This window comes from Muscardinus avellanarius, assembly GCF_963383645.1.
Source record: "Muscardinus avellanarius genome assembly, chromosome: 2".
NCBI classification, from domain to species: Eukaryota; Metazoa; Chordata; class Mammalia; order Rodentia; family Gliridae; genus Muscardinus; species Muscardinus avellanarius.
The window spans coordinates 125,392,605-125,536,783 of record NC_137787.1 but is presented as its reverse complement, the minus strand read 5'-3'; the positions used below and the strand labels follow the sequence as shown (position 1 = coordinate 125,536,783).

General features: G+C 40.9%; 2 protein-coding genes across 2 annotated transcripts; both read right to left on the bottom strand.

Moving 5' to 3' along the window:
* Positions 1-50,878: 50,878 nt before the first annotated feature.
* On the bottom strand, positions 50,879-98,344 carry LOC308259313 (protein POLR1D-like). The gene is made up of 3 exons (XM_080690238.1): positions 98,264-98,344; positions 66,417-66,491; positions 50,879-51,242 (listed from the first exon to the last, which is right to left on the bottom strand). The coding sequence occupies exons 1-3, from the start codon at positions 98,287-98,289 to the stop codon at positions 50,978-50,980; spliced, it is 366 nt and encodes a 121-aa protein (XP_080546364.1). The 5' UTR covers positions 98,290-98,344; the 3' UTR covers positions 50,879-50,977.
* Positions 96,692-98,357, bottom strand: POLR1D (RNA polymerase I and III subunit D). The gene is made up of 2 exons (XM_080690237.1): positions 98,264-98,357; positions 96,692-97,155 (listed from the first exon to the last, which is right to left on the bottom strand). The coding sequence occupies exons 1-2, from the start codon at positions 98,287-98,289 to the stop codon at positions 96,780-96,782; spliced, it is 402 nt and encodes a 133-aa protein (XP_080546363.1). The 5' UTR covers positions 98,290-98,357; the 3' UTR covers positions 96,692-96,779.
* Between the last annotated feature and the right edge of the window lie 45,822 nt (positions 98,358-144,179).

The following is a 144,179-nucleotide window of genomic DNA, read 5'->3' as shown; positions in this document are numbered from 1 at the left end:
TATTTTAAAACAGGGTCTCACTGAATTGCAGAGCCTAAGTAACTGAAGCTGGCCGCAAACTGCGATCCTCCTGTCTCAGCCTCCCAAATGCTGGGATTACAAGCGTACGCCATCACACCCAGCTTATACTTTAATTTCTTAAACATGGCTTATTTTTACTTCTCTGAACATGTTTGTAGTAGCTAGCTGCTTTGAAGCCTTTTGTTATTCAGCACTTGGTCCCCCTCAGAGATCATTTCTTTTTTTCTTTCTCTCTCTCTCTCTCTCTCTCTCTCTCTCTCTCTCTCTCTCTCTTTCTTCCTTTTTTTTGTGTTACTGGGGATGGAATCCAGGGTCATTCTACCTCTGAGCTACACCCCCAGCCCCATTTTTTATTCTTTTATTTTGAAACAGGGTGTCACTGAGTTACAAAGAGTCTAAGTAGCTGAGGCTGTCTGCAAAGCGTGATCCTTCTGTCTCAGCCTCCCAAATGCTGGGATTACAAGCGTGCGCCACCACGTCTGGCCTTCAGAGATGGTTTCTACTGATTGCTTATTTTCTCTGATGAATGTGTTTCATCTCCCTGTTGTTTTGCATATCTTGTAATATTTTGTCTGAAAATGGACATTTTACTTATTTTATTTTTTTTTTTGTGGTGCTGGAGATGGAACCCAGGGGCATTCTACCTCCAAGCTACACCAGCCCTATTTTTTATTATTTCTTTTGAAACAGGGTCCAACTGAGTTGCAAAAGGCCTCACTAAATAGCTGAGGTTGCCTTCAAACTGTGATCCTCCTGTCTCAGCCTCCCAAATGCTGGGATTACAAGCATGTACCACCACACCTGGCTGGAAAATTGATTATTTATTTATTTATTTATTTATTTATTTATTTATTTATTTTGGTGATACTGGGGTTCCTGGAAGCCCTTCTACCTCCGGGCTACACTTCCAGACCTAGAAAATGGACATTTTAAATAATATATTGTGGCAATCTAGATTCCAATTCCACTTCTTCACCCTCCGCATGGGTTTATTGCTGTTGCTGGATTTTCTTTTGTGTGTGTGTGATTTGTTTTGGTTCTTTTATTTAATAACTTGCTTGGACATATTTTCCTTGTAGTGGGCAGCTGCTAGTATTCCTGGTCAGTTTTATTCAAATTATTGCTTCCACCTTTAATTCTAGAATCCTGGGAATCATTCTGGGGCAATATAACTTAGTGAACCCTCAGTGATTTATCATAAGTTGTGCTCAGCTGGGTACAGTAGCTCAGACCTGTAATCCCAGCACTTGGGAGGCTGAAATAGGAAAACTGCAGGTTTGAAACCAGCCTCAGAAACTTAGAGAGGGACCCTTAGAAACTTACAGAGACACTGTTAAAAAAAAAAAGGCTGGGGGTGTAGCTTGGAGGCAGAAGACCCCTAGGTTTAATTCCTATATCAAAATAAATAAATAAGATGAACGTGGAGCAGTAGCCCTTGGGTTAGAGAAAAAAAGAAAGGAAGAGAGAAAGGAACAGAAGATGAATGGTTTGGACTCAAGTTGGCCTTTTCCAGGCCAGAGCTAATTTTTTCATAAAAATCCCTTAATGTTGGCCAAGAGTTCTCAAAGGCAACTGCTGGGCAGCTGGCGCCATCAAAGACATTACTCCTTGAAGAAGCCAAAGCACAGAGCCTTCCTGCCGGGGCTGCTGAGAGGTAGAGGAGGACCCAGCTTGGCTGGCCAGCGCTCACCTGTGCCAGCACCTTGAAATGACGGAAGTATTCCGAGTGGCCCGGGTCAGGTCACCTGGTCCCTCTGTCTGCGATTTGACAGCATGTGGCAGTGAGACCTGGGAGCTCAGTCTTTGGTCATGCATGGTCCCACTTCCTGGGCTCAGCTGGGGAGGGGTGCAAATCTTGTACTTTCCCAACTCTCCAAACAGTGACCACATTCACTCAGCTGCTTCTTCTATCCCCTGGCCTTCGAGAAAATCATTTAGCATGATGCATAATTTTAGATGTCAAGGGATAAATAATGTCCAGGTAGCTGGGCGTGGTGGCGCACCCTTGTAATCCTAGTATTTGGGAGGCTGAGAGAGGAGGATCACCATTCGAGAACAGCTTCAGCTACTTAGTGAGGTCCTTTGCAACTCAGTGAGATCTTGTTTCAAAATAAAGATTAAAAAATAGGGTTGGGGGGTGTGGCTTGAAGGTAGAATGCCCCTGGTTCCATCCCAAGTACTTAAAAAAAAAGAATGTCCAGGTAGCTGGTAAAATGTTATTTCTGGCTGTGTTCTGAGGATGTTCTAGGAAGACTTTAGCATACTGAGGGTAAGAACATCCTCTCTCCAGTGTGGGCGAGCTCCTACCAGTCCACTCAGGGTCCAGAACAAAAAGGAAGAAGAAGGAGTTTGCTTGCCCCTTTTGAACTGGGTCATCCATCTCCTTTTGCCTTTGGACTTTTATATTTCTGGTTCTTTCTTTGTGTTTTGTTTTGTTTTGGTAAGGGGGACTGAACCTAGGGGTGGCATTATACCTCCCCAAGCTTTTCTATTTTTTAATTTTGAAACAGGGTCAAACAGTTCGTTTGAAACTAAGTTGCTGAGTGTCTTGCTAAATTGTTGAGATTGGCTTCCAATCTGCAGTTCTCCTGTCTCAGTCTCCCAAGTCCTGGGATTACAGGTCTATGCTTCCATGCCTGGCTGTTTCTGGTTCTTGGACGTTGGAACTCTGGGACTTATATCAGCAATTCCTTCAACTCTTAGGCTTTGGCCTGGAACAGAAGGATATCACTGGCTCTCCATCAGCTTGCAGAAGGCAGTTTGTGGGACTTCCCAGCCTCCATAACCCTTGAGCCAATTCCCATAATAAACCACCTGTATGTATGTGCCTTTGTCCTCTTGGTTCCGTTTCTTGGGAGAACCCTAACTCACTTAGTTTCTCTATTCATCGATCCCCCTCTGACACTAGGGACAGTAGTGTCATCCCTCTTCTGAGACTGTTCATGAAGTCAGCAGTGATGCAGGTAGCGTGGTGCTGTGGCACACACCTGTAATCCCAGTGCTTGGGGGGCTGAGGCAGGAGGATCACAGGTTTGAGGACAGCCTCAGCAATTTAGCCAGAGACCCTGTTCCAAAATAAAAAATAAGTCTGGAGTGTAGCCTGGAAGTAGAATGCCCCTAGGCTCGGACCCAGTACCAAAGCAACAATGACCACCACAAAAGACAATAACACTGATGCAAGAGACAGAGTGGCAGAAACTGTTGGGCGAGGAGCCTCTCGGGACAGCCACGTGAGCACTGTCAGGGACTCTGTGAGCTTCTTCCTCCATAAATACACTTTTAATACTATGATTCATAATGGTGTTGGAATACAACACATTCATATATATATACACATATTGTCTTTGACCTAAAAGTTAACTTTCTTGAATTTTTTGTAGGGGGATTTAAAAAGAAATTCAAACATTTTCATGGACCTCTAAAAGTATTGTGGGCCCTGTGCACTGAGCCTGCTGGGCCTGGATAAGGGGCCCTTACTCAGCTGCTCTGAGACCATAGTGTTCCTTCTTTTATATAGACTGGAACATAGTAGGTCAGCATTGGAACCTGAGAGTCAGTGGATTTGAATTAAGATACTGGCTCTTGGCACCTTGGATAAGTTGCTCAACTTCTCTGCGTCTTGCTTTTCTAATCTGCAAAATAGGGGAAATGCTGTTTCTCCAATAGAATTAATATATAGATACTGGACACAGTGCTGGTCAGTTTTTTAAATGTGCAGTAAATGGAATCATAGCAATGATTAAAAACAACAACAACAACAACAACAACAACAACAACAACAACAACACCCCGAGTGAATATTGCTCTTCAAGTGCGGGTCATCTGGGCTCTTTCTATTCCCTGTGCCCAGAGCCCAGAGCTCTAACGGTAGAACGGAATCTGAGTCCAGAGGACTAAGTCTATGGCAGAATCTATGAGGATACAGAAAGCAGGGAGCAGAAAGGTTAGCGCAGAACTCAGAACTGATGCCATCCCTCTTCTGCTAATTGCCACTCAAGCAGTACCTGAGCCCGGGGGACTTGTCTGCGCAGACAGGGATGGGTGAACAGACAAGTTCACACAATGAGGATCCACAGTAAATCACGGTACTGACATGATATGCTTCTGTATGTGGCTAATGGATATTGAGAGGGAAATTGCCTTTCAATGCTCATGAAAGAAAAGAGATCGAGCCAGGTGAGGTGATGTAAACCTGTATTTGGAAGGCTGAGACAGAAGGGGTGCAAATTGGATGCCAGCCTGGTGTAGTTTAGCAAGACCCTGTTTCTTTTATTTTCCTTTCTTTTCATTTATTTATTTATGATACTGGGGGTTAAACCCAGGGGCATTTTACCTCTAAGCTGAACGAACTCCCAGCCCTTTTTTATATTGTGTTTTGAAGCAGGGTCTTCCTGAGTTACTGGGACTGGTCTCAAACCTGAAATCCTCCTGTCCTTGCCTCTCAAGTACTGGAATTACAGTTGTATATCACCACACTCAGCTGAAACCTTGTTTCAAAATAAAAAATAAATAAATAAAAAGGACTGGGGGCTTTAGCTCAGAGGTAGGAAGACCCTGGGTTCAATCCCTAGTTCCAAAGCAAAACAACAGCAAAAAACTCAGTGACAGATGAACCCATGTGTCTGGCCTACGGTCACTGAGAAGTTACTGCCTAAGTCAGAAGCTTTGCAGGACCCCAGATGGTGGCAGGTGTCTCTGGACCTACAGATGTTGGAATTACCCAGGCTGCAATACTTCTTACAGACCCTCACTTCCCAGCATCCCTAAGAACTTGACTTTCAGAATTCCTCCCACGCTCGATGCTCGCTCGAACCTCCTCCTGCGACTGCGGGTCCCCTGCACACTAGGGCTGGGGATGGCGGGCGGGGAGGAAGGATGCAAACTTGGGAAATAACCATTTTTTGGGAAGCCTCCAGGCTGTCTCAGAATCAGCAGGACGCATGAGCTGGCCACAATAGGTTCACTTTCATGTGGATGCTGAAGCAGGCAAGACTTCCAAGTAAAAGCTCTGAATGTGAATTTAGCTAGTTTTGGATAAAGACGCCTTTCAGCGTCAATAAACACCATGAATGCAGCGGCGTGGAGTTACAGCTTAATGAGAGGAGGGGAAGTGCACAGGGTCAGGCCTCGTCCCCGCCTGTGTCATGCTAATCAGCTGGGCAGCCGGCAGCTGAAAAACTGCTGGAATTTTTATTTGCATTTCATTTACTTGGAAGGAAATTGACCCAGATGGTCCACAAAGGCCCGAAAGGCTGGCGAGCAGTGTAAGGCTACATACTCCTCAGACGGCCTGCGCTTGTCTGCCCGGCCCTCTTTGAGCAGAGGGCATAAAAGATTAAAACAGCGTAAGGGAATTGATTTCATGATTTTTAGATAATTTCCCCAAGATTTCAGAAAGGCCCTCCAAAAGTAATTTAATCAGCCAGGAGCTCAATAGTAATTAAGGGGAAGAAAAGCTGGCATAATAAAAGAGGTGGTGAGGATTTTTGCCGTCGCTGGTGGGAACCTTTCTTAATTAGAAAAGTCTAAAATCTAAATGATGTTAATGGAGGCAAGCATGGGCACGGGAGTCCATGACCGGCGCCACCGTCAGCTGATGATGGATGCTCACGCCACTCATCTCACAGAAAGCCTGGACAGTTGGCCCGGAGGTGCCCAGCTTGGCTTCTGCATGCCTGGATCCTGAACTTTGGGACCTTTGGGGGAGTCCAGGCTTTGTCGGTACACAGTCCCGTGGCAGGGGGAAGGGGGTCTCTTCTCGTCCAGGTGAGACTTGAATCTCACTGCACCTTCCATAGCAGGAGTCTAGAGCTTGGGTTTCCCGCATAAAAATCAGGACTCTGCCATCTCCTGGCTGCGTGACTTGGGGAGAATTAGCCTTTGATTCTGCACTCTATTTTTGTAGGTGAGAGCCCCTCTTGATGGATCCTTGTGTGGGGAATGAGGGAAAGCTCAGAATGTACTTAGAATATAGATAGCCCCAGTGCCAAGATCCTGGTGTGGTTGTTCATACCTGTAATCCCAACACTTGGGAGCCTGAGACAGGAGGATTGCAGATTTGAAGCCAGGTTCAGCAACTAAGTGACACTCTCACCTAGAAACCCTGTTTCAAAACAAAAATTAAAAACAAAACAAAAAACAAACAAGCAAGCTGGGCATAGTGGTGCATGCTTGTAATCCCAGTACTTGGGAAGCTGAGACAGGACTGCAGTTTCGCAGCCAGTCTCAGCTACTTAGTGAGGCCCTCAGCAAATTTAGTGTGACCTTCTTTCAAAATAAAGAATAAAAAATAGGGCTGGGGTTGTAGCTCAGAGAAGAATGCCCAGAAAGGGAAAAACAAAAACAAAAACAAAAACAAAAACAAAAACAAAAAAGAAACTCTCCAAGGAGTTATGTGAAAAGAAACCAAGGGTTTTTGTTTGTTTGTTTGTTGGGTATTTTTGGTAGTACTGGGGTTCCTGGAAGCCTAGACCTATTTTATACTTTTATTTGGAAACAAAGTCTCTTAAGCCAGCAAGGCTGGCTTCAAACGGAACCAGCGTGGTCCTCCTGTCTCTGCCTCCCAAGCGTGGGGATTACAAGCGTGCACCACCATGCCCGGCGAAACCAAGGTTTTAATGTTGCGGTTAAGAAAATGTATTCAGACTTCAGCAAAATCTGTGGCATGGGAGCTGGCATGGTAGCACATGCCTGTAATTCCCACGCTTGGGAGGCGGAGACAGGAGGGTCAAAAGTTTGAGATCAGCCTCAGCAACTTAGGGAGACCTTGTTTCAAAAAATAAAATAAGGCCGGGCATGGTGGCGCACGCTTGTAATCCCTGCGCTTTCCCAGAGACAGGAGGATCACGCTGGTTCGATTCGAAGCCAGCCTCGCTGGCTTATGAGACCCTGTTTCCAAATAAAAATATAAAATAGGTCTGGGAGTATAGCCTGGAGGTAGAAGGGTTTCCAAGAATCCCAGTACAACCAAAAAAATAAAATAAAATAGGCTGAGGGTGCAGCTTGGAGGTAAAACCACTAGGCTCAATCCCCAGTACAGAAAGAGAGGAAAAAAGAAAGAAAGACAGGAAGAAAGAAAAGAAAAAGAAAACATACTGAAAGATTTCAGCAAAATCAGTAGCGAGTACGTTAGGGTGAAGAAACCATGTTGAAAGGAGCCTGACAAAATCGGCCCGTAGATGGAGCATGGAGCAGCAGAGGGCATTTACGAGAAAGGCCATGTGAGCGATGCTGGGCAAGCTTGTGAATCTTTGCTCTTAATAAACCCAACTCCAGAAGGGGAGGAGAAAAAAGAAGGACACTTTCCTAGAAGCTGTAGAAAAACACAGAGCTGCTGAACTAGTACCTGCATCCCTAGAACTGGCCTTGGTGACAGATGTGACCACACCGCAGCAGCTCGTACTATGTGCTGAGACTGGAAATGGCCAGGTCCCAGCCATCACTGTGTCTGTCCATGAGAGCTGCGGGGCCCCAGCGTGCTTGTCTAATACTCCACTCTACACCAGGAGTGAGCTGGTGTCCACAGGAGCACCTCTACTTCAGAAAAACCAGCACTTTGCATGAGGAAAGGTGGGAAATGATTCCTGAGCTTTCACCCCAGGACCCCCCCCCCCCCGCCCCTGTCCTTGCTAGAATGTTTTTTCATGGGTGTGAAGTTCAACCTCCTCTTCCCTGGGAGCAGTCGAAGTCCTGGATCTGTGTGGAGATTGACATAGAAGAACAAACATGCTTCACAGACATAAGAGATGAGAAGCCTGTCATTAAAATGGAGTCAAGTCAGCCAGGCATAGTGGTGCACACTTGTAATCCCAGCATCTGGGAGGCTGAGACAGGAGGACTGAGCAGGTTCGAAGCCAGCCTCAGCTACTCAGGCCCTTTGCAACTCAGTGAGACCCTGTCTCAAAATAAAGAATAAAAAATAGGGCTGGGGGTGTCCTTCAAAGGCAGAATGCCCCTGGGTTCCATCCCCAGTACTGCAAAATAAATAAATAAATAAATAAATAAATAAATAAAATAAGTGGAATCAAGTCAGCCTAGTGTGGTGGCACACACTGTAAGCCCAGTACTTGGAGGCTGAGACATAGAACAGCTTCGGCACTTTAATGAGGCCTTCTGTGACTCATTGAGTTACAACTGTTAAAATCAAATAGGGCTGGGGGTGTAGGCAGAATGCCCCTGGGATCTATCCCCAGTACAAGGAAGGATGAAAGGTAGGCGGGCAGGCAGGCAGGCTGGCTGGCTTTCTATGTTCACCACTTGTTCTGCTCATAAGCTCAGAACTGGAAAGGCTGGTGCCCTGTAGCTCTGCAGAGTTTCCACGTGGCTCTTATGAACACAGAGATTGTGCTAGTACTAGTAGGTTTCTTGAGAAGATCCTATGAGTGTTGGGGGAGGTGGGTGCCACTGCTGAGATGTCCTGACCCTGCAGAAATGCTACCAGGGTGAGTGCAAGACCCCTTCTGAGCAAGGTTCGTTGCTTGCTGCTAGAAGGTTGGCTAGATCCTGGTTACCCACTGGGCTCTTGGTCTGATTGGTCTAGAATGGGGGGAGGCAAATGAACTCCAGCCGATGTCCTCCCTGTCCAGTGCTTCAAGGTAGGGAACTCTGCTCTCTGAGCCCCAATAGCCTTGTTTACAGGATCCTTGGTGCTGAGAAGCAGAGTTTGAAAGAGAAGGTGGTGGTGGGCAGGTGGTCCAGCATTGCCCTCGGCATCCTCAGCACGCCTCAGGGAGGTGCTTCTCCCACCACGGACTCGGCCCGAGTCCATCAAGATCTGAGTGTGTGTAGATTTCCATTTAGCTGGACTAAGACCAAGTAGGACACAGTGCTCTGGGAGATATGTGCCCTGGATTACTCATTTAAAATCATGTAGCCGGGTGTGGTGGTGCACGCTTGTAATCCCCGCGCTTGGGAGGCGGAGACAGGAGGATGGCGCAGGTTCGAAGCCAGCCGTGCTGGCTTAAGAGACCCTGTTTCCAAATAAAAATATAAAAAAATAGGTCTGGGAGTGTAGCCCAGAAGTAGAAGGGCTTCCAGGAACCCCAGTACCATCAAAATAAAATAAAATAAAATAAAATAGTTAATAAAATCATGTAGTGTTCCTGGGGGGCTAAATCTGATAGGAATCGTTGATAGGAATAAAGAAAAAATAGGTTTTGTCTTCTGGTTCTATCAGACAAGGCCGCCCGGTTACCCCAGGAGGTGGGAGCATTTTGAAGTACAATGGCAGTGGCGTTGGGAGACAAGAACGTGCTAGAGGTCCTTGCGTTCTTTGCCAGGATATGAGATGAGCAGCAGATGAGGCTAAGTCCTTGACCTGCTGCAAGGAGCTGGGGTTGGGATCTTCCTTGGTGATCAGTGACACTCCAGGGCCTGATCTACACTGGTCTACAAAGCAAAACACAATTTGTCACGGATTTCAGGAAGGAATGAGCCCGGGTAGCTTGAAAAGAGAACCATCTTTTTCATCACTCCCCATTCTCCTTTAGCACTCTTGTCTTCATCCATTTTCTTCTGCTATCACATAATACCAAGGCTGCACAGCTTATAAAGAACAGGGGTTTGTTGGGCACAGGGCTCTGGAGGCTGGGACATGGCCTTAGCGTCTGGCAAGAGCCTTCACGCTGCATCATCCCGTGCCAGGAAGAAGAAGGGCAAGAGAGGGCCAGACCCTTGTTTACACCAAACCCACACTCTTGATAGCTGATCGACACAGTGGCAGTGACATGACTCCCTGTCACCTCTGTGCTGGGCCTGCTGCCATTCAAACATAGCAACTTTATACCTATAAGAAATGACCCGTTAAGCAAGAGGTTTCCCCCCCTTCTTATCTATTAGCATGGATGTTCTTTGTTCTATTTAATAAACAAAATAATCTGTTTGGTTAGGACCTCTCACCTAGGGCAGCCATTACTTCTCTGAATTTACACTGGTCAGCTATAGGCTTTGCAGGGGCCAGGGTTTACTCACACCCACTGGCACATGTGCTGGATAGATCATTTAACTTTATGGCCAGGCCTTATTTTTCTCCTGTGTAAAACAAGATTGCATGACCTTGTGGGTATATTGTTTTGAACATTTTACAAAAAAATGTAGAGAAAAAAGGAAGCAAGCTGGACATGGTGGCACATGCCTGTAGTCTCAGTATTTGGGAAACTGAGGCAGGAGAACTGTAGCTTTGAGACAAGCCTCAGCAACTTAGTGAGACACTCAGCAATTTAGCAAGAACTTGTTTTAATTTTTTTTTTAAAGGGGCTGGGGATATAGCTTGAAAGTAGAATGCCCCTGGGTTCAATTAGATGAAGAGGAGGAGGGGAGGAGGAGGAGGAGGAGGAAGAGGAGGAGGAGGAGGAGGAGGAGGAGGAGGAGGAGGAGGAGGAGGAGGAGGAAAGATGTGGTGGGAAGCAATGACTTCAATTCAGAACTGCATCATAGCTCAGAGGTAGAATGCCTCTGGGTTCAATCCCGAGCACCAAAACAAAAACAAAAACAAAACAAAACTGTACCTAATGTATATTAGTTTTCTTCATTTCTTTTCTCTGCCTGTGTGTATTCCTTCCATAAGAATTTACTGGATGAGGACTGCTTCCCCCCTCAAGTCAGTGCTGGTTTCTTCCCTTCCAGAACTTCCTTTCACTTCCGCAGCCAGAGGCCTCTGAAGTTCTCAACAGGAAGTCTGATGGGCTCTAACACCACAGTGCTGGGATCAGGGTAAAGGATACCAGTCAATTCCAGGATGTGCAACTGAGTGTGTGTGTTTTATGATTTCCTTTTTAATTTTACCTTTAATAGACACAATAATGATGCATATTTTTGGAGTATAAAGTGATGGGATTTTTTTGGGTTCTGTTTTGTTTTGTTTTGTGTACTAGGGATTGAACCCAGGAGCATTCTACCTCTGAGCTACACTCCCAGTCCCATTTTATTTTTTACTATTTATTTATTTATTTATTTATTTATTTATTTATTTATTTATTTATTTATTTTGCAGTACTGGGGATGGAGCCTAGGGGAATTTTACGTCCGAGTGACACCCCAGCCCTATTTTTTATTCTCTATTTTGAAACGGTCTCACTGAGTTGCAAAGGGCCTCACTCAGTAGCTGAGGCTGGCCATGAACCTGGTGGATCCTCCGGTCTCAGCCTCCCCAACGCTGGGATTACAAGCGTGCGCCACCATTCACAGCTTATTTTTCTTATTTTGGATCAATGTCTCACTAAGTTGCAGAGGGCCTTGCTAAATTGCTGAGGCTGGCCTTGCATTTGTGATTCTCTTGTCTCAGCCTTCCAGCATTGGGATTACAGGCACGCAGCAACACGTCTAGCCTATTTAACACAATAAATCACTATCTTGATTGAAGTTACTGGAGGTAGACCTAGAAAAGCAGGTTATGACCCAAATCTGAAGAGAGATTATGATGAGTCATCGGGCTGACTTGTGATGGTTTTATAGGCCATGACATATGGAAAAGTCGTGGATTATTATACATGTTTTCAAATACCAGTCAACAACATCCTTAAGAATCAAACATGAGGCTGTCCCATTAAAACAGGGAGTAACCAACATGCACCTATTATTATTTAACACTGTTCTGAAGTTTCTGTCTAATAAAACTGAAAAATTAGAAACCGCCAACACATTCCACCACAGGAGTCTCCACTGTGCACATGACTCCAAGGAGCATTATTCCTGGAGTGTGTGTGGACTGTGCTCCTGGGAGCTTGTGAGGAACCTGTGCACTTAGTCACAGAAGCCTGGAGATAAGAGAGGTAGAAAAGAGAAGAACCATCACTGTGAGAAGATAATGTGATTTCCACTTAGAAAATGTAAAAACTGAAAAACTATAAAAATTAGGTGGCCAGATATAAGACAACATAAAAATGAATAGCATTTTATACCAAAAAATAACCAATTAGTGTAAAGAGTGGGGAAAAATCTCTTTATGTTAGGAATAATCTCTTCCCTAGCGGGGCACACATAACAATCTAACAAGAAATGTGTGCAATTTGTACAGAAAATAATAAATAATAAATCATTATTAAGAGATACAAATAATAATAGAGCAATGTGAGTGAAACATGTACTATGTCACTGAATAAGAAAAATATATTTTTAAGTAAGCAGTTTTTAAAATTACTAATGTATAGGTTGAAGGTTATTTGAATCAAAATCATAAAGAGATTATTTTCCTTTGAATCTTAAAAAGAAACTTTGAAAGTATAGGCAAAATAATAGATACATTAAAGAAGGGCTAGGTATGGTAGTGCACACCTGTAATTCCAGAACTTGGAGGTTGAGACAGGAGGATCGCAGGTTCTAACCTTAGCAATTTAGTTAGGCCTTCAACAACTTATGTGGAGGGCCTCACTAAGTAGCTGAGGCTGGCCACGAACCTGTGATCCTTCTCTCTCAGCCTCCCAAGTACTGGGATTACAAGTGTGTGTCACCATGCCCGGTTTCTTATTTATTTTAAAACAGGGTCTTGAGCCAGGCGTGGTGGCGCATGCTTGTAATCCCCGCGCTTGGGAGGCTGAGACAGGAGGATCGCGCAGGTTCGAAGCCAGCCTCAGCTGGTTTAAGACTCTGTTTCCAAATAAAATATAAAATAGGTCTGGGAGTGTAGCCCAGAGGTAGAAGGCCCCTGGGTTCCATTCCCAGTACCACCAAAAAAAAAATAATAATAATAATAATAATAAATAAAATAAATAAATAAAAAATAAAATAAAAATAAATAAATACAGGATCTTGCCAGGCGTGGTGGTGCAAGCTTGTAATCCCCACGCTTGGGAGGCAGAGACAGGAGGATCGCGCTGGTTCGGAGCTAGCCTTGCTGGCTTAAGAGACCCTGTTTCCAAATAAAAAAATATAAAATAGGTCTGGGAGTGTGGCCCAGAGGTAGAAGGGCTTCCAGGAACCCCAGTACCACCAAAAAAAAAAAAATAAATAAAAATAAAAAATAAAATAAAACAGGGTCTCACTAGGTTGCTGAGAGCCTCACTAAGTTGCTGAGGTTGTCCTAGAACCTGAGATTCTCCTGTCTCATCCGCCCAAATACTGGGATTATAGGCATGTACCACCACACCTGGTTGAAAATATTTTTAAACATTATCTGTAACCCTAGTACTTGGGAGGCTGAGGCAGGAGGATTGTAGTTCCTAGCCCAGCTGGTTGTAATGTATTAAGACAGTGTTTCAAAATAAGATAGGTCTGGGGGTATAGCTCAGAGGTAGAATGCCTCTGGGTCCAATTCCTAGAACAACCATAAATAAATAAATAAAATGAAAAATAAAGTATACTGGAGGATGTGTGTAGATTCTATGAAAATACTATACCTTTTTTTTTTTTTTTGGTGGTATTAGGGGTGGAACCCAGAGGCTTTCTACCTCTCGGCTATACTCCCAGACCTTTTAAAATATTTTTTATTTGGAAACAGGGTCTCACTAAGTTGCTGAGAGCCTCATTAAGTAGCTGAGGCTGGCTTCGAATCCGTGCCAACCTCCTGTCTCAGCCTCCCAAGCCCAGGGATTACAAGCGTGCGCCACCATGCCCGGAAATACTATACCATTTTACATAAAGGACTTGAGCACCTGTGGCTTTTGGTATTCAGGGAATCCTGGAACCAATCTACCTTCACGATTGTAAGGAACCACTGCGTACGATGCAAAGTGCACGTTAAATAGCTTCATATCACCCTTTCATAATGTATACAGATACCAAAATGTCATTTGGCATACCATAAACAAAAATTTGTAATTGTCAATTAAAAATCAATAAACTTGAAAAAAGGCATTTTGTTTGTTTTATTTTTGTTCTGGAAATTGAACCCAGTAGTATTCTATTTCTGGGCTACACCTCCATCTTTTTCAAAGAATGTTTAATTTTTTTTTTCTTTTTTTTTTGTGGTACTGGGGTTCCTGGAAGCCCTTCTACCTCCGGGCTACACTCCCAGACCTATTTTTACATTTTTATTTGGAAACAGGGTCTCCTAAGCCAGCGCGCGGCTGGCTTCGAACCTGCGCGATCCTCCTGTCTCTGCCTCCCAAGCGCGGGGATTACAAGCGTGTGCCACCACACCCGGCCCAAAAATGTTTAATTTTGAAACAGGGTCTTGCTAAGTTGCTAAGGGGCTTGTAAAATTGCTGATGCTGGCCTTGAACCTGTGATCCTTCTGTCCCAATCTCCCACGTACTAGAATTACAGGCATGTGCCATTACAACTGACAAGAAAACTAAGTTTAATGAAGGAGGTTAATGAGAATACTATGGTCATTTATATATTTAAAAGTTTAATAGTGGAAGCATGCTGGGATACATAAATAAGCAAAAAGATGTGAAGTTAAATTAGATATTAAAAGTCATCAAGGAGATTTATTTAATAATTATTGTAAAGAAACTGACCATGAGTATACAATAACAATAATGTGTTACGTTTCAAAATGCTACAAGAAAGGATTTTGAGTATTTTCACCATAAAGAAATGGTCAACATTTGAGATTTGTTTACCATGATTTGAATATCACTTAACATATATACATATTAAAAATCACTTGGGCCAGGCGTGGTGGCGCACGCATGTAATCCCAGCATTCGGGAGGCTGAGACCGGAGGATCGCGGTTCGCGGACAGCCTCAGCTACTTAGTGAGGCCCTCTGCAACTCAGTGAGACCCAGTTTCAAAATAAAGAATAAAAAAATAGGGCAGGGGGTGTAGCTCGGAGGTCAAATGCCCCTGGGTTCCATCCCCAGACCTGCAAAAAAAAAAAAAAAAAAAAAAAAGAAAGAAAAAGAAAAACCACTTGGGCCAGTCAAGGTGGTGCATGCTTGTAATCCCAGCATTTGGGAGGCTGAGACTGGAGGATCACAGCTCGAGGACAGACTCAGCTAACTACTTAGAGAAGCCCTTTGCAACTCAGTGAGACCTTCAAAATAAAGAATAAAAAATAGGGCTGGGGGTGTAGCACGAAGGTAGAATGCCCCTGGGTTCCATCCCGAGTACCTAAAAAAAAAATCATTTGGTATCCTATGAGTATGTATAATTTTTATATTTTTATGCATCACCCGAATTAACCTGATACCCTGAATTAACTGTCACAACATCCAAGTTCTTTTGCAGTGTTTGGTTGGTTGATTGGTTATTTCATTTGGTCTCTACTCAACTGTTATCATCCCCCCAAAAAACGTTTAACCCCTTGTTTAAAATAGTTCTTTTCTAGGTATGGTGGTGTACACTTATTATCCCAGTACTGGGGAGCCTGAGACAGGAGGATTGCAGGTTCGAGGACAGCTTTGGTAAATAGTGAGACTCTTAGCAACCTAGTGAGACCATTTCAAAATAAAAATAAAATAGACCTGGGGGTGTAGCTCAGAGGTAGAATGTTCCTGGGTTCAACCCCCAGTACCACAAAATAATAAACAAATTAAATAGTCCTTTCTTTGGGCTAGAGTATATCAGCTGAGTGGTGGAGGGCTTGCTTAGCATACGCAAGGCCCCAGGTTCAATTCCCAACACCCTGTAAAATAGTCCCTTCTCCATCACTTGTCTGACCCCTAACACTTCCTTTTTTCTCTCCTTAAAGTATTTTTGAAAAACATATTGCACACAGAAAAATGTATAAATGTATATTTACAATTAAAACAATATTGAGCATCAGTGCACTGTCACCCCGAAAGCAAGCGGGATGTGGCCAGTGCCTTGTGGGGCTTCTCCCCTCCTTCCAGGATTGCTCATCTCCTGACTTTTAGGTGAATTGCTCCCTGGATCATCAGATGTTTTGCCAGCTGTGCTTGCATCCCCAACTGTATATTGGCTGAGCTTTGTAAAACCAAGTAGCAAGAGGAAAGTCAGCTTTATATGGAAAGGGTGATAGTCTCACTGTTAGATAAAGGAGAAGAAAGTGATGTTGGCTTCTCTGTGAGTTGACAAGACTCAGGGCTTCTGGCAGGCTACAGTATGGATCAGGTACTGAGTATCGCACAGGAAAATGGTCACAGGGATTGGACTGTTCTCAATTTTCTTCTTCTAAGTGGATTGCGGCCAACCGCCATCTCACAGGGGCAGATCAAGGCAGAACACTTCCATGTGAAGGAATGAATGGCCTCATCTGACCCTGGCAGCAGCGCATGGAAAGGCCTGGAAGGAAGGGTGGCTCTCAACTTCTTACCTCTAGCCTGGACTGTCCTTCCCAGTCCAGCCCATAGATCCAATTGCGGAATGATATTTCTACCTAGATAGGTAATTGGCATGTATAGGCTCCAAACCGAGTCCCTATTGGCCTTTGATGACGGGGGAGGGCGGATGGTCAGTGGAGGAACATGGGGCATTGTGTCCTGGGCTAGAACTGCTTTGCAAATGGTGTCATTTGTCCTTATTTTAGAAGCTCTCCTTCACTGTACTTTGAGAGACACCTTGGAGCTTCCAGTCTCTGTAAGAGGGTTCTATGACACAGCTGAGCTGCTTTGGGGGTTCAGAAGTAGAATGCCCCTAGTTCCATCCCCAGTACACACACATACATGCATGCACACGCACGTGCGCGCGCACACAAACACACACACACACACACACACACACACACACACACACACACAAAATACATGAAGTCAGACACGGTGGAGCACACCCGTAATCCCCGTGGGGATGACTCTGTTTCAAAATAAAATAAAAAAGCCTGGGATGTAGATACATGGTAGAGCATTCCTGGGTTCAATTCTCAGTACAGGAAAAAGAAAATAATTTTTCTCACATTCAAATGTATTTACCTCATCCCAACAGCCCAAAGTTAATCTATTTCTGCATTAACTCAGAGTACACAATTTCTTCTAAATTTTACCTAAATCAGAAATGGGTGAGACTTGAAGTATGATTCATTCCTAGGTTAAGATTACTCTCCAGCTGTGAACCTATATAAATAGACAAGCTATCCAATTTCACAGTAGAATGCTGAAACAGGCCTGGGATAGACATTCCTATTCCAAAAGGGAGAAATCAGAGAGAAGAAAGGGGTCACGAGTCCCAGATAAGTCCAAAACCTTGCCAGGCAAATCTCATTAGATTTTAAGGAGACTCGTGAATAATCACATTGGTCCTGTGATCTGTCTTGTGGGCCCACGAGGGTGGCCCTGCCCTATCGGCCCACCAAGGTGGTAGCCCCACCTCTTTGGCCCCAATCCCACTGGAGTTAATGAATTATTATAATTATTATACATAACATAATAATTGAATTATAATAATTATAGTTAATCATTAATTAGTTAATTAATTCAGCTCTCTCTGAAGACCCAAAGGTTCCCTAAGATCCAGTGTCCTCATCTCCAAAAGTCAGGTACTGAATTAGAAACTTGGTTCCAGGAAAAACCATGGTCTGTGGAAATATTCTTCTAGCAGTGTTAACCATGGAAGAATCCTAACACCACAGGTTTTGTCCTGTGGGAAGCAAAGGGGCCACAGTGCTGGCCTCTCCACCCGCTGGGCTTTGTGCCCCTCACAGCTTGTCCCAGAGCCTCCGAGTGCTCCCTCGATTCTGTTTCTTGGGCGCTTCATTTCCTCCAGGTTCAGGCTCCCCGTGTGTATCTTAAGGGCATGTCTGATGTCTTGGGTTCTGGCCCAGTCATGCTGATAGAAGCATCCTTATCATTAGTAGGACTGTGATGCTGGAGATGGAACCCAGGGCCTTGCACACGCTAGGCGAGCGCTCTATACTGAGCGACACTCCCAGCCCTAGGATTATACTAGTAATTTTTAATCTTCACAATGGTGATATCCAGTAAGTGGCATCTACAGTTTGGTTTGTATTGTTTTTTGGCAACAAAATGAATGGATGGTTTTTCTATTCTTTGTAATTGGACAAAATGGGAGAATGCTTAAGGCTAAAAATGAGAGAGCTCGAGAGAAAACAAGCTAAGGTTGCTTTGCAGCTGAAGAGTAACTCTGGCTTTTTATTCTTCTCTGCCCTCCCCATACACTTTATTTATTTATTTAGTGGTACTGGGGGTGGAACCCAGAGGCTTTCTACCTCTGGGCTATACTCCCAGACCTATTTTTTTTTTATATTTTATTTGGAAACAGGGTCTCACTAAGTAGCTGAGGCTGGCTTTGAATCTGTGTGATCCTCCTGTCTCAGCCTCCCAAGCGCGGGGATTACAAGTGTGTGCCACCACGCCTGGCTCTCCCCTTACACTTTAAATGGGCGCAGTTTATGACCTTTTTTTTTTGCCATAAAAATACTCACAAGAAAAAGGGCTTCCAAGTGTTGATACTACCCAATTGTCTGAAAGAAAACTAAAGGTCACTTTGGGGTTCTTTTTGTTTTTGTTCTTTTGTTGGTACTGGGGTTCCTGGAAGCCCTTCTACCTCCGGGCTACACTCCCAGACCTATTTTATATTTTTGAAACAGGGTCTCTTACACCAGCATGGCTGGCTTCAAACCTGTGCGATCCTCCTGTTTCCGCCTCCCAAGCGCGGGGATTACAAGTGTGCGCCACCACGCCCAGCTAAGGTCACTTTGAATCCATAAGTGCATACTGACTTCAAAAACAAAACAAAACAAAACATGGCAACTCACTACCAGGGAATTCTGAGCAAGAACAGATACAGCAATGAGATCAACACCAACTACAGAGTTGGAAGGCTCCTATACAAGGTGAAAAAAACTACCTCTTTGGGAAGCAAATCCAACTCAAGACAATATCCTTCCTTCAACCTTAGAATTTATTTCATCCTTGAATAAATTTTAGAACAAGGGCTAGGGATATAGCTCAGTGGTAGAGTGCTTGCCTAACATGGGCGAGTCCCTGGATTCCATCCCCAGGACCTCAAAACAAAACAACAGTCACCCACAACTTTTCTCCAAAAAGATAAACAAAAATGTTTGTCCAACTGCAAGAAGACTTCAAAGAGACTTACAATATCTTTTGCCTATACATGGGATAGTTGAAGGAAGCCGAAAAGTGCCCAGGGAAAGATTTTTGTATGGGAACCTTAACTTCCCATTCCATTTGACTTTTGGTCTTTAAAATACAGGTCAAATCAATGAATGTAATGAAGGCCGGTTGACACAATGGCTCTGCCTTGCATTTTGACCCACATAAAGGGGAGGCAGTCCAGGTCACGAGGCTTTAGCAGAACTTTAAGTGGTTAGTACACAAATGTGACAGAACGTTTAGAATCCCAGAGACTTGTGAGACCTATTGACAAGCAGTTAAAAGTATTTGAAATAGCTGCATGAATGAACTTTGATAAGGTAGTACCATTGTCTTGCATTGTCTCTTTCTCTTCATACGAAAACTCCCCCAAAAGAACAAGAGTCAATGAATGTGAATGTAGTGTCAGTTTTACTGGGCTCTGGATGCCTTTCAGCACTGTGACTTTTTTGTGGTGCGTTCATGCTATTTAAAAGTATTCTTCCCTCTGAGCTTCAATTCTTGCAAATGCGACTTTTCAGTCTGCAACCCACCCGAGTCTTTTCCGACAGCTTTTATGCCATGAATAGCTCTTTAGGTTAGGAGAAGTAAAGATTAATTTTAGTGTTTTTGCTTCTTCTTGACATTTGGAATTTCCAAGAGGGATGCTTGAACACTCCTCCTCGGCTCGGAGAAGGGGATGGCAGGTGGAGCAGAGCGTGCCCTCCTGTAATCTAAAGATGGTGCCCTCATGTCAAAGGCACCAACAAACAATTCCATTCCAGAAAACTGCCAAATCACCTTTCCATCTGGGAGAGATGTGCTGACTAGATAAAATTTGAGGACCAAATTTTAAGCCAGTGCGTGGGGCCCAAATGGGGGATGAGCAGAGGGGGAATCTTTTCAACCCAAATAATTCTTTAGGAACTAGCGTGAGCCAGACTTTTCATTCCAAAAGCTTGTCTCCAGAAATCTGCTATACCTGTCTTCATATATATAACAATATTATGTGTATTTTTTAAATCAATAAACATTCATTCAAGCTGCATCAAAAATATGTGTTCCCAGGGGGCTCTGCCATTGTTTGAACACACCCTGGGCCAGCCTGTAAGTTGTGTGGACACAGTAGTGGGATCCGAAAAGTCTACAAAGGACCCATCTAAAGAGCCATGTGGTGGTTTCACAGGGTTTCATAGTTCTAAGATTTGCTAAATATGCTTTGGGGGGTTTTCTCAGTAAATCTCAATAGCTAGATTTTATTGTATTTTACCCTTTTGTCTGTTTTTTTGTGTGTGTGTGTTTGCAATTTCTCCCTCATTCATTGGCCGGTAACTTTCTGTCACCCATCTTTGACTTTTCTCCTTACATCTGCATCGAAGCTGTCATTTACTTCTGCTGCTCCCTCCCCTCAGTATCTGACAGCCAAAGCCTCCCTGCGCTTTTATCCCTTTGTGTGTGCATTATGACATAACCTGGGCAAAGTGGCCCAGTTCCCCAATTCTTGTATGTAAAATTTGCAACATTTTTTGAGACGGGTCAGTGCCCATTTTGGGGATCCTTTTCTTTATCTGAGTACCGTGTTAAAACTTTTTGCAGATGTGGCCTATTCAGGAGCAGGCTGGGGCTGCATGCAGAGATGGGGAAAAGAAGAAAAGGCCTTCCTATTTTGTGATTGCCATAGTAACTCAAACATTGCCTGTGTGTTTGCTGGTCCGGTGGGCCGCAGTCTGGGAGCTTGATTTCCTGCGCAATCAAGCCCTCTACTGGAGACCCTGGCTCCTGGGACACAGGGCTACACAGAGGACAGTGTGCTTGTTAGGCCTGAAATTAAGCATTTCACTTTAAAATAATACCCATTTGTATCCATTTTGTTCAACATAACAACAGCTGCTGTCCCCGGAATGACAGACTTGCCTTTTTAACCAAAGCTTCATATGACATTTATGAATGAGGCCAGCTCCATTCATCCGCGGTTTGAATTCACAGTAGTTATTTTTGCTGTTTTTTTCCCCTCCTCCAGCATATGGGTGAAATTCAACATTATTCAAGTAATTACATACACAGTTCACGAGGAGGAAAAAGCCTGCTTTGTTTGTATCATCTCTTCAACTAGTTAGTGGGCTTTGCTTCTTCTTCCTTTTTTTAAGAAGGCAAAATATACAAAATGAATTGATGGAAACTTTACAAATGCTGATTGCCTCAAAGTGGTGAGAAATGATGAAAGAAGAGGCGATGTTGTCACTGGGTTTCATTTATTCGTTTTTAGATAAACAACTCAAAACATCAATCCAATTTGCTCAATGGGAAAGGGGCAGAGAAATCCTGGGCAGGAGGCTCCCGCTCCAGTCATTAAAAACCTACAGCTCTGCGTTCTTGTTTTGTCCGCCAATTACCCAGGGCCCAGAAAAAGAAACACACTGCAGGACACTGCCCAGGTGATGTCGCCCAGTGTGGCACAAAGACCCAAAGCAGCCCTTCCAGAAGGCTCCGCAGTTTCCAGCGTTGCTAGTGGGAAGAAAAAGAGTTGACGTTTAGTCACCGTAATAACCAATGAATGCAGGATAATTGAGATGTTCCAGTAACAGCTCCCTTGATACCTTTCTTCCTCGTCCTCCACCTCCTTCTTCACCATTACCACCGTCATCAACTCTAGCAAAGTGTTAATGCAACACACTTTTCATATCTTAGCACTAGAAACCTCCTTCTATCCCAGCATAAGAATTGAAGAAGTGCCTAGAGTGGTGGCTCGTGCCTGGGATTCCACTATTTGGGAGGCTGAGATAGGAGAATAGCAGGTTCGAGGCCAGCTTCCACAACTTAGTGAGTTCCTTGTCAACTTAGTGAGACCTGTTTCAAAGTAAAAAATAAAAAGGGCTGGGGGGTGTAGCTCAGAGGTAGAATACCCAATACCCCCCCCCCCAAAGAAGAATCGAAGAAGCAAGAAATTAACCTATTTGCAACTAACTCTCAATTTGTAAATTTACCTCACCTAACAATAACTTAACAGCATGAATTCAGTATCTCTTAAACATACTCTCCAGATCTGAAATTTAAAAAGTGTAAAAGAATGTTTTTATATCCCGAAGTTTTCATTTTTCTCCACATATAACAAACATACTTAGAAATAAAAACATTTCAGTTATCTATTTTGCAGAATATAATTTTTCATTTTTTTCTGCACAAACTATATATTTAGGAAGGAAAACTTCTGTTCTTAAACTCATAATAGTTTTTGTTTTTATAAGAAACTAATTTGGTTTATTATATAGTTAAGCAACAATAAATAATCAATCATGGGTCCACTCACAGAAGGTACACACACACACACACACACACACAGACACACACACACATATACACACACACACTGCATCTAGACTATAGTGAACTAAGGATAATCTTGAGTAGAAAATGTCCTTTACCTAACAGCCTGGCATGGTGGCGCACGCTTGTAATCCCAGCATTCGGGAGGCTGAGACAGGAGGATCCAGGTTCGAGGACAACCTCAGCTATTTCGTGAGGCCCTCTGCAACTCAGAACCTGTTTCAAAATAAAGTGTAAAAAATAGGGCTGGAAGTGTAGTTTGGATGTAGAATTCCCCTGGGTTCCATCCCTAGTACCGCACATACACACAAAAAAGTCCTTTACCTAAAGTACTTGGCAATGAGTTTGGCATTAGGTATGTACCATAGAGTGCCAATTTTTGTTATCCTAGTAATTTAATCCATTCATTTACTAAAAACTCACATGAAATCAAAACGGGATGGGTGGTACTTAAAAAAATCAAATTCTCCCATAACTTATTTACTTAAGAACCAGTAGGATTTCTTTCTTTTTTTTTTTTTTTTTTTTGCTGTACTAGGGATGGAACCCAGGGCCATTCTACCTCCAAGCTACACCCCTGGTCCTATTTTTTTTTAAATTCTTATTTTTTAAATTTATTTATTTTTTATTTTGTGGTACTGGGGTTCCAGGAAACCCTTCTACCTGTGGGCTTCACTCCCAGACCTACTTTATATTTTTATTTAGAAACAGGGTCTCTTAAACCAGCGAGGCTGGCTTTGAACCAGCGCCATCCTCCTGTCTCCGCCTCCCAAGCGCGGGGATTACAAGCGTGCGCCACCACGCCCGGCTTATTCTTTATTTTGAAACAGGGTCTCACTGAGTTGCAGAGGGCCTCACTAAGTAATTGAGGCTGTCTGCGAACCGTGATCCTCCTGTTTCAGCCTCCCAAATGCTGGGATTACAAGCGTGCGCCACCACGCCCAGCTTCAGTTGGATTTCTTATATTAATTTTTTTTAAATTAAGGAGTGTGCTCTGGGCATTCTACCTCTGAGCTACACTCCAGCTCTATTTTATTTTTTGTTTTGAAACAGGGTCTCACTAAGTTGCTGAAGCTGGTCTCAAACCTGCAATCCCTCTGTCTCAGCCTCCATGTAGTGGGATCTCAGGTGTCCACCACCACACCTGGCTGGAAAGGGCCATATTTCTGAGGCCGTGGGAAAGTCTCAGGAATAGCATCAGGACCCAAAGCGCTGAAGCCAGCACCCAGGTAGGAGGGGAGGAGTAGCTCGTGCTGGAGGATGGGAGCGGGGCTTCCAGTGAATCTTCCCTCTCCATCTGTACTCTTCAATAGCACATTCCCACTCCTCAGCCCACCCAACACACACACACACACACACACACACACACACACACACACACCCCTCGCAGAGCCTCTTTTGTTCTCATATATTTGGCATACGCAGTATTAATCCTGTTTCTGCCTGCGCTGGTCACTGTGAGTGTGTTTGCTAGCTCCAGTGCACAGGGTTAGGCAGTGCCCGGCAGCCTTGCCTGCAGGACCCTGGCGGGCTCTTCACGCCACATCGCCAGAGCTCCTCGTCCCAGGTTGAGAACTGGAGAAGCAGCAACAGTTCAACCTATGTGAGCCTAATTTATAGGTTATACATTCACTTCAGCTAACAATAAGAATTTGACTCCATGAATCCATTGTCGCTTCGTGAGTCCTACCCCATGCTCAGGAGCGGTTGAGGTTATGGGATATTGGGCTGGAGAAGTATCCACATGGGCCTTGTGACACACTCACACGACACCCTTCAGGCACAACACCCTGTGTAGCACGGTCTCCGTGGCCCTCGTTGGGTTGGAAGCTCGGAGAGATGAGGTCTTTGCAATTTTCTACTGTCTCCAGGGCTGAGCAAGGCGCTAAGACGACACTCATTCAATACACAGTTATGAATGGATGAATGAATGAAAGAATGAATGAATGAATGAAAGAATTCTGCAATAACCACTGTTTGGACTCTGGGACTTTTCTATCAGCCGTCTGGCCCCTCTTACCCCACTGAGACTTGGGAGTGGAATCGCAGACGCTCACCAGGTGCTTCTTGCGCTGCCCTTGGTTCCTGCTTCAAATGCCTACCATCCGACCTCTCTGCGGCTCCTACAGGGATCAGAAAAACGCATGGCCGTCTCCCCTGTTAATACCTTCTCTACCCTCTCTCTTCTGTCCCCAGCTGCCCTCAACTGTGGCAGGCCTGCAGCCGTGACACCTAAGAGAAAGAACTCTTCTGTTTTGATTTGTTTTTCAATTCTGGAAATCGCACCCAGAAGTGCTCTATCTCTGAGCAACATCTTCGGCCTTTATTTTTTATTTTTTGGTAGTACTGGGGTTCCTGGAAACTCTTCTACCTCCAGGCTACACTCCCAGACACCTATTTTTTTTTTTTTTTTTGAAACAGGATATCTTAAGCCAGCGTGGCTGGCTTTGAACCTGCTCCACCACGCCCAGCTATTTTTAATTTTAAAACAGGATCTCACCAAATTGCCGGGGCTGGTCTTGAGTTCGCGATCCTCCTGCCTGAGCCTCCAAAGCATCTGGAGTTACAGGCATGCGCCACTGCACCAGCAGGACTCTGTGAATTTAGACAATTCTAGCTCATCTGCATTATCTTAAAAACAGTGATTCTCACCGCTGGAAGCACACTGAAATCACCTAAAAGAGCTTCCACACCCCCCTGAAACCCAGCTGGACCCAAGGCCAGTCAACAGAATTTCAGGAGGCTGGTCCCAGGACTATATTTCTTTGGTTCTAAGGATTCAGCCCAGAGGGATGTTTTACCTCTGACCTTATGGTCCTCTTTTATTACTTTTTATTTTGAAATAAGGTGTCACTAAGATACTGAGGACCTCACTAAGTTATTGAGGCTGGTCTCAAACTTGTGATCCTTCTGTCTCAGCCTCCAAAGCACTGGGATTACAGGCATGTGCCACCATGCCTGGCTCCAGGACTCTATTTTTTTTTTTAAGTACTGAGGATGGAACCCAGAGGCATTCTACCTTTGAGAGACACACCCAGCCCTATTTTTTATTCTTTATTTTGAAACAGGTTTTACTGAATTGCAAAGGGCCTCACTAAGTAGTAGCTGAGGCTGTCCGCGAACCGCGATCCTCCTGTCTCAGCCTCCCGAATGCTGGGATTACAAGCGTGTGCCACCATGCCCAGCTCAGGACTCTATTTTTTAATGACCCACAGATGATTTCAATATGTAAGAAAGACTGAGACCCCTTTAGCCAGTTGTCATAACCTCTCCCTACTGGGGGTTCTGAGGGGGAAAATGACTCAAATTCATTTTCACATGATACACAATTCTTAGATGACTCCGTGCTCCTGCAGTGGGTTTGGCCTACAGAAGCCAGCCTTCCCTGTTTCCTGGAACCTTGGTGACCAGGAGAGAGGCAGGGCCCACAGATCTCTACATAAAAAGTTGCTCAGTCTCAGGGCCAGGGGTGTATCCCAGTGGTAGGGCTCTTGCCTAGCATGGATGAGATCCTGGGTTTAATTCCTAGAACCTCAGAAAACAAGCAAAATGCTGCTTGGATTTCTAATATTCATGGGACTGGACAGTAAAGCAATAGCAAGATTCTTGTTTTTGCTCATCCAACTGTCAGAAATGTAGACAGCTAGCCGGGCGTGGTGGCGCACACTTGTAATTCTAGCATTCGGGAGGCTGAGACCGGAGGATCGTGGTTCACGGACAGCTTCAGCTACTTAGTGAGGCCCTCTGCAACTTAGTGAGATCCTGTTTCAAAATAAAGAATAAAAAATAGGGCAGGGGGTGTAGCTCGGAGGTCAAATGCCCCTGGGTTCCATCCCCAGACCTGCAAAAAAAAAAAAAAAAAAAAAAAAAAAGTAGACAGCTTTAGAGCTAAATTATGTCATTTGCAGGAAAATGGGTTGAACTAGGGAATATTGTTCTAAGTGAGACTGGCCAGTACCAGAGAGTGAAGTGTTGTATTTTTTTCTTTCATATGTAAAAGCTAGAGATAAATTAGGAAACAGAAGAGACGTCAGAGCCGGGCATGGTGGCGCATGCTTGCAATCCCAGCCTTTGGGAGGCTGAGATAGGATCATGGTTCGAGGATAGTCTCAGCTACTTAGTGACCCCCCCCAAAAAAAAAAAAGACTTCAGATAGAGGATGAGAGACTCTAGTGGAGCAATGGAGGAGGTTTAAGAGGGAAGAGAAGAAGGCTTGATGGAGGCAACAGTTCAAATAATGCTATGTACATATTTGAAATTATCAGTACCAATTTCAATATCATGTATGAGGAAGGGGAGGGCAGGGATGGGATCCAGAGGGAAACACGCCACGTGGTGTGTGCATGGATGTTCCTGTCACTCTCTACCTCATAGTGAGGTGTAATTACAGTGCACCAAGAGAAGTATATTAAAAAATGTGCAAGATTGATAGCATCCCTTGCTGGCAATGGTCCAGGAATTAATATTCTCTACAGGACCAGACTAAATTATTATATCCTTTTAAGAAAGGATGCTGTCAGTAGTTATAAAACATTTACTAAAGTTTAGAATTGATAAAACTTCTGAAACAGAAACTCCACCTCTAGAAATTATTCAATCAGCAATGAAATTATCGAGTGCATCGTGATTGTTACAGCAAACGTGAAACAGTCTGGCATGTCTGTTACCAGTGAGCTACATTATGGTGCATTCAAACTGTGATGTATTTTGCTACTATTAATCAGAATGAAGGGATGCATGCCTGTAATTCTAGTACATTGGAGGCCAAGACAGGAGCATCACAGGTTTGAGAACAGCCTCAGCAACATAGCAAGACTTAGCAACCTAGTGAGACCCTGTTTTAAAACAAAAAATTAAAAACGGCTGGATAGCTTGGAGGTAGAATGTCCCTGGGTTCAATCTCTAGTAACACACAATACAAAAAAAGAAGAAAATATATGAATTGACTTTTAGAAATGTCCATGTTGTATACATGGTTTAAATGAAAATACAGAATTATAGATATAGTGGGATTCCATTTTCATCTAAGAATAACAAGCAACCCTGTCTACAAATGCGCATGTTTGTATACTATGATATGGGAGAAGATGCTCTAAACTGGTAATAGAGTTGCAAGGGCATGAGGTAAGGAATATTAAGAATTCTGCAGGCAAGCCCTTCATGAACTGGGATGGGAGGGGTCATTCAAATTGTCCCTTCCTCCGTGTCATTTTCACAAAGAGCCACAGACATGGCCTTTTCTTCCTCCTGACCTGGATGGCTTTGGGAAGCACACGGTTACACTTGGTGAAGCGTGAAGTCGTTTCTCTGGCAAGGGAGCTGGAAGTTTCCAGGCCTGTGGTTGGGGAAGAAATAAATAAACGACAAGGGGGAGGCGAAGGGTAAACTGGGAGGGCGAGGATATCCCAGAAAGGGACAAGGCAAGACCCCCAAGAGAAAGAGAGCTGCGAAGGCCAGGACCTGGAGCTGGGACCCCAGAGATCTCCCTAAACAGAGGCAGCTGCAATCGCAACAGTCCTGGACAGCCGGGGCTGCGGGCCCTGTGGCGTCACTGTAGGAGGGAGTGGTGCAGCAAGTCTGCCACCTGCCCTGCACATGGGGTCAGGGCCTCCAGGGTGTGAGCATCTCACCAGGGCTCAAAGGCAGGCATGGCTATTTTTGTTTGTTTTCTGCTACTGGGGATTTACCTCGGGGCATTCTGCCTCTGAGCTACACCCCCAGCCCTTTTTATTTTCTTTTTTGAAACAGGGTCACATTAAGTTACTGAGGGTCTTGCTTAGTTTCTGAGGCTGGCCTTGAACCTAGAATGTTTCTGTCTCAGCCTCTCAAGTACTGGAATTAATTACAGGTGTGTACCACCATACCTGGCTCCTGTCTGTTCACTCTGGAGCCTACTGTCAGGAGTCACTTGTCTCTCCTGAAGGGCCACCACAGGTTGCTCCCCAGGGATGGAGGGTCCCCAGCAGGCTTTACCACCCCAGGGCACCCTCACCTGTCCAAAAGCCTGTTGGGAGTGAGAGCTGTAGGCCAGTATGGTCAAGGCAAGGGTGGGACCTTAGCAAGGGCCAGGGTTTTCAACATGGGGCTCTGCACAGTGGTCTGAAGGCCCACCACAATTTAGGGGTGTCCTTGCTGAGGAGGACCCAAGTAGGGAGAGTCCCAGGCTCTGACCCAACCAGAAAAGCTAGTTTCATGCATCTTCGATGTCAGGTTCCATGTTAGATTTCACTTGTAGAAAGCTTCCTTGGGTAATCATGAATTCGCAGCGCTAGCCTGTCCATTCCACTTACCTGGAGCAAATTCAGGACACTTTAGGGGGAAAAAGATCCCCAGATCTTTCCTCACAAAGGATTAAGGCCTGAAGTGTTACCATCAATATACTTCTTTTAGCCGGGCGTGGTGGCGCACGCTTGTAATCCCCGCGCTTGGGAGGCAGAGACAGGAGGATCGCGCAGGTTCGAAGCCAGCCGTGCCCGCTGGCTTAGGAGACCCTGTTTCCAAATAAAAAAAGTATAAAAAATAGGTCTGGGAGTGTAGCCCGGAGGTAGAAGGGCTTCCAGGAACCCCAGTACCACCAAAAAAAAAAATTTATATATATATATATATATATATATATATATATATATATATATATACTTCTTTTAGTAATCGACATTAAAGGTATGCTTCTGGCTTTTTTTTTGGGGGGTGAGTACTGGGCGTTAAACCCAAGGATGCTCTACCCCTGAGCTACACCACCAGTCCTTTTTATTTTTTATTCTTTTGAAACAGAATCTAAGTGACTGCACTGTGGCCTCAAACCTCTGGTTCTTATATCTCAGCATCCAAATACTGATATTGCAGGCATGAGCCACAGTGGCTGGCCCGATCTCTTCTTTGTATATTCTGTTCACCTTTTAAAAAATTACTTTAAACAATTTATGAGTCAGGCATGATGGCCCATGCCTGTAATCCCAGTACTTGGGAGGCTGAGACAGGAGGGTCACAGGTTCAAGATCAGCCTCAGCTAAGTAACTTTCAGCAACCTAGTAAGACCTTGTTTCAAAACAAAAAATTGAAAATAACATTGAAGGTGTAGCTCAAAGGTAAAATGCCCCTGGGTTTGATTCCCAGTACTAAAAAAATAAATGAAACTGGGTGTGTAGCTCAGATATAATGCCTCTGAATTTAATCACCAGTAAAACAAAACAAATTAACATAAAATTTATAGTGCGTGTGTGTGTGTGTGTGTGTGTGTGTGTGTGTGTTTGTGTGTGTGTGTTTTACTAGAATTTGAACCCAGGGGCTTGTGCATGCTAGGCAATAACTCTAACACTGAGCTATAGCCCTCCCCTCCTTTTTGAGACAAGGTCTCTCACTATGTTGCCCAGGGTGGCTTGGAACTTGCGGTCCCCCCACCTCGGCCTCCCAAGTAGCTGAGATTATGGTATGCACCACCACACCTGGCTCATTTGAACCATTCTTAAGTGTACAATTCAGTGATAATAAGCGCATTTACACTGTTGTGCAGCCATAACCACTTTCCATCTCCACGACTTTTTCATCTTCCCAACCTTTTGCTTAATGGGACCCATTAAACAAATCTTTATGCTCTCCTCCTTCTAGCCTATGGCAAACACTACTCTATTTTCTATCTTCTTTAAGTATGACTCTTCTAGGGACCCAGAAGTGCAGTCACATACTGTTTGTCTTTGTGAACATCTTAATGCACTTAACGCAAAGCCCTTGAGGTTCATCCATGGTACAGCATGTGCCAGGGTTGCCTTCCTGTTTAAGGCTAAATAGCACTTCATTGTATAGACAGACCACACTACCTGGGTTGCTTCCGCCTTTTGCTTGAGCCTCTGTAAAGCTGCCATGAGCATTAGATGTGTGTCTGCTTACTTTTGAATCAGATTCTGATGGCTTCTGTGGCTTATCAACCCACCTTGGCTGGGGCTTTTTTTTTTTAACCAGTCTGCTCTACCCTGGCCCAAACCCATGACCCTTTCCAGCTGGCATGGTCCCAGCCATGGCTAGCCGGCACAAATCTTTTTGTGCCGGACTCCAAGGGGCCCGCGTACTTCCTCTGTGGGCTCCTCCCAGGCCAGGCGCAGTGTCGCCTCCTCTGCCACTCAGCTCCCACATGCTAGAAGCTTGGCTGCTATACAACATCCTTGCTCCTGGCCAGAGGCAAACAGCTCAGTGCAGAAAGGTGCCAGCGAACTTCAGGCTAACGTACCATCCAGACAGAAGGATCTCCTAGAAATCACTTATGGATGTGGACTCTTAAAAAATGAGATCCCTTTGGAAAGATACCCAGGAGTGGTATAGCTGGATCATATGGTGGATCTATTCCCACCTTTCTTAGGAATCTCCACACAGATCTCCATAGTGGTTGAACTAGTTTGCATTCCCACCAACAGTGTAAAAGAGTTCCTCTTTCCCCACATCCTCGCTAGCATTTGTTGTTGTTTGATTTCTTTATGCTTGCCACTCTGACTGGGGTTAGATGGAATCTCAGTGTAGTTTTGATTTGCATCTCCCTGATGGCCAGTGATGAAGATCATCTTTTTATGTATCTATTGGCCCTTTGTATCTCTTCTTTTGTGAAGTGTCTATTTAGTTCATTTGCCCATTTCTTGATTGGGTTCTTTGTTTTGCTAGCGTAGAGTATTTTGAACTCTTTGTATATTCTGGATATTAGCCCCCTATCAGAATGGTGGCTGGTAAAGACCCTTTCCCATTCCGTAGGCTTCCTCTTTAAGGTTATTGATAGTTTCCTTTGATGAGAAGAAACTTTTTGGTTTGATGCTATCCCACTTGTTTATTCTTGCTTTAATTTCCTGAGCTTTGGAGGTTTTGTTGAGAAAGTTACTGCCTGTGCCAATATGTTGTAGTGTTGAACCTATGCTCTCCTCTACTAACTTCACAGTCTCAGGTCTAATTTCTAAGTCTTTGATCCATCTTGAGTTGATTCCTGTGTTTGGTGAGATATAGGGGTTTAGATTCATCTTTTTACAAATGGTTAGCCAGTTCTCCCAGCACCATTTGTTGAAAAGGCTGTCTTTTCTTCAGCGTATATGTTTGGTCCCTTTGTCAAAGATTAATTGACTAAAGATATGTGGGTTTGAATTCAGAGAAATACAGCAACATATGCATACCTATGTTCATAGCAGCACAATTTGTAATAGCCAAAATATGGAACCAACCCAGATCACCATCAACAGATGAATGGATAGCAAAACTGTGGGAAATACACACAATGGAATTCTATTCAGCCATAAAGAAGAACAAAATTATATCATTTGCAAGAAGATGGAAAGCCCTAGAGAACATTATGTTAAGTGAGATCAGCCAAGCACAGAAGGAGAAGGTACATATGTTTCCTCTAATATGCCCAAACTAGGAAACACAAAGGATACCAGTGGGACTCCAGATATTGGAGGGGAAATACTAGCTAAGTTTGAATGGAAAGATAGGAGAGGAGGAATGCCGATCTTGATTAATGAGGGTCTACACCTGAACATGTGTAAAATTGTGAATAAGACATGGTTAACCTGGACAACCATTGGTGGGAGGGGGGAAGGGAAAACGGGGGCGGGGGGAGAGGGCACCAAATATAGTTTAAATGTATACTATTTATGTTCAATAAAAAAAATTAAAAAAAAATGAGATCCCTGAAACCAGCGCCACTCAATGAGGAAAGGAGAGGGATCTGTCCCCAACTCTTCCCCTTTTCTTTCCTTTCTCGTTTTCTGCTTCTGCAAAAGCCACAAAAGGGTTAAATGCTTGGCCACGAGGTGGGCTCCACTTCTCAAATCTTCGGTGGGCTTGATTGTCCTGACACCAGCACTGTGCGGGATGCCCGGTCCCTTTGTCACTTATAATGGTCCATCTTCATTATTGTTCTAATATTCCTTTCACACACACACACACACACACACACACACACACACACACACACACACACCCCACTAGTTTTTCTCTGATGCCAGTGACCGCTGCAATGTGGAGATGTTTTAGAGATGTTTTATTTCCCCCTTAGTCCCTCCCTTCACTGTCCATTGTTGCCATAGTCACGACCAGGCCAGCACGCTGATGCGGGGTGGTTTCTGTACTGTACCGCCCTGAGCTTATTGTTTAAACCTGTATTATTCCACTGTTCTGAAGATTTACATTTTTAATGGCTCATTTATGTAATCCCATAAATAAAGTAGCAAAAAAAGCATCCCACACAAATGAGTGAATCAGAGTTTCAAAAAGACTCCTAAAGCAGGTCAGCCAGGGTCTCAGCTGCGGGGCCTTGATTGGTGTGGCCGGTGTGAGCCAGGGTGCAGTGGGCTTAAGACCACCCAGTCAGCGCCCAAAGAGGGCATTACCAAGGAATAGTGGGGTGGTGCTGGAGTTCAATCTCCCCTATTTATCAGAGAACACAGTTCTCCTGCGAAATCCATTTTAGCCTGAGACTCATTTACCTTATTGCTTCGACAGCTGCACCTCTCTCTGGCAGAGAAGTCTCTACGATTAGCTTTTTCCCTCCAGCAGCTGATGTTCCCCCTGCCCCCCTTTCTTCTTCTTCTTAACCAATATATTCCTGGGGCTGCTAAATTCTCTCTAAAGAGCCTGTGAATTTGAGCACCTGCCTTGCGAATGTATTTGACACACTGAACAGACATATAGCTTGAATAATTCACTGCTGGGCTTCCCTCCGCCAGCGTCTCTTCCTCCTCCCTCTGCCCCAACATGAAAAGCTTTAGTGAACCTCAGCCCCTTTGCGGGAAGTTTGTACTAATTAAGCACAAATGAAGAAAATGGCCCAAATATAACTGAGTCAGCACATGTCTAACAGCCTTGCCCGGGTCTCTGTCCAACTTAGATGCAAAACCACAAATCACTCTCCTGCAGTCTGGCCGACTGCGTGTTTTAACAGCCACTGCTGAACTCTTTCACTTGGAACATTTCTTGCTTTAGGATCTTACAGCAAAGCGTGACCGTGGGATTGGAGGGCTCTGTCGGGATCTGTCTCTTGCTTCCTTGCATCTTCGCAGTGGCCTGTGTACAACTGTCAATCAGAAATGCACAGTGGATGGTTGGCCAGTGTTCTGGGACCCCGGCCATAGAAAAGGCAGAAAAATCGTAAAGTGCTCTAAATGCACATAAATATCATAACGTATCCAATAGGAGTCAACCTTTAATTGATTAAAACGGTACTCCCAAAGCAAGATTGCTTTCAAGTCTCAACCTGCCTATTTTCTCCTCATGGAAAAAGCAACTTTTAAACTTTATAAAATAAGTTTTTTTTTTTTTTTTGCTTTATTTATTTTCTTTCTCTCAGTACTGAGAATTGAACCCAGGGGTATTTTATCACTGCATTACATCTCCAGCTTTATTTATTTTATTAATTTTTATATTCTACTGGCCCTAAATGAGAAGACCAGCCCAATTGACCCCAGACATCCCACAAGTCAAAGAAGATGATATAGTTGACGTTTTAAACTGCTAAGTTTTGGAATGATATTTTTTTATTGGTAGGTAACCATGAATGGCCCATCAATTGGTACAGTTTCTCCAACCTCTCCTCCACTTCCCATTTCTACTGAGATTTGGGGGCATGAGAGAGCTTGAATGGCATATGCACCAGAAAAAAAAATCTTTCTAGGAAATTTTTTCTTTAAAATATTATAGGCAGTGCCAGGCGTGGTGGCACATGCTTGTAATCCCCGCGCTTGGGAGGCAGAGACAGGAGGATCGCTCTGGTTCGAAGCCAGCTGCGGGCGCTGGCTTAGGAGACCCTGTTTCCAACTAAAAATGTAAAAATAGGTCTGGGAGTGTAGCCCAGAGGTAGGAGGGTTTCCAGGAACCCCACCACACACACACACACACACACACACACACACACAAATATATATATATATATATATATATATTATGCATTTGACATTAAAGAGCCAATATTTTAATTCTGCTTTTAATACTGTATTTCTTTAAACATTTATATCTATACTTAGAGCTTTTTATCTTTTTTAAAATATATTTTTATTGGTGCATTGTAATTATACATCATAATGAGGTCCAGAGTGCACACAGCACTTGGGCAGGGGTTTTTATTTCGAGGCAGAGTCTCATTACATTGCTAAGGAGGGCCTCAAACTTGTGATCCTCCTGCCTCAGCCTCCCAAGTCACTGGGATTACAGGCATGCACCACCATGCCTAGCTGCAAAATAAAAATTTTAACCTAGAATTCCTACCTCAGAGTTTTAGGAGGAAGAGAAATTCATTTTTCTCCTACATCTTCCTAGAGGGACAAAACACTGCATTAGCCAGTCAAGTAAGCATAAGTCCGGTTGCCCATTTTTCCCAAGAAGGAGGCAGAGATGGAAGAATGAGGGGTGCTCAGACTTGGGAGCAAGAGGCCAGGTAGAGAGACAGCTGGGAGCCTGCAGGAGCCCCACTCTCCAGGTGCAGGTCGGTGAAGCCAGTGAGAACTTCCTGCCCACAGTCACATCCCACCCCCAGAACATTGCCTTACATGTGACATCTCATTTGACACATGACAGTCATGTGGACCGAATGAATGAGGGAAAACCCCATCGGAGCCTACTGTGGTCGTCTGTGAGCCCTGTCACTTGGGTGTGGTCATGAAAAGCTGTGAGCACCCCTTTTTTAAGGGTAAGGAATTGTGGGGTTTTGTGGTGCCTAGGATTTAATTCAGGGCCTGGTGAATGCTAGTGGGGCATAAAGAAGACTCCCTACAAGCTAGGCAGGGTGGTGCATGGCTATAATCCCAGTACTTGGGAGGCAGAGACAGGAGGATCACAGGTTTAAGGACAGCCTTGGCAACTTAGCAAGACTCAGTAGCCTAGAGAGACCCTGTTTAAAAACAAACAAACAAACAAACAAACAAATAAATAAATAAAACATGCTGGGAGTGTAGCTCAAGAGTAGAATGCCCCTGGGTTCAATCCCCAGCGCCCCCCCTACAGGCACACAGAAGAAAATTACCTACGTGTGAGTTATTGTGAACTGTGATGACTGTCTCCAGTACAAGGGGCAGTGTGTATGTGGTGCTGGGGATTGAACCCAGGGACATTCCACCTTAGAGCTACACCCTCAGCCCAATTTTTTATTCTTTATTATTGAAACAAGATCTCACTAAGTTGCAGAGAGCCTCACTAAGTAGCTGAGGCTGGCCTTGAACCCGGATCTTCCTGTCTCAGCCTCACAAGTATTGGGATTAAAGCGTGCGCCACCACGCCCGGCTTGGAAGCTAGTCTTTTCATTAGACTTTCTATCTCCTACAATAGTTCCTTCCCTTTTTGTACATCAATATTTCCTTTAGGAAGCTTTAAGTATCACATGTGGTTATTAGCTTCCCTTAAGATAGAGAAGGAGCTGGGTATGGTGGCACACACTTGTAATCCCAGCAATTGGGAGGCTGAGACTGGAGGATCATGGTTTGGGCCAACCTCAGCTACTTAGTGAGGATCTCTGCAACTCAGCGAGACCCTGTTTCAAGATAAAGAATAAAAAATAGGGTTAGGGGTATAATTGGAGGTAGAATCCCCCTGGGTTCAATCCCCAGTACTACAAAAAAAAAAAAAAAAAAAAAAAAAAAAAAGAATAGAGAAGGAAGTTTCAAGTGTTTTTGTTTTTGTTTTTGTTTTTTAATATCAGAGATACATTTGCCTTGAATCATCTGGAAGTCCTGACTGGTCCTCTTTGTGAACATGGCCCAACAGTGAGCTCAGATTATTGTTTGGAGCTTAAAAAAAAAAAAAAAAGACATTTTTAAGTCAAGCCACAGCGCTGTGTCACTGTCACTTTTTATAAAAAACTTAGGAGGATTGAATTCATGGTCATGATCTCCTCACAATGAGTTGTGATTAGTAAAGATAAAATACCTTAGTCTATGCAAAATTAGAATAAGCCGAGTCTTGAGTGTAATAGACCGGGAAAGTGCTTAGTCTGAGGAAAACCCCACTTGGTTTCTCTATACTTTCACAGAATTATTCTTCCTCTTCCTCCTCCTCTCCCTCCTCCTCCCCCTCTTCTTATCTTTCTCATACTGGAGATAGAACCCAGAGGTAAATGCCTACCTCAAGCTACATCTCTAGCTCTATTGTACTTTTTATTATGAAACAGGGTCTCACTAAATTGCCGAGGGTCTAAGTTGCAAAGACTAGCCTCGAACCTGCCATTCTAGGTGTGTTGGGTGGAGGAGTTCCCCACACATCAAGCAACCTTCCTGCGGCCACTAACTGGGGGTGCTCCAGTTCAGTTCATTTCTGCCTCTCTCCACCTGGACATAACATCAGATCTCACATGCAGAATGAGGGCCCAGAACAAAGGCGGTGCCCCATTTCAGATGTCGATCACAAGCCCCAGGTTGCTTTTTCTGTGCTGGGGTCCATCGGTCATAAATTGGAGTCCCCAACACCCCCTCCTTAGGTTCAATTAATTTCCCAGAATGCCTCACACAACTCGGGGAACATCTATACTTACTGATTCATTATATTGGATGTTCCGAAGGACCCAGATGAGGAGACACACTGGGCAAGGTGTGAAGGAGGGCTTGGGGTTCTGGGCTCTCTCCACAGGGAGGGCTTGGGGCTTCTGTGCTCTCTCCACGGGGAGGGCTTGGGGCTTCTGGGCTCTCTCCAGGCTCTTCCACATGTTCACCAACTCAGAAATTAATCAAATCTTGTTCAAGAAGTGTGTGTGTGTGTGTGTGTGTGTGTGTGTGTGTGTGTGTGTGTGTGTTTGGGGGGGTTACTGGAGATTGAACCCCGGGGCATTGTAACTCCAGGCTACACCCTAGACTTTTTTATTTTTATTTTTTATTTTTTGGTGGTACTGGAGTTCCTGGAAACCCTTCTACCTTCGGGTTACATTCCCAGACCTATTTTTATACTTAAAAAAAAAAAAAATGGAAACAGGGTCTCAAGCCAGCACGGCTCAGTCCAGAGAAGGCAGAAAGCTGGATTTAGCCAGAGTGTGCCCTTCCCCCAGGCAACTCTTTTTTTTTTTTTTTTTTTTTTGGTACTGGGGGTGGAACCAGGGGCTTTTCTACCTCCGGGCTACATTCCAGACCTACTTTATACTTTATTTGGAAACAGGGTCTCACTAAGTTGCTGAGATCCTCACTAAGTAGCTGAGGCTGGCTTTGAACCTGTGCGGCCCTCCTGTCTTAGCCTCCCAAGCGCTGGGGTTACAAGCGTGCGCCACCACGCCTGGCCCCCCAGGCAACTCTAATGGAAGCTGAGGGTCTCTACCGCAGAGGAGGCGCCGGCAGGATGATTGACAGAGAAGAGTTAAAGCTGTAAATCGGAGTTCGTGTTGGGGTTGGAGAGGTTGGCGTGGGAGCACTAGAGCCAATGACTGCTACCAGGGACCCACGTGGTGGGGGTAGGAAGCAGGTTATAGCAGGTGGTGAAGACATCGTGGAGCCAGGGGGTGAACATGATGGAGGGACCATCCATGTGGATGCTGCAATTACTCCTCAGGCCATAGGAGCACTCGTGAAGAGAAAGACAGTGTTCCAGGGGCCATAGTACTCAACTAATGAGGGGGATTTGAGGGGAGGCTGATGGGTGGCAATGATGAGGAGCAGTGGCCAGTGCTGAAGGAGCTGGGAGTTGGAGCCAGGCATGGCGGCACACACCTGAAATCTCAGTACTTAGGAGGCTGAGACAGGAGGATCTCAGGTCGGAGGCCAGGCCCAGCAGCTTAACCCTGAGGATTCCATTTGGCTGAAGTGTGGCCCTCACCCTGAGCTCCCCTCTTCCTCAGCCTGGGCCGAAGCACCTTCTCACCAGATATCCCAATTAGTGTGTGATTTGTTGTTAAAAAAAAAAAAAAAAGATTTGTTGGGGCAGGAGTCGAACAGTTGAACAGTAACAACCAAATTAAAGGAAAAGTCAAATCTCATTTAGAGGGACCCAAATTTTTTTTCTTTTTATAGAATGTTAAACTCAGCAAAAGAATGAACTCACCACAAAGAATAAATGTAGCAGAGTCTAAGAATTTATAAAAGGGACAGAACTCAGAGTGTAGCGTCTCTCCCAACTAAACAACTTGTTTCACATTTAATTGGAAAGTCACCGGTTTAATATTAGTAAGTCATTAGGTAGATATCATTAATCATTTTTGGGGGGGGGTGGTACTGGGGATGGAACCCTTCTACCTCCAGGATATACCCCTAGACCTATTTTATATTTTTATTTGGAAAACAGGGTCTCTTAAGCCAGCGCGGCTGGCTTCGAAGCTGCGTGATCCTCCTGTCTCCACCTCCCAAGCTCGGGGACTACAAGCGTGCGCCACCACATCCTGCATCATTAATCATTTTAAAAGGTATTTTTATTTATAGCCGTGCCCTATTCTTTCCCCCTTTATATCATGTAAAAAAACAATTACAAATACTGCTGGGGTATAGCTCAGTGGCAGAATGCTGACTTAGCCTGTGCGGGACCTTGGGTTCCATCCCTAGTACTGTAAAAAGAAAAACAAAACACAATTACAAGACAAGCAATGAATAAAATTTGTGGGTTTCTTTCACAAGAATTTTGGAAAATGTGATCATACTTTGGACACATTTTCATTCACCGTCTGGACATTTGCCATCTATTAAGCAAATACTTTTTAAAAGGTTTGTACTGAGTTGCCCTTTAGTCTCTTCTATTTAAAATAGCCAGCCTCCTAGAGCCGTTGTTTAGCTGACCATGTAGCGAAGTCATTTGAATGATTACTGTAAAACAGGATTTAAGAGGAAAATAAATGAAAGGGGAAAAGTAATTTGGGGATCATTTCAAAGCTCTAAACACATGGGGCTGGGTGCCGCGACACAATTATTCGCTCTTGCCTTTGGACACAGAAAGAGTGGAGGGATTGATTCCCTTTGAAAACAGAGTTCCTTCTAAATCAACAGTCTGTGGTCAAAGTAAACAGGCGGCTGAAGATTATGCTCGGGAAGCTGCTTACAGCCAGTGTGAAGGCGTTAGCCCACGCAGACCTGGACGCGAATGCCGAAGCACACAGGCCAGTGCACGTCCACAACGCCCTGTGTCGGGCTCCATCCCGCCCGGAGGCTGTCCTGCACCTTGCATATTTTGTGGTTCTCCTCAAAAATTAATTATTAGGAACGACCCCAAACAAATAAAATAAATAATATGTTAGTAACTAGCTTGCAGACAAACCCACATACAAAACCCAATTCTATTTGTTGGGAGAAACGCAACCCCCTCCTGCCACATTATTCCATTGATGGAAAACATTTACATCTCCTTTGTTAGCTAGTTTTCTGTAGAAATTTTTATCATCACTGGGCAGCACTATTACCCTGCTCTCTGAGAAGGGACTCAGCAGCGAGACCCATGTGTTTTATTCCACAGCCAAGAAAAAGGAAGGGGGGAGAACTTTTCTGTTTTTTTTTTTTTTGAAACTTTAGTCTATCATACATCAAACCTGTCAAGCTTTTTCATTAAAGTTCATGGTTTTTAAGTTCATTGTAAATAACTCAAATTGATTTTACAAAAGAGGGAAAAGAAAGTCTTGCCCCAATGTTGGGCATTACAAACTGTAATAATATCCCTTGTCAAACGGGATTTCTCAAGTGGCTTTCTAAAGAGGGGAAAAAAGGATTTAGCTAAATAAAAATATTTGGAGATTAAAACCAGTTATACTTTGATCATGGGTTGACTTCTTTTCTTGTAAGTCTAGAAGTTTTTGCACAATATTAAAAAAACAAAAGACCCAGTGGCTAGGTTTCTCAAGAGACGCACGTTGGATTTTGTAGTCCAAGGTCTTTAAGAGTTACTTGATTGGAGAAGATAGTAAATGGCTGTCATCTGCATCTCAGCGCTAAGAAGATCCATAAAATTGCGGATAGCTCTGTAAATATTTTCAAAATAAGCAACCTCCAGGCTTCTCCTTTTCCAAAGTAATGAAAAAAACATTTTGCCCACATTTAATTGGACAGGGTCACTGTGGTGGCGACCTGGCATTAGTCACCCTTCAGTGGGGGAGGCAGAGTCCCATGAGTGAAGCAGTAAGAGGCTTTCCCAGCTGCAGAAGCCAGTGAGTGTCCAGAAAAGCTCTCACCTCTGCGGCCCAGGACTGGGCATGGAGCTGCTGTCCATAAGCCTAGCTAGAAGTCGGGGAGAATCCGGACATAAAACAAGATGAGCAAGACCCACGAGAACCCGCAGACAGCCCTTGACCACAGGACAAACCGGGACGCGTGTCCATCTGCGGCTTCCTCCAGCCTTGGAGCTGGGGTGGCCCTCTGAGGCTGGCATCCTCCTGACTCAGCTGCAGCTGTGCTGGCTGCAAACTAGGAGGTGCTGAAGGAAGCGAGCAGGGGAGCCGAGGAGGCCCAGGTACGTCCTGTGCTGACAAGGTGGCAGGCAGCATGTGTTTGAGCTGCTGCCGCAGCATCTGAGCTTCAGAGCTTGATGGATGCTGCTTGCTCTGTTCCTGCTTTCATTCTTTGTCTCTCTCTCTCACACACACACACACGTATATACATAGACATATATACATACATGTACATATATACGTGTGTGTGTGTGTGTGTGTGTGTGTGTGTGTGTGTGTGTATAGTACTGTGGATTGAACCCAGGAGCCCTCTACTTTCAAGCTATACCCCTAGCCCTATTTTATTTTTTATTTTGAAACAGGGTCTCACTAAGTGGCTAAGGGTCTTTCTTGCTGAGTTGCTGAGGTTGGCCTCATACTTGTGCTCCTCCTGTCTCAGCCTCCCCAGGACTGAGATGGCAGGTGTGTGCCACTGCATCTAGCTTCACTTCTGTGTTTCAAGTCAGACCAACTTCTCCCGGTGGCAAACTGTCACCTGAAATCACATACAGGGAGGGAATTTGGAGAGACACAGTTTCACCTGAGCTACACCTGCTGTTTCCCTCCAACCCTACGCATCCCCCATGAGTTTTCTCCTTTCTCTCCAAGAAATGCCCGATGCCGCTTCTCTGTTGGGCTGTCAGAAGGCAGCCCAGAATTGTGCACTGAGGAAATCATCGCGATACCTCCTCTGATGACTTTAGAAGGGCGGGCCTTGAGTTTTGGGTTCTTCTCAGTTTGGAAAGATTCATAGTCAAGCTTATGTTTAGGCTTCTGTCATCAACATTTAAGACAACTTTAACTCAAGGCCTGCATCGAATATCCCTTTTTTTCATGAAATATTTTTTGCTGTCCAGAAAAGTCTTTATTCTGCTTTGGTTTTTTTTTTTTTTTTTTTTTTTTTTTTGGTGGTACTGGAGTTCCTGGAAACCCTCTACCTCTGGGCTACACTCCCAGACCTATGTTTATACATTTTTATTTGGAAACAGGGTCTCCTAAGCCAGCGCGTAGCTGGCTTCAAACCTGCACGATCCTCCTATCTCTGCCTCCCAAGCGCGGGGATTACAAGCGTGCGCCGCCACGCCTGGCTTTGCTTTGGGTTTCTTGTGGTACTGAAGATTGAACCCAGGGGCATTCTACCTCCAAGCGACACTCTGAGCCCTTTTTATTTTTTGTTTTGAAACCGGGTCTTGTTAGCCGGGTGTGGTGGCGCATGCTTGTAATCCCTGGGCTTGAGAGGCGGAGACAGGAGGATCACGCTGGTTCGGAGCCAGCCTTGCTGGCTTAAGAAACCCTGTTTAAAAAAAAAAATTATATATATATCTATATATATATATATGTAATAGGTCTGGGAGTGCAGCCCAGAGGTAGAAGGGTTTCCAGGAACCCCAGTACCACAAACAAACAAACAAACAAATTTTATTTTTTTACCATGAGTGTCACCCTGTGCATTAAGGCTATAACATGTTGGCTTTGGGTGACAGTCCACATCTAAACTGTAGCATCTGGGCAAGACATGACTCTGGTCCATGTAGCATGACTACTTGTGGCTTAGTAATTTTCCACCAACTTTTTTTTTTTTTTTTTTTTTTTTTTTGGTATTGGGGATTTAACTCAGAGGCATTCTACCTCCAAGCTATATCCCCAAACCTTTTTTTTTTTTTTTTTTTTTTTTTAATTTTGGAACAATGTCTCACTAAGTTGATGAGAGTCTTACTACTTGTTGAGACTGGCCTTGAACCTGTGATCCTCCTGTCTCAGTCTCCCAAGTACTGGGCTCACAAGCCACCACACCCAGCTTCCACCAACTTTTACTACGAGCATAATTACTTGTGGAGGTGTACCAAGATTCCACTTAAGCTTCTTTCAGTTCCCCAGCTGGAGTGCCAACCTTATCTTAAAATTCAGGGTCAAATTTATCATTCCACAGTGTGATCTTCCACTGAGGCAGAAATTGCGGTGGTAGTCGAAGCTTCCAATTTATTGGCACTGCTGTTTAGATTCCTTGGGAGTATCCTTTCTCTTCTGAGTACTACAGGCTTCTACAGCTCAGAGATTTCGGGAGAGTGAGCACCTGCTCTTCAGAGTAAATCACTAGTTCTAATTTGGGATTGGCCATATTCTTCTCTTGGTTTCTAGACCTGTCGTATCCTGGCTTTGAGAGAAAAAGAAGTATATTGATTACCAATTTAGAACACATCTCCTGTCCTACCAAAGAATGTCCTAGCCTCATAATGTGTGGAAAGGACTATAGGACACATGGGAAATGAGCACAGTGGGGAGGCTGAGAGGATGGCAGGAAATGAACACAGTTACCATGCAAGGTAATTTGTGATTATCTGCATTTTATATTGACATTATTATTGCTATGTTTGTTCGTAGAGTTCTAAAGAAGAATAATCACAACAAGAATAAAAAGGTAAGTAATTAAGTAGAAGAAATAGTTTTGCAAACACCTAGGTAAGGATATTATCTGCTTGAGATGCTTTTATCGTCAGCTTTTCTTATTGATGTGACCAAAATTCCTGGCAAGCACAAGTTGGAAGGAGAAATGATTATTGGGGGTCACGGTTTGAGAGGTTTTAGTCCACAGTTGACCAACTCCAAGGCACTATCATGGTGACACAACATGGTGGAGGAAAGCTAAGCTCAACTCAACAGCAGCAAGAAGCAGGGTGAGAGGCAGCCACCAGGGGACAGAGAAGGCCCCCGCGGCCACACCCAGGGCCCCGCCCCCTTCTGCCACACCCCACCTGCCAAAGGTGCCACCCAGGAAGTCCATTCACATTATTCATTCTTCAGTGGATCATCCACTAATGAGGTGAGAGCCCCATTCAATTATTTTACCTCTGAATCTCTCTGCACTGGGGATGTGCTTTCAACACACGAGCCTTTTGGAGGACATTCCAACCCCAAACCATAACAGATACCTTAACAATGTACCATAGACTGAGTGGCTTAAACCTCAGAAATGGCCGGGCGTGGTGGCGCACGCTTGTAATCCCCGCGCTTGGGAGGCAGAGACAGGAGGATCGCACAGGTTCGAAGCCAGCCGCGCTGGTGTAAGAGACCTGTTTCCAAAAAAAAAAAAAAAAAAAGAGTACAAAATAGGTTTGGGAGCATAGCCCGGAGGTAGAAGGGCTTCCAGGAACCTCAGTACCACCAAATAAATAAATAAATAAATAAATAAATAAAATAATAATAAATAAATTAAGCCACAGAAATGCAGGTTCTCACTATTCTGGAAACTGGAAGTCCAAGAACAGGCGTCGGCAGGGCCTGTTCCTCCTGCGGTCTCTCTCCTCAGCTTGCTGTGTCCACACAGGCTTTTCCTCTGTGTACACATGTCCCTGGTGTCTCTTTACACACCTGATTTCCTCTTCTTATATGATACAAGGCATATGGATCAAGATCTACTCAAAAAATATCACCTTATCATAGTCACCTCTTCAAAGACCAAATAGAGTTCCATTCTAAGGTATTGAGGATTGAGGAGATGAGGATTCAGTCCATAACAGATACATACTCAAACTGGACAGCAGGATTATTTCATTTGCAAAAGAGAGTATTTAAAGATTCCTGGAAATATTGAATCATTTTATTATACTCTCATGAATTTTTTTGGATTATCTGCACGGCCATGCCCTTGTCAGAAGAATCACTTAAATTACAGCAACAAGCCAGGTGTGGTGGTGAACACCTGTAGTATCACTACTTCGGAGGATGAGCTAGGAGGATTGCAGGTTTGAGGCCAACTTCAGAAACTTAGTGAGACCCTGTTTCAAAATAAAAAATGAAAAGGGCTGGGAAGGGGGGTAGAATGCCCCTGGGTCCAATCCCCAGTAAAAAATAAATAAATAAAAATAAAACAAAAAGAAGACAAGAAAACCCCCAGAATTCTTTGCTAATTTCAAAGGTGGAAAATATTTTCAGTTTGCATCTTTTTTTGTTTACCAGTCATTCAAACTTTTTAAAAAATATGATTACTGAATGTTTGCATTTTCTCTTCACAAACATTTCATATTTGCCAATTTTTATTGAACTCAGGGTATTTATGGGAACTAGTTTTTCATGAGCTAGTTATAAATTATATGTTGCCTGCTAATATTTTTGAAATCCACATACATATTTTTAAGCATTATCAGAGCTATAAATTTATTTATTTAGGCACTGGAGGAACATTCTGCTTCCAAAATACACTCCCAGTCCTTTTTATTTTGAAACAGGGTCTAAGTTGCTAAGGTCCGTGCTTAGTTGCTGAGGCTGGCCTCAAACCTTTGATTCACTTGTCTCATTCTCCCAAGCACTGGGATTACAGGTGTGTTCCACCACACCTGGATAGATATGTAATTTTATAATTAATCTAAATTAATAATCTGCCTTGCTTTTATGCTGCTGAACCATCACCAGCAGAATGATTCAGATATGGAAGATTGGAATCCTGTAGGCAGTACACTCACAATTCAGAAAGCAAATGTGCTAAACAAATACTATATATCTTTAAATATGGAAGACACAAACCTGGCCTAGGAGATTTTTGAGGAGTTAAATTGTTTGTGCTTGTCATAGGCACCTGGCTCTCTGTTTACCAAATGATGGAATGAGTGAATGGATGAGTATATGAATGAATGGTTCTTCATACAGGATACAGGATTGAAAACAAGTCCCGTTGTTTTTCCTTCATAAATTGGCATTGAACTCTGAAAGACCATCCAGCAGATAGTCTATAATTTAGAGTAAACAGAGGCTTGCAGTTGGACAGTATATACCAGTTCATTTTGAAGGCGCTATCCCAGGAATTAATGAGAAAAGACAATGTAGAAAGGATGGAGGACCACTGCTGAGGGCAGGCTATGTACATTTATTAGGAGACTATCTCTTGCAGGTATTTCATAAGAGCTATTATATTTAGATTTTATGTTTGATGTAGGGAGTTGCTATAAATTATCAAACCCATAAAATGAAAATTACAAAGCTATACAGATAGGATAAGTTGTTCATCTTATTAACTATTAATGATGCTCCCAAATCTACACTGAATATTGGCCTTTTAATGATAATATCCATGGCCTTCCATTGAGCTTTATAACATGGTAATCTATGTAAAATTTATTCATTTATAAAATGACTGCAAATTCTGATTACAATGTTGTCTTTCTAGGTGATTAATTTGATTTCTTCTTTATGTTTCTCAGGGCAAATGAAGGCATGATTTCTAGAAGTTTCATTTTTTTTTCCCATCAAAATGAGAAGGATTTTCTATTTGGAAACTAGATTTCTCAGTATCAAGTCTCAGCTAATCTTTGGGGTTGGGCTCAATCTATGTCTTGGTAATATGGCTTTCTAAGGTGACAAGTTGTTTCTCTTATTCCTTGGAATTATGAAATGTTTATGATACCCATGAGACTCTGCTTCTAAGACTTCTTAACTCAATAGAACAGCAGGGGACACATCCCAACACCCTTGGTGGATGTCTAAAACCACAAATAGTACTGAACTCTAATGATTCTATCCTTCAGCTGGGTGAGGGAGGCTGAGACAGGAGGACCACAATTTTGTGACCAGCCTCAGCAATGTAGTAAGGCTCTCAGGGTCTCATAGGGAGACCCTGTTTCAAAACAAAAAATAAAAAAGGGTTTGGGGTAGAATCAAGGTAGAATGCCCCTAAATTTAATTTCTAATAGCACACACGTGCATGCGTGCACACACACACACACACACACACACATACACACGCACACGCTGTTTTTTCATACATACATATTTAAGATAACATTTAATTTATAATTAGTAGATTACCAATAATAAGTAATAAAATAGAGCAATTATAATACATAATAATATGGTATAATATTACAATATAATCTATTATAATAATAGTGAAGTCATGTGAACGTGGCCTTTCTTGCTCTCTCTTAAAGTATGGAATTTCTCATTTACTATGTTTAGGTTTCCGTTGAAGCCTTGGGACATGAAGCCATGGAGAAGGGGGACTGATGTATTTCATAGATGAAAAGGAGAGGCTGATGCAATAATCTAAAATACTGGATTGCTCAGAATCTTGTTTCCTATAGACATATTTTATTGGCTTCCATTTAAACATCTGATGAGCCTATGGAGGATTTCTCTCTTGGATTCAGATGACTGTCTAAAACTGGCCCATAGTGTTCTCTACTACAGAAGTACTTTGATGAGCTTCCACATTCAGTACAGTGGGTGTTGATTTTAACCAATAAAATGCATTGATTTTCAAAGTTCTTTAGGTTCTTAAACTGAGAATCCATGGGGGCATACATTGATATACCCCAATCCTGTGTTTTGAGGGAGCTGAGTTTGAATCATTTGAAATAGGGGTAAAGAATGTGTGTGTGTGTGTGTGTGTGTGTGTGTGTGTGTGTGTGTGTGTGTGTGTTGCTGGGGAGGGGACCTGGGTCTGATTCATGCCAGGCTAGTGCTCCACCACTGAGTCACACCCCAGACATGGCTTCAGATAGCATTTCTACACTTCCAACTCCGTGATCTTGGGCACACTTTTTAACCAATCCTCAGTTTCCCTTGGTTTTGAAATGAGGTAGGAGTAATAGCCCCCTTTTCACAGGGCTGGAGAGCTCTGTGAAGACACAAGTCAAAGGCCTAGCAGTTTGGCCCAGGTGATAGACAGCATTACCGTCCCCATGGGTTCATATGGCTTACAATACCCTTTGGTGGACACAGCAATGGCTTTCTAGATTCAGCTCCTCTGGTGAGGGGAGACCCTACCCTGGGCCTTGGACACTGGTGGCACCTACCTCTTGTGAGGGGCTAAAGAAGCACTGCTTACCTACAGATGTGCTCTATGAGTCAAAGATGACAGCATGACCACTACGAGTGACAGCTGTGTACTAATTAACCATGATATAAACACATAGCCGGGCATGGTGGGCACATCAGTAACCTCAGCAACTGGGAGGCTGAGGCCGAAGGACAAGTCGGAGGCCAGCTTCCACAACTTAGCAAGACTGTCTAAAAATGAAAAATAAAGAGCTATGGATGGAGCTCAGTGGTTAGAGTGCTTGCCTAGCATAAGCAGGGCCTTGCCCACTTAACTCTCTCCCCCGCCCCCTCCAAAAAATCACAGGAAACTTCAGAAGTCCAGTTACTCTCCAGAATCAGACCTGAAGAAATGGCTCTTATGGCTCAGTCCACCCTAAGTAAAGCTCTCTTCTTGGCTTCCTCCCAATTGATACTGGGCAGGGACAGAAACAGTGGCCATCAGTGCGGGGCTGGATATGGCAAAGACCTTAGCTTTTGTTTACATTTTGTAGTGTTCTCTCTCTCTCTCTCTCTCTCTCTCTCTCTCTCTCTCTCTCTCTCTCTCTCTCCTTCCTTCCTTCCTTCCTTTCTCTCTTCCTCTCTTTTTCTTTCTTTTTGTACTGGGGATTGAACACAGGGGCATTCTACTCCAAGGTATACCCCCAGCCCAATTTTATTCCTTATTTGGAAACAGAGTCTCACTAGGCTGCTGAGAGCCTCACTAAGTTGCCTGGCTGGCTCTGAAGCTGCAGTCCAAGCTTCCCAAGTACTGTGATTACAAGCATGAGCCACCACACCCAGCTAGAGATTGTTTGCTAAATCTAGAGCAAAATGTGCACCCGCTAGATTGCATTTGTGTTTAAGTTCTGCTGCTTTCTAGTAGAGTATGAACGCAGTTCCTAAAACTTGGGAGGACTTTCCACACTTTCTTCTCTTCTTATCCAAAGTTAGAAACTTAATCCAAAGGTCTTGGTGAGCAGATAAAAATAGTAGTCTAAAAAGTGACCCAGGTAAGGCCCTGCAGCTAGCCAGCGGCAAAAGAGGATGGAGACTGTTTCTTTAACTTCTATCCAGGCTCTGTGATCTGAAAATAGCCTGGGGACAGTAACCCTGGGGTGGCAGAGCCCCAGCACTGTCACCACCCTAACTGCAGGAGCAGGAGGGGGCTGCTGTGTTCAGCTTGGGGACAATGTCGCTCCTAACTTCTTCTCCAGAAGAAATATGGAGAATACACTCTTGATATTTTATATTCAGAAACTCATGGCTGTTCTCAATGCAAACGTCTATTAAAATATGAATTTGAAGCTGGGTGTGGTGGCACACGCTTGTAATCCCAGCATTTGAGAGGCTGAGACAGGAGGATCGTGGTTTGAAGACAGCCTCAGCTACTTAGTGAAGCCCTTTGCAATTCAGTGGGACCCTGTTTCAAAATAAAGAATAAAAAACAGGGCTGGGTGTGTAGCTCAGAGGTAGAATGCCCCTGGGTTCCATTCCAGTGGAAAAAAATATATCTGGATTTGAATAGTGCTGTAAATGGTTTTGTAGGCCATTTTTTCTTGAATACAACTTAGATAAGAGAGGTAAATATAAAAAGTGTTCCTGAGCTGGGCATGGTGGCACTGAGCACTTGTAATTTCAGTATTTGGGATTAGTACTCAGTACTTGAAGTTGCAGTCAGCCTCAGCTACTTAGTGAAACCATCCACAACTTAGTGAGACTCTGTTTCAGAATTAAATAGGGATAGGGGTGTAGCTCAGAGTTAGAATGCCCCTGAGTTCAATCCCAATACCACCACTACCAAAAAAAAAAAAAAAAAAAAAAAAAAGAAAAAAAGAAAAAGAAAAAGAGTGTCCCTGAATTTAGTGTAAGAATATGTTCATATTCATTCCCTTTAAAGAAAAATGAACTTAGCAGTTATTATACAGAATGAATAAATAAATGCCACAATTTGGCTGTATTTTACTACTTATAACAATTATTTTTAATTCTATGATTCTGTGCTATTCTAATAAATTATTTCAAACTTAGCACTAATAACCTAGGCTAACACAGAATTGGATCTGAAGAGTCAGACCTGTGCAAGCGACTCCTTTCCCGTGTTTGAAAGTCACGGGATGGGTCGGTTTCTGGGATCGGGGTGAAGTGATGGGCCGTCTATTCTAGTTTATCTGTTTACTCTACAGTCCTCCGCTCTACCAGCTGAGCTATCGAAGGGTGCACTCTATTCTAGTTTATCTGGACATGGAAAGCGTGCTCTTTTCTCAGTTTCCAGGAAGCAAGGAGTGGGTTGTGCCATCGTGATTATCAGGTGAACAGCCAGGTTAGGACCACGTGCCTGGAGAAATCTTAGAGTGGGGACACTCTTCTTCCTTTTGTGGATTGGGGAAAGGAGTCCTTAGTGCCATTTTTCTAAGAATGAAATAATTTAGGTATGAAAGGTTTAAAATGAAAAGATATTAAAAACCAATATGGGAAGGGGAAGAAGTCATTGTAAATATGCTTTCATTTAAAATGAAGATTTCTGGAATAATTATTATTAGAAGTGATATTGTCTTTAGCTAAATAAAACTTGGTACTAAAACAATTACGTTAACTTTAATTTCTGAGCGTTCTTTTTATAATACCACTCAAAATCTTTATACACACATACACCCTCCTCCCTACTGCCCATACTGGGGATTGATCCCAGGGTGTTCTAACTCTGAACTATACCTTCAGCTCTAATTTATTTTTAATTGTGAAATAGGGGCTCACTAAGTTGCTGAAGGCCTTGCTGAACTGCTGAGGCTAGCTTGGAGCCTGTGATCCTCCTGACTCAGCCTCCTATGTATTGGGATTACAGTATGTGCTACCACGCCTGGCTCTTTTCTAAATTTTGAAACAGTGTCTTCTGAAATTGCTAAGGGTTTCACTAAATTGCTGAGGCTGGCCTCCAATCTTTGAACCTACTGTCTTAGCCTCCCAAGTACAGGAATTATAGATGTATAACACCATGCCCAACCTTAAAACCTATATATTAAAAAAATTAAATACAGAAAACATATTTACCTAAGGAATAAGGTTGAGAAAGCAGAACAAATAACTGAGTCGTATTTTTAAAGTCTGGTAATTGATGTCCAGCACACTAAGTCCAAAGCCATTTTGAGGATTTCCTACATTGAAAGGAAAGAAAATGCAGAACCACCCCCCAGTTTCTTCTTCCGTTCCTAGCTCCGGGAGGACTACAACTTTTCATAAATATGGTCACTGGCCAGATGATTTCTAAAACTTGAATTTGACATCCCAAAAAAGTAAAGCATGGATTTATAGGTATTTATTTTATTTTTTCAGAAATTTTGAGAAATGACAAAAAGTACAGCACATCGAAAAACTGGGACTAGTTTTAACAATCTGAAAAGTTCAAATTATTAATGATTTACTTGTTTCAAAACTAACTTCCAAACAAACTAGAATAAAAAGAACACAGATGGATGCTACACTGCTGAAGTAGCCAAGACACCTCCTGAGCAAGCGCCTTCTACTGTTTCCCTGAAGAGTCCCTAGGTCATTTTTGCTCGCCTCTTTAAAAGCAACCAGAGACCTGCGGGGAGCCCAGTGTAGGCCGGCCGTCAGCCTCACCGCCTGCTGGGCCGCGGGTCCTTGTCCCGGGAGCCCCGCTTCTTCCTGGGCGGGGAGCCCGCCGCGCCCCGGGAGTGCCGGCTGTGCTTGTACGGATGGCTTCGGTGCTTCCTGGGGCTTGCTTCCTTCCGCTCCGGGCTCTTGGCAGGTTCTTTGCTGCCCTCCTTTTGCTCGTGGTCCTGGTCTTTTTGGGAAGGCAATGTGTTCTTGATTGTATTAATCAGGAATCTTTTATTTGTACCAGCGAGAGGACACTTCATCCTGGCGGGGTGGGGGATGGGAGGTAAAGGAGGTGGAGAAAAGGGAAAGCATCATAAATGAGAGAGCGAGCTCCACGCTCCCACATCAAGAGCGGCCCCCCAAGAACCGCGCTCGTGCGCAGACCGACCAAGTTCCCGAGATTGTTGGGCTTTCTTTGCGTGCCACCTAGTGTAAAGTCGGAGTACCAGGGAAAGCCAGACGCGTGGGATTCCCGCCCCGCACCCCTTCCTCCTGCTTCCTTATCGGGACCAAACTTCCCATTTAGTTTAAGTCTACAAGCATTAAAATTGGAGAACTCATCTAATATTTTCTCCTAAAGACAACAAATGCCTGATTTGACTATAATCTCTTTCCAATTGTTTTTTATTACAAAAATATAAAAATGACCTTTTCCAAGGAACAACAAAAAATATATCCTTGGGTAGTTTGAACGCAGGACTTGAGTATACTTAGAAATAAGTTGTGTAAAGGATGCACAAATATGCAATAACTTGTGTGTGTGTGTGGGGTACTGGGGATGGAACCCAGGGGCATTCATCTCTGAGCTACACCCCCTGCCCTATTTTTTATTCTTTACTTTGAAACAGGGTCTCACTAAGTTGCAGAGGGCCTCACTAAGTAGTAGTCGAGGCTGACCCTGAACCACAATCCTCGTCTGAGCCTCCTAAGTACTGAGATGACAAGTGTGCACCACCACATCTGGCTTGCAATAATCTTTTTCAATGTAAAAGAGTCATATTCTTTCTCTCTTTCTTTGTAGAAGATACTGGTGATTAAACCCAGGTGAATTCTACCTCTGAGCTACACCCCTAGTCCTTTTTTATTACTTATTTTGAAACAGGGTCTCCATAAGTAGCTGAGGCTGTCCACAAACCTGTGATCCTCTTGTCTCACCTCCCAAGTCCTGGGAATGCAGACACACCGGCTCATACTTTCTCTTTCAAGACACTAGTCTGCTCTGTGGACAGTACTTTACTCAAACACGGCTCCAGCGTGAATGAATTTCTGTGCGGCGTATAGTAAGTAGCTTCATGATTCAACTTTACCCAGGAGAGCAACTATAACTAAATTACCAATTTATATGCATACATATACTTATATACTACAGCATTTATTTTATAATTTTCCAGGTGTAGAAAATCTTTCATTTTGGAAAAGGAAATCCCATAAAGTGAAAACCTGCATACTCCTCTTGGCCCCAGACAGTCTGCTGTATGATGAGCTATTTCAGGAGAGTACTGATCCCCAAAACTGTGTCATTTAGGGTGGCTAGATTTTTTTTTTTTTTTTTTTTTGCTGTACTGTACTGAGGATGGAACCTGAGGGCTTTCTACCTCCAAGCTCCACCCCAGCTTTATTTTTTTTATTCTTTATTTGGAAACAGTGTCTCACTGAGTTGCAAAGGGCCTCACTAAGTAGTAGATGAGGCTGTCCTTGAACTGCGATCCTCCAGTCTCAGCCTCCCAAATGCTGGGATTACAAGCGTGCACCACTATGCCCGACTGGGTGGCTAGTATTTAACAACAACGAATAATATCCATCTTTCTATACAAAACTAATTTACTGAGAGTCCTACACAATATAGACGATCTCTGACCTACTATGGTTCAACTTCTGATTTTTTAACTTTACGATGGCATGAAAGCATATGGTAGAAACCATAATTCACATTTTCAATTTTGATTAAAATTCTTTAAAACATTATTAATAATTATTATATAGAATAGGCTTTGTGTTATATGATTTGCCCAACTATAAAATAAAAAAATATCCTCAACACATTTAAGGTAAGCTAGGCTAAGCTAGGATGCTTGGTGGGTTGGGTATACTAAACATTTTTTTTGTGTGTGTGGGTCTGGGGCTGGAACCCAGGGGCATTTGACCTCTGAGCTACAGCCCATGTCCTATTTTTTATTCTTTTTTTATTATTATTTTGGTGTTACTGGAGTTCCTGGAAGCCCTTCTACCTCCAGGCTACACACCCAGACCTATTTTTTTATTTTTGGAAACAGGGTCTCTTAAGCCAGTGCGGCTGGCTTCGAACCTGTGCGATCCTCCTGTCTCTGCCTCCCAAGTGCAGGGATTACAAGTGAGTGCCACCACGCCCGGCTATTCTTTACTTAGAAACTGGGTCTCACTGAGTAGCAGAGGCTGTTCACGAACCGCAATCCTCTGGTCTCAGCTTCCTGAATGCTGGGATTTACAACTGTGCACCACCACGCCCGGCTCTAAACACATTTTTTACTTGATATTTCCAGCTTGTGATGGGCATAATTATTGGACTTTAACACCATCATAAGTCAGAAACATCCGCATGCCATAATGCGGATCTGACAGCACTCCATTACAGTACTGTGCAGTCTCATACTGTACCATGGAAAGGCAAGCAGTCTTCAGCCTAGCCTCACTTATGCAGATGTCGATCAACTCAGGCAGCCAGAGTGACAGCACTGTCTCTGGAAGTAAAAGGGAGGGGGAGAAAAGAAAATACCAAGGGACATGCAGAGGTGGTGAAAGCTGACGTGAGAAGCCACAGCAAAGAGGAGCAAAGAAAGGCAATCACAAAGGGCCAAGAGAAGGCAGTTCTGCAGATTCTGGAGGAGACAGGACTGCTGAGCTCCCAACAGCCTCCTGGGTGAACTTTTAGGAGGGGCGCCCATCATCATGCTGTCCTGCAGTCCCAGTCCCCAGGTAAAGCCATTACTGCCCCCTGGAGGCATCCGGGCACGGGGACACTTCTGAGCATGTTCTTCCTGCAGTGGCCTCATAGGATATTACCAAATCCACACACTACTTTACTGAAGATACCTGGGTCACCACAGTTGCAAACTCAGCAATGATACAGAAGACCCCTCCACCAGCATGTTCCCCAACACTGTGCTACTGAGAGCAAAACTAGCTCCAAGCTGTCCAGTGGAAGAGACATGGAGTGCAGTGCTGCCAGGGAGGCCTTGGCCCCGGGGAACAAAACCACTCCTACTGAGCAGTGTAAGGCGAGCAACAGTTGGTGAAAAGGCCAGCTACCGAAGAATTCTGGGGGTATTTTCACTGTAGTGGGCCATCTCTTCAAACAGGCCACTTCTCTGGATTAACTGATGAGGAAAGGACTTGTTTCCATATAGGACAGCAACCCAGGACCTCAAAACAAAATCTTTGGTAACTTCTGATGAATTACACTTGATTTTACAATCTTTACTTTCATTCATTCATTGTTGGGGATTGAACCCAGGGGCTTTCTACCTCTAAGCTACACCCCCAGTCATTTCTACTTTTTTTTTTTTTTTTTTTTTTTGGTGGGTCTGAGGATGGAGCCCAGGGGCATTTGACCTCTGAGCTACACCTCCTGCCCTATTTTGTATTCTTTATTTTGAAACAGGATCTCACTGAGTTGCAGAGGGCCTCACTAAGTAGCTGAGGCTGTCTGTGAACTGTGATCCTCCAGTCTCAGCCTCCCGAATGCTGGGATTACAAATGTGTGCCCCTACGCCCAGCTTTCTACTTTTTATTTTGAAACAGAGTCTCACTAATTGCTGAGGGCCTTGCTAAGTTGCTGAGGCTGGCCTCAAACCTGCGCTTCTCCTGTATAGAAGTTCTAGGATTATAGGTCTATGGCACCAAGCTCAGCTCATACCACCTTTAAAACCATATGCTGCCTGGGGGTGAGACATTCTCTGCTGCAGAACCACTGCATTTGTGCTGAGGGCAGAGCAGTAGCATAGGAGATGGCTCCTACCTTCCACCTGGAATCCACCATCCAACACACTGACCATGATGAGTGTGATTCTGAGAATGAGATGGTTTTCTAAAAAAAATTCCACAAGAAAACTAGCATTTCATCTCCTTTTCTTTTTTCTTTTTTTTTTTTTTTTTTGTGGTACTGCAGATGGAAGTCAGGGGCATTCTACCTCCGGGCTACACCCCCAGCCCTATTTTTTATTCTTTACTTTGAAACGGGGTCTGAGTTACAAAGGGCCTCACTAAGTAGCTGAGGTTGTCCGTGAACTGTGATCCTCCTGTCTCAGCCTCCCAAATACTGGGATTACAACCGTGCACCACCATGTCCAGCTTACATCTCCTTTTAATATCAAAGATGTAATTAAAATTTTTTTCTGTTACAGGAGATTAAACCCAGGGCATTCTACCTCCAAAGCTACACCCTAGCCCTGTTTTATTTTTTATTTTGAAACAGGGTCCCAATAATTTTCTGAGCCTAAGTTGCTGAGGCTGGCTTTGAATCTGCCATCTTCCTCTCTCAGTCTCCCAAGTACTGGTATTACAGGCCTGTGCCACCATAACAGGCTGTAATAAATGTTTTTTGACACATTGTGCATATTAATAGCATACAATGTGATACTTCCAAACACATATACAATGTCTAGTGGTCAAACCAGGGTAATTAGCATATTTATCACCTCAAAAATTTTTTTAATTTTGGGAATATTCAAAATCCTTTCTTCTTGGTCTTTTGAAAGGTACAATAAATTATGAGCTATGGTGACCCTACTGTATAGGGTAAAAAGGAGACTTTATTTCTCCTATCTGCTGTATTTTGTACTTGTTAACTAACCTCACTGTATTGTCTCCTGCTTCCCCACCCTTCCCAGCCTCTGGTAACCACTCTTCTACTCTCTTCTATAAGACCAAATTTTTTAAGTTTCCATATAAGAGTATGAACACATAGTATTGTCTGTGCCTGGCTGACTTCATTCAAAACAATGTCTTCCAGTCTCTTCACTGTTGCTACAAATGACAGAATTTCACTCTTTTTATGGCAGAATAGTATTCCGTTATGTATCTGTACCTCTTTCTCCTATCCATTCATCAGATGATAAAACACTTAGGCTGATTCCGTATCTTGGCCCTGTGTATGCAGAAGTCTCTGGCATACTGACTTCCTTTCCTTTATATATACAGCCAGCAGTGGGATTGCCAGATCATTTGTAGTTCTATTTTTAGTATTAATAATGAACCTTCATACTTCTTTCCATATTGGTTGTACTAACTTACATTCTCACCAACAGTAAATAAGAGCTCTCCTTCAAAGATGTGGCTTTTAATGTTGGTCAGGCCTGGGATTCTATTAAAGCTTAGAGTCCGAGGATGGCTTGAAGAAACCCTGGATTACTGGGGTGGAGTTGGAATACTTGGGGTATCAAGAAGAAAAAATTCTAAGCCATCATTAAAAGCAAATGCAAGACTTCACAGAGATGTTCACAACAGTCTTGGTACTTGGCATGATCAGTCTTCCACACTGGAGAACCCACTGATTGGGCCACCTCAACTCTCCATTGGTGCTGGGATCAATGGGCCACCAAATACCACCTCTGTGTTTATAATCTGCATTTCCAACTGTTCGGCAAACTCTCTGGGACTTTCATTCCCAGATGTAAAATGAAAGGCTGAAGCAGTAGGTGGCTCTAGAGGCCCTCCAGATGTTCAGAGTCTCTGGCTCGATGTCTGCAGGTTAACATTACTCTCCTCATATTTCACATGAGGATGCAACTTCATTTCCTCAATCTATCTGTCTTTTTGTTTCTCAGCTCAGGCTCACTGCCATTTTTTTCCTATATTTAAGGTGACATGAAATGTTGGCACAAGATACTAAGCTACTGTGCCTTTTTCTATATTAGTTCTGAGCCCTGCATGAAGACTGTAGGCCAAGGCTATGCGATGTATTTGCACCAAGTCTGTGACTGTCTATGCTCCAGACAGTGAAGGGGTAAGGGGCCATGAAGGTCTCTAGTCTAACCTGGCCAGTCGCCTTTCTCCAATGGGCTAGTTATTTTTAGTTTTAGTTCTAGAATGGTATATTAGCTCACATGGGAAGAGCCAGACTGAAGGTGCTAACAGCATAAATGCATATAAAACCCTAAATATGTGACTGGTGAAACTGCTGTAATAGGGCCTAGGACACACAGCTAGAGTTAAGAACAATCATTCAACATAGGCTGAACTTTATTTTTAAAAAATCTATCTATTTGTGTGTGTGTGTGTGTGTGTGTGTGTGTGTGTGTGTGTGTGTGTGTGTGTGTGTATTGAGACAGGATTTCACTAAGTTGTCCAGGCTAGTCTTAAACTTCTGGGCTCAAGCAATCTTCCTGCCTCAGCCTCACAAGTAGCTGGAGACTACAGGCATGCATCACCTGTGTGCAGATCTGTGTGGAGGGTTCCACATGCCACAAGAAAGGCAGATTTCTAGAGATTATACCATTAAAAAGACTAAGGTTTAAACTAGAATTATAAGCTTTTTTGGTTTTATTATTTTTTATTGGTGCATTATATTCATATATCATATTGGGGTAAAAAACTTGTGTGTACATACATGTACACATCACTGATTTAACCCCTACCCATTCCCTCCTTCCCTTGCTTGGCTTAGTGGCTGGCTTTTTTTTTTTTTTTTTGGTGGTACTGGGGTTCCTGGAAGCCCTTCTACCTCTGGGCTACACTCCCAGACCTATTTTCTGTATTTTTGAAACAGGGTCTCTTAAACCAGCGCAGCTGGCCTCGATCCTCCTGCCTCTGCCTCCCAAGCGCAGGAATTACAAGCATGCGCCACCACGCCCGGCTAGTGGCTGGCTTTGATATGTTTAAGTTTGTTGAGTGTTTTAGAGAATTTTCTTCTTCCCCCCTCCTATCCCCTCATTTAGGTTGTCTTGTTTGCCCCTATATAGGATTTCCTTTTTCATGTAGAGTTCCTCCTATGACCCATTTCTCCTTAGCGTTCACATATTAGGGAAAGCATCTGATTTCTTATTTTTTGTGACTGACTAATGTCACTTAGTATAATGTCCTCCAGTTCCATCCATTTCCCTGAAATGATGTAATTGAGTTTTTTTAATGGCTGAGTAAAATTCCATTGTGTACATATCCTACAGTTTTGTAATCCATTCATCTGTTGATGGACTTCTTGGCTGGTTCCATAGTTTGGCTATGGTGAATTGTGCAGCTGTAAACATAGATACACCTGCATTAGTTTGGCAGTTTAGTTTCCTTTCTTTTAGGTAGATACCCAGAAGTGGTATTGCTGGATCAAATGGTAGATTTGTTCCCATTCTTCTGAGGATTCTCCATATTGTTTTCCAAAGTGGTTGCACTAATTTGCAATTCCACCAACAATGTTTTAGAGTTCTCATTTCTCCACATCCTCGCCAGCATTTGTTGTAGTTTGTGTTTTGAATGGTTGCCATTCTAGTTGGAGTTAGGTGAAATCTCAGGGTAGTTTTGTTTTGCATCTCTCTGATTGCCAATGATGTTGAGCATTTCATTCATGCATTTATTGTCCAGAATAGCCAAAGTAGTTCTCAGCAACAAAAACCATGCAGGAGGAGTCACAATACCTGACTTTATACTACAAAACCACTGTAATAAAGACAGCATGGTACTGGCACAAAAACAGATACATAGACCAGTGGAGCAGAATAGAAGACCCAGAAACAAGTCCACACACCTTCAGCCAATTGATTTTTGACAAAGGGGCCAAAAACATACACTGGAAAAAAGATAGCCTGTTCAACAAATGGTGTTGGCAAAACTGGTTAACCATATGCAGAAAATTGGAAATCAATCCCACTTTCTCATCCTACATGAGAGTCAATTCAAGATGGATCAAAGACTTGGAAATCAAATCAGAGACCTTGAAGCTCCTTGAAGAGGGCATAGGTCCAACACTGCAACACAAAGGCACAGATAAACACTTTCTCAACAAGACTCCAAAGGCACAACAAATTAAAAGGCAAATCAATACGTGGGAATGCATGAAACTGAAGAGCTTCTGTTCAGCAAAGGAAACTGTCAAGAACCTCAACTGAGAGCCAACAGAATGGGAGAAGATTTTTGCCACCTACCCCTCTGATAGAGGACTAATATCTAGAATACACAGAGAACTCAAAAAACTCAACACTAAAAAAACAAATCATCTAATAACAAAACGGGCAAGCGAACTAAATAGACACTTCACGAAAGAAGAAATTCGAATTGCTTTTATTTTTAAGGAGACACACATTATATAAGATAACTTGCTGAAATAAGGCACTTGCTTCCTGCAGTTAACCACACTCAACTTATGAAAAACAGTAAATTATAAACAAATTTAGAGGACAAAAAAAAATGTAAGGGTTTTTTTCTGATTTTAATATTTTTGTCTTTTCAGTGGCAGAATGGAGGTAGTACCTGTTTCTGCAGGTAGTACCTGCAGAATATTTAGACCTGCTACCTTTGGATTCTAATATAGTTTTATGAATACGACCCATCAAATACCAACACATGATCGCTAGCCACCAGGAGAATGACAGCTGATGGTACACTTTTGAAGCAACCACCTTTGCTAGTACACTGACAATGTTGCTCCACTTAGACCGATACCCATACCCACTCTGGAGGCAGTGTCCACCACGGCAGCAAGAAACAGCAGAGCAGGGAGAGGCTGGCGCACTCTAAGCAGATGGCCAATTAACAGGGCAGCCAGGAAAGCAACTGCAGGCGAAAAGCATGTCAGCAGGCTTGTAGCTGAGGCTCCTCCATCCAGGAGAAGATGAGTGGAGCCAGGCACAGGGTCAGCTGAGAAAGCTGGCACTCAGAAGTGTAGGACATTCACAGGCACAGGCAAGGACAAGGGTCAAGAATCCCTCAACACACTGGGCTTTGAGATAGTTGAAGTACAATAGGCCTTGGGAAACTATGATTCATAAAATTATTATTATTATTATGTTGAGGTGCTGGAGATTGAACCCTGAGCCTTGTGCATGGCAGGGGAGTGCTCCACCACTGAACTACATTCTTAGTCCCATATACATATGACCTTGTGGTCATAGAGGCACAGGTCCATGCAGTGCACTTCAACTCATCCCCTAACTCTATGGCCAAATCCATTCCCATCGTGGCACGTGCTTCACATTGTCACAGATGTCAGTATAAAGTAACACCCTAGATGGATGGAGGCAAGCAGAAATGAGCCCAGCTCTCCATGAAACAAGGGTAGTATTTTTTTTATCTTGATGCTGTGGTCAATTACAACTCATTCTGTTGTTTAATGCCACCACAGCTACCATGACCACCCATGGCTCTTCAGTTTACAATCTGGCAGTCAAATGCCTCAGTGTGTGGCCACCTGAGAAATGCTTTTATAATGTTATAACCCCTGTTACTCAACTGTTAACTCTTAATTACTTTGCATACAATGATCCTGAGGCTCACAGCAGGTGTTTAATGATTCTGTTCCCAACAATGCAGCTAAGAGTAATACAAAATAGTGGACATGTATGTGTGTATAGGTGATGTGTGCATGTGTATATGTGTATATGCATATATATATAATGTTCACAAAAAAAATCTGAGACTCTCATATGCAAGGTATTATGCTAGGCCCTGTACCCTGTATCAAAGATAAATACCGGGCTACTTGTCTGTGTAGCTCTGCTCTTCAGGAGGATTTGGTGAGCAGAAGGTAAAGGAGAGTGAAGTTCAGAAGCAGACATGTGATGGCAAACTGCTGGGACAACAGAGAGGCTAGACTCCTCGGCCCCCAGTTCCCTTAGCAACACAGGCCATTTACACAGATACGTGGCCTAATAGAAACCCATGCAGGGCTCTCTAATTCACTTTCATAACTGGAGATGAGAGGAAGTGGGAAGCAGGGCAGTAAGCACTGGCATTCAGCAGGCTCTCAGACAATAATCCACAGAAGAGAGCAGGGGCAGTGAAGAAGAATTACACCACAGATAGAAAGTGACATTACAGTTCTAACACAGACAGCCAGCTGGGGGCTTTAGGAAACCTCTTTGGGCTCTGCATTCTTTAAGTATGAAGTGAAGACTTTGGACCTCTGTGATACTGAAATATTGCCAAGAGTCCATGAATAGATAACTGGAGATGTGGATGCCTCCATCCCACCCTATTGGCTCTGACACAGCAGCATGGTACACTTTGTCAGGATCATTTCTCCTGTGCCCACAGTCACCAACTGATCAAAAACCCAAGGCCAGGGAAGAGACTCTTCTTCATTGGTATCTCTTACTATCCTTACTGGTGAGCCCTGTATATTTACATGGATTTTAAAAGCACATGTCTGGTTAAATGGAGAAATCATTTGCTTCCAATAATTTAGTTGATGGCAGGGAATGGGGATATGGTTCAGCAGTAAAATATGAGCTTTGCATGCTCAAAGCCCTGGGTTTCATCCCCAGCACTGCAAAAAAAAAAAAAAAAAACCCAACAAACCAACAAACAAACCAAACCCCCAAACCAAAAAAACCCCAATCCCCCCTACAAAACAACATCAACAACATCATCATCATCATCAACAACAACAACAACAACAAAAACCAGACCCCAAAAAAAAATGATGGCACAAAGGAGAACAATGTGATTACCTCCCTTTCTTCAAACTGACCCCAAAACCACACAGGAAAGTGTCAAAGAATGTGACTTTCCTTGAAACAACCAAGTTAAGAAAATTAAAGTCTCATTTTCTCTCAACTGAGCCTTTGAGATTCTTGGTACAATACTAGAAGTCTTTCCAAGTTCAAGGCTGAAGTTGTATAAGCACTATGCTAACATGAATGTGACCAAAATAAGTATGGCACTGTAGACAATGAAGCCTGGCAAGTTTCTAAAATTTATGCTTTTAAATTCCTTTATGTTGACTAAAAGGAAATCATATGGCCCAATACTTCAGCTTCCTCACAGACTCCGTCAACAAGAGTCTCTAAAGAGATTATTTTGCTGAAATACATCCAAAAAATATATATAGCACCAAATGGTCTCTTTCTTTATAAAATAAAAAATGGCCTTGCCTCCCACTTGCATTTTCTTTTGTTCAGCAGTCTGTCTGGCATCTCTTCAACTTTCTCACTAAGATCTTTCTTATAGAATATCCAAAATGAAATAATGTCACTTACTCTAGTTCCATTTTAATTTTTAAAGAAATTATATAGGTTTTCTAGATACTTAGAAAAACAAACCACGGCCCACTAGTGAGCAACAGACTGTCTGCTTCTTAAACATCTGTTCAAGGTCAGGCACGGTGATATATAAGTATAATTTCAGTTACTAGGGACGCTGAGGCAGGAGGATCACAAGTTAGAGGCTAGTCTGGGCAAGGTAATGAGACCCAGTCTCAAAATAAAATCTAAAAAGTGAAGGGACAGCTGGGCATGGTAGCACATGCTTATTATCCCAGTATTTGGGAGGCTGAGACAGGAGAATCCAAGTTTGAATTCAGTCTCAGCTATGTAATGAGACTCTCAGCAACCAAGTAGGACTGTTTCAAAAACAAAAACATAAAATTAAAAAGGGCCAGGGTTGTAGCTCTTGGGTTCAAACCTCAGAAGCCCCCACCTCCAACATACACACACACACACACACACGCACGCATGCACACACGTATGCATACACACACACACACACACACACACACACACACACACAGTGCTGGGGATGTAGTTCAGTGGTAAAGTATGCTTGGGTTCAATACAAAGTACAGCAAAAAAGTTAATTAGTACAGAGAGTAGGAAAAATGTTTGACTCTGGCTCTCCATTTACTGGTTTATAAATAATGATTTAGTTTCCAGGCATCCTTCAACTACTAATTTTGTCATTAGGATTATCATTCTGATTTTATACATTTTAACATATTTCAGGTATCTTGATCATTATAGTTTTATATTTTTTGAGGATAAAATTATTTTATTTTAGCCAGGTGTGGTAGTGCATGCCTGTAATCCCAGTACTTAGGAGACAGGTACCTACTGAGATAGGAGGATTGCAGGTTCGAAGACAGTCTCAGCAGCACAGCAAGATTCTCAGCAATCTAGTAAGACTCCATTTGAAAACAAAAAGTATAAAGGGCTAGGAGTGTAGCTTAGAGTAGAATGCCCCTGAGTTCAATCCCCAGTAAAACCCCCTCCTAAAAAAAATCTAATTTTGACCTGTGACAGGCCTTTCAAGTTGGTTCCTGAGATTTTCTGACCCAACTTTCTGGTAAGCAAGTTTCTTTGTTTTCTGGTAAGACAAGATTTTCTAGTTCTTATATATTTCCTACACAACAAAGACTCTGGCCTTGCCTAAAGGGAGGGCTGGCCTTTGCCTTCATGTTCATCTTCTGGAAGGTAATCAATCTGTGTCACACTTGATAGAAATGCCTTTGTTTAGAGTGGAGCTAGCCACACCTAAGAGCCTTAGAGGAAGAATGGCCAAGCTAGAAAGACCAACCGGGTGATACAGGTTGAGAGCTTTGGGTTACATGATGTCAGTCATCTTGAAAACTGAGATCAACCATGTAATCAATTAATCAATCAATCAATCAATCAATCATACCTATATAATGGAGCCCCAGTAAAGACCTTGAATGTCTTTGGCTGGCACCATTCCAGGCATCACACATGGAGACTTTGAGATCCTTATATCCTGATTCCACAGGGGACACAGGCTTTGCATTTTGAAACCTCCCAGACTCTGTGCTCTGTGTCTCTTAGTCTGCCTAATTTTTATTTATTTATTTATTTATTTATTTATTATTTATTTATTTATGTGGCACTGGGGATGGAACCCAGGGACATTCTGCCTTCGAGCTGCATCCCTAGCCCTATTTTTTTTTCCCTTTATTTTGAAACAGGGCCTCCTAAGTAGCTGAGGCTGGCTGTGAACCTGGATCCACCTGTCTCAGCCTCCCAAATGTTGGTATTACAAGCGTGCACCACCATGCCCAGCTAGTCTGCCTTTTAATCTGTATGCCTTCCCAGTAGTTACCTGCAGCAAACTGTATGAGGTTTTCTATTGAATTACAGAAACAGAAGGTAGTTTGTTAGGTAGCTAACTAGATGTTAGCAGATGGGACTGGCTGGGACAGACCAGAAGCCCACCTGCAGAACCTCAATTTCTCTAAGACCCTCCCTATGGGGGTAAGAGAAACAACACAGGGTCACTAAGGTGTGACATGCAAAGGGGAGTGGGCCACCCCAAGATATAACACATAGAAAGAAGGTGTCCAGAGGGAATATAAAGCCGGATAGAGAAAACTCCATGTTGCTTTCCATTCCTAGAAATGGACCTTTCCAGACCCTGTCTTTGGAGAGCAACTCCTTGCCCCAGGACAGCCTATTTTAGACACTTTCCTATGGCATTAAACTTGTGATCCTTCTGCCTCAATCTCCAGAGTTACTGGGGTTATAAGAGTAGCTGGGATACTGCTGATCCCAGGAAATCTCTTTTTTCTCCTAAGTACTGTGGGTGGAGCCTAGGACCTCATGCATGCTAGGCAAATGCTCTGCTACTGAACTGTATCCCCAGCCATAATTATTTGTTTTATCTTACTATATAAGATTTTCAGGACAATACCAGTATTATTATTAACCATAATGTGACTGAAAATTATTTCTTTGTAGCTCTCTTGCTTCCCGGAAATGCAGTCATTTAAAACAGTTCCTTTCTGTGTGGCTGGGCTACACAATCAATGGCTTATTTAGGCCCAGTTGCTTTATTCTGTTTAATTTTAATTTTAATTAATTAATTTATTTTTTGCAGGTCTGGGGATGGAACCCAGGGGCATTCTACCTCTGAGCTACACCCCCTACCCTATTTTTTATTCTTTATTTAGAAACAGAGTCTCAGTGAGTTTCAGAGGGCCTCACTAAGTAGCTGAGGCTGTCAACGAACCGCAATCCTCCTCTTTCAGCCTCCCGAATGCTGGGATTACAAGCATGTGCCACCACTCCCACTTCTCTGCTTCACTTTTAGAGAATATCTTTTGCCTCTATTTTGATTATGTTCTTTTAAACATTTTATGTAAACCATGTTAATGGTTCTAAAAGTCGAATCTATGATGTGAGATCTGTTTAGAAGTCTAGCTTCTAAACAGTATCCCACTTTACATTTACTCTTTTTAGTGGCCCATAGTATTTCATACTAGTAAATTTTTAGTCACAGGAAAAACGATCTAAAGTCAGCCGTATTTATTGAAACAAATTCATTGCTAGAGTCATGCCTAAAAGAATAGAATGAGTTGCTGGGCATGATGGTGCACGCTTGTAATCCCAGCATTCGGGAGGCTGAGAACAGAGGATCGTGGTTCGAGGACAGCCTCAGCTACTTAGTGAGGCCCTCTGCAACTTAGCGAGACCCTGTTTTAAAATAAAGAATAAAAAATAGTGCAGGGGGTGTAGCTTGAAGGTCGGATGCCCCTAGGTCCCATCCCCAGACCCACACACACACAAAAAAGAATAGAATGAGTTCTTACGGTTAAAAGGTTAAATTCTTCCTTTATAGCTGGGGGTGGTGGTGTACACTTTCAATCCCAACATTTGGGAGGCTGAGACAGGAGGATTGTGGTTCACAGCCAGCCTCAGCTACTTAGTGAGGTCCTTTGCAACTCAGTGAGAATCTGTTTCAAAATAAAGAATAAAAATAGGGCTGGGGGTGTAGCTTGGAGGTAGAATGCCCCTGAGTTCCATCCCTAATGCCACAAAAAAAAAAAAATCTTCCTCTATTTATCCTTCTAATGAGTTCTACTTTCTATAGAAACTTTAAAGATGAACTTTAGTTTTACATGGCTCAATTGTATGTAACCAAAATGTTTTTCAAAATATATCTTAATTTATTAAAACCCATTAATTAAAGCAAAAATCCTTAATAATTTTTTATTTAAAATTGCTCTTACACAGGTGCCTTTGGGCACAGTGTTATCACCCTACCTTAGGAATTTGTGAACTAAAGGGCTAATAAAACCATAATGTGCATTCTCCACATGCACCCTGCTGCCCCCTCTGCCTTGCTATGGCTTCTCAGCATTCAGTGCTCTGCAGCACTCTTACTCTACTCCCCTCAGTGATTTCCTCCACATCCAGGGGCTTATCTTCCCTCTCTGTGCTACACACGTATTGCTATCTCCAGCCAAGAATTTTTACTTCATATAGATAGATATACATGCATGTATATATATGCTTATATGTATATGTTTGTACTGGATATTGAACCCAGGGGCATTCTACTTTTGAGCTATACCCTCAGCCCTATTAATTTATTTTCTTTATTTTGAAACTGTCTTACTAAATTGCTGAGACTAGCCTCAGCTGTGATCCTCTTGTCTCAGACTCCTAAATGCTGAGATTATAGGCAAGTGTCACTATTTCCACCACTAATACATTTTTAAGTTTTAAAAAAGATTATTTAAGAACTTACCAGCCCATAGGTCCCATTGTCTCTGCTCTAGTTTTTCCACGTTTTGCCTCCTTTAGCAGTTCTTCAATAGCTTTCCTGATGGGAAAAAGAGAAATTTGAAATGTAGTCACCCTACTAAGTTCTAAAAGTCTACTCATACCTCATACATAACCTTGGGAAAGGAACTGACTTTTGAAGCTTGATTGCTAGGGCAATACTTTCTAAAGAAATGGTTGGCAGTTTTGAATATAAAAACAGAAAAAAGATAGGCATGGTGGCACACACTTATAATTTCAGCATTTAGGAGGATGACACAGGAGGATCACGGTTCACTGACAGCCTCAGCTACTACTTAATGAGGCCCTTTGCAACTCAGTGAGACCCTGTTTCAAAATAAAGAATAAAAAATAGGGCTGGGGGTGTGTGGCTTGGAGGTAGAATGCCCCCTGGGTTCCACCTCCAGTACTGTGAAAAAATAAATAAATAAATAACATATTGTATGAAGGGAAAACACTAAAAAGAAAATGAGAGAAAAAAATGGCAAATAGAAAAATATTTACAGTATAAAATAGTTCAATAATATAGACTTAACATAAAAATTTTGTCTCTTATTAATTTGGACAATAACCAAAATACATCAATGGTAAAATAAATATATATACATGTATACACATATATGTATACATGTATATGTATATCTTTAAAACATTTAAATTTACTACTATTTAGGAAATATCCACTAACCAAATAACAACTGTTTTTGCTCATCAGTTGGTGAGGGAGTGGAGAAATGTGTCTTTTAGTCTTTATTAATGGGAACTGAAGCTGACAAAAAATTTCTGGAGCACAATTTGGTAACCTAATAAAGAACCTTGAGAATAGTATGTATCTCTTGACCTAAAAATTCCACTTCCGGTGTGATGGCTCACACTTGCAATCCCAGTACTTGAGAGGCTGAGACCAAAGAATCACAAATTTGTGGCCAGCCTCAGTGAGGCTTTCCACAACTTAGTGAGACCTTGTTTCTAAATAAACAATAAAAAATAGGACCGGGGGTGTAGCTCGAAGATAGAATAACCCTAGGTTCCATCCCCAGTACCACACACAAAAAATTCCACTTTGTCTTAAGAAAATATGCAAATAAGTATACAAAATTATATGTACCTGAGTATTATTTTTTTTTTTTTTGGTGGTACTGGGGTTCCTGGAAGCCCTTCTACCTCCGGGCTACACTCCCAGACCTACTTTTATGTTTTTTATTTGGAAACAGGGTCTCTTAAGCCAGCGGGGATGGCTTTGAACCTGCGCGATCCTCCTGTCTCCACCTCCCAAGCTTGAGGATTAGAAGCGTGAGCCACCACGCCCGGCTAGTATCTGAGTACTCTTTGAACAATTTGTTTACAATTAAAGATAAAGAACAAAATCATTAGGTATTTACTAATAAAAGATTGATTAAATAAACCATCATATATCCACATAAGTGGAAGATTAGGCAATCATTAAAAATAAACACAAGCCTGGTGTGGTGGCGCACGCTTGTAATCCTACCATTTGGGAGGTTGAGACCGGAGGATTGCAGTTTGCGGTTCGCAGACAGCCTCAGCTACTTAGGCCCTCTGCAACTCAGTGAGACCCTGTTTCAAAATAAAGAATAAAAAATTGGGCAGGGGGTGTAGCTCGGAGGTCAAATGCCTCTGGGTTCCATCCTCAGACTTGCAAAATAAATAAATAAATAAATAAATAAATAAATAAATAAATAAATAAAAAAAACACAAAGGCCCCAGGTGTGGTGACTCACATTTTTAATTCCAGTACATTGGGATGCTGAGGCAGGAGGATTGCAGCTTTGCAGCCAGCCTCTGTAACTTAGTGAGCCGGGTGTGGTGGCGCATGCTGGTAATCCCAGTATTTTTGAGGCTGAGACAGGAGGATCACAGGTTTGAGACCAGTCTCAGCAACTTAGCAAAATCTCATTTCAAAATAAAATAGGTTGGGGGTGTGGCCTGGAGACAGAAATGCCATTGGGTTCACCCCCTAATCCAAAAATAAATAAATAAATAATACACCCCATTGGCACAATCTGGCAATTTTGCCTAATATAGTTGATAATGAAAAATTTATCATTTCTAGCTCCAAAAGAAAGACCATTTTTTACCCTTACACAAGGATAAAAATTAAAGGGTACAAATATTCCAAATACACCTCTCCTCTTCCCATAGATGAGTATGGTAGCTTCATATTAAAAGCAGATCATCATTCTTAGGTCTACCTATAAATCTTGTCATGACAAGAGAAAGGTTAAGAATCCTTAGGGAAAGAACTTGTTTTGGCAGTTCCCCAATTATAAGTAATATATATATATATATATATATATATATATATATATATATATATATATATAAAAATAAAGTAGAATGCACTTTCCTATAAAAAAAAAAACTGTGTTAAATGGTTGGCCTGGCTTTCTGGTTTGGCAGTCTGCTGAAATCTGAGTCACAATATAGTTGAATGCAGGGCATCTGTAGAAAACCATATTTACTAAAGAATCTCACAGAAACCATGAAGTCTTTTTCTAGGCTCATTCAAGAATTCTGATTCTTCTTTAGTTTCAATTTCACTTAAAACAATATCTAGCACTGTTATTAGCTTTACCTGGCATGATTAAGGATGCCTTCTGATTTATAAAGTAGAACCAAAGGAAAAGAAGGTACAAGTATGAGAAGGACTGTCTAGATGAAACAAATGTCCCAGGGATGAAAGATCCTAACATCAGGGGAGGGACAAGGTGGGGACAGGTGCTCCATCAGCAGGTCCTCTGTTGGTAAAGATGGCTCAGCTGCAGTACATAGCAAACAGTGTGCACCATCCCACTCCTGTATCCTTGTTAGTTATCTTGATTGGTTTAACAACAACTAATGTTGGCATAGGGCCTTACTTTTACAAAATACTGCCCCATCTGATAATGCAGTTATTACCACCAGTTCACAGGTAAGGAAGTAATATTCAGAGACACTGACTATGTTGCCCAAAGTAACACTGTTAATGGAGGAGAAGGAGGAGGAAAGAAGAGGAAGAAGAGAAAGAAGAGAGGAAGGAAGGAAGAAAAAAAGGAAAGGAGGGAGGGAGGGAGAGAGGGGAGGAAAAGGGCAAACAAAACTCCATCTAGCCATGTTTTTAAGGCTATGTGCCTTTTGATCTATTATACTGTGTATCTCCTCCACAAACATTTGAGCAGAAAATCCTAGACTATTTTCTTTTTATCATTAAAAGGGACAAAATAAATGAAAAAATAAAAGCTGGTCCTGCTCTGTATCCTCTCCAAAGAGAAGCAGGGACATGCTCAGATTGGAGAGGCGGAAGGAATGAAGGAGGCCTGCTCACTATTTTGTCCCAAGAATGTTGGGCATTCTCTACTTCCCACCCAAAATTCTCCAGCATAAGCGTCCTCTGCTGGGCTTTTCTTCTAAACTGGAGAACAGTAACTTCTCACAATGATATACTCTGACTTTGAGATGTCATTGACATCTTCCAAACTGAGGGAAAAGAGCCAGGTAGTTTTTCTACCACCACAGTCTCACGTACTCCCTCTGAATAGTAAATTCCCTCTTGATAGTAAAGTTCCTTCTTGGGGTAAGGAAAAAGTAAATCTAGTTTCTACTGCACATTATGCAGAGGCAAAATACTTGGATTATCAAAGATTATGAGATATCATTGTGTGTGAAACAAGATAATTTTGTTTTGTTTTGGTATTGGAGGTTGAACCCAGGGGCATTCTACCTCCAAGCTACACTTCCAGCCCTACGTTATTTTTTATTTTGAAACAGGGTCTTGTTAAGTTGCTGACGCTGGCCTGAAGCCTGTGATTCTCCTTTCTCAGTCTCCCAAGGACTGTGAAACAGATGCCACCAAGTCTGGCTGAAACAAGACAATTTTTAATGAGATGATGAAATAAAAGTATAAGCTGCAGTTAAAATATAGGAAACCAAACAGTAGAAGAATATATAAGAACTAATGACATAACAGAACTTGAACAATTAAAAAATTACCCAGACATAAACTTAGTTCTCAGTACACTCACTTTTATGCTTGGGTCCTTTAAATATTTAAAAAAATTTCTTTATAAAACAAGCCCATTTTTTGGGGGGCATAAAATTCCACAGAATGAAGACTAGAAGAGTTGAGTCTTTCAAAGTGGTTTATCAGCCAGTTTTCTGGGCACAGCAACAAATGACAATCACTTGCCGATGATCCACAAATATATCATCTAAAGCCAAGTTCTCATCCTAGCTCAGCTTCCTCAGGACTGTCTATTCATTCCATCATCCAGCTGGTACACGCTTAAGGAATGTCAACAGATCGTAATAGCAGCTTAAATAAAACCCAAGTGGGAATGCAAATCTGGTGCAAAATCATCTTAAAACCTAAAGTCAAACAAATTAGTTTTGAGGTACCAGGGTCTGGGTTTCCTTTTATTGACATAGATCAACTGAGTGGTATAACTATGCTAGTCTAGAGGAAGGTAGCAATAAATTTAAGGCAATTAAAATGAAGCACCAGAAATGGAAAGGCAAATTAAATAATGATGAGCATAGGAAAAGGAGAAGTTTAAAGGAATAAAATTAGAAAAGCTATATCCCAAGTAATTGCTCAGAAGGGTGGGGTACACCTACACATAACGTTTTGTGAAATAGTAGAAAAGGGAAGCTGGAACACAAGGCTGGTCATGGGCAGCTCTCCTCATTTTGTGCCTTTCTTCCTCTTTAGTCATCTTTGGCTAGGTACGGTGGCACACACCTGTATCCCAGCTACGCAGGAGGCTGAGGCAGGATTACAAGTTCAAGGCCAGCCTGGGAAACCTGTCTAAAAACTAAATAAAAAGGGCTGGGGATGTAGCTCAGGGGCAAAACATCTCTTGCACTGAAAAAACAAAAACAAACAAACAAAAAAAAACAAAGACAAAAACTACCAACAAAGAACATGATAGATGGAAAAAGAGATTCAAAGTAATGTATTCAAACAAGCATGACTTGGTGACAAGAACACAGACTTCTTAGAAAACTAGCAGAAACCAGCATCATTTGTTGCTTTTGACTGGGAAGTTCTCTGACAGGCCCTACCCATTGTCAGTGCTCGAGGTACCATCAAAGTACTGGGTAGAATGTAAAGAAATTTTACTATAGCAACCTAAATTTCTTCCCATAATGTAGTGATAAGACTTGGAGAGAAAAAGGAAACAATCTACTTGATCTTCAGTAAGGATTTAATGTCAGACCACAGAGCACTGTGATTAAAAAATGTGGGATGATCGGATCACTGCAGTGCATCAGCAAACAGCTGGCTATACAGGCTCAAAATGAGCCAGTGGTAACTAGTGCTTTAGCTATCATGCAGATCTACAGAAACCACAGGACAAAGTTTGGGTTCTGTATGACATGGCAATTTGATTATATAGATGAAGAAAATCAGAATACTCTTATTTTAGTTCATAAAACAGTTGTTTGGGGTCACCTATTAGCTGAAAAGAAAGAAAATTCAAATTGTTGAAAGACTTTTGGAAAACAAGGTCAATCTCAATAGGAACATGAGGTCATTTGGGAAGTTGAAAGAATTATTCATAGATATAAAGGTGGCAGAAATTATTTCTATAAATTATGCTAAATTTAGCCAATCTCTACCATAGACTTGTTTTGCAAATATTTTGATTTCTATAGTGAGCAAACACCTTCCCTAAAAAGGCTTATAAATCTATGTTGTACTTTAAAACAAATATTGAATTATCTAGAATGTGGGAAGGAATTCCAATATTTCTTTATTTACAGTATGTAAAATAGGGGGAGTCATGAAAAAGTTTTTACTTTTACTTTTTTTTTTGTGGTACTGGGGGTGGAACCCAGAGGCTTTCTATCTCCGGGCTATACTCCCAGACCTATTTTTGTAAACAGGGTCTCACTAAGTTACTGAGAGCCTCACTAAGTAGCTGAGGCTGGCTTCGAACCTGTGTGATCCTCCTGTCTCTGCCTCCCAAGTACGGGGAGTATAAGTGTGTGCCACCACGCCCAGCTAAAAGTGCTTACTTTAAAAAAATATGCCAGTAAGAATGGAGGATGACAGAAAACATAAATTTTAATGTAGGATTAATGAAATATTTTGATCTTAAGCCCGCATGGACCAAAGAGAAAGAAAAGGAGTATTTTAAATAATAGTAGAAAAATTAAAGATAATTCATACTGTTTTTTGCAATGATAATGATCTTAGCTATCTCATAGGGGTGTTATTTGGATAAAATAAGGTATTTATTTGAACCCCAGTGTTATGTATTATACAAGAAACATGAGTAATATGATAGTTTTTACCTGAAAAAGCTGAGAGGTCAGGGGACTTGCTTATTTTACCTTAATTTTCCTTATGCATGACACATGGTAGGTACTACATCAAGAATTGAGGAATTAATGGGTTCTGGATATGAGTGGGACATGCTATGCTAAAAATGCAAAGATTTAAAAAAAATAGAGCCGGGCATGGTGGCGCACACTTGTAATCCCAGTATTTGGGAGGCTGAGACAGGAGGATCATGGTTCGTGGCCAGCCTCATCTACTTAGTGAGGCTCCCTGCAACTCAGTGAGACCCTGTTTCAAAATAAAGAAAAAAAAATTGAGCTGAGGGTGTAGCTCAGAGATAGAATACCCCTGGGTTCCATCCCCAGTAACATAAAAATAACTAAATAAACAAATATAAATAAAAAAATTAAAAAATGGAACTCAATAGTATGAAAACAACTTGATATTGGGCAAAAGGCCTGAAGAGACATTGCTCATAAGAAAACTTATCAATGGCCAATAAATACATGAAAAAAAAATCCTCAAAATCACTAATCATCAGAGATGTGCAAATTAAAACCATAACAAAATATCACTTTATACTTGCTAGATTGGCTATTATCAAAAAGCTGAAAGATAAGTGTTGATACGGGTATGAAGAGGGAAACTTGCACACAGGTAATATGAATAAAATTAGTATAGCTCTTTTGGAAATCAGTATAGAGGCTCATCAGAACGTTAAAATTACAACTACCATATGATCCAGCTACCTTACTACTGGGTTTGCATCCAAAGGAAATAAAGTCAGCACATTGATGAGATAGCTGCACTCCTGAGTCCACTGCATGTCCACTGCAGCACAATTCACAATGGCCATGACATAAAACCAATTTCAATGTCTATCCAGAGATGAATACACAAAATGTGGTGTGCGCATGTATGTAGTATGTGTCAGATAGATGTGTATACATACACACACTCAAATACTTTTCAGCCTCAAAAAGGAAGGAAATCTTGCTATTTCTAACACTGTGGGTGAACATGGAGGGCATAATAAGTCAATAAGCCAGACACAAAAAGAAAATTATATTATCTCACTTACATGTAGAAACTTAGATGAATTAACAGAAGCAGAGAGTAGAATGGTAGTTACCAGGGGCTAGAACGTCGAACTAGGAATTAGAGGGAGACATTTTGGTCAAAGGATACAAAACTGCAGTTAGCAAGAAGAGTAAGTCCAAGACAGGTATTGCATAGCTTGCTGACTTTGTAAGTAGCAGTTTATTTTTGAAAATTGCAAACAGCAGATTTTTTGTTTTCAGTGCAAAAAATGTATCTGAAACAATACCTGTTAATTACCTTGATTTAGCTATCCTGAGATATGTACATATTTCAAAACAGCATGGTACACAAGGTATATAAATTTTTTATTTAATTAAAGTAATTAATTTAAAAAATACTGTATCTGTAGTCAGAATATGAGATGACAGGTGAATGGAAGAAGAGGTGAGACAAAGAAGGGGGAAAGAAGATCAAAGAGGAAAAGTGAGGCGTGACCCTGCATGAGTAAGTGTGGTGCAAAGGAAGTGAAGGGCACAGGCTCCTGACTCAGAATCTCCAACGCAGCCGACTGGAAAGAGAAGGTGTCGGCATCACCTGTCCCCAGTGTCAGGGGCTGCCATGTCCCTCAGTGTCAGAGTATTCGTCTAGTATGCATGAGACCTGGGTGAGAGCCCAGCAACAAGAAAAATAAAATAGAAGGTCATATCAGGGAACAACAAACATGATTAAAGACACAAAATAATGCCAAGTTGGCCTTTCTCCTGCCAGGGCTGAGGGCTTTGATGCTCAAGGGCTACTTGAAAATCTCAGCAAGTTTTCATATCTAGAAAACACTCTTCCCCTCATGAGCTACTAGTCAAGAGACAAATGTTCCACTTTGTTGAGCTTCATTCTCTTGCTTCATTACACAGTGGTAAAGCCCACTTCATTCACATGTGCTGACATCCTCTAAACTCCATTTCCTAGGAAAGGTGCTAACTGTGCTTTGAAGTGGAAGCGATTAGTGCTGGAGGCCAAGGTCCTCCTATAGATGGTTGAGATGTCAGCCTGGGGGCTCTGGCCTGTTTCTATTAGGTCTCACTATAGAGGATACTCCATAGAGAATACAGGTGTGAGCACCATGGTTATGATCTTGGCTGGCTGTTGAGAAGCTCCAACACCCTGAAGACTACAGCACACCTGCCTTAAAAGGAGAGCCTGAGCTTTGCTTGGCTTCCACTCCAAACACACCTCATCACTAGAACTCAGCTCAGATGTCATCTTCTCACATCTCCCTGTTTGTTCAACATCAAGAGATATAACCACTCCTTTCTCTGAGGCCCAACTAGGAGGCAAATAGAGTCCCACATATTAAATTTCCAAATTATTAAGAGTTATTGAAGCCAGGCATGGTAAGTGCATGCCTGCAATCCTAGTACTTGGGAGGCTCAGACAGGAGGATTTCAGGTTCAAAGCCAGCCTCGGCAATGTAGCAAGACTCAGCAATCTAGCAAGACCCTGTTTCAAAACAAAAATAAAAAGAGCTGGGGTATAGCTTGGAGGTAGAATGCCCCAGGTTATTGAATAAACTAAAAGTATTAAATAAAATAAATTATTTCCCTCTATCTTGACATTAGAGAATAAAATGCATAATAGATGAAAGTCAGCAAATTACCACAGACAAAAGAATTAATTTACTGCACACAATGATTATTCTATTAAAGAGTTGGTAATATTTGAATACAGAAATAAAATATGACATATTACTTATGTACTAAATAAATTTATTTTCTTGCACTGACTTTAGCAAGATACTCAGTAATATTGTGATAATCATGATTTTCACATAAATTATAGCCAGGCATGTAATCTCAGTACTTAGATAAGACAGGAGGATCATAGGTTGGAGACCAGCCTCAGCAATTTAGTGAGGCCCTCAGCAACTTAATGAGATCCTGTTTCAAAACAAAAAATAAGCTAGACATGGTGGCATACATCTGTAATCCCAGTACTTGGGAGGCTGAAACAGGAGGATTACAGGTTCAAAACCAGTCTCAACAATTTATCAAGACTCCCTGAATCTAGCAAGACCCTGTTTCAACAAAACAAAAAAAATAAAATAAAATAAAAATAGGGCTGGGATGTAGCGTGGAAATAGAATGTTTTTGGGTTCAATCCCAAGTACCACATACATAAAGGTAAATCACCTTAAAATGTATAGAACTGAAAGCCTAAATTTTAAATGCCTTAAAATCCTCTTGTTAACAGTGACTAAGTATCAAATTTATTGCATGTTCCATATGGAAGCATGAATATGATTTAACATTGCACAATGATACTACCCTCAGGTATAACTTTTTACAAGTACTGAGATGTTAATCAGCTTTCTATCACTATGACAAATACCTGAAATAATCAACTTATAAAGATAAATTATTTAATTTGGATCTCAGTTTTTGAGATTTCAGTCCATAATCAATTGCCTCTGTTGCTTGTGGCCTATGGTAAGGCAGAACATCACTAAGCAGAATCACTCACCTCACAGCCAAGAAGGAAAAAAGAAGGATGGGATGAGGGTCCCACTATCCCCTCCAAGGGGATGCCCTAATGACTGGAAGACTTTCTACTGGGTCTTAAAGGTTAACTCTTAAAAGTTCCACCAACACACAGACCTTTGGAGAGACAGCTAAGACCCAAACTTTAGCATGTGTAAGTACCTCCAGAACCAAGAACTGAAATACTATAAGCCAAGACAACAAAAATTGATCACTATGGGAAACAATGCTTTCTTATGGTGAAATCTACTGCATGCCAATAGGAAGAAACTGTTAACGTGTTCTTTCTCACAACTCAAATCCTTTCTTTATTCTAAAGCAGTGTCCATCTGAACATAATAGTGGTATAATACTCATGTATTTAAACACAGTTTTTCTTCCTACAAGGATTGAACTGAGCACCAATCTCCAAAGACAGAGACATCTATAATATGATGATACAGAGGCTGCTCTCCTTACCTTGGTTTTAGGCAATTTTCCTTTAAATATTAAAATAATAAGCACTTAATATGTACCATAAGGGATATGATGAAAAATAATGGTCACAGTACCTATGTACTATGTATTTCATTCCTAATCCCCATAACTCCAATGTGTAGCTACCATTCCATTGAGAAAGAGATGAGGAGAAAATAAGGAAATGTCAAGAACTTTACCAAAGCCACAACAGCCAGTAAGTGACAGGCCTGTGGTATGACTCCAGGCAGTCTGACTCTAGGGCCTGGAGTTTTAACCTTTCTGTTATGACTCTATTAAAAAGCATGGTAAGCTGGGCGTGGTGGCGCACGCTTGTAATCCCAGCATTTGGGAGGCTGAGACCGGAGGATGGTGTTCGCAGACAGCCTCAGCTACTTAGTGAGGCCCTCTGCAACTCAGTGAGACCTGGTTTCAAAATAAAGAATAAAAAATAGGGCAGGGGGTGTAGCTCGGAGGTCGAATCCCCCTGGGTTCCATCCCCAGACCCGCAAAAAAAAAAAAAAAAAAAAAAAAGGCATGGTAAATCTCTAGATGTTCTATCTAATCTGAGAGGCACATAAGTGAATGCCAGCAATGTTTTACTGTACTTATAGTCATAAAAAGTGCTTCAGTGAAGATAAAACTAGACCCCTCACCTAGACTTCATTCTGAAGCCTCTACGGCTATTCATTTATGGTAACCCCCTAGGGTGGGTTAGAATAATCTACCTACCCTTGGGGAAATGACTTCTTCAGTTGGTAGGTAATGTGGCTTGATTCTTTGATAGTTTCTCAGTTCATAAGACACTCATTTTGCTGAAGGCAGGAACCTAATTTTCAAAGAAGCAACTATTTTTACAAATACTCACTTTTTTTAGTGTGGTCTGGGGTTCCTAGAAACCCTTCTACCTCCGGGCTACACTCCCAGACCTATTTTTATACTTTTTTAAAATTTGGAAACAGGGTCTCTTAAGCCAGCCAAGACTGGCTTCGAACCTGCACGATCCTCTTGTCTCCGCCTCCCAAGTGCAGGGATTACAAGCGTGCACCAGTATGCCCGGCTAAATATTCACTCTTAAATCCTGGTATAGATAATATAGTGATGCATTAAAAAAAGAAAATAAACAAACAACAACAACAACAACAACAACAACAACAACAACAACAACAACAAACAGGGTCACTGGGCTTGGTGGCGCATGCCTGTAATCCCGGCATTTGGGAGGCTAAGACAGGAGGATCCAGTTTTGTGACCAACCTCAGCTACTTAGTGAGGCCCTTGGCAACTCAATGAGACCCTGTTTCAAAATAAAGAATAAAAATAGGGCTGGGTGTGTCGCTCGGAGGTGCAATGCCCCTGGGTTCGATCCCTAGTACTGCAAACAAACAAACAAACAAACAAACAAACAAACAAACAAACAAACAAAAAACAGCAGCTCACTAGGTTGCTGCAAGTCTTGATAAGTTGCTGAGGTTGTCTTTGAACCTATAATCCTCCTGTATCAGTCTCCCAAGTACTTGGATTACAAATGTGTGCCACCATTCCTGGCTATAGTGATGCATTTTCAGTTCATATTATAAGGCCTAAGTAAATGTGCCATGAAAGATAAACTTATGCCGGCGGGGTGGTGCAGGCTTGTAATCTCAGCATTTGGGAGGCAGAGTCTGGAAGATTGCAGTTCACAGACAACCTCAGCTACTTAGTGAGGCCCCTTACAACTCCGTGAAACCCTGTTTCAAAAATAAAAAGAAGAAAAAATTAGGGCTGGAGGTGTTGCTCAGAGGTAGAATGCCCCTGGGTTCCATCCCCAGTACTGAAAAAAAATTTAAAAAAAGATAAACTTATTTCTCACTTCATAAGATACTCATGTTGCTGTAGGTACAGGCCTCATTTTCAAAAGAACAAGTATTATTATTATTATTTTTTGGTGGTACTGGGGTTCCTGAAAGCCCTTCTACCTCTGGGCTACACTCCCAGACCTATTTTGTATACTTTTTAATTTGGAAACAGGGTCTCTTAAGCCAGCGCGGCTGGCTTCAAACCTGTGTGATCCTCCTGTCTCCACCTCCCAAGCACGGGGATTACAAGCGTACGCCACCATGCCCGGCAAGAACAAGTATTTTTACAAATATTTAAGTTCTGGTACAGAAAATATAGAGATATATTTTTCAGTTCACATTGTAAGACCTGAGTAAATGTACCATGGAAAATTTTATATAAATTATGAAGAGGAGCATCTCTTACTAAAAATAACTTTGTGGGGTAGTAGTGGTAGGGTTGCTTAGGAAATAATAAACTCTAAATAGAAAAGCCCATGAATTATATAATATCAGGGATCACAAATCTCTCTGACAGGCCAATTGTTAGGTTTAAAAATACATGTAAGCCAGGCGTGGTGACGCACGCTTTGTAATCCCCACTCCGCGCTTGGGAGGTTGAGACAGGAGGATCGCACAGTTTCGAAGCCAGCCTCAGCTACTTAGTGAGGCTTTCAGCAACTTAGTGAGACCCTGTTTCCAAATAAAATACAAAAAAGGTCTGGGAGTATAGCCTGGAGGTAGAAAGCTTCTGGTTTCCAACCCCAGTACCACCAAAAAAACCCCAAAAACCAAAAAACAAAAACCCATGTACATGCTGTACTGAAATATTAGCTGGGAGAAATAAACCCAGACAGAGAATATAACGTCAAAATAACTATTGAGCTAGTTTACTCAATACAAAACTGGTGAAATGAAGATTGTGAAAGAAAAAAGGATTTAAAAGTCTAGAAAGATGAATGTCGAAGGGAGCCAATATCCAAAGAAAAGCTAACATGTCAGCTGCCTGAATTTATTAAAAATAGAAAAATATGGCAAAAAATTAAAGAGCAAAAACATAAAATTCAAACTCTTCACAAATATATTCAAAATCCAAACAAAAAACATAGCACAGAAACTGCACAAAAGAAAATACTACAACATGAAGTCTCTAAAGTTTAGCTCCACAGCTTTCTTTGACAAAGGTAGAAGTTTGGCATGCTGTTTTTTTGACAAACATACCACATTACAGAAAAACCATCTCACCAAAAGCTGGGTCTGTAAACCACTCTTGCATTCACTAAGAGTTTTATTTTGTACAAATGATCTGCCGCTCCCTGCAGACTATCCTGAACAATGCTTCAGAGTTCTTGGATCTCAGCCTGCTGAGCTGCTTCCCTCAGTCATGTCAAGGCTGTAGTCATCTGCTAGAAAACAAGCTGTCCACCCCCTGTAGACTTATAATCATCAAAATTATATTAAGAGCTAAGAACCAAGGAATGGGGTAGGAGAAGAAGATAAGAGAAAGTTCTAGAATGCATATGATTTCCTAATCTTTCCATGCTCTTGAAAAGTATTTTCATTGTAAAAACACACATAGAAACTAGTCTCTTGAAGGTACTGTTTCAAGATAAATAACTTCTCTGTCATCTGAACTGAGCAATTAAAAAAAAATTTTTTTTTTTTTTTTTTTGCGGGTCTGAGGATGAAACCCAGGGGCATTTGACAAGGTCTCACTAACTTGTGGGGCGGGGGTGGGGGAGCTCACTAAGTAGCTGAGGCTGTCCGTAAACTGAGATCCTCCAGTCTCAGCCTTCTGAACGCTGGGATTACAAGCATGTGCCACCACGCCCAGCTTCGGAATTGAGCAATTTTTAACCCAGGAAGAAAACATTTATATTTAGAAGTTCAGCAATACACAATGAGAGGGGAGGAAGAGGAAGCCCCTAGAACAGATTCAATGTCTGGCTTTGGGCCTCCCAGGGCAAGGTGGAGCTTGGGTTTAGGAGGCAAGAGATCATCAAAAGCCAGAGAAACTGAGGGTTTCCAGAGTGATGGTGCTTCCCTCCTGCCCTGTGGACTGCCAGACTAGGCCTCATCTTGACTACCAGGAGTTTTCTGTCTTTGAAAGATATGGTAGTTTACTAAACTGGCAGAGAGAGACTAAAAAACTGATCAGGTACACAAAGAATCTTTTCTACATCAAGACAAGTACAGATATTGATTACAGAAAAATAATGTATTAAAACTAAACAGATAAACAGATAGCTGGGTGTGGTGGCACAAGCTTGTAATCCCAGTACTTGGGAGGCCAAGATAGGAGGATAATGGGTTTGCAGTCTTAGCAATTTAGAGAGACCCTGTTTAAAAAAAAAAAAAAAAAAAAAGATAGCTGGGTGTGGTGATGCACGCTCATAATCCCAGCATTTGGGAGGCAGTGACTAGAGGGTTGCGGTTTGCGGAAAGCCTCAGCTACTTAGCAATGCCCTTCACAACTCAGTGAGACCCTGTTTCATAACTAAAAATAGGACTGGGGATGTAGCTCGGAGGTGCAATGACCCTGGATCCCATCCCCAGTACCACAATAAATAAATAAATAAATAAATAAATAAATAAATAAATAAATAAATAAATAAGTAGGGCTGAGGGTGTAGCTCAGAAGTAGAATGACCCTGGCTTCAATTTTCAGCATCAAAAACAACAAAAAACAAAATTAGCAAATTCTTGACTCCTTAAACCCTGCAGTGTCAAGTGTCAAGTTGTTTCTTTAGGTACTAGTTTATATAGCAACAAAATTAGGTAGAGGGCAACTTTTAATCCCACTTTGCGAATAATAAAATCTTAGTTAATATACATACAGTGTTTTGGGAAAAAATCCTTCCATTTCTATCATGCAGTAGTTAACAGTAAGCAGCTAGGCACACAAATCTGTCATGAGAGCAGGGTCCCTTTGAGAATGGTTACAAATGTTCATAGTACTGAATTTGGCTGGTCCACTGAAATTGCACAACCGTGTAAAATAAGGTTTTACATTTACTTTGAAAGCCCCCAGATGCTTCCTCTTTAGCTGGCTGCAGTTGTAGAACTCTGGTGCAATGCAAGCACATTCTTACAAATGCTGAATTTAGTGGACCTAAAGAACCACTAGGAAAGCAGCAGAGATGAGGAAGGGATGGAACCAGCTCATACAGCCAATCTCAAAAGAAGGAAAACCCAAGGAACAAAAAATCCCATTATGGACTCATCTACCCTTTATGCTTATATCACAGCAAGCATCAAGTACCAAAAGAAACTATGAAGGGCAATACAATTGGCGATTCTGCCATCAGAAATCAGCTGTAAGACAATCAAGGATCAAAAAATGCTAACGTAGAACTTGTGTGTGTGTGTGTGTGCGTGCGCGCGTGCGCGTGTGTTACCGGGAATTGAACCCAGGGGCATTCTACCTCGGAGCTACACCTCCAGCCCTATTTTAGTTTTACTTTCAAACAGAGTCTCACTAGGTTGATGAACATCTCACTACTTGCTGAGGCTATCAATGAATTTTCAATCTTCCAGTCTCAGTCTTCCAAGAACTGGGATTAAGGTGTTTACCACCATACCCAGCTAGACTTTATTATTTATAGACTTGTTTTACAAGCCAGCTAAAACCTTAAATAGGGCCTTCTCCTATCCCTTTATTAATGCTGCTTTAAATAGCTGTACATATGAGAATCATCTCAGCTACTACTAAGCACAGATCATCCTTAGGGATGGAACAGCAGAAGTTTAATATAATGGAGCAATGCTAACAAAGAGTTTAGAGCAAAGTTAAAAATAGAAAAGGTAAATGACTGAGGCTGCAGGGTAAAACTGTGGGACAGATCATGCTGGTTATTCAAACAGCATAATCTGGCTTCCTCCCAAAGTCTAATACACTGATGTTTACAGAAAAAAAGAAGAAGAAAATAAAAAAGGCACTGTAAGATGAAAATGCTTGAAACTATCTTTCAAATTTCATCGAAAATATCAACTCCCCAAGTTCACAATCCTGTCTTAGTATTTTCTTGACAGATACTGGCGCATATGTGAAACTTCTATATCAATTCCTACACTTTATTTCAAAAAAGGTCCCAAATTTCAGCATTTACAAGGCTCTTTTCACTATAATTTGTATAAAAAAACCCCAAAATGAATTAAAGTGCTAGGTAAAGACCCATTAAATAATGTGTGTGTGTGTGTGTGTGTGTGTGTGTGTGTGTGTGTGTTGCTGGGGATGAAACCCAGGGGCATTCTACCTCTAGGCTATACTCCCAGACCTATTTTATATTTTAATTGGAAACAGAGTCTCACTAAGTTGCTGAGAGCCTCATTAAGTAGCTGAGGCTGGCTTCGAACCTGCACAATCCTCTTGTCTCAGCCTCCCAAGTACTGGGATTACAAACATGTGCCACCATGCCTGGCTAATACTAAATTTTTAAAAAAACAAAGCAAAGAAAAATTTTCTCATATGTTAGCAGTGGAGGTCATCTAGTTTAACTGTCATATAAAGCCCAGAAAATTATGGCTTAGAGAAGTTAACAACCTGCCTAAGACCAAATAATTATCTTAAAAATTCAACTGAAAATTATCAATACTATTTCTTTCTTTCCTAGAACCAAAGATGGTATATTACCTAGGGAGTAATTATGAGGGGATAGTCTATAATTATAGTGTTTCAGCCCAGGGTTATTACTGTTAGAGGACACCACAAGTACCAACGCTAGCATAATCCCAGTGCTATCATGTGTCTATGATAACTGCATCTGAAACACACGAGCTTCAGAGCAGAATGTCTTTCCTGACAAACCCAGACCGAGTAAAAATTACCCAGTAATTGTCCCTAACACATCTCTTGATACTTTCAGAAAAGAAAGCACGGTTACCATTTTACAGTTTGAATTGAGGACGTGTTCAAGGTAGGTGCCTTAAGGAAAGTAAAACTAAATAGGTGTAGCTCCAAGGTAGAATGTCCCTGGGTTCAATTCCCAGTAACACACACACACACACACACATACACAAAATAGAGTGGAGAATGACTCCCAATTTGGCCACCTGCTAGCTCTTGTGACATTCAAAGACCAGAGGTCTGAGACCTGTAAACTGAGGATATTTTTATGACCCTTTCAGAGTTTGTATGGGGATTAAATACAATTATACATATAGTTATTTTGCAACTAAGGCACTAAACAAAAACAAATTATTATTTAAGAATTTTAAAACATTTTTTAAAAAATCGGTTGTGGTGGCACAGGCTTGTAATTGCAGTACTCAAGAGGGTGAGACAGGAGGATTGTAGTGAGGCCTCAACAGCTTATTAAGAACCTGTTTCAAAATAAAAAATAAAATGGACTAGGGTGCAGCTCAGAGGCAGAATGCCTCTGAGTTCAATTTCCAGTATCAAAAAAATAAAACCATAAGCCCACACTAAAACCCCACATTTTTATAATTAGAATCGAGTTTTGAGTTAGCTACATTAATGAAAATACACAAATATTATATATAATATATATATTATATACTGTATACAGTGGTTTACAGCATGAAGTATGTTACCTCATTGACTCTCAAAAGAGCCTGATCTTACTGCTCTCCTTTTATTGGCTAGGCAACTAAGGGGCATATCTGACTCTAAGCTTGATCCTATTACTTTTCCAGATACCTTTCCACTAACACATATTCTTATTTTATTCAGTCCAGGAAGATGGTTTTTATATTTTGAGGATTTCAGGTGGTACTTTTGCACAACCTAGATGAAAAAGTTAAAATGAAATTTATTTAAAGACAATGAAATTTAGTAATACAAAAAATGATATTTTTATTGGGTGCAGTCTGTAATCTCAGCTTCTCGAGAGGCAGGAGAATCACAAGTTTTAGGCTAGCCTAGGCAACTTAATGAGACCCTGTCTCAAAACAAAAAATGGACTGGGGGTATAGCTCTTATCTAGCGTATGTGAGGACTTAGGTTCAATCCCTAGGACCATATATTTTCATGAACCAAGCATTATTAATAAACGTGTGTGTGTGTGTGTGTGTGTGTGTGTGTGTGTGTGTGTTTACTGGGAATTGAACCCAGAGGCATTCTATCTCTGAGCTAAAACTCTAGTCCTATATATTTCTTATACTTTGAAACAGGGTTTCACAAAACTACTAAGGCCTTGCTAAGTTGCTGAGCCTGACCTCAAACCTGGGATCCTCCCTTGTCTCAGTCTCACAAGTACTGGGATTACAGGCATGTACAATCACACCTGGCCAGATCTGGGTTCTTAGCCAAATACTAACTCATTGGCCTTTTTCATTGTTAAGATTTACAAAAAGCAGCCCCATTTCCAACATGTTTTAGCTTCAACTTATAAATAATCAAAGATTACTTACTGGTAACTGTTTGGTCTCTCTCCCTCTTTTTTTTTTTTTTGGTGGTACTGGGGTTCCTGGAAGCCCTTCTTCTGGGCTACACTCCCAGACCTATTTTTACATTTTTATTTGGAAACAGGGTCTCCTAAGCCAGCGTGCGCAGCTGGCTTCGAACCTGCGCAATCCTCCTGTCTCTGCCTCCCAAGCGTGGGGATTACAAGCATGCGGCCTGTTTGGTCTCTTAAACTGATTTTTCACAGAATATGTCTTGGCAAAACCTGGTCTTTGTGCCCAAGGAAGGGAACACAGACAGTGTTGTGGACACTGAACTCAGAGCCTAAGAAGTGAGGCAGTCCTGGTTCCTATCTGTTCACTAGCCACATAACTCTAGGCAGGCTACTTCTCCAGGTTTCAGTTTCCTTTCTATAAATAGGAAAAACACTATCTTGAAGGAGAATTAAACTGGTTTTCCCACTTAAATCAGTCTTTTCACTTTATAGTCACAGTTACGTGGCTGTTAGGCCATCTTTTTTGGGCTAGGAATAAGCCTAGTTGGCTTTCTCTTGTTCTGGCTTGTTCTGAAGCACATAGCTCAAATGGGGACCAACCTAATTGGAACAAGCAAATAGGAAGGGAACCCTCTGCTTGCTTGTTACAAGTCTGGGCAGCAGACAGTGGCACACCTGCAGGCTGACACATTTTCTGAAAAGTTTCTAATCATAAGCCCCTAGGAATCCTTTTAAGTCCATTAAAAATAAAATTTAAAAAATTCATTTAAAGACAAAGTACAATCTTTGCCATGTAAACAGATACATAAACAGAAAGTAGAAATAAAACCATGGTTACCAAGCGTGGAAAGCCTAGATTACAAGGTCTGATGCAGAACATAAAACCAACTTACTTACTTTGACAAAGAACATTATGATTGCACTCTATTCCTCATCTTCAGGAAATGTGGTAATAATTGAAGCTTATATTTCCAATTTCATATTAACTACTTTTGAAGAAAAACTCCTAAAGTAATTCCAAGCACTAGGATTTATTCTTGAGTATGTAAAAAAGCCAACTAGGATCTAAAATCATTTCAGATGGGCAATTTCAGTGACATGTGTTCTTTGAACTCTGAATTCTTATTCTGAAATCCTATATAACTTACCAATGTAGTGGTAAGAAATAAATACTTGGGAACCAAATGTGCATGAGAATCCAAGGCGAAAACTACAAGTCTGTCTGTCTTATTGTGGAGCAAATGCTATAAAAATGGTACAACAGATGTTAAGAATGTTCCATTTAATTCTTCATTTTTTCCTTCAACTGCTTCAGGCCATTAAAAACTGAGACTTCTGGCAATTTTCCACCAAAGTGAAGAAAGGTCTGTTGTGTAAAGGAAGAGCAAAATAAAACTTGAGCAAACCTATATCAGCTCACCCCATTAGATTTTATTTTTAGAAGTATTATTGGCCTATGAATTCCCCAACTCTGAGGCCATGCTTAGTATATAGAGCTGGGGTTCATAAAACCCAAACTGTCTATTTTGGGGGTCAGCTTTCAATAATGTGTGAGGCACTCACTTGAAACCAAATGTGGTCTTTCAAATCCATTCACCTTACACAACACACCCAGTTCTCAGGTCAGTGACCTCCTTGGATTCACCTACCTGGTGATACTTGTCAGATTTGCTGTTTCCTACTGTGCAGGCTGTTTTTGGTTATTCTTAACTTTACCAGCTCTAGCCATGGTCTCCTTTAGTCTCAATGACCTCCTAGGTCTAGGTCTGACTTTTGGCCAGGCCCAGTCTCTCATCATCTACATATGACAGATCATAGAGCCTAAAGACATATAACCACAGCTCAACTAAAAGCTTAAAAAGCATTTATTCCACCTTTTTAAATTCAAGTTCAGGTCTTGGGGTTATTTAAAAACAACAAAAAACAAAACAGAGTCCATCTTCTATTCATTCACTTGATAAATATTTAGTGAGTATTCACTATGTGTTATTCAGGCACTGACCTGGGGGTTGTGGATTCATTAGTGAACTTTTTGTTTTGGGGGGAGGGCGGTATTGAGGATTGAACCTAAGGGCATTCTACCTCTGAGCTACACCCCTAGCTCTCTTTGTTATTCTTTATTTTGAAATAGGGTCTCATTAAATTATGGAAGGTCTCACTAAGTAGTAGAGGCTGGCGGTGAACCTGAGATCCTCCTGTCTCAACCTCCCAAATAATGGAATTACAAGCATGCACCACCATGCCCGGCTATCAGTCAACATTTATACAAAAATCTCTGCACTCAGCTTGTTATAGTATATGTGTGAATGGAGAGGGAGTAGACAATATATAATAAACACAATAATATGTAGATTACATATACACAGAAAGGTATACACATATTAGAAGGTAATAAGCATTATAGAAAAAACAACAACACTGTGGGAAAAGGTTCTGGGGGAAGAGGCTGCAATTTTAAATTATGTCAAAAAGTTGGAAGAAATGATACCTGTCCTTCAGGATTTTTATAATATACATTTTTTTTTTTTTTGGCCGAGATTGCAAACTCTGAAATCAGAGGCCAAATGAGATTCATCTTTGCATCCCTAATACTTGGAACACAGCTAGACTTTAAAGAGCTGCTGGAAGAAAACTGCATGCATTTAAAATTTTTCCAAATCGGTGCTATTTGTAAAAGGATTATGAGATGGATGGGTTGAGAATGTACTATTTGGCATTGACAAAGAGCATACCTGGAGTCAAAACTTTAAATTCAATCTTAGGGACTCAAATCAATAATTTTATAACTTTTGTTCTACTAAAGTTGTGAGAGAACAAGATTCCAAGGAAAATCTGTGTCACGTTCCTATATTGGTAAAGGACTTTTTCGACTTCAATTGGGAGATACCCTATCTTCTATTTTAGATCAATAAAAGGTAACAGATGGATAATGGATAAAGCGGATGAAGATGACAGTCAAAGGCTTTTGGGACAAAGAAAAAACATAAATGAAACAGAATATAAAGTCTAACCACTTTTACTGAAGCTCTCTGTGCTGTTTATTACCCCACCCCTTCCTCCCATTGAAACCACAGGAGAAGCATGGTTCTTTGATGCACTCAATAATTTTTTTTGTTTTCATGAAGCTTGTTATTGTGGTGGCTCTCTGGGTTTGTAAACGTCAGCTGTGAGTGTACAAAATAATGTCATTATAAAACATCAGTCCTGTTCTGCTGTTTTTTTCTCCTTGTGGTGCTGACATTGATCATATGTACATTCATTTACTCAATTCATGTTAATAAAAGGCTATACACCTGATCCAATTTTAGGGGTGGGGGATACAGAAGGAAACAGGGACAAAGGCCTGCCTTTAAGGTACTTATATTTAACTGTTGCTAGATAATATACAAGTCAAACGATAATATGTTAGTTAGCAATGAATGTTTTGAAGGAATAAAGCAAGGTAAGGGGACAGTAAGTAATGTTGTATGTAGGTACACATGCTATTTTAGAGGTGGTTAAGGGAAATGAGGTGCTCACCTCCTGGTGGTCAGACCCTTGTGAGATTCCCTTGTGTGGGCTGGACATACTAATTCTAATCTAAGAAACAGAATATAACAGAAGTATAGGATGTATCTCCTGAGATGAGGGTATTAAAAAGACAGGTTCTCTGCCTCTTTTGGATTGCTTGCTTTGGAGGAAACCAGATACCATACCAAGAGGCAACCCCATGTGAGTGTAGAGACAAATCCTCTCCAAGCAGGTCTCAGAATCATGTCTGGCTGATGCCTGGGCGATAGCCTTGGGGTTATTACTCACCCAATTTCATACATAAACAAACTGGAGGCTCCCAAAGGCTGCCTTTCATAAGTCAGGAAGTAGTGGAGACACTTGGCCCTCCAACTTCAGAGTCCCCACCCTTCACCCTTATACAATTACTGCCCTGGGAAAGAGATCCCTAGAGAGAAAGTCTCTCCCATTACCGAGAAGAAAAGAAAAAAAACAAAAAACAAACCTGATCCAACTCCAAACTGTTGTTTAAGCCAATTGGTTCTGACTGATTAGATGCTCCAGGCAATTTGATTTTCTCAATAGATATGGTCGATACATTATTTATAATTTTGTTTTTTCAGGTTTGGCCCAAGTCAGAGAGGTAAAACTTAAAAAAGCATCCAGGTAGATTTTCTTTTGACATATATGTGTGCGTATGTATGTAACTATATTACATACATTAATTAGGGAAATTATGAGGAATAGGAATTACTAAGATGAAATATCAATATAGTTTATTTTATGCAGTTTTATGCTCACTGATCTAGTTGGAGCTCTGGCTTCTTACCAACATTCCAGATACCTGGCTCTAGACCAGGCATCCATCTGTTAGAGAACTTGCTTCTCCTTCCTTATCTTCAAGTTTAAGGAAGATTAGGAATGTTCCAGCAGAATCTTAATTTCTTTTTGAGAAGATGAGAAGCCTGAGCCATTTGATTTTTATCAAATCAAAATTTCAAAAATTTTTATATTCTATTAATAGAGATGCTATTTCAAAATAGCTTTTAACAAGCTTTAGCAGAAAGGGAACCTACAATAAAGGGTCCTGAAATTCATATTATAGTGCTGCTTTGAGCTAAAGAAAACTAAAAATTACAAACACTACTCAGGTTTGTTTCAAAGTTTTCATGAAGAAGTATGAAACAACCAGCTTTTTCAACACAATATAATAGTAGCATTAATAGTTAACATTGAGAGCATGTTATTTGGGCCAGCTGCTATCCTAAGCACTTTGAATATATTATCTAAATAAATAGTTACAACATCCTTATATGGTATTGTTGCTATCCCAGTCTTACAGATGAGGAAACTCAGACACAAAGAGGGCAAATATAGTTAACAAGGTCAAAATCACTAGTCTAAAGCCAGACAAAATCCAGGCAGTGTGATTGTAACAGCTCTCCTATGTTATAACATCTCAGTTATTTAGAGTGAAAGGTACCCAGGATCCCACACACATCAACTTCCCTTCTTAAGAAAAGCATAGTCTTGTCTACCCTTCACATCCATGGGTTCCACATTCATGAATCAGCTGAGCCAACTGAAGATGGGAAATATCCAGAAAAAAACAAAAGCAAAAAACCCACAATAATAAAAAAATGTGTACTGAACAAATGCAGATTTTTTTTTCCTTGTCAATATTTCCTAAACAATGTCTTGGAACAGCTGTTGACATCATACTAGGTATGAGTAATCTAGAGATGATTTAAAGTACATAGGAGATGTGCACAGGTTCTCTACAGTTACTGCTATCATTTTATATAAAGGACTGGAGCAGCAAATTTTGGTATCCACAGGAGTCTAGGAACCACTCCAATGGAAGGTATGGAGGGACAAATATGCCTTTAAAAAAGTACCAAGAAAAAAAAAAACAGTGCCATTAAAAAACTTAACTACCCGTAATACAAATAGATATGTCAGTATGAAACACTTATAATATTCTACATATCCTTTTGTCCCATTGAGTATCTCGATGTTCTTTACTATAATTATTAGATGACTACATATACAGATTAAAGTGATATAAATTTAGGCACAAATGAAAACCATACACACACAGCAGAACTACAAAATTCATTCCTTTAAAAAGGTTCATAGGCAGGGCATGGTGGCACATGCTTATAATCCCAGCACTTGAGAGTTTGTGACAGGAGGATCGCTCAGGTTCAAAGCCAGCCTTAGCTACTTAGTGAGACCTTGTTTCCAAATAAAATATAAAATAGGTATGGGAGTGTAGCCTAGAGATAGAAGGCCCTGGATTTTATCTCCAGCATTACACACATACACACACAGGTTCATAGATTTGCCTTTTCATTACTGAATAATCTTAAATTCATCTTTTTTTAAAAATTCTGATTTAAAGCCAGGTGTGTGGCACATGCTTGTAGTCCCAGCATTTGGAAGGCTGAGTCAGTAGGATAGCGGTTCATGGACAGTCTCAGCTACGTAGGCCCTTTGCAACTCAGTGTGACCCTGTTTCAAAATAAATAATAATAATAATAATGATAATGACAATAATAATAATAATAATAATAATAATAATGGGCTGGGAGTGTAGCTCGAAGGTAGAATGCCCCTGGGTTCCATCCTCAGTACCAAAAAAAAAAAAAAAAAAAAAAAATCTGGTTTATTCTTCTTTATTCTTGGCCTTTCATTTCGCTGCTCAAATAGCAGCTCTTCAGAAAGGCCTTCCTTAAGGATTCTAGGTTCAAAGTAGCCTAAGCAACTCAGTGAGGCTTGCATAAACTTAGCTATGCAATATTTCAGTGCCATTTCTAGGCCATCTGTCTTTTACTTTTTTTAACTTCCTGTTTATGTTAATAGCTAAAATCAGATTATATATTTATGCGGTTATTTTCTATCTCTGCCTTAAAAAACAAATTACATGTGGGCAAACTTGTTTCCTGCTGTATCCCTGGTCCCTAAATTGTGCCTGCATATAGTATGTGGTCAGTGATATTTATGGAATGAATGTATGAAGACTTTCCTTTGAAGAGATCAAGTAGGAAGGATTGTTGCAAAAGCCAAACCTCTCACTTCCCTGACCAAGTCTCTCCAGCCCCAATTTCCTTACCTGTAGCCTTGGATTCACATCTTGTATGGGTTGGGGGTACTAACTACTAGTAGGACAGGTTGGGAAAGAGGAGATGATAAATCTTGCCTTACTGTTTTTAGGTTGTGACTGAATGAAAGGAAAACTAAAGATTTTATGAACATGGATATGGGACCCCAAAGAACTCTGAGAAAAATGAGAAAAGAACTCATTTTCTTTCTTTCTCTTTCTTTCTTCCTCCTCCCTCCCTTCTCCCTCTCCCCCTCCCTCCTCCCCCCCTCTCTTGTGTGTGTGTGTGTGTGTGTGTGTGTTACCAGGGATTAAATCCAGGGGTATTCTACCTCTGCACTACATCCCTAGCTCTCTCTCTTTTTTTTTTTTTTGTCATATTGGGGATGGAACCCAGGGGCATTCTACCTCCAAGATACATCCCCAGCCCCATTTTTAATTCTTTACTTTGAAAACGGGTCTGAGTTGCAAAGGGCCTAAGTAGATGAGGCTGTCCTTGAACCACGATCCTGTGGTTTCAGCCTCCCAAATGCTGGGATTACAAGTGTGTGCCACCACACCTAATTCTAGCTCTATTTTATTTTTGTTTTGAAATAGGGTCTCCCTAGGTTGATGAGAGTATGTACTGAAGCTGCCCTCCAAAGTGTGATCCTCCTCTCTGTCTCCCAAATACTGGAATTACAAGTGTGCACGAGCATGCTCAGCTAGGGTAATTTTCAATCCTTCTTTCGCCTCTATTCCTATATCAAATCTATCTCTATGTTACTTTACTATTTGTTTATTTATTTTGTGGCACTGGGATTGAACTCAGGGGCTATCACTTAGCTACATTTGAGCCCCCTTTTAAAATTTTAAGACAGGATCTTGCTAACTTACCCAGGAAGTCCTTGAACTGTGATCCTCCTGCCTCAGCCTACCTCCGGGCTATACTCCCAGACGTACTTTTATACTTTTTTAAAAAAAATTTGGAAACAGGGTCTCTTAAGCCAGCGCAGCTGGCTTCGAACCTGTGTGAGCCTCTTGTCTCCGCCTCCCAAGTGCAGGGATTACAAGTGTGTGTCACCACGCCCAGCTATAAATATATAGTTTGTAAACTGCTTTGAAAATGGAAAATGGTAGGCAAGTACTCAGAATTTTATATTTATTTATTTATTTATTTATTTTTGTGGTACTGGGGGTAGAACCTAGGGGCTTTCTACCTCCAAGCTATACTCCCAGATCTATTTTATACTTTATTTGGAAACAGGGTCTCAGTAACTTACTGAGCGCCTCATTCAGTAGCTGAGGCTGGCTTCGAACCACTGTGATCCTCCTGTCTCAGCCTTCCAAGCACTGGGATTACAAGCATGCACCACCACACCCGGCTGAGAATTTTTATGTCATAGCCTTTGGCATGTAATCATATTATTTATTAATTGGCTCTTTAAAAGGCATAGTACTTGACAGCTGAACAGAATTTCTGATCTTGAATCATTAATACTATAGTAGTTATTTCGAGTGAAATACTATTAGTAAAACAGATACTGATCAAGTAATTTTTTTAGTACATATAAATTAATGATTCATGTCAACCTCCTCCATGCTTTCTTGGAACAATTCAGCCTTCTTTCAGTCCCTACAAAATTCATGCAATAATTCCTTCCATACATATAAGACTCTTGGTTATTTTGTCTTCCTTGCCCTCAATTTTTTCCTTTTACCCATCTGCCTTCTGAAGGTTTTTCTTTCTTTTCTTTTCTTTTTTTTTTTGTGGTACTGGTGACTGAACTCTGGGGCATTCCACCTCCAAGCTACACCCAGCCTTATTTTTTTATTCTTTATTTTGAAACAGGGTCTCACTAAGTTGCAGAGGTTCTCACTAGGTAGCAGAGGCTGGCTGCAAACCTTTGATCCTCCTGTCTCAGCCTCCCAAGTACCGAGATCACAAGGGTGCACTACCAAGCCCAGCCTCTGAAGGTGTTTTATATAAACCTATGACTTACGGCCAACCTAAACAGATTCAAGACTGCATGCCACATGATTAATGACAACTCCTTTATGTACAACAAAGTCATGAGATGTGGTGGTCACCAGAGAATGCACTTCCCACATGACCTGACAGTAGTTACTTCAGCCTGCTATCGCCATCCCTTACCTCTATGTCCATCAACTTTGTTTTCATCTTCTGATATGGCTTAATTCAGAAGGATTAAACTCCACGAAAATAATCTTGTTTACTATCCTTACAGGTCTATCCAAAGGCAGCATGTTGGAAGAAGCAATAAAGTTTTGGTCTTCCTCTCTCTATTACCCTTTTGGGTTTCCTTCTTCCACCTACAAGTGTTAATCCCCTTATAATGGCACCAGCTTTACAGAATCTCGATCATGCTGGGAGAATATTCTTCATCCTTCCCCATGGTGTTCTATTTTTCTTCATCCTTGATTTCACCTAAACCTACCTAATGTCCTTGTGTAACTTACCGGAAAACTCAAGCCATTTAGTTGCACAGTATTAATGTTTACCCTTATTAGATACCAAACTTATTAGACACAGTTCAATGACTTTCATGTCGACTCCAACTGACATTTTGGTATTCACCTGTCTTATTCAATATTGGTCTCATTTTGAAAACCTTGAATACAAAAACTCTGCTTTTGGCAAACCTTCCTACTACCTTACCAGTTACTCCTCCCTTAGTTAAGTTCAATTACTGAGGTTACCCAGAGCTTGTTCCTGGGTCCACTCCTTTTGTCATTCTCCCATTTTTATGGATTTACATCACCTTTAATGATGAAAATTAATAAAGTTTACCTTTAGCTTCCATGGCCTCCACCTCATATATACACTGCCTGTTTAAAATGGACCTTTGCCGAGTGTGATGGCACATGCTTGTAATCCCAGTACTTGGGAGGCTGAGACAGGAGAATCCCTGTTCAGGACAGCCTTAGCTACTTAGTAAGGCCCTTTGCAACTCAGTGAGACCTTGTTTCAAAATAAAAAATAGGGATGGGGTTGTAGCCCAGAGGTAAAATGCCCCAAGGTTCCATCCCCAGGCCCACAAAAAATAAAATAGACCTTTGAACCCAACCACCCTTTTACCTTCTGCTATATTTCCCCCTTTCACCTCCCTCCATTTCATTAAATGGGCCCCCACACTAGGCAGGAGTCATTTTTTCATTTTTATCATCTTTCACACATAATTCACAAGGTCTACCTATTCAGTTCTAAAATATTTCAAAGTCACCCTCTTTTCCCCCTTATTAGCTTATCACTCCTTCGAGCCACTTAAATTCTATCTCTCTGCTTTGAGCTTTCCTATAATTCATTCCCCACACTGCAATAAAAGTAATCAAGATGTCATTTTCATTGTACTTAAAATCCAACCTCCTTACTTCCCAGTTTTTCCTCTCATTAAATCCAGAGGACAGGCCCTTCTCCTCTTTGCCTACTATGCTACAAGCACAAGTATTTAACCATCTTTAATTCCTCAAACCACCAGTTTTCTGCTTTAGAACCCTTGCATTTTCCCTCTACAATGCATTTACTCTCTATACTGCACAGCCAACTCTTCTCTTATTATCTTGGGAAGGCATTCCCTGTAATCTGTGCCTAAAGCAGAGTCCTCTTGTGTTTTCTATCTTGACCTTGTATTTGTTTCTCTAATGTCATTTCTCTTATAACACATGCTCCATAAGAACAGGACCCATTGTACCTCATCCACTCCTCTACCCTGGAGGCCAGATACAAACCAGGTACTTGATATACACAGAAATAGTTTTAGAAGGAGACTGAGTGTAGGAAAAATAGGTCTATGTAGGCTAGAGGAGGTCAATTTGAGAGAGTAAAATGCTACATGCCATAACCACCTACATGGGTTCATCTAGTGTTTACTAAGCATCCAATACATGTCAGGTGTTGTGCTAGGTACTGGGATCACATTGGTAAGTTGATATAGAGAGCAGACATTATAAATACTAACAAGAGCATAACAGATATAAAGATCAGGAAAAACAGTATATAATGAAAGGACACAGTGGTACCCAAACTAAGCTGGGGAGTTTTTTGTGTGTGGTGCTGGGGATGAAACTGAGGGGACTTCTACCTCTGGGCTACATTCTCAGACCTATTTTATATTTTATTTGGAAACAGGGTCTAAGTTGCTGAGGGCCTCACTAAGTAGCTGAGGCTGGCTTTGAACCTGCGCAATCCTCCTGTCTCAGCCTCCCAAGTGCTGGGATTACAAGCATGTGCCACCACGCCTGGCTAAGCTGGGGAGTTTGACAGTAAGTTTTGACTTTACTGGAGTATGATGATACTGCTCCAAGAGGAGGAAATACCATCAACAGAAGGGTTTAAAGCAGAAGACAGAGGAGGCTAACATATTTAGGGTGAATTAAGAGTCAAATTGGATAGGCTGAAGAGGTAATAGGATGGCTTTGCGGGGGGTAGTAGGGATTGAACACAGGGCCATTCTACTTGAGTTATACCTCAGCCCTATTTTATTTTAAAACAGGATCTCACTAAGTTGCTAAGACTAGCTACAAACCTGCAATCTTCCTGTCTTAGCCTCTCAAGAATTGGGATTACAAGCATGTGCCACCATGACTGACTCTTAGATGTGCTTTACTAATATTTTAAGTTTTCAAAAAAAAAAGCCATTTTCCTCACACGAATTGTCCTTCTCCTCCTAATACTCTCAGGCAAAATCAGAATCCTCACAATTATCTCAAATTATTCCTCACCTCTGCCTTATCTAGCAACCATAAAAAAACAAAAACAAAAACCCAAAACAAAACAGCAAGAACCAAGTCCCTATCCCAACTTTCTTTCTTCCTTTTTAAAATCAACTATAATCTACGGAGTCACGATCTATTGCATCTCTCCATCCCCCCCAATCAGACATGAATGAATACTTCCTTTAATTCCCATGGTCAAAGTCCTTGTCTAGGCTCTGATTTCCTCATTGTTTCCTCACTTTCAATGTTGGCTTAATTAAGAAGGGGGGAGGGTCATTCATGAATATCATTTAGCTGCAAGGAAGAGAAACCACTCAAACTAGTTTAAATAAAAGAGGGACTTTATTAGGTGAATACACAGTTTCTTAGTTTCTTATATGAATTCCAACAGCTGTAATGGGTCAATAGCTAGAACCACACCTTTCTGAAGGACAGAGCATGCTATAATCACAAACTTCTAATTCTGCATTTTGCACCATCATGAACAGAATATCCCAGAGGATAGTCCTCCTTGTATCCTGTATAAGAGACTAGAATGTGGATTCATTTCTGCTTGCTTCTTGATCTTTATAGTCCTTTATGCTGGCCTCAAACTTGTCAAGCACATGTTGGCAGACATTCATGAGCTCATTCAGCCCTCTTTGAAATGGCTCGACAGCTGGAAGACCACCTCGAGTCTGAATGCGCAAATTAATTTTACTCTCTGAAGGATGGGTCGTAGTGTAACCACAAAATTCCACTTCCGGGTTCTTCATGATCATGTATCGCAGAGAATTTCCTAGGGTATGGTCCTCCTCGTGCAATACAAATGTCACACAGTTTCTATCTGTTCCAGCTGCCTGGACCATTTCCAGGGCTGTCTTCCTCTCGCCTTCAGCCATTGAGGTCTTCATTCCAGATATTTTTCTACACACATATTTTTTTATAAAAATGAGATCATTCTGCATACTGTTTTGTGACCAGCTTTTCTTTTCATTTACTACATCACAATCGCAACATATTACTCTAATCCACTTCAATTATATAGAACTATTTAGCCTCTCATTTTCCTGCTTTCACAACTCCTATCTAAAAACATTTAACTTATTGTCTCCAGTTTCTCCCTACTTCCTCTGATCATCCACACTGGCCACAAGGGGAGTCTTCTTAGAAAAACGCAAACTTGAATGTTTGCAAAAAAATTCTTTTGGCCGGGCGTGGTGGCGCACGCTTGTAATCCCCGCGCTTGGGAGGCAGAAACAGGAGGATCAAACAGGTTCGAAGCCAGCCCCGCGCGCTGGCTTAGGAGACCCTGTTTCCAAATAAAAATGTAAAAATAGGTCTGGGAGTGTAGCCCGGAGGTAGAAGGGCTTCCAGGAACCCCTGTACCACCAAAAAAAAAAAAAAAAAAAAAAAAAAAATTCTTTTGGTAGAGTCACAAGAAAAGGATAGGATTAGAATAGGGTGGGGCCCTGCTGGAAAATGAAACGGGAGTTGAAAGGCTAGAAACACATTGCTTTAGTATAAAATCAGAAAGTACAGATTATTAAAGTGCAGGCTCAATTATGGCTTCCATTCAGAAGAAGTAGAGAAATTAGGAAGTGGAAGGTGTGACATGATGCGAGACGAGTTTAGTAGGAGGGAGAAAAATAATTCAGCATGTAGAAAGGCTTTCTAAACAGCACAGAGGCCGACCGTGAGCTGTAGTTACAGGTCTGTAGTTACTTAGGCCTGTCAGGACACGCCAGCACCACCACTCAGGTGCTGACGAGGTTCTAACGAGGGTCTAAGACTTAACTCTAGTCTTCCAACTCGTCCTCCCTCCCTCACGGCTAGCCAGTCTACCTCGGGGCGTCTCTACCTGGACACATTCACGTCTCCTCGCCCTCTTCCCAATCGGGCCCCGCTCTCTCCCTCCTCGCGTCCCCTCGGCGCCCGGGTCGGGCCCTGCGTGCGGGTCTGCGCCGCGCAGGCTGGACCCGCGGGCCGCGAGCCCCCGGCCGCCCGCCCACCCGCCCGCCTCCTCGGCCGTTACCTCTCCAGCTCCTGATCCTCTTCCATCGCGGGGGTGGGCGCCAGGATCCTCAGGTGGTGCTGGCGGAACGGAGACTCTGCCCCATACCTCGAAACGTGCGGCGAAGCAGGAAGGAAGGAACGACCGACGGAAGGCGCCCCGGACGGAAGGAGCGGGGAGGAGCCGCGGCGGCGCGCCCGGCCCAGCGCGGGGCGGGGCCTAGGGCTCGGGGCGGGGCCTAGAGGCTCCGCCCACACCGCCCCGCGAGCCGGAGGGCGGCGCGCGCCCGGGCGGCTCACCTGCGCCGGCCCGGACCGGGAGTGGGGACCGGTCGCCCACCTCGCCCCGTGGCCGGGACCGGCCGGCGGACGCCGAGGGCGGTGTGCGGAAGCTCCCCAGGTGATGGCCTCACCTGCCGCCTCCAAGTCACCTTCCTTTCGAGGGTCCGAGTCGGGCCTCTTTCTGACTTGCTGCTAGGCCCGTGAGCGACAGTGTTGCTCCAGGTGGCCCCTCCCGGGGCCCCATTCCTCACGGGCCTGGCATGGGACAGCGGGCTTAGGATCTAGGCAGTCAATACGCATCGAAATGGAGGGGTTCATGTCCAAACGTTTAAGATCGCATTTCTCTCCCTGGGGTTCTGGCAGCTGCATCTCTCAACTGGGCCAAAGAACAAGCTCCAGCTATCCCTTGGCGGGCGAGGGTCGGGCGACTACTCCCCCAGCACGTTCTTTCTTCCCTGGGATCCTGTCTACCCCTGGAGTACGTCCTCCCCCGCTCTGGACTCCCTTCCCCTTTATCCACTGCTGCTTAACCTCACCTGCGGAACCTCCCTCTCGAGGTTGTTCCAGGTGCCGCTGCCCCGCCTGTCACCCGCGGACTCGCTCTCCGCCCTCCGCATTCTCCAGGTGCTCCCCCATTCTCCAGGTGCTCCTCCTCGCAGGTGAGACCTTCCCCCTTCCTGCAACTCGGGATCCCCGCCAGCCCCGGCCCCGGCCCCGCCCCAGCGGGGCGGGCGCACCACACCTACATTTCTGCTTCCCGGCGCCACCTGTTCTCCGCCCCACCCTCGTCCCTTTCAGGTCCCCCCCCCCCCCCAGCTATTCTGCTCAGCTCGCGGCGGTCGCGGGGCGCGGAGACTTCTCCGGCGTCTGCGGCGGGGGATCAGGCGAGCGTCCCGGGCAGCCCCGAGCGGGTGGGGGAGGGCGGGCGGCCAGGGCGGGGTGGGCGCGCTGGAGCCGCGGAGTGACGGCCGGCCCGGCCCGCCCCCGAGCGCTCCGATAGGCGGAGCCGCTCTCCAGCCCGCCCCTCCCGCCCGGCGCCGGCGCCGATTGGCGCAGGTGCGTGTCGGGTTGGACCGCTGGGCCCTGGCGCTCGCCCCCGGGAAGGCAGCAGGGGCGGTTGAGAAGTGAAGTCTTGGCCAGAGTTTGCTTCTTGCCAGGAAATCGCGGCGGCGGCGGCGGCGGCGGCGGCGGAGAGTCCCGGCGGAGCGGAGCCCGCCCGGCTCCCGGCTCTTCCTCAGCGGCGGCGGAGAACGGGAGCTGGCGCGGGGCTGCGGCGCCGGGAGCCCGTGCGCGCCCCGGGCAGCCGCGCTTTCCCGGTGAGTAACTTTGCCCAGCCGCCGCGCCCCGCGCCCTCCCGCTCCGCTCCGCCTCAGGTGCGGGCGGCGCCGGGCCGCTCCGCCGCCGGCCTCGGCTCGGGCCCCGCGCTGCGGGCTGGCGGAGGCGCGGTGGCGTGCGGCGCCCGCCGCGGGCAGGCTCGGGAGGCGGCGGCCCGGCGGCTAGGGTGGGGTGGTCGCGGCCGCCGTGCTGCAGATCTTTGCGCCGTTTGCTTTTGAAGGAAGGGGATGAGTTTTTAAAATTTCATGTGTGGATGTATTGTCGGGAATGAGTGGTACTAGTCGCCCTCGTGTTGGATTTTTTCCCCCTGGGAAGGGATGTAATGAGATCCTTTTCTCCCCCAGCCTGTTGCCTGTGAATTCTCGCTTTTCCCTTCAGGCGGAGTGCAGTGGGAAAGAGCTTTGACCTTTTGGCCAGGGGGTAATTTCAAAATATGGATCTTGATTTGGAAGCAGTTGCACACAAAGCACACCTCAGGAAGTACATCACTCGCCTTTCAAAGCTTAATGCCACGTTGTAGACAAGGAGTGTTCTCTCTCTCTCTCTCTCTCTCTCTCTCTCACACACACACACACACACACACACACACACACACCATCTATCGTCTTCCAGTATTCAGTTTACAATTTATGGTTGTGGATCTAGACATTTGTATCTGCCAGGTGCCAAATTACACGCGTGCATGGACTTCACTGCATAGATTTTTTTTTTTTTTAAATTACAAAAACCAAAAACGAAGGTGGGTGGAAAGCGGTAGCAGTGCAGGACGGAAGAAACAGTTTATTTGAACTGCCTTCACTTTATGGATTTCACATTCTTGTAGCAACGGTACTAACTTGGAAGTTGGCCTTATTCCCGGGACAGATTTTGGTTTTTCTTTTCGTGTGCTGCAACATAGCACTGGTAAAGTTGGATCTTAGTAGTAGATCAATTTTATTTACTTCGATAGATCTGATTCCCACCACCACACTTCTTTTGTTGGACAAAGGGCTTTGGCCGATGAAGGGGTGGGGATCGAGTATCCTGTTTGACCTGTCAATGCTTTGTTGAGCCAGGAATAACAAAGTTTTGCCTTTTTAGCTTGTCCAAGCCCCACATGTGAGTTTTCCCAGAGGGGTAAAATGTAGGCCAAATCGGAGCCATAGTAGAATAACATTACTTTTAATTCAGCACACTTGTGTGTTAACTTTATTCTGTATCTTGTGCCTCACCCCCTTTCATCAATATCAAAATGTTTCTATTCATTTAGATACCCATAAAGTGCCTATTGCATGCCAGATATTTTTGGCAGGGGACAATTCTTGCCCAGAGTTGCCCAGAGTCCCTATGGAAACTGATTGATACTCCTGGTCTGCTGATTTACCTGAACATAATTTAAACAAAGTGCTGCTGTGAGAACTTAGAGGAGTATTTCTACCTGGATTTGTTGGAGAAGGCCTCACATAGGCATTCTTCAAGTTGGTGTGGGGTTTGGCCAGATATATCCTAAATGCATGTGTATGTAGGATGTTGCATTGTGAGATTTGCATATGGCTAGTCTGGCAGAAGGATATATCATTTGAGGTAGAAATCAGGGACTGGCATGTTTATTCATATCAAGGCACTTATCACTTTGTTTTGCCTGCGGTGGGCATTCAAATATTTATTTATTTGGTACTGGGAATTGAACTTAGGAGCATTCTATCTCTGAGCTACATTCCCAGGCCTTTTTATTTTTTATCTTGGGACAGGGTCTTGTTAAGTTGCGGAGGTAGGTCTTGAACCTGTGATCCTCCTGTCTCGGTCTCCCAGGTACTGGAATTACAGGCGTGTGCCACCACAGTGTGACTCTCCAATCTTTATTGAGCTGGACTTAATGGAAAAAAATGAAGGATTTTTGTATACTACATTAAGATATTTGGATTTTATCCAGTCAGTGATATAGAGTTGCTAATTTTAAGCAGGAGAATGTCATGATAACATTTGCATTCCAGAAAGATATCTGCAGCAGCCTGAATGGTAGGGGTCCAGATGGGTGGTAGGGAGACAAAGTAGGAAACTGTCACAGTTTAGGGGTTACTTGTGTAAGGATTTTCGCTTTGGATTATCTGGATTTGAATCTGGCTCTGTCATTCATCAGGTAACCCCTTTATATCTCAGGTTCTTTATCTCATAGAGTTTGAAAAAAATATGGTATATAGTAAGGACTTGGTCAATGATAATTGTCATTCTATGTGAAGGCAGTGGTGAAAGGGAGATGATGTGGCACTTAGGAGACTGGATTAGTTAAGTGACTAGTATTCATTTGAGAAGGATGGTTCCTAAGTGTTTGCTTTGGGAAATGGGTGTGCTGTGGTTTAGCTGGCTGTGGAAGGAGGGGGGCTCAAATTGTAATTCTGTTATTTACCCTTAGAATTACTATCCTGACTAAATTTTGATTGCCTAACATTTAGAAAATGATCATAGTACCTGCTTAGTAGGGTTTGAGGATCAAGTGAAATTATGCCTGCAATACCCTTGGCAAAGTACTTGGTACATTCCAAGTGCTCAATAAATATTAGTTGTTCCTTTAGTAATGATGACATTAGTGAGCTAGTAGGATGTTGTAATCTACGAAAAGAAACAGTTAAAAATATTTGATGGAAGAGGTACAGAAGGGAAAATAGTATAATTTCAGTTTGGGGCCAACCCAATGAGGAGCAGAATGAATGGTTGAGATGTCTGGATGCAGTTGTTACATAAATGTTTCCAAGCGGAACTGCAAAAGCATGGGAGAGGAAAGAGTTTGCATAAGCCATCGGAGTATAGGTAGCTTTATAGAAGATTTGGGAGGGAGGGAGGCCCAATTTGGAAGAAGAGGAGTGGGGTTTATTGGGTAGCAATGTCAGGAATATTGACATTGAACATCAGGCATATCTATATCCTTAAAATGAATTATGGCCATCCTCAAAGGAGAACTCCAGGATCTTATAATTGGGTTGGTTTTGTTCCCTTCTCCTCCTCCTCTTTCTTTCTTTTCTGATTGCTCTTCCCCGATCCAAATACTTTATTTTACACAGCCATTTAACTCCATCCCTTTCCAGGACTACCCTTCACTCTAAACCCCACCTTCCCATAGCTAAAGCCAATGAGGTTTCTAGAAGAATCTGAGGTAGGTTCCATCCTTATTTAGGAAGCATTGTTGGCTGAGCAAATAATATATATGCATCTTGCATGAAGAATTTGAGTGGAAGAAGACTTGAATAAGCCTGAATTAACCCTGTTAGATAGCTTGGGAGTTTTATAAAACAAATCCCTATGATGTATTTCTTTTTCCTCAGAAAGTACAGAACAGTAAAGAAATCTATGGTTGTGTGAGGGTTTTTTTTTTTTTCAGTTGTTTAAATGGAGGAGAGAGGCTATTAACCTAATGAGATGTTATTATGAGGGAGTCTTAAAAAGTAAATAGCCAGTCCAGCATGGTGGCACACACCTGTAATCCCAGTACTTGGGAGACAGGAGGATTGCAGGTTCAAGGCCAGCCTCAGCAATTTAGTAAGACCCTGTTTCACAAAATAAAATAGGGCTGGGTACAGCTTTGAGGTAGAATGCCTCAGGGTTCAACCCCCAGCACACCCCCCCCCCATACACCATGATATAGATTATAATAATAAATTGTCTTCTAGTTTTGTTTGCTTCTTGTGCTGGAAATGGATGGAACTCAGGGCCTCCTGTGTACTAGGCAATAGCTTTTTAACCATTAGTAATGGTTAACCATTAGTAATGATTTCAAATAATTCAGTGTCTAGGTCCTGTCTTTGGGATGTATGCTTCCTAGAGCAGAGCTCCTTTCTGTTTTGCTCATTGCCGGATCCTAAAGTACTTAAAAGATAAATACTAGTGTATGCATAAATGAATGAATTGGATCCATGGGTTTTTATCTGTCTTGGCCCACAGACTTCTCCAAATCTTTGGAATAATCATTGGTAAGAAGAGAAACAAAACTGATCCAACTGGAAAGCTTAAAGTACTTCATGTACTTATAAAAAGGCACTATAACAGGATTGATGGCTATTGTGATTCAAATATTTTAGTGCCAGGTGCTGAAGTTAATTTGCTTAACTTTCTTCTCTCCCACAGTTTACTGCATAGTTGTGGGTTATAGTAAGGAGGAACACTTATATAGCTTTACTTAGAGGTAAATGGAGAATAGCTGTGTCATAAATGCATCCTCCTTTGATTATTAGCAAAATTCTAGGGCAGTCTCTGAAGTCTTATCTTGTTAAGGATGGCTTGGAAAGGTAGTACAGAATGTCATTGCAGGTAAGTTTAAGCATAGTTTAACTTGTATCTTCCCAGCCTGGAGATTTAAAGACTTTTACTTCTGGCAGTCAGTATTCCCTCAGTGGAAAAATTCTACAAAGGAAAAATTGTTTTTTCTTAATACTAGGCTGGATAGGAGAAATAAGGAATAGATACAAATGTAGAAAATAGGTAATAGGCAAATAATATACTAGCAAGCAATCATTGTATATCTACTTAGTATAGTATCTCTTATGTGTAAAACAAATGAAGTTTTGATTTTTTTTTTTTTATTATTGAAAGAGTAACCTTAAACCAGACATGCTTTGTGCATACTTATAATCCTAGTACTTGAAGCTGGGCATGGTGGCGCACGCTTGTAATCCCCGCGCTTGGGAGGCGGGGACAGGAGGATCGCGCTGGTTCAGAGCCAGCCGCGCTGGCTTAAGAGACCCTGTTTCCAAAAATTAAAAAATAGGCCTGGGAGTGTGGCCCGGAGGTAGACAGGTTTCCAGGAACCCCAGTATCACTAATAATAATAATAATAATAATAATAATAATAATAAATAAAATAATCCTAGTACTTGGGAGGCTGTGACTGTAGGAATGAACACAGGTTCCATTACAACCTCAGCGAGTTGGCAAGATTCTCAGCAACCCATTGAGACCCTGTTTCAAAAACAAAACAAAAAATAAAATAAAAAGGGATGAGAGTATAGCTCAGAGGTAGAAATCTCCAGGGTTTAGTCCCCAATATCACAAAAAATTAAAATAACAAAGTGCCCTAAAGTGGGCCATTTTAAAAGGTGTTATACAAAGTTTGAGGCCTTTGGGTATATAAAATATTGGCTATAATAACCATTTTAAAGGCTCTGTTGGCTATTACTTTGGTTTATAGATAAGTATGTTTGGAAAATATCCCCCCCCATTGTGATTTTGGCTGACAATCTTTAGTTAAATTTAAAATTTAGTTCTTTATCAGAATCCTTACTAAACCTCATAAATAATTAGGAAACAAATAAGTTGGAGTCTTTCACTTTAGTCTTTCAATATTGGGACTGTGACCATTGTTACTTTTTTCTTCTAGTTGATTTTAATGTTTGAATTTTGATTTTCAGTTTAATTATATTCAACTAATACCTTAAACATAAACCATATGATCAACATTGAACTGTGTGTAAAACAAAAGATAGCTTCTGCCCTTGGAGAACTGAGAATCCTAAAAGACCTTCAGTCCAGTAGTTAATCATTCAAAGCAGGGTGACTAATACCCTGAGTTTTAGATCCTTAGTTTCTCAACTCTGTTGACCCTCAGTTCCATTGGGGGGGGGGGAGAGAGAGAGAGAGAGAGAGAGAGAGAGAGTGAGTGTGTGTGTGTGTGTGTGTGTGTGTGTGTGTGTGTGTGTGTGTGTGTGTGTTACTGGGGATTGAATCCAGGGGTCATTCTACTTCTAAGCCACACACTCAACTTTATTTTTTTGTTTTGAAACAGGGCCTCACTAGGTTGCTGAGGCTGCCCTCCAACCTGTGATCCTCTTTGTAAACCTTCCAATTACTGGGATTACAGGCATGTACCACCACGCCTGGCACTTGAGCTGTATTTTAACATTCATTTCATGCCTTGTCGTTTTCCAAAAATTTCCACATTAGAAACATATGTTTCCTTAAACTTCCATATTCTAATCTCTGATCACAGTCTCCTACCAAAATTGATCCTTCTGGCTCTTTTCATGAGCACAGTTTACAGTCCAGTACCCTTCCTCCTTACAGAGACAGTTTGCCATCTCCTTTATTCTACTCTACCTCTCCTTCCCTGTTGGATTAATATCTATTAGACTCCCGTCTCTCCCTGTCTGTTTTAGAGCTGATGGTTAAGCACCTGGATTATGCTTTCACTAGCACCTTGGCTTCTCTTTAAGTGTCTTTGTGCTGTACCTGCCAGATAACAGCCCTGTTTGGATTAACCGTGCTCTGTTCCTGCATTGGCTTTCTCAATTCAGGATTGAGAAACCCCATTTCCATTCCTCTGCCTCAATTTGCTACCTACTGAGTCCTCTGACACTGACCTAAGACAGGCATTCATTGAATAATAGATATCTAATGGTGGATAATAGATCTATTGAATAATAGAGTTTCAAACTGTGATAAGTGCTTTGAAGAAATAGTATAAGGCTGTGCTATCTAGTATTATAGTCACTAAACACATGTGGCTTTTGAGCTACTGAAATGTGGCTAGTTTGAATTGAGAAATATATCAAGTATAAAACACCAATTTTGAAGACTACACAACAAACCCATAGGAATCTTATTAATAGAGTATATTATATCTTGACATGAAAATATTTTGAGTACACTGGGTAAAGTAATATACTAAAAATAATTCATTCAGTTGTTTCTTTTTTTAAAATGCTACCAACTAGAACGTTTAAAAGGACACGTGTGGCCAGGCGGGGTGGTGCACATTTGTAATCCCAGTACATGGGAAGCTGAGACAGGAGGATCTGGGGTTGCGGCCAGCTTAAGCTACTTAGTGAGGCCCTCTGCAATTTAGTGAGACCCTGTTTCGAAATAAAGGATAAAAAAAAAAAAATAGAGCTAGGTGTATAGCTGAGAGGTAGAATGCCCCTGGGTTCAATCCCCAGTGCCAAAAAAAAAAAAAAAAAGGACATGTGGCTCGCATATTTGTTATCTTCGATAGATAGCACTAGCATAGTGTGTTGTCTAGGGATCTGATGAGGGGAGATAACATAGTCTCTAGCAAATTGAGTATCGCTGACACCTTCTCTTAGGAAGTTGTCTTTGAAGGGATTGGGAATGAATAGGTGTTACACAGTCAAGCCCTTACTGGAAGAAGCAGTTGGAGGTGAGTGCTGGTGGGAGAGTGACAGGGAATGAGGCCATAGAAACAGGCAGGGCTTGATTATGTATGCTTTCTTGGTCCAAATGAAAATTTTGTTCTTCACCATTCATGGGTTGTTTCAAATCTTCATCATTCACAAACTCTTTAACCCCTAGCTCCTCTGTAGTCTGAAAGTAATCTGTTAGTTTTCTTGAGAGGACTGAGATCTATGATTTCTCTAATTTCTGTTCTTCCCTTCAGTACTGAAGTCTCCCATCTGTGGAAGGCTTCCACATGGCTCTCAGTCTGCTCTTTTAAAGTCTGTTTCATGAATGACATCCTGGATTAACTCCATTATTCTATAATCTCCCCTTGCTCATTTTTTTTTTACATCAGTCTATAAATACACTCTAATCTTGATTTTATAAAGCTTTATTGACCCCACTTTTCTTTTTAGTTATTGTTCTCGAAGCATAACACAGTTAAAATTTTTAAAACTATGTTTTATTCATTGTAATCCCAGTACTTGGGAGGCAGAGACAAGAGGATCGAGGTTCGAGGCCAGCCTCACTTAGGCCTCTGCAATTTAGTGAGATCCTGTTTCAAATTAAAGAATAAAAAAATAGGGCTGGGGGTATAATTCAGAGGTAGAATACCCCTGGGTTCAATCCCAAGTACTGCAAAAAAAATAAAAAAGTAAAAAAATTGGGACTAGCCGGATGTGGTGGTGCATGCTTGTAATCCTAGCATTTGGGAGGCTGAGACCAGAGAATCGCTGTTCAAGGACAGCCTCGGCTACTTAGTGAGGCCCTTCCCGACTTGGTGAGACTCTGTTTCAAAATAAAGAATAAAAAATAGGGCAGGGGTGTAGCTCGGAGGTAGAATGCCCCTGGGTTCCATCCCCAGACCCGCAAAAAAAAAAAAAAAAAAAAAAATTGGCCAGGTGTGGTGGCACATGCTTGTAATCCCAGTACTTGGGAGGCTGAGGCAGAAAAATTGAAGGTTCATGGCCAGTGTGAGCTATTTAGTGAGGCCCCTGTAATTTAGCAAGATCCTGTTTTAAAAATAAGGAATAAAAAATAGGGCTGGTAGTGTAGCTTAGAGGAAGAATGCCCCTGGGTTCAATCCCTAGTATAACACACACAAATATATGTTTATCAATGTGTTTGAAATTACTTACATGCCATCATAATAAAACTATTAAGATTTGACATACTTTTCCCCCCCTTATTGAGCACTTGAGATCTAGTGACATTTTATACCTCCAATGCATTTTAATTCAAATACTAAATTTTCAGTGGTTCAAATAAAAGAAATCCTACCAAAAAATAATGAAAATTTAACAGAAAAATACCTTAAATTGCTTCATTTTTCTTTTTATTGTGGGGAAAACCATATAATTTATCATATTAACTTTAAATGCAGAATACTAAGTATATTCATATGGTAAAACAGATCTCCAAAACTTTTCATCTTATAAATTTGAAACTACCCATAAAAATACTTCCCATTTCTCCCTCTACTTTGTCCCTGGTAACCACTTTTCTACTATCTATGAATTTGACTTTAGATGCCGTATATAAATGGAATCATTCAGTAATTTTTTTTGTGTGACTTGGCCTGTTATTACTTAGAAGAGTGATCTTAGGATTCACCAATAGAGTAGCATCTGACAGAATTTGCTTCCTTTTTTTGGCACAAAAAATATTTCACCAGATGTAGTTTATACCACATTTTGTTTATGCATTTGTCTATCAGTGGACACTGGGGTTGCTTTCATGTCTTGGCTATGTGGATAATGTTACTGTGATCAACATGAATGTACAAATGTCTCTCCAAGACCCTGCTTTCAGTTTCCAGAAGTGAGATTGTTGGATCATATAGCAGTTCTATTTTTAATTATCTGAGGAACCTCTGTAGTATTCTCCTAAGCAAGTGTACCATTTTTTAATCCCACCAGTAGTGTACAAGGATTCCAGTTCTCCACATCTTCCTCAACACTTGTTACTTTGTTTTTTGGATAGAAGCCATGCTATTGGATATGAGTTGATTATCTCATTTTAGTTTTGATTTACATCTCTGTGATGATGAATGATATTAAACCTCTTGTTATATAATTTTTGGGGGCTGTTTGTATATCATCTTTGCAGAATTATCTTTTTCTGTCCTTAACCCTTATTATCTTTTTCTGTCCGTGTGTGTGTGTGTATTGAACCAAGGGGGATTCCAACCTCCCAAGTACTGGGATTATAGGTATGTGCCACCATGCCAGTTCTTTTACCCATTTTTTTTTTTGATGAATGAATATATCTTTTATTTATTTTTAAATTTTATTTATATGTGGAACTTACTGAAAATCGTATACATTTAGCCTGTGCTTGGTGCTCTCTCCCTCCTCCCCTGTTCCCCTTCTCCCTTCCCAACAATGAGTGTTCAAGTTAACCATGCTATATTCATATTTTTACATATATTCGGATTTAGCATCCCCATTAATCAACCTGAGCCTTCTTCCTCTCCTATTCTTCCATTCTAGCTTTGCTGAGATTTCCCCTTTATTTTCTGGAGTCCCTCTGGTATCCCCAATGCTCCCTAGATTGGGCATATTAAAGAAAACATATGTTCCTTCTCTTTCTGTGCTTGGTTGATCTCACTTAACATAATGTTCTCCAGAACTTTCCATCTTCTTGCGAATGGCATGATTTTGTTCTTCTTTATAGCTGAATAGAATTCCATTGTGTGTATTTCCCATAATTTTGCAATCCATTCATCTGTTGATGGAGACCTAGATTGGTTCCATATAGAGGAAGCCTACAAAATGGGAGAAGATTTTTACCAGCCACCACTCTGATAGAGGGCTAATATCCAGAATATACAAAGAGCTCAAAAGACTCTACACTAACAAAACAAATAATCCAATTAAGAAATGGGCAACTGAACTGAATAGACACTTTTACCCATTTTTAAATAAACTTGTTTTGTTGTTGAGTTTTAGGAGTTCTTTATGTTTTCTGGATAATTCCCCATATCAGATACATAATTTGCAAGCCAGGGATGGGGTTGCACATTTATAATCCCAGTATTTGGGAGGCTGAAACAGGAGGATCACAGTTTCACTGCCAGCCTTAGCAATTTGTGAGGCCCTCCGCAACTTAGTGAGACCCTGTTTCAAAATAAGGAATGAAATAGGGCTGGGGGTATAACTCAGAGGTAGAATGCCCCTGGGTTCGATCCCCAATACTACACACACAAAAATAATTTTCAAATATTGTTTACCATTGTGTAATTTATCTTTTCATTTTGTTGATTGTGTCCCTAGATATACAGAGTTTTTAAGGTTTTTTTTTTTTGTGTGTGTGTGGTACTGGGGGTGGAACTCAGGGATTTTCCACCTCCAGGCTATACTTCCAGACCTATTTTATACTTTATTTGGAAAGAGAGTCTCACTAAATTGCTGAGAGCCTCATAAGTAGCTGAGGCTGACTTTGAACCTATATGATCCTCCTATCTCAGCCTCCCAAACGCTGGGATCACAAGCTCCCAGCGTGTGTCACCACGCCCGGCATAAGTTTTTAAGTTTAATGTGGTCTCATCATTCTGAAGGTCATATCTAAGAGAAAGCCTTCTCAAATCCAGATCAGGAAATTCTTTCCCAGTTTTCTTCTTTTGGGAATTTTATTGTTTCAGGTCTTACATTGAAGTTTTCAGTTTATTTTGAGTTGAATTTTTATAAGGTAAAGTTGATGTAAGGTAAAGATCCAAACAAAATATTTTGAACATGATTCTGAGGCCTTACTTAAGGAAACAAAAAGGGAAAGTTCTGAGATAATGGAATAGTTTTAAATTGGTGTGGGGGATAATGTCAGTGACTGGGCTAGAACCCAGTTCTCAGTTGCCTTTTCATGTATATTCTGTTGTGAATTTCTGTATCCTTTTTGTTTCTTGTAGCTGTGAGACAGCAGTAGGGAAACAATAGTGTAAGTTTAGCAGAAATTAAATGTAAAATTAGAAAAAGTTAGTTATCAGAGTACCTGTGGTTGAATTTTGTACTTCTGTTACTAAGTATGTAATGCATCTGGTAAATAGTTGCTGTCTGCCTTTTAAAACCATTCTTTGAGTGCTGCTTAAAGTGTCTGTAACCTTTGGTTCTCACATGAAATATTCATTAACTCCATTACTTTCTCTAATTTTAGGTTTTATGTTTTCATGATAGATGAGATACATTAATTGATACTTAATAGATTGATTTCAAATTTTGTTAAAAAAAGACATAATTTTTTTAAGATCTTGGCCTGTTGTTTTTCCAGGTATGTGAAATACATTTGTCAGGACATTTGGATGACTTTTCTAACTTTGGAGGAATATAATAATGTTGAAGAGTCTTTCAGAATTTAGTCTGTGAATCTGAATGTTTTTTTTAATGATGTGGTAGCTACTTACAGAAAAGATTTTAAAAATTGTTATGAATACATTTTATAAAATATAAATAAAAGAATGGTTCTGTGGTTCTGATGCAGCTTGAGTGAATCATCCAAGTGTTCATGTGTTAGGAGCTTGGTGCCCAATGTAATGCTGAGAGTTACTGAGACCTTTAAAAGTTGAGACCTAAAGCCTTTGAAAAGGAATGTTGGTCTTCTGGAACGGGTCTTCAAGAGAGCCAGTTGTCATAAAAGCCTGAGCTTTACCCTTGAAGAACCTGTGGATTCCTATTTTGAGATGTGATTCTATATTTCACACGTGGTTATGCCGTTCTCCATGATGTCCTCACCAGAGCTAAGCCAGTGCCAGGACCATGCCTTTGAATCTCCAGAACTGTAAGCAAAATCTTTATTTTTAAACTTAGCCTACCTCAGATATTTCAGCATAGTAATGAAAACACTAATACAGATGCTAAAATCAGAGTACTCTTAAAACATTGAGCCAACTTTCAACTAATATTGTGTTAATTTTTCTTATAAAATATTCACCTGTTATAAAGTTCTTTATAAAGTTCTTTAGTATGATTTTAGTTTTCTAAATATGACAAAGTGCCTGCATTTTCTTTTTCCATGCTTTGGCTTCTTCTTAAGCAACAAATCAAAGCTTGTGGTAGAATAAAATAAAATAAGTGGTTAAGTAATTCTTAGATTGTTTACTCAAACAGTATGATAAAATTTAATTAAGAAAGCTTTATTGCAAGATAAGGTAAAAGTTTACTATTATTAATTATATATAAAGAGCAGTCATAAGTGAAAACAACTTTTATGATTATGCAGTTCCTAAGATAATTAAGTACATGATTATATATCTTTTTTTCCTTTGTTAGATATTTATTGAATGCCTATTATGGACTAGGCTTTGGTGAGAATATAGCAATGAGTAAGATAAATGGGAACTGTCTTATGGGGCCAGGAGCATGTGTTATTTATTGTAATCATAAACAGTAAAGTCAATTAATGAGAGGTTAATGATAAATCAGGAGGAAAATAAGATGACATGGTTTGAGCTGAATGTAGTAGATCTCAACAGTCTCTTATACTAGTGACTGAATTTACAGGTAGTTTTTAGATTTCCCTTCAGCTATCAGTTTGTCTTCTTTACCTGGAGTTTTTTTTTTGTTTGTTTGTTTATTTGTTAGTTTTTGTATTGGGGATTGAATTCAGGCATTCTACCTCCAGACCGCACTCCAACCCTATTTAATTTAATATTTAGGGTCTTGCTAAGTTACTGAGGCTGCCTTCCAACCTGAGATCCTCCTGTCTCAGCCTCTCAAGTACTAGAATTACAGACATATGGCACCACTCCCTGCCTTTACCTGGAAAATTTTTAACCAGTACTGCCAAAAAGAACACAGCACTGGGGATGGAACCCAGGACCTTGCGCTTGTTAGGCATGTGCTCTACCTCTGAGTCATATCACCAGCCCCAACCATATTGTCTTATTTCATACCCTCTCCCAGAGGTTTCCCCTCAGTAAAATGCTAGCAAAAGTAGGAGGGAATTAGGGGAAGTGAGGCATCTGGGAAAATAATTGGCCTTTTTCATGAAATTGGGAGTTGGTATAGTATGTGCAAACTCGAGTATCTGTATCTCAGCAGTACTTTATATCCCTATGTTCTTAAATAGAAAAACAAAATTCTACTCTCAATCTTCATGAAATTTGCAGTTTCATTATGAAGTTTCTCAAATCTTACTCTTCTGTCATCTCATGAGAAACTCTTAATTTGTAACTTAGCTTACTAGACAGTCCTTAACAATTGATGCGTAAAACTTTTGTTCCCTGCTTTCTTTGGTACAAAAGAATTTGGAGTGTGACCCATGACTCATCAGCTGACGTTCTAGTACATTTTTAGAAACAAAGAATGAGATAGTAGATTTCCCTTAAGCAGTAATAGCAAAAGTAAATACAAAAAATACAAATTTGCTATATCTGTGGCTTGTGTGATTATAGCTTTGTGTTGAATGATTGTTAGGATTGTATTACAACACTGGACATTTCAATGATTTTTAAATAACATCAATATAAACTTTGTCTTGCAAAATATTCTTATATGCATCAATAACTATATTTTCCCATTTTATGGGTATGAAGTAACTTTATAGATAAATATGATGCTTAATGTTTAGGCTTCTGTTTTACTTATTGGTGAAACACACAGACGAAGTCTTGGACATACTACTCTATTTTTAGTGCTCCATAAAATTGTTTTTCTATTGGTGGATGTTTCACTTATTTGCTTTTTATTTTTAACCATGAACTTTGGAACCAAGTTTAGCTGCTTTCTCCTTCCTCCTTTTCTTTGTTTCCTTTTGTGCATGTTTCCTTGTTCCTTCCATTGTACATTCCCATCCAATTAAAAGTCAGTTTGAACAAATGAATACTTTATAAAAATAAAAAACAAGACTCATGCCTACCTTTTTACCACCACCCAGTCTTCCAGAATGACTACTGTTTGGGATTTTTTTACATATCTTGATGGGAATATTTTGTGCATAAGATTTCATCTGTATAGCTATGTGTGTGTGTGTGTGTGTGTGTGTGTGTGTGTATGTATGTATGTATGTATGTATGTATGTATGTATGTATTGGTGGTACTGGGGTTCCTGGAAGCCCTTCTACCTCTGGGCTATGCTCCCAGACCTATTTTTATGCTTTTTTTTTTTTTAATTTTGGAAACGGGGTCTCTTAAGCCAGAGCGGCTGGCTTGGAACCTGCGCGGTCCTCCTGTCTCTGCCTCCCAAGCACGGGGATTACAAGCGTGCACCACCACGCCCGGCCTATGTTTATGTTTTTAAATACATACTATTTAAACTAGCTCAAAATTTGCTGGTTCTTTTGAAATTTAACTTGGTCATCTTTTAATTTCCAGATCTCACCTGAATTATTTTACTCTTAAAAAAAATGTTTTATCTCTTGAAGGATGTGTGTATGTTACCATTCAGAGGCTTTCTCTGCTGGATATGATTATAGACAGAATGATTACTTGAACTTTTTTGTCTTATAAATCATGATCCTGTAACTTATTTTAATTTAGTCATTTTTATTACATAAAAGAAAATGGGACATTTACTATATGTTTCTTTGATCTAGCAAATATAGTACAACCATAGAAGGATATCTATTTGATATGTTTTAAATTATACTAAAAATCTTGGTTATTGGGGAATATTATAGTACAGATTCTGCGAGTTAAAAATTACTTGTTTAGCACTGCTGCATGCTAATTGGAAGTGTCTCGGTGCTTCTGATGTTCATCAGTTTTTCACCTTGTATCTTTTCAGTATTAATGTCTAGTGGGCACACTTAGAATATTTTTCTTTTTTTGAACTTTTAAGCATACAAGTGGGCAGAATTGTATAATTGCTAATATTAATCATTATAGTAACAAACACTTGTGTGACTACTTTGTAGCTGTGACTCAACTAAAAGTTTTATATTTCATTCAGCAGTTAATTGTCAGAGTAATTCTGTGAGGTCAGTATTTTGCATATACCAACATATTTCAGGAAGTTTTAGAGACAATATAGAGTTTGGACAAGGTAAAGTGATTACCTTTAATTGGGAACCCCACCTATTTGATCTAAATCTTTCTCTTTACTATATTAGGATTCTATGAAAAGTTAGTGTTAGAATCATGATTATTTTCTTCCTTCTTGCTGAAAAGGACTTTACAGATTTTAGTTTAAGTCAAATACTTGCTCAATGAAGTAGTAGGTTCCAAGTATAAAAATCTGAAATTATGTTCTTGGGCTCATGATGAGATGATTTCCCAAAAGGAACTCAGTGGGATTGTGTTGTTACAGTGCAATTGAATGATTTTATAGAAATTGGTTTTATGCCGGGCGTGGTGGCGCACGCTTGTAATCCGCGCGCTTGGGAGGCAGAGACAGGAGGATCGCACAGGTTGGAAGCCAGCCCCGCGCTGGCTTAGGAGACCCTGTTTCCAAATAAAAATGTAAAAATAGGTCTGGGAGTGTAGCCCGGAGGTAGAAGGGCTTCCAGGAACCCTAGTACCACAAAAAAATAAATAAATAAAAAAATTGGTTTTATAAAACTGTTTCTTTTAAAACTGCTAAACCTTTCAAACTTTATAGGGACATGCTAGTTTTTTACCATGTCCATCTGCCTGCCATCCATCTCTCTCACTTAATATTAAACCTAGAGAAAGAAACAGTCATTTTCTTTATGTACCCCCATAACTCAGATGATTAATTTTAGTGAGTGGTCTTAGAGCTGAAGTGGTGAAATGTTTGGGAGGGTGTGAGAGTTTAGAGAGTAATTGATTCTTGGTTGCAGACACTGGCACCTGAAAAAATATGTACACCTTAACTTTCATAATGGGCTATGAGCAAGAACTCTGATTTTAGTTTTATTAAAGCCTTTTTGTGCCGGACGTGGTGGCGCATGCCTGTAATCCCCGCGCTTGGGAGGCAGAGACAGGAGGATCGCGCAGGTTCCAAGCCAGCCGCGCGCGCTGGCTTAGGAGACCCTGTTTCCAAAATTAAAATGTAAAAAATAGGTCTGGGAGTGTAGCCCGGAGGTAGAAGGGCTTCCAGGAACCCCAGTAGCACCAAAAATAAATAAATAAATAAAACAAAACAAAACAAAAAAATAAAGCCTTTTTGTTAGTGACAATTGTCTAGTACTAGTTGTATGATTCTGTTTATGGTGTTGTCACAAAAGGCTATGTTTTCTCCCACTCATTTGATAGAAAATGGCAGAATAAGGAGTAAGCATACGAAAAGCTTACACTAAAGAAGACGAGCACAACTAAATACAGAACACTTAGTAGTAGGTGCATATAGATGATTTTTCAAAAGAAACTCAGTGGGGTTGTTTTTGTGTAGCTGTAGAAAAGTAATGGAAAGGAAAAACATGTGTAACTCTTTGTATCAAATATATACCATCTCTTTCCATAGTTTGTTCTTGCTCCCACTCATAATTATGGAAAATCTTCCTAAAACTACAGTGAAATATATGACAAGTGAAGTTTCTGATGCTCTTTCTAGTGTCAAAGGACTTCCACTAATCCCTCATTAACCTATTTCTTACACTCTACCCTCTTTCCTGGATGGTGCCTCAGCTTAGACTTATCCTTTGTTTTCAGCATTACTACATACACACCTTTCGTAACCATTATGGGTCAAACTGTTAAACAGAACATGAAATAAAAGAGGACAAAGTAGAGAAAATGGCTGTACAGAATATGGGTTGTGTAGGCTCACCCTGCAGCACAGGAAGCACCGGCACTGTGAGGGACTGCTGGCTGTGCCTGCTTCCTCCACCAGGAGTGGACCCCAGCATAGCATGGGAAGTACTGGTAATTGTGATTTGGGTTTCTTGTTTCTTACATAAGCACATACTTTTAAAATTATGGAAACATTTTAGAAAATGTAAAAAAAAAGCCGGGCATGGTGGTACATGCTTGTAATCCCAGCGCTTGGGAGGCTGAGACAGGAGGATCGCTCAGGTTCGAAGCCAGCCTCAGCCACTTAGTGAGGCTCTCAGCAACTTAGTGAGACCCTGTTTCCAAATAAAATAAAAAATAGGTCTGCGAGTATAGCCTGGAGGTAGAAAGCCCCTGGGTTCCACCCCCAGTACCACCAAAAAAAAAAAAAGTAAGACAACCAAGTTGGTGCTTTGTAGAATGGTACTAATAAGATGTATGTGTTAAATTTGCAGTTAGATATCTACTTTTAGATGAAGGGATATATTGTAGTTATTTTTCACTAAATTAGGTTATCATTTTAAGGTATAATGATATTAGCCTCGTTAGGAGGCATTTTTTTTAATGTTCTGTTCCATTGTTGGCATTTGTGTAAAAGAAAAATAGAAATAGCTATATAGGGACTGCCTGCTTGGTATGTTAGAGGCAAGTAACAGATCATAAAATGAGAGATATGGCTGCAGAGCTGTTTACCTGATTAAGTGCTGCTGGTGGTTTGCACAGCCTGCCCTTGTTACTGTTGCGTTTTCATCATCAGCAGATGGCATTTTACCAGTTTGAACTATCACTTGCTGAGTTCTATAATGGCACTGATTATAAAAGCATACCCTATTGAAAATGGTCCTAATATCCCATGAATGACCTTATTTCTAGGAACGTTGTGCTGCTTTTTGAGCTAATTCAGAATATGCAGCTGTACCAAAGTGTGTTTTGTTTTTATTTTTGTGGATGGCATCAGGTGCTACTTTTATTCACCCAAAACTTAATTAAAAAACATTAAATTTTAGGACAGAATTAGGTTGGGAAAGGTGACAAAATTCTTTCAGTGTGAAAAGCAGGAATTAAAATTTAAAGGGATGCCAGACGTGGTGGCGCAGGTTTGTAATCCCAATACATGGGAGGATGACATAGAAGGATCGCGGGTTTGAGGCCAACCGCAGGTACTTACTTAGACTCTCTGCAACTTAGACCCTGTTTCATAATAAAGAATGAAAAACAGGGGGTGTAGCTCAAAGGTAGAATGCTCCTGGGTTCCATCCCCAGTACTACAAAAAAAGAAAGTGAGTTTAAAGGGAAACTGACAGTGTTCTGTGTAACAGATGTCTTTCAGTTTATGCCACTGATCTAAATTTTGAATATTATGAGCCATAAATTGATGTTGTAAGTAGTAAGAGATGAACCAGAAAGAAGTTATTATTTTGACATGTTTCCCAAGTAATAATGCTAATATTTGACAGCTTGTTTCATGAGACATTAACTGAAAGTATAGTTTCTCATGTGACATATAGAAAATAGGAAACATATAAATTATATATATATATATAATTCATAAGGTTATTATATCTCTTAATATTGCCTTACATTTTAAGTAATTCTCAGTTATTCTTGTGCCCTATAATCTCCCAACAGGTAGATTCAACTCAAAAGTAATCAATGTTAATTGATTCTATACAACACAATAACTAAAATTTAAAAGCCCAACAGCATCAAATATTGGCAAAGGATAAGAAGCAGCCAGCGCTTATACATCCTTGGTTGGAATGTAAACTGGTACAACCACTTTGGGAAAGGTCTGGCAACCACTTATAAAGCTAAGCATATACCAACCTGTAACTCAAGCCTTTCACCTTTAGGTACTTACCAAAGAGAAATGAAAGCATATGTTTACAGAAGCGCTTGTTGATAACACCCATAAACTGGAAACTGTACAGTTGTGTTTTCAATAAGGAGCATATTACAATAGGATACTATTGGGCAGTGGAAAAGAAAGACTTACTAATGTCTACCACAACATAGGTAAAGCTCAAAAGCATGCTGAGTAAAAGAAGTGTTACCTAAAAGAGAGCATACTCGATGGGCCCATTTAGATAATATTTTAGGCAAAACTCATCTCTGATGAAAAAATTTAAGAGAAGTGATTACCTCTAGAGGTGATGGGGGTGGGGATTGACTGGGAAAAGAGTATAAGAAAACCTGTCACATAGTGTATGAATTTGTTAGAAACTCAGTGACTATTTACTTTAGATTTGTGCTTTTTTTGTATTTAAGATTTACCTTAAAATGTAAACAAATACATATCTTCAATTAATGATGTGTATACTATAATATTTAGAGAGAAAAGTGTACTGACTTCTGCAATTTACTTTGAAGTGCATGAGAAGATAAAAAAGGAAAGGAGTACATATGTGATTAAAGAAGTATAGTAAATTCAGTGGTAGACTCATAAGATAAAGGTGTTTACTGAAAACTTTATTGAACTTTGCTATGTGTTTTGAAATTTTTCATGATAAATACAACCATATTCATAATTAATGGTCTATTTGTGAACATGAATTATTTTATAAATCTATTTTGGTTCTCTTTGCTTCAGTGATGTTTACCCTGATTTCACATGTGAGCTTATGCCTAAGAGTTTTTAAGAATTTATCTCTACTATAAATTATACTAAATCATAGCCTTATTTGAGGAGTTACAGTACAAAGAAGTATCATTCTAGCTTATTGATTTAATTTGTCTTTCTTTGGGGTGCTATTAAAGTTTTCCTCAGCAGGGTCTTCAGATGGAGTGCGGTAAATCACGTAGCTCCTCTAGGATTGTATCACATGTTACTTATATAATGACTTCTTGAGTTTTTGTATAATGATTAGGAAAGGAGAGGGGACAGTAAAACTTTTTATTTTCAAGTACCATTGAACGTGGAATTTGAAATTAGATGGGTCAGATTTGACTCCTATCTTAGTCACTCAGGATCTGCTTGTTTTGAGTCTCATTTTCCTCATTGATAAAATAATGATGGTAATTATTTCATAGAGTTTATTGGAATGATTAGATGAAAAATGCTCACAAAACAGTAGGGTATCTAACATGTATTAATATTGGTGGATAGATTTATCAAGGAATAGTTAACACTGGAAATGAACTTTAAGGCTCTTCAAAGTTGTTTGAGTAGGAAGTAAAGCAGTAAGGTAATACTGAATGCCTGACTGACAATAAACCATAACTGACTCTGAATGGACACTTATAACCTGGATGACACCTGGAAAATCCATGTATTCTTTGGACTGTGGATCAATAGGTGGTTAAAGAAATAACCAGTGTGATGATGGTCACCATTTAGAGTGATGTTTGGGAATCAGAAGACATTAAAGTAGTAGACATTGTTTTTTGGTGCCCAGCCAAAAAAAACCTAACTTCCAGCCACAGCCTCTGATTTCTTTTGGGGGTTATACCCTTCCTCTACTTTAGTCTTTGTGCTTCTAGGGAAGTTTACTCAGAAATAACTCGGGTCTGGCCCATTAAAGCATTATGAAGCCCTGGCTGTAGTGACTGGTTCAAGATGGATACATGATCCACACCAAGCCATTAGAGGTAGGACAGTGTGATTCTGGGGTTTTTATTGATAATATTGTGAAAGCTGAATGAGGGCTATGACTCTACCCCCAAACTGCTGGGGATAGCCATTGCATGCAGTCTAAGAATGCACCCAACCCAGAAGAAGCAAAGTAGAGTCAGAGTCAGCCTCACATATCTTGCTTTTTTGTTAAACCAATTTCAGTCAGGTTTTTTTTTTTTTATCATTTATAGCTGAAAGAATTCTACTTAGTTGCTCACCCAGTGTAGTATCTGTTAGTAGTATTGCTTAAGGATTTCTTTGTTAATTCATTCTATAGTTATATTTAGGTTTCAACATTATATATACTTAGCTTGTGTAGTGTTTACTACTTAGATTTTAGGTTCTTTGAAGGAAAGGAGTAATTTACTCCTGCTATACATTCTTTTTATTCTCATTGGAATCTCTATATGCTGTCTAAAAAGTAAGCATAGCCTTATGTGGTTATCCAGCATTTGAAAAGTGGCATAAACTACATATACACTGTATTTCAAAGACCTGGTCTGAAAGAGAATGTGAGATAATTCAGTAATTTACTTATATGTTGATTACATAGTAAGATGATAATTTTGGATATAGTGGATTAAATAAAATGTTTAATTCTTTACATTTTACATTTTACTTCACATCCCATATTGTAACCCTTTAATCCTAACTTTACAAGTTGAAATTAATGTCATTTTTATGTTTTCCTAATGTGGCTACTAGAAAATTTAAATTACATATGCCTCACATTATCTTCCTATTTGTGTCATGGACTAATTAATATTTGTACTAGACTAATCTCTGTAAGGGCAGGAACTATCTATTTAGCTCTCCAAAGTAACCCTATCTCTTAGCATGGTGTTTGGCATGCAGTTTATAATCAGCAAATATTTGTTGAATGAGTTATGAACTTTCTAGTGCTTAATTTACGTACATGTTAGTGTACATTCCATGTGCCATGCTAGTTAACTGATAGTGGAAAACAAGATAACGTGTTGTTTAAAAATACCTTACATTTTACTCTTGGGTTTTCTTCATCTAGACTGTACCCATGGAAATAGCTAAAAGATTGTCAGAGTTGTTGTAGAACTCTTTGGATGTTATTTGCTCCCATTACTAATCAAAACTTGGAAGTTAATTTTTTTTTGGGGGGGTGGGTCTGTGGGTGGAACCCAGGGGCATTTGACCTCTGAGCTACACCTCCTGCCCTATTTTTTATTCTTTAATTTGGAAACCAGGTCTCACTGAGTTGAAGTAGCTGAGGCTGTCCGCGAACCGTGATGCTCTGGGTCTCAGCCTCCTGAATGCTGGGATTACAATCCTGCGCCACCACGCCCAGCTGGAAGTTTAAATTTTTAAATAGACTTTTTTTTTTTTTACTTTGACATCCAAACTGTATAAATTTAGTTTGTAGGGGAATTGTTAAATATTCATTTTTTCTGGTACTGTTGAAATTCTTCCTTTCCATTAAAATAGTTTGCAGGAAAGCAAAGGAGCTGCTAAAGATGAGTATTGTTTTATTTCTGCTAGATACCTTTGTTGTATTTGTTTTAGTTTGTACTGTCTCTTCTTTTTCCCAATGAATGCTTTAATTACTAATTGACCTTTACATGATTAGAACATAATTATGTCATCTATAATAGAAGTGAACTTCTCTTATTAGAACTGCAAGTTCAGATTGCTTTGAGGAGGCTAGAAGATAGGGATAGAGGTTATTATAATCTAGAGCCACTGTCAAAAACACTGATGGGATTCTAGATTTTGAGAAATTAATTTACCTACCTAATGGTAGGTAGCCTTAGATGATGGTGTTCTAATGAAGAAACACACAGGTTTCTTTTGATATAGGTGTCTTTAAGACCTAGGAGGAGGAAAGTTTTAAACCTAATTTAAACATTTGTTCATGCTGGGCGTGGTGGCGCACGCTTGTAATCCCCGAGCTTGGGAGGCAGAGACAGGAGGATCGCGCAGGTTCGAAGCCAGCCTCGCTGTTTCCAAATAGAAATATAAAATAGGTCTGGGATTGTAGCCCGGAGGTAGAAGGGTTTCCAGGAACCCCAGTACCACAAAAACAAACAAACAAACAAACAAACATTTGTTCACAGACCTTTTTATTGCATTAAGAGCCTTATAAAAATTTCATGCCTATGCCAAATATAAGTGAGTATTTTCCAGAGTTTGAGCTTTTACTCAGTTTTATGTTCATTCAAATAGATTTTTCATATTTGAACATAGAGATACAAAGTTATTTGAATATTTTTAATAAGGAATATAAAATTTTGAAAGTTCCCCTTTCACAATAAAAATTTTTAAGATGAAAAAACAAAATTGTGGGAAATTTTCATGAGACTACAGAATCCATTTGGGCCTTTATGTAACAATATTGTATTTCCTTCTGGATTTTTTTTTTTAATGCTAAAACAGAAGAGAACTAATTTCCCTATGGATCTATCATCTATTTATGTAAACATGTATATGTATGTATGTGCTTATATGTATGTATATATTTTGGCTTGTGCAACCTCTACATATTTATCATACTTTATGTACTTAAGTACAAATATACTTAAAAATTAAAGCTTTGGAATCAGACAGCTTGATTTGAATCATGTTCCATCAGTTACTAGCTTTGGGATCTTGAGCAAGTTACATGTTTCTTACTTTCAATTTTCTGGTCTGAAAAACAAGGTGAGAATAATATCCAACTCAGTTTATCATGAGAATCCAGTCTTTTAATTTTCTGATTCAGTTAATAACATGCCTGGCACATAGCAAGTGTTCAGTAAGTACTATTTTAATATCTCCCCAAATTCATTCCTTTTGATGTCAACAATGATCTCAAGAGTTTATCCCTGTTTAATTTAGACTATTTATAACTTGATGACATCAGTCCTATCCCCTTTTGTTTAACAACAAAATCCTAATATTCTGTTCTCATTCCATCTTCTTGTCTTTTTATTTGTTCTGTTTATTGGCCTACCTCTCAACCTTTTTCTGGGTACACTGTGGTTTTCTTTAGCTAATTGGGCATTGTTATTGGAGCCAGCTGTAGGTTATCACCACCAAGTGATGTGTCTGAATGCTTGAGCTGGAAAAAAACTTGAAGATTGTCTAGCCTCGTGCTCTAATTTTTCAAAGCAAAGGTTAGGGCTTGAGGGTGGTTGCTACTCCCGATGATGAACATTTGATGTAAATCTAGAAAGATACCTTATTTTCAACAGACTACAATTCACAAAGTGAAATATTAAATGGACTACTTTGACTTTGGGAAGGTATCAGAAAATTCTTCTATTTGTGAGTGAGAACTCTTCTTGAATATGGGACATGTAAATATATTTTGATGGGAAGTACAAGGAATACTTAAAATTCTTTTTTTCCTAGGATATGTCTTTGCTGGTTTTAGTATGTTACCACTTCTTTGACCCTCTTGCTTCTCTTTTGTTTGAGTCCATTCCTCTTTTACTCTTACTGGGCATGATCTTAGTGACCATCAAAGTAACATCCTGTTTTCCCTTTTTTTTTTTTTTTTTTGCCTATCCCACTTACCTGTGCCAAACCCCACTTCTAATTAGTTTGCCTGACACATTTCATCAGTTTCTTGAACTCTTCAGTGGCTTAGCTGGTCCCTCTAACCCTCTCTCATTGGCAGTGGTGCAGTCCATTCCTCAGGCTTTTTGTCTCTACATACATCCACATCCACATGTGGTGTGCCAACTATTCTCTATTCAAATACTTCCTATTTTTGAAGCTGTTGTCTCCAGTCCCCCAGAAGGGCCTCATTGAGATTCTTTATATTGTTCTGAGCCAGGGCAATCAATTCTGTGTGTGCACAAAACTTTCCAGAAATTTTAAAATAGAAATTACTTTTTTCCTATATTTGCATAACACTTTGTTACTTGTATTTCTCTTGACCCAGACATCCTTATGTTGAATGGCTGCCTGTCCCATGAGTCATAGCATTGCTTATAGGCTTATCTTTCTCAAAGAGTTGGCCCCAATGAGTCCCTAATTTTAACATGAAACTAGGAGTCAGGGTTTCAGTGAAGTTGGCCATTCATAAAAGAACAAGTTGATTTCTTTTTCTCTGTAAAATTTCTTGGTAAAAATATATGTGTTTGGCTGGGCATGGTGGCACGTGCTTGTAATCCCAGTACTTGGAGGTTGAGATGGGAGGATAGAAGGTGGTTTGGGGCCAGCCTCAGCTACTTAGGCCCTCCACAACTTAGTGAGACCCTGTTTCAAAATAAAGAATAAAAAATAGGGCTGGGGGTATAGCTTAGAGGTAGAATACCCCTGGGTTTGATCCCTAATACCGCAAAAAAAAAAAAGGGAAAAAATGTGTTTGTTACAGTGCTGAAAATCAAACCCAGAGCTTGTGCATGCTCTACCACTGAGCTATACCCCAGCACCCATACCCCTCAGACTTCCTTTTTTTTTTTTTAATTTGAAAATAAATTTCTCATAGTTCTGAAGGCAAGTAAGTTCAAGCTCTGTCATTAAGTGACAGAAGGCATCACATGGACCAGAGAGGACAGGAAGGATTGGAACTCAATTTTATAATAAACTCACTATGGACAGGTTGATTTCTTGTAACGTCAGGTCTTTGATGCTTTTTCCTCTAGCAGTTATCTAATGGTAGAAAAGTGAATAAAACAAACAGGGAGGCTGACAGAAGTTCCTTTTTTTTGTGGGGGTGGGGGATCTGGGGAAAGAACCTAGGGGCATTCGACCTTTGAGCTACACTCCCTGCTCTATTTTTTATTCTTTATTTTGAAACAGGGTCTCACTAAGTTGCGGAGGTCCTTACTAAGTAGCTGAGGTTGTGTGCGAACTGCGATCTTCTTAGCCTCCCAAATGCTGGGATTACAACCGTGCACCACCACACCCGGCCAGAAGTCCCTTCTTTGAAGGTGCAAAATTATGAAAGAAATGTTCTATAGTCTTTGTTTTCTGACACAAGTCAAAATCTCTGGACTCTTCAAAGTAATAGGGGCCTTTTGTTTTGTCTAGGAGTTAACTGGTGGACCACATCCCCTAGGGCCTCTTCAGGATGGGGGCTGGTCACTGGGAAAGACCAAGGCAGAATAAGGAGGTTGGAACTTAGAATCACATCCCCTAACCTCTGGGGAGAGGAAAGGAGACTGAAGATCAGACTGAGCTCTAATGGCCAATGATTTAGTCACTCTTATTTATGCAGGCGGCCTCCATGAAAACACCAAAAGACAGGAGAGCTTCCAGATAGCTAATCTTATGGGAGTTTCTGGGGGGCTTGGAAGCTCCACACTCCTCCCCCTGCCTTACTCAATTCCTCTCTCCTATCTGGTGTTCTTCGGTATCCTTTGAAGTAATCCCATAAATATGTTTTATTTAAATCTGTGAGCCAATTAAGCAAATTAATTGAACCCAAGGAGAAGGTGGTAAAAACCCAGGTTATAGCCAGTTGCTCAAAGCACAAGTGAAACATCCTGGGCCTTGTGATCAATCAGGACCTGTGGTGTGTCGGAGTTGGTCTTGAAGACTGCCCCTCAAGTCAACTTCTCTGATATCAGAATCAAATTGGAATTTAGAGGAGACCTAGTTGGTGTCTGCTACCAAATTGATTGCTAGGTTACAGAAGTTTTCTGTGTTGAGCTTGAGCAATTTTTCCCCCAATACATCTGATGTCAGACTCCTGTTATGAGAGTAGAGAAGAAAGTTTGTTTTCCTGTACTGTATTTAGAGGGGAAAATGCTTATGAATTTAGGGGAGGAAAGTGGTTATCAGAGAATCACTCTCTGCTAGAACCTTTTATGCAGACAGGTTAAACTTTACATAGAGGCATCAATTCATATATTATGACACAGGGGTTCACTGAGAAAGTCTGGTAAATTTGCTTCATTCAAATATATTTTCTTGGCAGCATCTTCAACTAATTAAAGATTAATTTCTCTAACATTTAGCTTTGTCTCCTATTATATACAGATATTCCTAGTATTAGGTCAAAGGGCCCAGTGGGTTTCCACAGCTAGTTACGTAAGTCTCACAAACCATAATAACACCAGGGCAGTATGACCCAGTCTAAGGAGCAGTTACCAAAAATAAGAAAACAGTCACAAGAGGGTAATATTCCAACCCTGACCACCAAGGCCAGCTCCCTCCATCTGTGAGCAACTGAGTCCAGCTATTCCTGGGACCAGGCACTACCCCCTTTCTTGCTCTTTCTGATGTAACTGCTGCTGTTGTCCCGTGGGAGACGCCTGGCAGCTTAACCTTGCCTACAATAAATTTTCCCTAATTGAACCGGCCTCCGGGGGTTTCTAGTTCCTTGGGTCTTGCCGATCACTTTACACTTAGAACCCAGATTTCCACAAATCATATATATGTATATTATTTGTTTGAAGTTTATTTTCTTAGAGATTTTGTTGGAAGAAGAAAATAAAGGTGGGGAAGGGTAGAGAATGTAATGTTGAAATGCAGGAAGGAAATGGTGGAGAAAAAGAAAATTAAGAAAATAAACTTTATGAAATGAAAATTGATAATTGATTTAATTAAGGCTGATCCTATATGCACATTTAATGTATGTCTATGAGAGATTTTCTTTTCACCATCTTTTTTTTTTTAAGAATTTGTTTTAGAAATAAATGACTTGGCTTTGTTAAAAGTAGAAAGTTTGTAATGGTAAATGATGAATCTATAAAGTTTTTCTATACTTTTTATCGTGTAGATTAGAAAGACATCCTCACAACTTATAAAACTTAACTATATGAATCATATTTAATTTGAAAACATTTACGTAGTGCTTTCTGACATTTGCTTTAAGATTTTGCTAGAAGCAATAGATTGGTTTGTTTGTTTGCTTGTTTGTGGTGCTGGGAATGAAACCCAGGACCTCATAAATGTGCCAAGTGAGCGCCCAGCTATTGAGCTGTTCCCACAGGGCTGTGTGTGTGTGTGTGTGTGTGTGTGTGTGTGTGTGTGTGTCTTGTACATGTATCTGCCTCCCACATTCTAATAGAGTGGGGAATATGTATTGAAAGCACTTTGTCCTCCAGGAACTGTGAATAGAATAAAGTTTTCTTTTGCTATTTTTTCCTAGTTTTTATCGTCTGTTAAGTCTCTTGAAAACTATACTGAAACATACTGGTCAAGTCCCATTTGGCGATGGAGAGCTTCTCAAAATAGAAGTTCCTATTTTCCTTGATTATCTCTGGAATTTTGTTGTTGGTCTAACCATTCCTTTTTTAAATATCTCATGGGATATATTAGTGAATTCTATCATGTTTGAGAAAGCTTAGTGTAACATTTTGTTTGGCAAATGAAGGAAATAATTATCCCTCTTCGTTTGGAATTTCAGGAGACCCACAGACTCATACAAGAAATGTAACATGTCACTTTAATATGTAATGTCTACTTTAGGTAACAATGGTATTTATAGATACCTTAATATAATTTAGATTGTAGCTAGGTCATTAAAAATATTTTAAAATTACTCTATATTCATATTGCCCACTTATGTTGATGCTTTTTTAAAGTCCATATGCATTCGGTGTATATTTTTGGTTTGGCTTAAGCTACTATTATAATTTTTCTCGACTTTTTATTCATAAAGAATTTTCTGGCTAGGCATGGCGGCTCATGCCTGTAATACCAGTACTTTGGAGGCTGAGAGAGAGAATTGCAGGTTTAAGGACAGCCTCAGTAAGTAGTGAGACTCTCATCAACTTAGCCAGACTTTATTTCAAAATAAAAATAAAATAGGGTGGGGGGTGGGGTAGCCCATAGGTAGAATGCCCCTGGGTTCAATCCCCAGTACTACATCAAAGAAAGAATAGATTCATTTACATGCTAAAAGATATGTTTAGCAGGAGACACTACCACAATTTTTTTTTTTTTTTTTTTTTTTTTTTTTTTTAGTACTGGGGATGGAACCCCGGAGCATTCTACCTCTGAGCTACACCCCCAGCCCTATTTTTTATTCTTTATTTTAAAACAGGGTCTCACTGAGTTGCAAAGGGCCTCACTAAGTTGTAGCTGCCTACCACAATTTTTGACATATTTTTGACCATGTGCAAATTGGCACAGGCACAGTGGGAAACTGCAACATAACTTTATGAATATATTAATTCTGGCCCCCCAGAAAACCATATGTATGCTGTTCATTCCTTGACTTCCATACGTTGTTATGTGATTCAATGCAATAAATCTTACTCTCTGTTAGCCTTATTTGATTTTTATCTTACGTGAGCTAAAGGACCATTGAGCTAATGACACAACACTTTGCATTTACATTTTTGTACTTCAACCACTGCAAAATATATGGCTGGGAGGGCACAGTTGGCATCTAAAAGAGAAATAGGCATATGATTTTGAGCTGTTTATACCATATGGTAGCATGTGCATTGTAATAATAAAAAAATGTGATAAGTAGAAGTAGTTGGTAATATAAAAGAATTGTTTATGCGAGTCCATTATTTGATTTCTTTAAGGAAAAAAGAATTTTAAATTTCTACATTTAAGTAAAGACTTAGGAAATATAGGTATTTTGCTTTTTTTTTTTCGTGGTGGTGGTGGTACTGGGGGTGAAACCCAGGGGCTTTCTACTTCTGGGCTATACTCCCAGACCTATTTTTTATATTTTATTTGGAAACAGGATCTCACTAAGCTGCTGAAAGCCTCACCAAGTAGATGAGGCTGGCTTTGAACCTGTGTGATCCTCCTTTCTCAGCCTCTCAAGCACTGGGATTATAAGTGTGAGCCACCATGCCCCGCTTGCTTGCTTGCTTGCTTGCTTGCTTGCTTGCTTTCCTGCTTTCCTGCCTTTCTTTCTTCCTTCCTTCCTTCCTTCCTTCCTTCCTTCCTTCCTTCCTTTCTTTCTTTCTTTGTGGTGGTACTGGGGATGGAACCCAGAGGCATTCTACCTCCAAGCTACACCATCTGCCCTATTTTTTTTCTTTTTTTTTTTTTTTTCTTCAGTACTGGGGATGGAACCCAGGGACATTCTACCTCCAAACTACACCCCCAGGCCTATTTTTTATTCTTTATTTTGAAACAAGGTCTTAGGGTCTTACTGAGTTACATAGGACCTTACTAAGCAGCTGAGACTGGCTGTGAATCCCAATCCTCCTGTCTCAGCCTCCCAAACGCTGGGTTTACAAGCATGTGCCACCACACAGGGTCTCACTGATTTACAAAGGGACACCTGGCATTTTGCGTATTTTCTAAATTGATTTCCTACAGATAAAAAGCATAGGTGTTGAGAGTGAAGAAGCATTTTTGTGGTGAACTCTAAATATGTTTAGTACATCAAGGGAAATGACACCAAACTACAATAGTTGTAGAAGTTTATGTTGAACATCTAAATTTTAGTTTATGCTACCTTATTCAGGGTTTTTCCTTAAAAAGGTTGTTTTTGTTGTTTAGTCTGTGTATACTAAATGCTAATACATTATAGACTAATACAGATTAAATTAGATAAGTTTCTAGAATTACTTTTCCTCTAGGACAAATTCTAATATTGGTTTACTTAAGCAATAGATAATTTCAAGCAAAAAATTTTAATTTAGCTCTAGTAATAAATAGAGAAATTAGGAAAAAGAAGCAACCATATAAAATGTTGGGGGAATAGATAATGGCTTTTCCAAATAGAAACCAGGTTTTAGAAGTACTTTTCAATAAAGACTATTATAGTTTTGTGGGGTTTGGGTTATGAGAACAATTAGGAGTTATGAAATATATCATTTCTTAGATTGTTCTTCTTTAGGATTTCTTAGTGTTAGGGATAAACCCATTAAAATATCTATGATAATTGTTACCACTCTCTAACAGCTGCTCATAAAAATTTATCTATAGGCTAGGCCTGGTGGTGCATACTTGTAATCCCAGCATTTGGGAGGCTGAGACAGGAGGATCACAGTTTGTGGACAGCCTCAGCTACTTAGTGAGGTCCTTTGCAACTCAGTGAGACCCTATTTCAAAATAAAGAAGAAAAAATAGGGCTGGGGTATAGCTCAGAGGTAGGATGCCCCTAGGTTCCATCCATAGTACCATAAGAGGTAGGGGCCTCTTAGTAGTACTAGAGACTCCAATATTTAAGGACAGGGTTAAGAACCGTCAGTATTTGAGAAACACAAGAATCTATTTAACAGTTGTTTGGGAAGCTAAAGCTATAGGATCACAAGTTTGAAGTCAGCCTGGGAAACTTAGGGAGACTCCCTACTCAAAATAAAAAGATCTGGGGGTGTAGCTCAGTGGTAGAGTGCTTGCCTAGCATATGTGAGGCCCTGGGTTTAATCCCCGGTACTAGAAAAAACAAAACAAAAAAACCAACCTAAGAATGGATATTCTACATGAAAAATTTCCAGACTTAACCTTATTATAGGGTATGATTTATAGACATTTTTATCTCCCCAATAATTTTTTTTGCATCCTATCTCTACATTGGCTAACCTAAATCTCATAAGTGAAAGTAAACCTATATATTTGAAAAGTATAAATAAAAATCTGATCACTTTCCTCTGATCTGTTTAACACAGAATTCTCATAATAAATTAAGTATTTGGTGTGTTGCTTTGGTTTATGAGTGACTCACTTAGGCATTTGGATGGTAATTTATGTCATCAGAACACACGGTAAGTAAACAGGTCTAATTAAAGTTTTGTTTTGTTTTGTTTTTGGCAGTAATGGGAATGGAACCCAGGGGCATTCTACCACCGAACTACACCCCAGCCCTATTTTTTATTCTTTATTTTGAAACAGGATCTCACTGAATTGCAGAGGGCCTCAACAAGTAGTAGCTGAGGCTGTCCTTGAACCAAGATCCTCCTGTCTCAGCCTCCCAAATGCTGGAATTACAAGTGTGGGCCACCATGCCTGGCTTCTAATTGAGTTTTTGGGTGTTTTTTTGTTTGTTGGTTTTTCTGTTTTGTTTTGTTTTTGTTTGTTTTTTGGTGGTACTGGGATTCCTGGAAACCCTTCTACCTCCAGGCTACACTCCCAGACCTATTTTATATTTTTATTTGGAAACAGGGTCTCTTAAGCCAGCCAGGCTGGCATCAAACCTGTGTGATCGACCTGTCTCAGCACGGGGATTACAAGCGTGTGCCACCACGCCCAGCTAATTGAGTTTTTAAATTGGCAAAGTTAGAATACAACTGTGATAACTTAATTGTGCTGTGTCTCTCTTGAACTGGAGGCACTGACAAATCTTAGCATTTTTTTACTGCATTCTATTAAGAGCTGCCCTGATTATGAAATACTGCTGCACTTGGTGGAAAAGACCACTGAGTACCATGGATACTTGGGCCTAACTCCAGGCACTGCGTGGTCTTACACTTCTCTGAGCCTCAGTATTGGCTCCTTTTCAGCACGTGGCTTTTTAAAAGTTTGTTACCTGAATGCCCAGCCTGCAGCAAACTAGACTAGTAACAACAAGCTAAAAGTTTTACATAAAAATTGATGGCTTTTTTCTGCCAGTAGATGATGGAAGGGGAATTAGTTTTGGAGTAATCGTCATAATAATGAGATGTGAGGGTTGTTATCATGAATACTGAGTACATATCAGTTGACAAGAAAGAAAAACACTACAGTTAAGGAAAAATGGGCTCAAGGATATAAAGAAGAACTTCACAAGATAAGGAAGGAATCCTAGTTTAGCTAGAGTAAAAAAAAAAGGTACAAATTAAAAGAAAAATTAAATATTTTCAAGTATAAGACTTGTAAATATTAAATAAAATTAACCAGGATTAGAATAATTTGAAAAAAGCATACATTGCTAGTAGGAATCAAAATTGTGTTCACTATTTTGGAGAGAAGTTTTATAATGTAAATCAGAAGGCTTCTTTTCACTTTGGCCCAACAATTTGACTGTTTTGGAGTTTGTTTAAAGGAAAAAGTTGGAGGGCAATCACAAAAGGATAGGTTGATAACATAAGAACCAGAAGAGAACCTAGTGGTATGATTTAAGCCATCAAAGAATTTCAAGGAGATAGAAATTAGTGATAACGGAAAGGAGGTAGTAGAATTTGGGATTGAGGTATGATCATTAGATCTAGCAGTTAGACATTCATGAATTAAACCAACTTTAGTGGCTGATGGGGTAGAGTCAGAGGCTGCAAACTTGGTTTTGTATTTCAAAACTATAAAGAGTGGGATGAAGATAAGGGAAAGGGTAGTCATTCAAAAGAGAGTTTTATTTTAATTTTTAAAAGCATTAAGACATGAGCTTTTATTACAGGGAGGAAGAGGTTGAAGAAAGATGAATGACAAAGGTTGCCAAAGGGGTGGGTTATTGAGCCCTGGTGGAAGAGAAATTAGCCTTTGAGTGTCCGATGCAATAAGGACATTAAGGTAAGGATGAATATTTATACAAATAAATAAGCTTGTCTGTGTGGGTGCAAAGTATTCAGTTAATGTGGTGGAACACTATCACTTCTGATAGTTCTTACCACAATATCAGACTTACCCCTTTTTCATATAGCATAATTTTTAAAAAGAATTATCTATATTCTAATTTCTTTTAATTCTCTCCTGAATTCATTCCAGGAGGCTTTTGCTCTAACCATGTCAGAAAAACCCTGTATCAAGGTCACCAGTGAGTTCCATGTTGCTAAATCCAATGCTTAATTCTCAGTCCTAATCTTATTTAACTTGCTTGTAGGATTTGACACAGTTGATTATTTCTTCCTCCTTGAAATACTTTATTTGGTTCTCCACATCACTCTCCTAATTTTCCTCCAACCACAAAGGCACTGTTTCTCAGCTTGGTTTCTCTTCATCATCTCCCAGACCTTGGAATGTGAAAATGTCACACAGCTGAGGCTTCTCTTCTCTGTTCTTCCTTATCCAGTCTTCTTTTTTTTTTTGGGGGGGGGTGGTACTGGGAATAGAACCCAGGGGAATTCTACCTTCAAGCTACACCCCCAGTCTTATTTTTATTCTTTATTTTGAAATAGGGTCTCACTGAGTTGCAAAGGACTTCACTAAGTAGCTGAGGCTGTCTGAGAATCCTGATCCTCCTATCTCAGCCTTCCAAGTACTGGGATTACAAGCATTCGTCACCATGCCCGGCCATCCACTCTTTTTCAGTGATTTTTTCCAGTCTAGTGATACATCTTCTGCACACTGATAGCTCCTAATTTATATTCATCCTATTTCTTTCCTTTGAACTGGACTTATGGACTTAAATGTCTATTCAGTGTCTCTTAGGCATTTCAGATTTCACATGTACAAATGAATCTGCCCCTTAAACTACTCTCACAGACTTCTGTATCTCTCTTATACTATTTTCATCTTTTCAGTCACTTAGGCCAAAAATCTTGGAGTTGTCCTTGATTTTTACCTCTTCTGTGGGCCCATGAACATTTTGCCCTTCAGCAAATAATATTGTTCATCAAATTACATTGGGGTTGCCCTCAAAATACATGTATAATTGTCATTTCTCACTATCTCAGTGAGGCCCATTTTGATTCAGTCTACCTCACTTCTTACTTGGAATATTTTAGTAGGCGTCTAGTTACTTTTGTCTTAACCCATTTAGATTATTTTCAACATAGCAGCCAGAGTAATCTGTTAAAATTCTTACCTGTAGTAAAAGTGGAAGTTGTAAGGCCCTATAAGATTTAATTACCTCCAGCTAACTGGCCTGCTTTGCGCTTTTTGTTTACACTGACCTCCTTGCTGTTCATTGGACACACCAAGCACATGCTCAACTTAAGGGCTTTTCTACTTATTCTTTCATTTGCCTATAACATGTTATTTACAGTTCCATCAGGTATCCGCATGGCTGTCTCATCACTTCTTTTTAGTTTTAATTCACATGCCACCTTCTCAGTGAGTTTTCTCAGATCACCCTGCTTATAATAGCTGTCCTTCTAGTACTCTGTCCCCCTTCTTATTTTGCTTTCTTTCATGCTGTAATGCTTTTCAGCATCAAAAATACTGCAAATTTTATTTTTCTTGTGTAATATCTCTTCTCTTCCTTGCTGTTTCCTTTGCCCAGATGTAAACTCCACAAGGGCAGTGATTTTCTTTTCCTCTTTGTACAGTGCTGAATTCCTCCTAGTACTAGAACAGTAGTGTTTGGCACATAGGAGAGTCTTAAGATGGATGGATGGATGGATGGATGGATGGATGGATGGATGGATGGAATGCATAGGAGGATGGAAGTCTTAATAAGTCCTGGATGATAGATGGATGGATGGTATAGGAGGATGAAAGGTTAGGTTTGAGGGTTTGCTTTTGAAACATTTTGTGAAGTGCTCTAGTGGAGGTGACAAAAAGGTAAAATGGCATAGTTCTTTAGTGTATTATTTAGCTTTGTGACACAGTGGCAAAATGCCCAAAAGACAGTTTAGAGAAGGGAAGATTTATTTTTGGCTCACTGTTTCAGAGGTTTTAGTTTCTGGTCAGCTGAATCCCTTGCTGTGGATTGTAGTAATGCAGAACATCATGGTGGAGAGGATGTGGTGAAGGAAAACTGCTCAACTCATAGTGACCCAGAAGCAAGGTGAGAGAGGGACTGGGGACAAGATATAGTCTTCAAGGGCACACCCCAAAGGACCCACTCCCTCCAACTAGGCTTCACATCCAACAATTTCTACCATCTTCCAGTAAGGCCATTATATTATCAATAGATCATGATCCGGTCATTTCTTGAGCACCCCATCCCAGAAACACTGCTGCATTGGAGACTAAGTCTTCATATCCAAGCCCTAACTTCATATCCAAACCCTAACATTTGGGGAATGACAACATAATGTAAAACTTGGGATTTTGTTTGAATCAGTTTCTGAAAGTTGGGAAACTAATATAATCAGGGATACATTTTGATCATCCTAAAGACTTCATATATACAGCCTCTTCATAATTTCTGGCTGGACAGTAAGATATTTTATTTCCAGTCATGTAACATTTGGCTTTCATATTTGCGATAAATCTGAACCTGGGTAATGAATCACAATATAGTGATGATTTTTTTTCCCATATTTGAACTGTAACCCAATTCATTTTTGTAAGTTAAAAGGCACTCTCATATAGCACACGAGACTCGTTCTGGATAAGTACCAAGGCCACATAGTGCCTTGAGAAAACATTAACATCTGGTCCACTCAGTGATGGTCGTCCTTTGAGATTTGGCCCAGACTAATATTTGATCTGATCATTTTATGTAAATTAGATTATAACAAACATTAAAGGTTTTTAGTAAAGTCTATTCTTTTAATTACTGGTGTCCCTGATTTACTTTGGCAGTTGCGACATTTAAATTTCTTAAATCTCACCCATGGTTAAGATAATGAAGTCTGGGAGCCTTAATTATTTGCGATACTACCACCATAAAATCTATCCCCACTGATCTAGTTTCACTTCATTTATTTTATTATGTAGGTTTGATTAGAGAATGATAGCATCCTGCAGATTGCTTTGTATTTATTGGGGTAAATAAGATTGAAACGCTGTTTTTCTGTAGCTTTAGATCTTTTTAATGAAAAGTGTGATATTTGCTCTGGAGCAAAATCTGCCATTATCTATTTGTGCTACTAACAATGACCTGTGCTTATCTTTTAAGAAGCCTAGTAACCAACTATAAACCAAGGCAGCAGCATCTTCTAAACAGCGCCTTGTATGGGAACCAGTAGAAAAAATTAATTTTGTCTTATAACATTGTATTTTATGTTGCACTACCATAATAAAAATACAGAAGCATTCAATTGTATATCTTGCATTCATCTCTTGTATATGTTCACTAGTCTGTGAAAATTGGAAATATCAGTTCAGAATATTTAAAATACCTAGTACTATGACAATTAAATAGAAACATATAAAACCTCCTGGAGGTTTTAGATAATTTTTATAGTAAACATAATACTCAATAGCAGTAAAGAAAAATGTTTGTTCTGCTTTAGGCCAAAGCAAAAGGAATGTGTTTGCTTAAGCTTAAGCACATTTCTAGAATCAGGGAATTTGGATTTGTAAGTAACTTTGGAATTTCTCTACTTTGGCGCACTCCTTCCGAATGGGAAGGACAGGAGGGAGTGACCAGTCACATAGCTAGGAGTTGCATTCAGTTCTCCAGGAGTCGCATGTCAGTCTCATGGAGAACAGGGTCTGCTCAGCAATATCTTTGTCATCCTCTACAGTCATTAATTTAATGACAAATTAATGCTAAAGTGCTCTGTGGCTTGTAAAAGTTTTTTCTGACAGTATGATTATACTTCATAGTCATTCTGTATCATAAAGCAAGATGCCATCTCTACTTTACACAGGAGGAAATTTAGATTTATAGGTGTTTCGGTGGTGTGCTCATGATGTCACATAGTGAGTGTGTGAGTAAGTGGCAGAGCTACGTTATGAACTCAGCTTCCTAATGTCATTTCTGTGCTCTTTTGAAGGCCTTTATTCCCTTGGAATACTGTGACCCAAAGTCATAGAAATGAAACACTGAAAAGATCTTGAAAATATGAATGTGTCAATCACTTGAAAAACTGTTTTTTAGGACATAACCTGTGGAAGAAGTGAAAGTTTTGAAAGCTCTTTTCTTGTTAGAAGCAAATAGAAAGTTATTTAATGGATTAAAAATTGAACCCTGGCCTTTGGATGTAATATAAGGAAACATTTAAATTATCGGCAGGTATCTTATATATAAAAAGATATAGAAGCACAGGCATTTAAATTAGATTTAAACTTTCTCACTCAATTACTATTTAAGCAAAGCAATAGTTTATAGACAAGAAGCCAAGGCACCAGTATATTTATAATAAAATTAACATGCAGCAGACATTTGATAAACATGTGGTGAATAAAGAATGGATTGTGTAGTGACCTATTTACCCACCTGGTATACAGTTCTGGGTCTTAGTTTCATAGCTTCTAGCATTTTTTTTTTTTTTTGCTTAGCTTGCTAATTTTCTAGATTATTAAATAGGGATACATCTAATTATAAATAGCACTTTAAGAATGTTTAAATCTGTGAGGCTGAGACAGGAGGATTGCGCAGGTTTGAAGCCAGCCTCGGCATCTTTAGTGAGGCTCTCAGCAACTTAGTGAGACCGTGTTTCCAAATAATATGTAAAATAGGTCTGGGATTGTAGCCCAGAGGTAGAAAGCCCCTGGATTCCATTCCTGGTACCACACACACAAAAAAAGAATTATTAAATAAAAAATGAACTTTTATATTTGGAATGATTTTCCAAACACTGCTAAAGAGGGGACAAATAGTTAAGCATGTTAAATTTAAGAAAAAAATAACAATTATAAGTGAAGACTCATTGAACTAATATTTGACAGTTTCCTAATGCTATGTGTTAGGAAATAAGTGATTAAGAATAGAATTTATGTAAAAGTCCCATATGCTAAATGGTTTTTATATAGCTAAATATCTAGGTATTTTTTTTTCCAGTAGGAAAAGGCTCTGGGGAAATAACTTTATTCTAGGAAAGACTGACTTGTGTGTTAGTTCTTTGTCACTGTACCAGATAAATGAGGCAGTGAGCTTTAAAGATAAAAGGTTTATTTTGGCTCACAGTTTTAGAGATTCCATTTCATGACCAGCTGGGCCTATTGTTTTGGGTCAGGTAGCATATGGGAATGAGAGAAGAGAAGGGACCAGCATGTCTCACTAGATTCTTTTTTATAAAGGTTCCACATGGCCTCCCAGTAGCATCACTCTGGGGACCAAAGTTATAGTACTTGGGCCTTGGTGGACATTTAAGATCCAAACTGCCAAGCAGGAGTCATCCCAACATTTTGCCTTTTTCATTATTTATTTATTTTGTAGTACTGGGGATGGAACCCAGGAGCATTCTACCTCCAAGCTACATCCCCCAAACCCTATTTTTTATTCTTTATTTTGAAACAGGGTCTCACTGAGTTGCAAAGGGCCTCACTAAGTAGCTGAGGCTGTTCATGAACCGCAATCCTCCTGTCTCAGCCTTTCAAATGCTGGGATTACAAGTGTGTACCACCACACCCAGATCAGTTTTAGTTTTTATTCTCAAAAAAAAAAAAATTGTTGACTGATCTTTCTCATGAAAAAGTATTATTAGAGCACTTAGTGCTCCAGACCGATCTTTCTCATTGACTTTTCTTGGGTCCACAAGGTCAAAACTGCTTTCACAATGCTTTTGTCACTAATTTTATCACAAATATCCAGTATAATTTCCCAGAACTTGCATGTGATCTCCTGACGAAATTGATATGAGACTCCAAATTTACAAAAATTTAAAATAATACCTTCATTCTTGCTGCATTTTTTATTCTGGGGGAAAGTCATAAAGATGCTAACCTAAAGGACTTACTGTTTTATTAGAAAATGAATATACATTTAGCTGCTATTAAATTTGAACAGATATAAACAAAAGCTGTTTGGGGTCTTCAGTGATCTTTTAAACACTTTATGATAATTGTAAATTCACATGAGATTGTAAGAAGGAATACTACAGAGAAGTCACATGTTCCATTTACCCACCCCCTCCATGACAGTAACTTACAAATCAATAACACAATAGTACAACCAGTCCATTGGCATTACTACAATCAACATAAAGGGCATTTCTATTACCACACTGATCTTGCATGTTGCCCTCTATACACCCTTGACCCTTGGCGACCACTAATCTATTCTCCATTTATATAATCTTGTCACTTTAAGAATGTTATAAGCCAGGTATGCTTGTAATCCCAGCATTCTGGAGGCCAAGACCTGAGGATCTCAAAGACCAGAGGATCGCTGTTCACGGACAGCCTCAGCTACTTAGTGAGGCATTCCACAACTCAGACCCTGTTTCAAAATAAAGAATAAAAAATAAGTGGTGGGGGGGGTTGGCTCAGAGGTAGAATACCCCTGGGGTCAATTCCCAGACCCACACACACAAAAAAAGAATGTTATAGATAGTTGATGTGGTGGCATATACTTGTACTCAGTATTTGGGAGGCTGACATAGGAGAATTACAGGTTCAAGGACAGCCTCAGCAACTTAGGGAGACTGATGGCAACCTAGTGAGACCCTATTTAAACAGAAATTAAAAGGGGCTGGAGGTGTAGCTCAAATGTAAAATGTCCCTGGGTTCAGTACCACGTACTAAAAAAAAAATACTCTTATAGAAATAGAATAATACAAGCCGGGCGTGGTGGTGCATGCTTGTAATCCCAATATTTGGGAGGCTGAGACCAAAAGATCGCGGGTCGTGAACAGCCTCAGCTACTTAGTGAGCCCCTCCGCAACTCAGTGAGACCCTGTTTCAAAATAAAGAATAAAAAATTGGGCAGGGGGTGTAGCTCGGAGGTCAAATGCCTCTGGGTTCCATCCCCAGACCCGCAAAATAAAACAAAACAAATAAAATAAAATAATACAGTATGCAACCCTTTAGGATTGGCTGTTTTCAGTCAATTCTCTGGAGATTCATCAGGTTATGTGTGAATCAGTAGTTAAATATATATCAGTTTGTTTAGCTTTTCACCTGTTTGAGGACAGATTTTTGTGTTAGGATGAGTTTTAAATTCTCAAAGATAAATGCCCAGGGGTATAGTTGCTGAATCATATGGCATTTACATGTTAGTTTTTTTAAGAAACTGCCAATCTTGGCCAGAATGGATAAAGAAGTTCCAAGGCCAAAAAGTTTGACAGCCACTGCTTTCGAGTAAAGGCAACTATCAGAGCTGATATGTGACATATAAGAAAATTTTATCAAGTTGATATAAAAGTAAACAAACTTTTTTCCACTCAGGATTTTGAAGATTAAAGGGATTAATGCCTATTCTCTGTAAATTATCGGGCAGGGTCCAATATGTTGGTTGCTTTGTAGTGCCAAAATAAAAGCACAAAGTTTTCTCCTATATATTTATACATTTCTGGTTTACATAGAAGCCGAGAAAAACTTTGTTGGCAGGAGGATGGGAGAGGAGAGGGCATTCTTAGATTCTTGGCACTGATGATGCAAAGGAACCACAGGTGTTTCCTGTCTAACCATACTCTGGTGGTAGCCCTTAAGATATCTTTCTCCCTGGACTGGATATCTTAGGCTAGACTTTAAATCTGAGTCTAAAGTAACATCAAGAGAAATTATCTGAAGAATAATTTAGTTTTAGAGTATTACATTAATGGTGAAAAACTAGTTCCTTCTAAAATCTTTGTAATGTACCAGAATATTCTTATCTCATAAACCAGGAAGAGCAAGCATGTTAATCAAAACTGGAATTAAGTAGTAAACAATGTCTTAAACTTCTGGTTCTGTCAGTTTATTTTAAAAAAGTATTAAATCTCAACCAATTAATAACTTCTTTACTATTTCCAGAATATGACTAAACAGATAATAAAGGTTATAGAGATATACATAAGGCTAGATTTGTCTCTGTGTTTGGGGAAATGTTTTAAGACTTATTTACTTATATTTTGATATCTTAAACTGTGCTAATAGATATACAAATCATACCTGAAATCAGTATTATATATAAACCTGGCCATATCCTCCTATGTACATACACATAGTTCTGGTCACCTAAATGTGCCAAGATTGAGAATATTTATCGTGCAATTGGTCCTTCAGCATATATTGAACTTTTCCTGTGTCGGAGGCCCAATTCTTAGAGCTCTAAGTCTATTTTCTGATATTAAAACAGAATACCTGTGGCTGAGTACTTTATAAAGAAAAAGAGATTTAGTTCACAATTGGAGTCTAAGATCAACAGCTCCATCTGTTCCGCTTCTGGCGAGTGTCCCCAGGCTGCATTACAGCACTGGGGAGAAAGGACCACATGCGGGGTCATACAACCAAACAGGAAGCCAGAGGGATTCAGGGCCAGGATCACTGTTTTTATAACAGTCAGCTCTTGTGGGAACTATACTAACCAGAGTCCCCAAGTTGTTTGGTTTTGGACAAATTATAAAATCTATCAAAACTTTTGGTTCTCTATCTTTTTTTTTTTTTTTTAAGGTACCAATGATTGAACCCAGGGGCATCATTCTACCTCTGAGTTAACCACCAGCCCTATTCTTTATTTATTTATTTATTTATTTATTTATTTATTTATTTATTTATTTTGCGGGTCTGGGGATGGAACCCAGGACCATTTGACCTCCGAGCTACACCCCCTGCCCTAATTTTTTATTGTTTATTTTGAAACCGGGTCTCACTGAGTTGCAGAGGGCCTCACTAAGTAGCTGAGGCCATCAGCAAACTGCGATCCTCAGGTCTCAGCCTCCTGAATGCGGGGATCACAAGCGTGCGCCACCACGCCCGGCTCTGTATTTTTTATTTTGAAACAGGGTCTCATTAAGTTGCCAAGGGCCTCACTAGGTAGCTGAGGCTGGCCACGAGCCTGCGATTCTCCTGTCCCAGCCTCCCAAGTACTAAGATTACAAGCATGTGCCACCATGCCCGACTGATTCTTTACCTTTAATAATAGCTAATATTAATACTACATCTCTGATATGCCAGGTATTGTTTTAGCCAATATATTCTGTTTTTTTTTGGGGGGGGGGTACTTGGGGTAGAACCCAGGGGCTTTCCTACCTCTGGGCTATACTCTCAGACCTATTTTATACTTTATTTGGAAATAGTCTCACTAAGTTGCTGAGAGCCTCACTAAGTAGCTGAGGCTGGCTCTGAACCTGTGAGATCCTCCTGTCCCAGTCTCCCAAGCAATGAGACTACAAGCATGTGTGCCACTACACTCGGCTAATATATATTCATATTTTATTGACCTTTTGAGATAGGCATTACTAACCACATTTTCACCTGAGAAAGAAATAGACATGGAATTTAGTAAGGGATAGTTAGTGACCAAGCAAGGGCTTGACATTCCTAAGACCAGCTCTGGATCTGTGTCTTCTTAACTCCTTAGGATACCAGGCCTCACAGTTCTGTTTACATTGAATATTGGTTTCATGGTAACATAGAGGTATTTTGGGGATGAAGATAATGCAGATATTTGATATTTTAAGTAGGAACATGCTAATTTTCCTCATGAAAAGATTTTGTGATAAAATGAAAATAAAGCACTAAAGTTATTTAGAGATTTAGAAAATAGCTAAAATATATAATAGTCTTAAGATAAATGCTTTCTTAGTCATCATGTGGGAGGCTAGAACTGCAGTATATTTTCTTGAGGAAAAGAAAAATTACAATAAACACAAAGAAGAAAAAAGAGACGTGAACTTTCTTGCTAATTGAGTAGGAAACAAGAATCTGTAGAAATTCTGTATTAAAATACCTAGTTTAAAGCAGTCTATATGCCTAGATAAGTGATGTTTCTCTCCTTAATCTCACATACCTTGTGCTGACATTTTAAAAAGTTACAATGTTTCAAGATAGGCATCATGAAAGACAAGCCCCATGAGTTATTAGATAAAAGAAATGTTTGCTGTCTTGATGATGGCACTGATGGGAGTTTAGGTCTTGGGTGCTATTAATGTTATTTTACTAGTGTCATTGTGGTGTGTGTGTGTGTGTGTGTGTGTGTGTGTGTGTGTGTGTGAGAGAGAGAGAGAGAGAGAGAGAGAGAGAGAGAGACAGACAGACAGACACTGACACTGACACGTACATACATACTGGGGATGGAATCCAGGGGCTTTCTACTTCCGGGCTACACTCCCAGACCTATTTTTTATATTTTATTTAGAAACGGTCTCACTAAGTTACTGAGAGCCTCACTAAGTAGCTGAGGCTGACTTCAAACCTGTGCTATCCTCTTGTCTCAGCCTCCTAAGTACTGGGATTACAAACATGCGCCACCATGCCCGGCTACTAGTGTAGTTTTAACAACATAATTTGAAGTCAGGTCAAGCTGTCCCACCTGAATTCTTTCCCATCCCCCAAATCCATGGCCATTCTTGTTAAATCTGTTAAAAGGTTAATGTATATTTTAAAATAAATACGCTAAATAAGTAAAATAGCAAATACATGATTGGAGGAAGTTTTTAATACTGAAATACAAACAATAGTAGATTCAAAATGGTATTCTAATCTTTTTGGTCCTTGATCAGGGATGCCAAATTTTAGAGTTTCCCTGCCCTGAGTGCATGAACTTTGAGATATTTTACCTGCTTCAGGTTTCCTGAGTGAGCTCTGCACCCTCCTGCCCCTGTGACATGTGAAAAAAGTATTCAGTGCTACTGACTAATGTTCTTCTCTTGACTGAGATGCCTTTTGTCCATTTTTCCTCTCTGGCTGATGCTTCCTGTTACAACTCAGCAGTTCTTGTTTCTTCCCCTTTTAGAAGTATTTCTGGCCACAAAACTAAATGAGGTTAAATGCCAGCTCGCCTCATCTTTCCCATATTCACATAATATCCTATGTGTAACTTTCTTAGACTGCTTATTATGTGGATTTTTTAATAACAGGTTTTTAAACTGTCCTCTCCCTGTGTCTTCTCTGCCATGTTCAGTGTTCATCACATATTGGAAGCTCTGTCAATATTTACAGAGGGATACAAAGAGCTGCTTCCTTTGGAGTTGATTTTTTTTTTAATCCCTGATGTTTCCACAAGAAGTAGTACAGAAACCCTTATATGAAGGGAGCATTCCCTGCTAGGCTTGCACTAAACTGGAGAAGAGTGTTTGTTATAAGACTCTCATGCTGGTGAGGATGCACGTCCACACATACCACACACACAAGCCACTCCAAGTAACAAGACCAATAGAAGCATGGGATAATCTATTATATAATATACTACAAATTGCACTATTAGCACATTATAGAGATTAATTGGCATTAAAACCACCAATGGACAGTGAAGTAAATTTTGCCAGACCATATTATTTATGGTATCTTTGCTTTTAATCATATGTTCTTCTTTTTTTTTTTTTTTTTTTTTTTTTGGTGGTACTGGGGTTTCTGGAAGCCCTTCTACCTCCGGGCTATACTCCCAGACCTATTTTTTATACTTTTTAAATTTGGAAACAGGGTCTCTTAAGCCAGCACAGCTGGCTTCAAACCTGCGCCATCCTCCTGTC

Coding starts and splice junctions, on each gene's coding strand:
- LOC308259313 (XM_080690238.1), bottom strand. CDS start 98,289: ATGGAAGAGGATCAGGAGCTGGAGAG. Junction 66,492..98,263: donor GAGGATCAGGAGCTGGAGAG/GTAACGGCCGAG, acceptor TTTTCCCATCAG/GAAAGCTATTGAAGAACTGC. Junction 51,243..66,416: donor ACAATGGGACCTATGGGCTG/GTAAGTTCTTAA, acceptor CCACCCCGCCAG/GATGAAGTGTCCTCTCGCTG.
- POLR1D (XM_080690237.1), bottom strand. CDS start 98,289: ATGGAAGAGGATCAGGAGCTGGAGAG. Junction 97,156..98,263: donor GAGGATCAGGAGCTGGAGAG/GTAACGGCCGAG, acceptor ATATGTGTGTAG/AAAAATATCTGGAATGAAGA.